This window comes from Salvelinus sp. IW2-2015, linkage group LG4q.1:29 (genome assembly GCF_002910315.2).
Source record: "Salvelinus sp. IW2-2015 linkage group LG4q.1:29, ASM291031v2, whole genome shotgun sequence".
Taxonomy (NCBI): Eukaryota; Metazoa; Chordata; class Actinopteri; order Salmoniformes; family Salmonidae; genus Salvelinus; species Salvelinus sp. IW2-2015.
This window is the reverse complement of record NC_036842.1, coordinates 57,929,472-58,073,650: the sequence shown is the minus strand read 5'-3', so window position 1 is coordinate 58,073,650 and position 144,179 is coordinate 57,929,472. Positions and strand designations below refer to the sequence as shown.

At 42.1% G+C, this 144,179-nt stretch overlaps 3 protein-coding genes and 1 long non-coding RNA gene across 9 annotated transcripts in view; 2 read left to right on the top strand and 2 right to left on the bottom strand.

Moving 5' to 3' along the window:
- The first annotated feature begins 7,200 nt into the window (after positions 1 to 7,200).
- On the top strand, positions 7,201 to 11,048 carry LOC111961151 (uncharacterized). The gene is made up of 3 exons (XR_002876956.2): positions 7,201 to 7,432; positions 7,698 to 7,757; positions 8,697 to 11,048. It is a non-coding gene; the product is annotated as an uncharacterized lncRNA (long non-coding RNA).
- A 35,450-nt stretch (positions 11,049 to 46,498) lies between these two features.
- Positions 46,499 to 112,450, top strand: shisal1b (shisa like 1b). The gene is made up of 5 exons (XM_023985167.2): positions 46,499 to 47,124; positions 86,897 to 87,094; positions 94,954 to 95,167; positions 103,891 to 104,198; positions 109,481 to 112,450. Exons 2-5 carry the CDS (start codon positions 87,028 to 87,030, stop codon positions 109,483 to 109,485), a joined length of 594 nt encoding a protein of 197 aa, XP_023840935.1. The 5' UTR covers positions 46,499 to 47,124; positions 86,897 to 87,027; the 3' UTR covers positions 109,486 to 112,450.
- Positions 112,451 to 120,770: 8,320 nt separating this feature from the next.
- parvg (parvin, gamma) lies at positions 120,771 to 137,259 on the bottom strand. 4 transcript variants are annotated; one of them, XM_023985165.2, is made up of 13 exons: positions 136,979 to 137,259; positions 136,382 to 136,478; positions 136,203 to 136,267; positions 135,102 to 135,204; positions 134,886 to 135,029; positions 134,425 to 134,540; positions 134,278 to 134,333; positions 134,126 to 134,160; positions 133,967 to 134,028; positions 132,443 to 132,511; positions 132,177 to 132,278; positions 128,125 to 128,197; positions 120,771 to 124,845 (listed from the first exon to the last, which is right to left on the bottom strand). In XM_023985165.2, exons 2-13 carry the CDS (start codon positions 136,440 to 136,442, stop codon positions 124,772 to 124,774), a joined length of 960 nt encoding a protein of 319 aa, XP_023840933.1. In that variant the 5' UTR covers positions 136,443 to 136,478; positions 136,979 to 137,259; the 3' UTR covers positions 120,771 to 124,771. The 4 variants fall into 4 exon arrangements, with proteins under 4 accessions (XP_023840933.1, XP_023840934.1, XP_023840930.1 ...); XM_023985166.2 differs by having other exon boundaries at positions 136,382 to 136,475; XM_023985162.2 differs by having other exon boundaries at positions 136,382 to 136,447.
- A 612-nt stretch (positions 137,260 to 137,871) lies between these two features.
- parvb (parvin, beta) overlaps positions 137,872 to 144,179 on the bottom strand; it is a 14,297-nt gene continuing 7,989 nt past the window's right edge. For all 3 annotated transcript variants that reach the window (XM_023985159.1, XM_023985161.2, XM_023985160.2), the window contains exons 2-13: positions 142,512 to 142,601; positions 141,670 to 141,740; positions 141,463 to 141,565; positions 141,150 to 141,290; positions 140,297 to 140,412; positions 140,146 to 140,204; positions 140,026 to 140,045; positions 139,875 to 139,936; positions 139,710 to 139,778; positions 139,477 to 139,578; positions 139,285 to 139,357; positions 137,872 to 138,836 (exon numbers count right to left, since the gene is read on the bottom strand). In XM_023985159.1, the coding sequence (XP_023840927.1) occupies positions 138,760 to 138,836; positions 139,285 to 139,357; positions 139,477 to 139,578; positions 139,710 to 139,778; positions 139,875 to 139,936; positions 140,026 to 140,045; positions 140,146 to 140,204; positions 140,297 to 140,412; positions 141,150 to 141,290; positions 141,463 to 141,565; positions 141,670 to 141,740; positions 142,512 to 142,601 (983 nt within the window). In that variant the 3' untranslated portion in view covers positions 137,872 to 138,759. The remainder of the gene's footprint in view (positions 138,837 to 139,284; positions 139,358 to 139,476; positions 139,579 to 139,709; positions 139,779 to 139,874; positions 139,937 to 140,025; positions 140,046 to 140,145; positions 140,205 to 140,296; positions 140,413 to 141,149; positions 141,291 to 141,462; positions 141,566 to 141,669; positions 141,741 to 142,511; positions 142,602 to 144,179) is intronic.

Here is a 144,179-nt window from a genome sequence, read left to right as displayed (position 1 = left end):
ATTTCCATCTCCCTGAAACTGCTTGATGTGCAGTGCGCATTTTAGAAATCTTTTTCCACAAATTGCATTCTGGAACATTCGCGCATAGGCCTACTATCGTGTGCACATTGATGCGCGTAAAATGTGAAAAAATTATAGTTTATCAACATTTTMATCTGTTCCATTAGCCTTATTAATTGATATGGCGTATACCTCCACTACACTACTTTGATAAGCATTGTGGGGATTAAGAAGTGAGTAAATAATAAGTGGGTATTCACCGTATACCTGCATATACCTGCACCACTTTACATATACTTATTTTTGCTACAATGGGCATCAATCAACAACTGTAATGCCAAGCTGGTAAAATTGCACAACATCCAGAAAATATTGTTGGTAATGATAATAGTGTATTACATACTAGTTGCCTTGTGAAAAGTAGAGGAAACAAAAACAACAAATTTCCCACTTGCTGTGAAAATGACTTTCATATCACACATTTAATGGGGAGGCTCTGCAATCACACTGCAATACTACAACTTGAGTGGCAAACTGTGGATTTCAACATGTAGTTGTTATTGGCTGCAGATTGAAGCTTGTCAGTGGGTGAGAGGTGGAGGGACTAACTAGCATCTTCTGTGAACCCTCATCTTGTTCCACAACCCCCTGCACGCATGCAGGCACACACAGACCACCACCACCCCATCACAATCCCCAGCAGCTTCGAGGCCAGAGCTCTCCCCCTACATCTGCCCTGAGTGGTCAGAGCTCCCAAATGACCTTGCCAGCCAGAGCCCCGGTCGGTGCTCAAAATAACCGCAAGGGTGCTCTGTGTGGCCTGCTCTGCGTCAGCCCAGCCATGGCAACCCAGCTCGTCTAATGACACTCCCACCTCTGTCTTCAAACCTTGCACTTCGTTAACATCAAAGAGCCATCAAGCACCACCACTAATTGCATTCTGTTTGTAGTGCAATAAGTAATAAGCACACACACGKACATAATTAATTACCATAAATGGTCACTCCCTGATACAAGTCATGGTTTATCAATTAAGCCATGTTAGGGTTAATTATGAAATTGAATTAAGAGTAAGACATTAACTGGGGAGGATTTTGCTCAAGTATATGATGGATTATCATATTATGGATTGTGATGATGGATTCTTCCTGAATGATGAGATCATGYTGGTTGAGAAAGAATTTCATAGAATGCCAACTTATCCATTTGGTGTCACCTGTTGAATGTCCACAAATGCTTTTCTGTACCATACATCTATGGATTTAAGAGATCTCCAGAAATCAGTAAAATCACGCCAACCTCATAGGGTAACTTTGAGATGGATCCCCGTTTGTGTTCCGTCCACCTTCTTCTAGCGTGACTTCTACAGAGAATAGCTAGCTTAGTCATGTGCGCACACACACACCCTGAGGTGGTAGAACTCTCGATGAGAGGGATCGACATGTAGCACCAAACAAGGGGAGGGGGTGAGGGACACAGGCACACACTGCCATGATGTCTCTGGCCGTTTGATCAAAGCAGAGCTGCCTTCCCTTCAGGCAATCACTGATGCTGAAGCACGGTCATTAGTCTCGCTGTTCTCCACAAGAACTAGAATGAACATGCTGCTGTGATGGGAATTGTGTCTTTCTTGGGATTTCAGCACACACAAAAACATCCTGAGATGATGCACATCGTTGTAGAGAAGAAGAAGAAGAGGCAAATTAGTTTGGATCAGTTTGGACTTTTTCAATTGCATAATCTGAGTGCACTCGCATTTGATCATTTTGGTTAACATCAGATTAATTTCATTGATAGTTATTAATCAGTAAGGTATTTGTTATGTGTGTTTGCATTATTTTAAAGAATGTGAATAAAGTGTAAGTGCCCTACACTTGCCAAACACTCAGAAAGGTTACACCATGAGTGGTTGGCAAGGCTTTGTTATTTGATACAGATATTGAATGTACCCAGATATGTACCAGAGACAAACTTTTTCCTACGTGTTATTACAAGTCATTGAATGTTTACCTCATCTGACTGTGAATGAGGTGACAGAGGTGTTTAAGTGACAGTGATTGGATGACCTGTGAATTGACTCAACCAAGGTTGTGCCAGACCAGCAGCACTCAGCCTGTAAGTGACACAATGAGACTGTCATCTCAAATGGCATGTGACACCAATCAGACCAGAAAAAAATATGGTACTGACAATCAAGGCAACTGGCTAGGTGCATCCAATGCACGCACGCACGCACGCTGGCACGCATACACACGCGCACACGCACACACGCACACGCACACACACACACACGCACACGCACACGCACACGCACACGCACTCGCACACCCACCCCCACACGCACACACACACACACAGCCACCTTGAGAAATAGACAGCTCAATAAGTCAATGGTAATGAATAAAGGTACACATCCATACATTATTCTCCAGCACAGAATTGACTGACGTTACAGTACAGTAGGTAGAAACCCTCAAGGTATTTTCCGTATGCATATGAAGACTTTAGGACATATAATTTTCCCTACACTTTTTACCTTATCTAGAACACAGAGTCTGATTTTGCAGTAGGCATATTTAGCTGTGCTTTATGTGGATTATGAAATGTTCCCATAACATCCAGACTCTTACAGAATCTCAATATTTGCGTCTCCTGTCTCAGAGCTGGTGATGCTTATCAAAGGAAAGACAGGACTGTAAGTGAAAACTGCACCTGCGGTTCAAACACTTGTCAAATATTCCTATTTCAAAGCACTGTTGGAATTACACAGAAACATTATTTGATTTGCTTGTTTAAATATAGACTTCAACTATCTCCTTGCATAGAATATTCCATGAATTGTCTTCGAGGTCGATTTTTTTTCCATCAAGCCAAAGTTATTAACGATTTATATTCATGCTGTTTCCATAGTTCTTCCTTGCAGAAGGAAAAGCGATGGAAACCAATCACACGTTCTTGTCCCGGACCTGCTTGTTCTTATTATAGCTCAGTGATCTCATATCAAACAGTCTCAGGTGACTGTAATTTGTGTTTGTGGCCAAATGATCACAACTGTTTGTGGCTAGACAAGCTAGCTAGCAGTAAATACATCTGTTTTCACTAAATGTCAATAATGTGGTCGTCAAAATACATAATACATAATAAATCATTAAAAACATGAATGTAGCAGTTGTTACCTCCCTAAAAAATCCCTATACTGTACTTTGTGATATTGACGCTACTGTATATGAGCCCATAAAGCAAGTGCTAAGAACCTTCAAATCGGTGGGACAGACCTTTTTGTGAAACCCGTGAAATCAGTGTGTGTATTTGCTCTTTGCAATGGTTATTCCTCAAATAATCAGAGTAATATACAGTAGATGTGACATTTTATTGGCAAGAATTATGGGAAAGACCTGAGGGCAGCTAGCTAGACACCAATGCGCATCCAATCCATCCAACAAGTGTACATTAATTACAGTTGACTCTACCACCATGCTTCGCCGTAGAGATGCTGCCAGGTTTCCTCCAGAAGTGACGCTTGGCATTCAGGCCAAAGAGTTCAATCTTGGTTTCATCAGACCAGAGAATCTTGTTTCTCATGGTCTGAGAGTCCTTTAGGTGCCTTTTGGCAAACTCCAAGCAGGCTGTCTTGTGCCTTTTGCTGAGGAGTGACTTCCGTCTGGGCACTCTACCATAAAGGCCGGATTGGTGGAGTGCTGCAGAGATGGTTGTCCTTGTAAAAGTTTCTTCCATCTCCACAGGCGAACTCTAGAGCTCTGTCAGAGTGACCATCGGGTTCTTGGTCACCTCTCTGACCAAGGCCCGTCTCCCCCAATTGCTCAGTTTGGCTGGGCGGCCAGCTCCAGGAAGAGTCTTGGTGGTTCCAAACTTCTTCCATTTAAGAATGATGGAGGCCACTGTGTTCTTGGGGACCTTCAATGCTGCAAATTTTTTTTGGCACCCTTCCCCAGATCTGTGGCTCAACACAATCCTGTCTTGGAGCTCTACGGACAATTCCTTTGACCTCATGGCTTAGTTTTTGCTCTGACATGCACTGTCAAGTGAGGGACCTTATATAGACAGGTGTGTGCCTTTCCAAATCAATAGAATTGACCGCAGGTGGACTCCAATCAAGTTGTAGAAACATCTCAAGGATGATCAATAGAAACAGGATGCACCTGAGCTAAATTTGAAATCTCATAGCAAAGGGTCCAAATACTTATATAAATAAGGTATTTCTAAAAACCATTATGGGGTATTGTGTGTAGATTGATGAGGGAAAAAAGTTATTTAATCCATTTTACAATGAGGCTGTAACGGAGCAAAATGTCGAAAAAAGAGAAGGGGTCTGAGTACTGCTGGAATTATTTTGTAGTGGACAAACATGCACAGGTGGCCTACTTTTTGAGGTGATTTGTTTGACAGTCGGATGAGAATATCATGACGGTTGTGTTCATGACACATTAAAAGGTAATACATTTTTACTGTTGTCAGAGACATGAAAAATATAGCAGTTTACAAAGTCACGGTCACGTGATCATCTGTCTCCTGGAGTTGGTGTGAGTATTCCATCATCTTCACTCTCCACCAAACCCTTTGTAGTACCAATTTTACTAGCTGGCTGTCCCTCGTGTTGTTTCTACAGCCCTGTGGACTCCGGTACCACAGGGAATTTTATGGACCAGGACCTTGCCTCCTCCCTGAACATAACATCATACCCTCTCTCCTCTCCGTTTTTGGTTTGGGTGCTTGATAACCGACCACTGGGATCTAGGACAATCACACACATCACAGCACCACTCACCATCACCGTGCACCAAGAAAACCTTTCCCTCCTCATCATCCAGGCACAAAGTAATCCTTGGCCTCCAGTGGCTCCAACGCCACGACCCCACCATCTCCTGGTCGAGGATGGAGATCACTGCCTGGGCACCCGGATGTCGGAACACCTGCTTTCCCTTACCCTGTAGTTCCACGTCGGTTGAGAGTCCTGTGGTTGCCTTCCAGGTCAACATCCCGGAGGTTTACCAGGATCTACGGGAGGTTTTCTCAAAGACCCGCGCCACCTGTCTCCCTTCTCATCGCCCCTGGAACTGTGTCATCGACCTGCGAACAGACTCTGCGCCTCCTCGCAGCCGCGTCGACCCTGCTGTCGGTGATTGAAACCAAGGCTATGGAGGAGTACATCCAGGATGCTCTCCGACTGGATTTCTTCTTCGTGGCCAAGAAGGAGTGGGGATCTACATCCGTGTATTGACTACAGAGGTCTCAATGCCATCACCACCAAGTACAGCTACCACCTCCCGTTGGTGCTGGCCGCCATCGAACAGCTCCGCTGGGTTTTCACAAAGCTGGACCTGCGGATTTGATCCGCATCCGGGAGGAGGATGAATGGAAGACGGCCTATGGCACAATGTCTGGGCACTACGAGTACTTGGTGATGTTTTATGGATTAAAACCGGGGGCCGTCCTGTCACAACGTCAAGGTAATCCACAGAAATTGTGGACAGTGACTGGGAGCTCCTGGTGGTGAAGTTGGCATTAGAGATGCACAGAGATACCGTGACAAGATCCTGAGGCCCATTGTCGAGCCATTCACTGGCCACCATCCCCTCTTGTTTTAGCATGATAATGCACGGCCCCATGTTGCAAGGATCTGTACAGAATTCCTGGAAGATGAAAACGTCCCAGTTCTTTCATGGCCTGCTTTATTCACCAGACATGTCACCCATTGAGCATGTTTGGGATGCTCTGGGTTGACGTGTATCTCCAGCAGCTTCGCACAGCCATTGAAGAGGAGTGGGATAACATTCCACAGGCCACAATCAACAAACAGCCTGATCAACTATATATGAAGGAGATGTGTCGCACTGCATGTGGAAAATGGTGGGAACATCAGATACTGACTGGTTTTCTGATCCATGCGCCTATCTTTTTTTATGGTATCTGTGACCAACAGATGCATATCTGTATTCCCAGTCATGTAAAATCCATAGATTAGGTCCTATGAATCTATTTCAATTGACTGATTTCCCTATATGAACTGTAACTCAGTAAAATCTTTGAAATTGTTGCATGTTGGGTTTATATTTATGTTCAGTATAAGTCAACTACATTCTCTAACTAGCATTTGTAGCTAGCCAGCTAGCTACCGCTAACATTACTTTGCCGGTAGACTTGCTTCTTGCTATTTAGCCAATGTTAGTTAGGCTTTGTGTGTCTCTGTAAAAAATATAAAGATAACAACATAGCCATAGCCAACATAGCCTATAAACTAGCTAGCTAACGCTACTGTAACGTTACTGTTCTGGTGGGTTTGCTATTTGCTATTGTGGGTCTCTGTGAAAAAGATAGCTAGCTAACCATTTATACACAGCCTATTTACCTGGCTACTAGCTAGTCATGTGATGATGTGTTTGCTTGATAGCTACTTGAATTGAGCGTGTGTGATCTGTGTAAGGACTGCGGAGGTACAGCACTGCAGTGTGTTTGAAGACCTTTGTGTCCGAGGGGAGCATAGAGCTGGGAGAGTTCATGGTGACTGTGGAGAGGGCAGGTTGTGGGGATCATACTGCTGCACGCACACAGCCATGGAGCAATCAACAACACTCCCTGTGGTACAGCCATCACTGGTAGTTAGCCTACCTGTCTATGAATCTGGAGACAGCGGAGGTGTTTGGAGTGGAGAGGACGGTGGACTCAGTGGAGGACTGTGGTGGTTATTTCTGTATTATCAAATGAGGAGAGACAAACTTATCACATAAGTCAGAGTTATACTTAATCAAACATCTTTATTCACTTATTAATAAGGGAGCAAGGTCATTACATGCACTCTAAGTGAATAGAGTGAGATCTCTGCAATAATGTGGCTGATCAACACTCTTGACTATTGGGTTGAGGGCCCTGACACAAAGAATATAAAGATCTTTTATAGCAAAGATACACCCCTGTAGTCTACATGACAAACAACAGATGTGTGACTTGAAAGTGAGACTTGATATGAGAAAGGAGTATCCCCCAGCCAGATAGCATTTGCTATGAAGACTTTTCGTATGTCCATGAATATGTTATTAACATATCATATGTGTCATAAAAATTTAGAGTTTCCTCACTACACTCAAATACCTGCGTTTCTGCTTCTCACCTGCAGAAACGGGCCAGCTACTGTACAATGCCTGGTTGTAAGCAAACCACAACATCCAGTATTCAGGATATGGAGGACCCCCCCCCACCCCACCTGTGGAGGTGTGAGAAATATCTAAATGTCTGTGTTCATAGCCAGCACTTTCAGCCAGAGGATTTCGGGATGGAACTGAAATGTTCAACTGATGGGGTTGGCATGTCGTCGAACATTGGAAAGGGATGCCATTCTATTGATTTTCCCTTCACTTCAAAGAGGGAGCTATCCAATCAGCCAACATCTGTGCAGCAGAAAAGAAGTCAAGCTGAGGTAATGTAGCTAACTTTACCTAGCTAACTAACTAGCTAGCTAGCAAACTGCATTTGTGTATCTCAACCAAACTCTAGCTAGCTAGCTTTCATAATACACTGGCTAGACATTCCAAAGCATATCAATGTAATTAGGCAGCTGCTATCTGGCGATGTGATTTGTAACTTTGCAAGCTAACGTTAGCTTCGTTAGGTTACATTAGCTAACCGTTAGCTAGCTAGCTAACTAACTATCGCAGAGGCTAACGTGACAGTGTTCTATTTAGATTCCAATCCCATCAACATCTGCAGATGTCTCAACATCAAGCGCAGCACCAGGACCTAGTGTAAGTCACCTTCTAAAATCATACTAAAATCTACTAAATCTTTCCATGACTCCATGATGAGCAAGTAAATATACTGGAGCCAGGCATAAACATGGTCTATGCGATCTTGTTGTCATAGCTGGTGTGTTTGCACATAGGCTACAACTTCTATTGTAGTTTTCTCTGTTTTCTGGAGGCTTAGTTGGTTGTTCATGCATGGTTTGAAGTCTAATTTGGAGAAAAGGAGGAATTAGTAAGGAGGGGATGGGGTGGGTGACTGACTGGGGTGGGTATTGTGTGTGAAGGTTAGTATGGATTATCTATTGACATGAGGGGGTGGGTGGATATAGTACATTGTTTGAGTGTATATTGATGGGGGCAAAGTAGTACAATTTTGGCTAATCACTGGACTACTGGGTGTCCTACAGACTAATCCTGATGACGATGACCTTGACAGCAGCGTTAGTAGTACAGAGCCTGAGAGCCATTGGATAAAAGCTTTCAGCTTTCAGCTCAAGCTCAACATCATATGACTTTGAAACAAGCCAGGAGAGCCGAAGGCATTTATGAAAGCACAATACTCTCTTGAGAAAACAAAATCACCAATACACTCCTCAAACTTTTCAGACCCTTGCAGTCAGTTCTTTGGCATGGGGGAGAGGGTCTGTTAGTGTACTCTTCTAGCCTATTTACTCTATTGTTGGAAGTGCTTGTCTACTTGACAGCACAACTGCAGGTGCGCATACACAACAATAAACGACTAGACTGTCTACAAGTCAAGCCCCCCTCAAACTTTTCACATCTTTGCTAACATCTCAATGCCCTATTATAGACTGAGTGTAACAAAACACATACCAGTCTACTGTACCCTTTTTTGTTTACAGATGAACATGGTTTATTGTATGGTTACACATCATTATGATCAGTCTTCATGTTTTACACGTCGTCATGTCTTTCCAGAAGACTAGCAGTAGAAACAAGTCTCCTGCAAGAGGTCGAAGCAGTGGGTGGTGAAGAAAGTGTACGAGAGMCTTGTCCACCTGGCTGGGGAGGGCAGAACGGACCAGACGGTTGTCTATAAGGAGCCGAGTCACAACGCCCAAACCCAACATCCCTGCCAACATTGCCACTGCGCCAAAGCTTGCTTAACCAGCTGTCATTACCTAACCCAAGAAGAGGTTCACCAGCTGAAACAGCATTCTGGAACCTGCCTGGAACCTTCAACCAACACAACATCCATATTCAGTTAGACTGATGTTGTAGTATAGTTAGTGGCGGCCCATCATTCAGGGCAGAGCCCCACCTGTTTTGAGCTCCACATTTTTAGCAAAGAATTGCCTGTTTTACATGTTATTTTGGCATTAATATGTGTCACATATCAGTTTGCAAACAACATTAAAAAAATACATATCTGAGTTAATAAAGCTGCAGACAAACATGGTCTCTTTTTTGTTTTCTTGAGTAAGGCAGCTCCAAAATGTAGGCGTTTCTGCCTAGCACAGTGCTTTCTGTGGTGGTGGGGCAAGCCAGCAGAAAATACGGAGCGTTGCGCAGTGATTGGCTCAGTGTTCTGTCACTCATGGAGACACTACGTCACCGCCAAGTCTAAGAGGAGACCTCGAAAATTCTAGCCCCTTGGGTGCTGCCATAGAGTTACATTAGAAGTGCCCATCCAAGAAGGCTCAAGGTCATTGGCCACAGATAAACTGATGTCAAATCACGTTATATGTACAGTAGCTATGATTGGACTGATTATGTCAACATCATACTTTCAAAATCTTAGCTAGCAGTCATCATCATGAATCAAATCGAGAATCTATTGGCAAATCCTTTTTAATCTGTGACATATGAAGAGAAATAATGAAGAAAAAGTATAGATAAAATGTATCGGTGCTCATCGGCCATTGGACATTAACATTACACAACAGTTGGAAATCGCAAATTCAACAATGAGTGGTTTGGAAGGAATCAGTGACAGTGGCTGTGTGGTCCCAAATCTGTGATTAAGGGACTCTTTTCCAAGTTTAAAATGATAAACATTCAACATTGGCCGTGTTGTCAATGAAGCATGATTTGTGCGGCGCTCAAAACACATGTTAACTCGGAACTGCGAAAACCTGACTTCAGTGAGTTCAAGACAACTGGGAAGTCGGGAATAAACGAGTTCTGACTGGGAAAATAKGTTTTCAACGGTCAGCCAACTCGGAATTGTAAATCCGGCCTCTTTCTAGAGCTACGACCTGAAGATCATTGACGTCATCATGATTCAACCTTGTTTTTTTCTTCAGATTTCCCAATTGTTTTGAAAGCACCATAAATCCAGAGAATACCAGACTTTAATGACAAAATTTGCCCACGAAGGACCTCCGCGCCACCTTCCTGTCTAAGTGAGCACAGGACAACAAGGTGAGTCCAAAACTGTATTGTGTGCTGTTGCATAAATTATGTAATATGCCAGAGAAATATGTATACTGTAGCTAAGAAAATAATACTAAGTGTATGTTGTGTAGTAAGATGTTAGTAGCCCAAGTGCCTCACCCTAATAATTTGGTATATTTACCCCTCTTAATTTTGCCTACTGTTCTGACTTGGTGGTGCACATGTAGCCTGTAACCTGTTTTAGAGAAATGTAATCATCGAATATTGTAAGAGCTTTCATTGTCTGCTTATATGCCCACTTTATTTATCATATGGTTCTGTGTTGGTGTACAGGGAGAACACTGTAAGAATGGCCCATGTTCTGAATTTGGTCGCTGTACATTTCAAAAGTGCTAAACAAATAGTTATATTGACTACGTCCGTCCTAGCTCGCTCATTAATGTCTTAATCGAAAGTAGGGGTTGCCTCTTATCCACTTGTCGTCCCCTTATGCRGTAGTTTGTACATCTCAATTGTCATTAGAAACCACATTTGTTTAAGCAAGTCAGTCATATCAGTTATGTTTTTTTAACGGCAATAAATGAGGCTGAATGAACTGTTCCGCTGCCAGACAAGGCTCCGCTGATAGCTAGGTGTAGCAGTGGTAAGATGTTGGGACAGCTTTATGTAGGACCTAACAGTTTGAGGGCACCATTTGTGCATTTAATGTATTGTTTAGTGTTGTGTTGTGTAGTGTAGTGGCTCTGCTGGCATGCATCCCACTTATATATTTTTTTGCCCCACCAAGATTTACATGCTAATATCACCACTGAGTATAGTACAGAATGTCTAGTATGCTCACAACTGCATTGTGGTATAAATATTTCTAGCTGTTGTACATAAAAGGGTTTTATATCATATTTTTTTTACACGTGTACTGACAAGTGACAAAATGATTCCAGCTGCATCAGAAACCAACAAAGTGTTGACTTCAACTTCTTAATCAATTCATTGTGATATTCATCAAATGTATTTGGATAAACTACTTTCAGTCGTACTGCTAAAACAAATTATGGAGGGAGTTGGTGTATCATTTAAACTAATTTGTTTGCAAGTAAATATGTTTTGATAAAACAGTAGATTAGTCTGTCAATATWGCAAATAAGTAGACATGGCTTGTATTCAAGACTATGTTTATTTGCTCTGGAGTCCGAGGTGAGTTTACACAGCAGTATGCAGGAAAAGTTATGTAAKTGTATGACATATATTCAGTAGATATAAAATATATTACTAACGCTTATAATAAATACTACAGTTCAACAAAGGGAATACTTGCATATGAGGTGTTCGGAGTCACTTTAATGCAAGGGGAGTTTGTTGTTATGGGACCTTTCACATCTCCTCTTATGTCATCAACTTCTTTGTATCCAAGAGGTATTGTCTGTGAGAGAAAGAAGAAAACGCCATTACACATTTATGGGCAATTGTTGTGTACTGTCTGTATTCCTACTGTAGCAGCATGGTGTACAATATGAGACATCTCACAGACACACATTGGCTAGCTAGTTAGCTTGCTACAACACACAGGTATAGTCACTCCAAGACTAATATGACTCATCAAGCCAAAGTAATTTCTTTAGTCTCTGCCATCATCATCAAAACATGTATCCAGTTTTACTCATAGTGAGAGGCACTGAGGCTAGCTTGGCTAGATAGCTAGCAAGCTATAACATTAGACTATAGTACATTTTAGGTATAGGAAACAACCAAACTAAACTAAACTTGGCTAGCTTGGCTTATAGTGGTTCTAGAAATTCAATCACCAAGTTGTACTGTACTGAACAACACTGCCTTGGTTAAAAGAGAGATTATATTGCTAGCTAGCTAACGACAGCAAAAAAACGTACTCGTTTGTCACTTACCCTCCTGAGTCCTGGATCAGTTGMTCTAGGCTGCGACCACTGTTTGCTGGTCTCGCAATTATTTTTCTCGCCGTCTCAACTCCTCTTCAGTATATTCCAGCTCAAATAAATAGGGCTGTATGTTCCTATGTAAAATAACATAAATATTTGTCCAGCTCTTCTTGGAAGGAGGAATCATCAGAAACAGCCATTGTAACTTATTATTTAGCAGTGGACGGAGGGACTACCTAGCTCCGAACATCTGTGTGTGATGGAAGAAGGCTGCCAGATATGTGTTGTCACTGAAAAACACTGTCGGCTGCAACTGTGATAAAGCCGGTTAAAAACAGTGTACAGTAAATATGTATTTTGCATTTGTGAAACTATTTTGATGTGATATGAAAGTAAAGGGCTTTATGTTTCTAGAACTGTGTCGCAATTGAAAATTTAGTGTTTGGCTGTTTTGGTTGCCAGAGCCAGTCTACCTCTGAAAATAGCATAAGGGTCCATGGACCTTAAGGAGTAATGGAAACATTAGGCTCCTTTAAGAGTACATGTTGGGGAGGCTATGACTTTCCATACCAAACTGTCTCTATTTCTCAAACCCACCCCACCATATAAAATAGGAGAAAGACAAAATTGTCTTTGAGAGCTCTTATTAGAAGGTAAAGGAAACATCTTTAACCATTTGAGTGCAAATGAAAAGCAACACTTCAATGCACTTAAGAGGCAGTGTCAACTCAGTTAATGGGGACAGGTCAGGATGGTGAGCACACACAAGATATAGCATCATTACACTCTTACGCTAGACATGTTCTACATGCTTTAGTTTCAATGTAAGGGAATATATTATGACCTGAAAACAAACTTGAGCCACTGGGAAAGGGTCCCGTGTCAGAATGTACTGTAGCCTACACCAAAGTCTGAGGAACTGTTTTCATTTTTGATTTGTTGTGATCYGTCTTCAACAACTGAGAAATGAAACAAAATCAGAAACACCTTTGTGATTTGCTGAATTAAGAGGACTACAGTTCCCAGAGCACACATGATGTTACCAAGCTACGGCTGTGTCATGTCGTGATTGTTGTGATTGCATTGTGTTATTAAACAGAAAATGTCATACAACTGCCTCCTGAGGTGCACGTATAGAGCAAGCTAGATCACAGTCCTCTTAGTCCTGAATAACTTACTTGCAGACATGACATTTTCTTCATGTTTCCAGTGGTTGTCAAGGTTGTATGGTGGTGCTTCATGCCTGCGTATTTCCCCTCCCCCACTAATCAAGATCTACGACACCGCTCTTGCACGTTCCTGCAGGTGCTAAGTTACATCACTTGTGGGGGATGACAAGTTTACTGTTGCCTTGTTTCTTAACCTGTCTGGGCCAGGAGTTCCACATTCCACTGAAAAGGAAGAGCGGCAAATTCAAAAAAAAAAAAAAATGAAATATTTAACTTTCACACATTAACAAGTCCAATACAGCATTTGAAAGATAAACATCTTGTGAATTCAGCCAACATGTCCGATTTTTAAAATGTTTTACAGAGAAAACACCACATATATTTATGTTAGCTCACCACCAAATACAAAAGACAGACAGACAGTTTTTCACAGCAACGGTAGGCATGCAGGTGCATGCACAAGCCAACTCACTAACCTAGAACCAACCTAAATAACCTAGAAAAAACTACCTCAGATGACAGTCCTATAACATGTTACACAATAAATCTATGTTTTGTTCGAAAAATGTGCATATTTTAGCTATAAATCAGTTTTACATTACTGCTACATCATAGCTACAGTCAGAATCGCACGGTAGTAGCCAGAGTAAATACAGACACCAACGTCAACTACCTAATTACACATCATAAAACATTTCAGAAAAAATATGGTGGATAGCAAATGAAAGACAAAGATCTTGTGAATAGCGCCAATATTTCCGATTTTTAAAAATGTTTAACAGCGAAAACACCACATATATTTATGTTAGCTCACCACCAAATACAAAAGACAAGACAGACAGTTTTTCACAGCAACGGTAGCATGCAGTATGCATGCACAAGCCAACCTAACTAACCTAGAACCAACCTAAATAACCTAGAAAAAAATACCTCAGATGACAGTCCTATAACATGTTACACAATAAATCTATGTTTTGTTCGAAAATGTGCATATTTTAGCTATAAATCAGTTTTACATTCCTGCTACCTCTTATCATAGCCATCATAGCTACAGTCAGAAAGTCGCATGGGAGTAGCCAGAGTAAATACAGACAGCAACGTCAACTACCTAATACTCATCATAAACATTTCAGAAAATATATGGTGGATAGTAATGAAAGACAAAGGATCTTGCGAATACAGCCAATATTTCAGATTTTTGAAGTGTTTTACAGCGAAAAACACAATATATCGTTATATTAGCTTACTACAGTCTAACACACAGCAGCATGGATTCTAGTCAAACGTTAGCGATAGCACAGCTTCGACAGATATATGAAATAGTATCCCAAATTTGGGTCCTTATCTTTGTTGATCTTCCATCAGAATGTTCTCCAAGGGTCCTTGTTCAGAACCGTCTTTATTTGGATCCAGAACGAACGATTTCCTCTTGATTAGCAAGCACACTGGCCGTGCGGTGATAACCTCTCTCGTCTTGACACAATTCTTGCGTCGCATCCACGTCTAAAGTCCAGAATAAATTTCAATAATATAATTAAACTATATTGAAAAAACATACTTTAGGATGATATTGTGACATGTATCAAAATAAATCGAAGCCAGAGATCATATTCACATACACGACGGTTTTCAGGAGGCGACTCCGATCCAACTTCGCGCCTTCCAAAATAAATTTATGGCGCACTTCTCACTCCAAGAGGTTGTATACAATCCTGAACGAGATAATCAAGTCATTTCTGCTCTCACTTCCGCATGACACCCAGGGGAAGGTTATGACGTGTTTCTACAGTCATAAGTGACATGCCCTTTTATAGACAAGCCTTGAAGAGAGCTTCGCTTTTGGAAATCTCACTTCCGGATAGGAAATGGTCTGTAAAAGAGTTCTGTTTCACTTAGAGAAATAATACAAACGGTTTTAGAAACTAGAGAGTGTTCTATCCAATAGTAATAATAATATGCATATTGTACGAGCAAGAATTGAGTACGAGGCCGTTTAAATATCATACGATTTTCCCCAAAAGTGAAAATAGCACCCCATGTCCTCATCAGGTTTTAACTGCCTTAGAACAAAGCCACACGTCTTGCTCTTCATTGTAAATCAGAGGGCTAATATTATACTATGCAGCCAGTCTCTCTTGGCTAAGAGTTGAGGAAAGACTGACTGCGTCACTTCTTGTTTTTATAAGAACATTCCTGTGTTGGAAATTCCAAATTGTTTGCATAGTCAACTACACACAGCACTGACACACACACTTACTCCACCAGACATGCCACCAGGGGTCTTTTCACATTTCGCAGGTCCAGAACAAATTCAAGGAAACGTACAGTATTATACAGAGCCATGAGTGCATTGAACTCCCTTCCATCTTATATAGCGCAAGTGAACAGAACCTGTTTTCAAAAAACAAAAGCATCACCTAACCTCTCCCCCATTTGACCTACATGTTGTGTGTATGTACTGACATGTATGTGTAACTGATATACCCCCCCCCCCACAACCACACACACACACACTACATGTTAATGTTTTTAAATGTACATTACCAGTCAAAAGTTTGGACACACCTACTTACTCCAGGGTTTTTCTTTATTTTTACTATTTTCTACATTGTAGAATAATAGTGAAGACATCAAAACTATGTCCAAACTTTTGACTGGTACTGTATTTAAATTGTAAGTCCTTTGTCTGTAATGTATTTTTGGTTATATGTCAGACACCAGTAAGACTATCTGTGTCCATCGGCGTCGGCTAATGGGGATCCTAATAAATCAATATATCATTGATTTTAGGTTTGGCAAACGGATTATGGTAAAACATTCTGGCACCAAACCAAAGATGTTTCAAAGGACAAACTTCAAAGGACAAGCGTAAGTTCAATGCCAGCTGCCAATCAATGTTTGCTCTCGGGTTCATTCCCCAAAGACACATCTATCACCAATACTAATTTAAATAAACATTTATATTTTGCATTGCTCATTCAGTTAAGCCTCTCCTCGATTGAACTCTTGTCAGGTTGCTTGGCAACCAGTGTCCCACTGGGCACAGGCGTCAATGTATGCTTCAACGTAATTTCATTGAAATGATGTGGAAACAACATTGATTCAACCAGTGTGTGCTCAGTGGGGTGATGCAGGTTAACAATCAGGCATGCACCAGACTGGTCCATGAAAATGGATAGGGCTGGGGCACATTAGCAACTCCACCGCCTGGAAAGGACAGCAGTAGACTTACATACACGCATGCACACACGCACGCATMCACGCACGCACGCACGCATGCACACACGCACGCATGCACACACACACACGTGTGCACGCATGCACGCACGCACACACGCACACCCACAAACACATACAGAGGCTGGGAGTCATCTCATCGCTCAAGATGACTCTGCGTAGTTGGGAGTGGCCAAACATATTCTGAGCAGACAGATTTATCTCGTCTGCTACACTCTGGCCTCTTGAACGTCACAGTGTAACAGGCTAACAAGCCATCACAATCACACTGAGAGCTTTTAGCCTGATTGCTGACGAGGTAGATGCTCATAATTTCTTTAAAATCGACAGCTGTCAGCCAACACACGGTGGGATGACAACTTCCTCTTAGGTTATTTGAATTAGTTGTCTTTTAATTTTTCTCAAGGTTAAGTTTCTTGCCTTTTGAGCCACGTTGCACTTGTTGACTCTGTCTTGAGCTGCACAGTCAGATGTTCTTATCATAGGAGTTGGACAGGCGTCCTTGTCTATATAATGCATACACGTGATATACAGTATTATGATATATCATGGGAGATAATATGGCATCAGGAGCACCTTATTGCTTACAACCCTGGTTGAGCTTGGCCCTGATTCCTTTGTGGACATTTCACTGAGAGGAAGATCTAGTCCTCTATAAAAGCACACATTTCACGAGACCATTTAGGGTGGCCATGAATCAGAGAACATGCTTCGGCCAAGATGAGCCAGAAGTCCAGGTGTATTAGATTTGACTCCGGCAGACAAAACAAAGCCCTTCACCTCTGATTTGTAGCCTAATGTTGCTATTTAAATTGTTTGTGTGACTGCCAACACGGGTTTTAATTCACAATTTTTGTATCTCTTGGATGGTCTTCTGTTTTCTTCTTTGCTTTGTTTGTAATTTATTACACCACATACAGTACCCGTCAAAAGTTTGGACACACCTACTCATTCAAGGGTTTTTCTTTATTTTTTACAATTTTCTACATTGTAGAATAATAGCGAAGATATAAAAACTATGAAAAAACACATATGGAATCATGTAGTAACCAAAAAAGTGTTAAACAAATCAAAATATATTTTATATCTGAGATTCTTCAAAGTAGCCACCCTTTGCCTTGATGACAGCTTTGAACACTCTGGTCATTTTCTCAACCAGCTTCACCTGGATTCTTTTTTCAACGGTCTTGAAGGAGTTCCCACATATTCTGAGCACTTGTTGGCTGCTTTTCCTTCACTCTGCGGTCCAACTCATCCCAATCCATCTCAATTGGGTTGAGGTCGGGTGATTGTGAAGGCCAGGTAATCTGATGCTGCACTCCATCACTCTCCTTCTTGGTCAAATAGCCCTTACACAGCCTGAAGGAATGTTTTGTTTCATTGTCCTGTTGAAAAACAAATGATAGTCCCACTAAGCACAAACCAGATGGGATGGCGTATCACTGTCGAATGTTGTGGTAGCCAGGCTGGTTAAGTGTGCCTTGAATTCTAAATAAATCACAGACAGTGTCACCAGCAAAGCACCCCCACACCATCACACCTCCTCCTCCATGCTTCACGGTGGGAACCACACATGCAGAGATCAACCGCTGTAATTTCAATGGGAGCTTGGTTGAAAATCTACCAGCCTCAGAAAAAATCCAAACAGGAAGTGGAACTTCTCAGGTTTTTGCCTGCCATATGAGTTCTGTTATACTCACAGACATAATCCAAACAGTTTTAGAAACTTCAGAGTGTTTTCTATCCAATACTAKTAATAATATGCATATACTGTATTAGCAACTATGACTGAGGAGCAGGCCGTTTACTCTGGGCACCTCTGTACARCTTTCATCCAAGCTACTCAATACTGCTCCTGCAGCCATAAGTAGTTAAGAAAATATCAAAAAAAGTAAGAGATAATTAAAACAAATAATTAAGGAGCAGCAGTAAATAACAATTGCGGGGCTATATACAGGGGGTACCGGTTCAAAGTCAATGTGTCAAGGTGCGGGGTCACCGAGGTAATTGAGGTAATTATGTACATGCAGGTAGGGTTATTAAAGTGGCTATGCATAGATAATAACAGAGAGTAGCAGCAGCATAGTCTGGGTAGCCATTTGATTAGCTGTTCAGGAGTCTTATGGCTTGGGGGTAGAAGCTGTTTAGAAGCCTCTTGGACCTAGACTTGGCTCTCCGGTACCGCTTGCCGTGCGGTAGCAGAAAGACCAGTCTATGACTTGAGTGGCTCGAGACTTTGACAATTTTTAGGGCCTTCCTCTGACCGCCTGGTATAGAGGTCCTGGATGGCAGGAAGCTTGGCCCCGGTGATGTGCTGGGCCGTATGCACTATCATATGTAGTGCCTTGCAGTCGGAGGCCGAGCAGTTGCCATTCCAAGCAGTGATGCAACCCGCCAGGATGCCCTCGATGGTGCAGCTGTAAAACCTTTTGAGGATCTGAGGACCCATGCCAAATCTTTTCAGTCTCCTGAGGGGGAATAGGTTTTGTCATGCCCTCTTCATGACTGTCTTGATGTGCTTGGACCATGTTAGTTTGTTGGTGTGGACACCAAGGAACTTGAAGCTCTCAACCTGCTCCACTCCAGCCCCGTCGATGAGAATGGGGGCGTGCTCGGTCCTCCTTTTCCTGTAGTCCACAATCATCTCCTTTGTCTTGATTACGTTGAGGGAGAGGTTGTTGTCCTTTCACCACATGGTCAGGTCTCCGACCTCCTCCCTATAGGCTGTCTCATTGTTGACAGTGATCAGGCCTACCACTGGTGTGTCATCAGCAAACTTAATGATGGTGTTGGAGTCGTGCCTGGCCGTGCAGTCATGAGTGGACAGGGAGTACAGGAGGGGACTGAGCACGCACCCCTGAGTGGCCCCCATGTTGAGGATCAGAGTGGCAGATGTGTTGTTACCTACCCTTACCACCTGGGGGCGGCCCGTCAGAAAGTCCAGGATCCAGTTGCAGAGGGAGTCCCAGAGTCCTTAGCTTAGTGATGAGCTTTTGAGGGCACTATGGTGTTGAACGCTGAGCTGTAGTCAATGAATAGCATTCTCACATAGTTGTTATTTTTGTCCAGGTGGGAAAGGGCAGTGTGGCGTGCAATAGAGATTGCATCATCTGTGGATCTGTTGGGTTTTGTTCTGGGGGTTCTGGGTTTTGGGTTCTGTTGGGTTTTGTGTATGAAAATTGGAGTGGGTCTAGGGTTTCTGGGATAATGGTGTTGATGTGGGCCATGACCAGCCTTTCAAAGTATTTCATAGCTACAGACGTGAGTGCTACGGGTCGGTAGTCATTTTGGCAGGTTACCTTAGTGTTCTTGGGCACAGGGACTATGGTGGTCTGCTTGAAACATGTTGGTATTACAGACTCAGAGAGGGAGAGGTTGAAAATGTCAGTGAAGACACTTGCCATTTGGTCAGCGCATGCTTGGAGTACACGTCTTGGTAATCCGTCTGGCCCAGCGGCCTTGTGAATGTTGACCTGTTTAAAGGTCTTACTCATATRGGCTGCGGAGAGCATGATCACACAGTCATCTGGACCAGCTGATGCTCTCATTCATGTTTCATGTTTCAGAGCATAGAAGTTATTTAGCTCGTCTGGTAGGCTCGTGTCACTGGGCAGCTCTCGGTTTTGCTTCCCTTTGTAGTCTGTAATAGTTTGCAAGCCCTGCCACATTCAACAAGCATCTGTTACTTGAACTCTGTGAAGTGTTTATTTGGGCTGCAATTTCTGAGGCTGGTAACTCTAATGAACTTATCCCCTGCAGCAGAAGTAACTCTGGGTCTTCCTTTCCTGTGGCGGTCCTCAGGAGAGCTAGTTTCATCATAGTGCTTGATGTTTTTTGCGACTAAACTTGAAGAAACTCAAAGGTCWWGACATTTTCCACATTGACTGACCTGTCTTAAAGTAATGATGGAATGTCATTTCTCCTGGCTTTTTTGAGCTGTTCTTGCCGTAATATGGACATGGACCAAATAGGGCTATCTTCTGTATACCACCCCTACCTTGTCACAACACAACCGATTGGTTCATACGCGTTTAGAAGGAAAGAAATTCTACCAATTAACTTTTAACAAGGCACACCTGTTAATTGAAATGTATTCCAGGTGACTACCTCATGAAGCTGGTTGAGAGAATGCCAATAGTGTGCAAAGCTGTCATTAAGGCAAAGGGTGGCTACTTTAAAGAATGTCAAATATAAAATACATTTTCATTTGTTTAACACTTTTGTGGTTACTACATGATTCCATATACAGTGGGGAGAACAAGTATTTGATACACTGCCGATTTTGCAGGTTTTCCTACTTACAAAGCATGTAGAGGTCTGTCATTTTTATCATAGGTACACTTCAACTGTGAGAGACGGAATCTAAAACAAAATCCAGAAAATCACATTGTATGATTTTTAAGTAATTATTTGCATTTTATTGCATGACATAAGTATTTGATCACCTACCAACCAGTAAGAATTCCGGCTCCACAGACCTGTTAGTTTTTCTTTAAGAAGCCCTCCTGTTCTCCACTAATACCTGTATTAACTGCACCTGTTTGAACTCGTTACCTGTATAAAAGACACCTGTCCACACACTCAATCAAACAGACTCCAACCTCTCCACAATGGCCAAGACCAGAGAGCTGTGTAAGGACATCAGGGATAAAATTGTAGACCTGTACAAGGCTGGGATGGGCTACAGGACAATAGCCAAGCAGCTTGGTGAGAAGGCAACAACTGTTGGCACAATTATTAGAAAATGGAAGAAGTTCAAGATGACGGTCAATCACCCTCGGTCTGGGCTCCATGCAAGATCTCACCTCGTGGGCATCAATGATCATGAGGAATGTGAGGGATCAGCCCAGAACTACACGGCAGGACCTGGTCAATGACCTGAAGAGAGCTGGACCACAGTCTCAAAGAAAACCATTAGTAAACACACTACGCCGTCATGGATTAAAAACCTGCAGCGCACGCAAGGTCCCCCTGCTCAAGCCAGCGCATGTCCAGGCCCGTCTGAAGTTTGCCAATGACCATCTGGATGATCCAGAGGAGGAATGGGAGAAGGTCATGTGGTCTGATGAGACAAAAATAGAGCTTTTTGCTCTAAACTCCACTCGCCGTTGTTTGGAGGAATAGAAGGATGAGTACAACCCCAAGAACACCATCCCAACCGTGAACATGAGGTGGAAACATCATTCTTTTGGGATGCTTTTCTGCAAAGGGACAGGACGACTGCACCGTATTGAGGGAGGATGGATGGGCCATGTATCGCGAGATCTTGACCAACAACCTCCTTCCCTCAGTAAGAGACATTGAAGATGGGTCGTGGCTGGGTCTTCCAGCATGACAACGACCCGAAACACACAGCCAGGGCAACTAAGGAGTAAAGCTCCGTAAGAAGCATTTCAAGGTCCTGGAGTGGCCTAGCCAGTCTCCAGACCTGAACCCAATAGAAAATCTTTGGAGGGAGCCGAAAGTCCGTATTGCCCAGCGACAGCCCCGAAACCTGAAGGATCTGGAGAAGGTCTGTATGGAGGAGTGGGCCAAAATCCCTGCTGCAGTGTGTGCAACCTGGTCAAGAACTACAGGAAACGTATGATCTCGTAATTGCAAACTAAGGTTTCTGTACCAAATATTCAGTTCTGCTTTTCTGATGTATCAAATACTTATGTCATGCAATAAAATGCAAATTAATTACTTAAAAATCATACAATGTGATTTTCTGGATTTTTGTTTTAGATTCCTTCTCTCACAGTTGAAGTGTACCTATGATAAAAATTACAGACCTCTACATGCTTTGTAAGTAGGAAAACCTGCAAAATTGTCAGTGTATCAAATACTTGTTCTCCCCACTGTATGTTATTTCAGTCTTCACTATTATTCTAAAATGTAGAAAATAGTAAAAATAAAGAAAAACCCTTGAATGAGTAGGTGTTTCCAAACTTTTTATGGGTACTGTATCTGAAGTTATTCCAAAGGGTAGCAAGCCCAGAGAGGGATGCTGGGCAGTGCAAGGCTTTAGGTAAACTGGACTATACGCATTATCCTTTATGCTTTGTCATAGGCCTACATGTGTGCATCATATATGCATGGATCCCTGTTCATTTTCCATGAGAAAAGTATCAGACTGTCCGCTTCAACACTTTTAACACTCAAAGGGTAAGAAAAAGGAGGGAAATAGAAGGAGAGAACTGATGGAAGTGGAGACCAGTGTAATGGTTGGTTGACAGATATCTGTTGATTTTACTGAGCTAATTAACAACTCTCTTATTAGCAATCGGCGTAAGAGCCCTCAGCGTGGTTAATCTACAGAACCATGCCTCCCTACTCCTCATTCCTTTACTGCAACTCTCTTCCCCTCATCACACCCCCTACCTTCCTCATCCCATCTCTCCCTCTTGCTCCTGGGCTCTCCATATGGTGTGAAATGCCACTTCACAAGATAAAACAGGTCATGTCTTAAAATCCAAGTGCAACCAAAAATGGGATTTTCCTGTGTTTTATATGTATTTACACACTGAGGTTGGAATAAAACTGTGAAGTTTAAAAAATWGTTATAATGCACTTTTAGTGTAAGATCTGTTTGAGAGACCACCAGAAAATGCAGCCTGTTTTGGTGGGATGGAGTTTTGGCCTTCCATGAACATCACCATGCTGTAAATTAGTTAACAGACCAATAAGAAAGAGAGTTCCAAACGTCTTTGCCAATAACACCTTATTTGAATTTTTCCACCCCCAGACAGTCCCAGCTAAATTCTTGCTTGAGAAATTGCCCTTTGCTATGAATAAATMTTTGTGTCTTTTTGACCATTTTAATTGAAAACAATCACAGTAAGTACTGTTACTCAGAAATGATTTGATAACAATGGCTGCATTATCCTCACTGATAATAAGTCATGCAATGGTACTCTTCCTCTCTAAGCAGTTAAAGTCCAAAGGCTTCATTTTGTATTTTCACTGATGCTGAAAGAACAGTGAGCAACCCATACAGTTCTAGCTATGGCTGTGAGCTGAATTGATCCCAGCATTGAGGATTTCTCACTTCATTGTTTCCACACTAATTAGCTTRGTTCAGATCGACACCAGAGGCATCAATCATGGCATCGTTTCTCTCTACTCAGCGAAGTGCTATTTACATTTTCAACTTGAAAACAACCTCATCCAAAGGCTGAATGATACAATGCATACAGATAAAAGTGATGTGTTTAAGTATGCTACAAACATGATATAGGCTAGTATTTTCTCTCAAAGAACTTCATCAAGTTTAGTTGTTTCCTTTTGAATGCCACAGTCTTACCACGGACTCCCCAAGCTCCTCGGAATCACCGGATTATTGTAGAAAGGTGTTGTCCTCCTGGCGTATGGAATTCCCCCAGCGCTTGATAGACAGTTCCTTTCCTTCAGGGAACTCTCAGAGGATAAAGAGGGAGACATGTTATAGGTGACACACTTATAAGGCTGCATTGTTTTTTCTCACTGAGGGGGTAGAATAGAGCAGATGCATCATAGACAGGTACAGTGCATTCGGAAATTATTCAGACCACTTGACTTTTTTCACATCTTGTTACGTTACAGCCCTATTCTAAAAATCAATTACATTTTTTCCCCCCTCATCAATCTACACACAATACCCCATAATGACAAAGCAAAAACAGTTTTTTTGACATTTTTGCTAATTCATTAAATATTAATAACTGAACTATCACCGTTACATAAGTATTCAGACCTTTTACTCAGTACTTTGTTGAAGCACCTTCGGCAGCGATTGGAGCCTCAATTCTTCTTGGGTCTGATGCTACAAGCTTGGCTGTATTTGGGGAGTATCTCCCATTCTTCTCTGCAGATCCTCTCAAGCTTTGTCAGGTTGAATGGAGAGTGTCGCTGCACAGCTATTTTCAGGTCTCTCCACAGATGTTCGATAGGGTTCAAGTCCAGGCTCTGGCTGGGCCACTCAATGACATTCAGAGACTTGTCCCGAAGCCATTCCTGCTGCCACCACCATGCTTCTCCGTAGGGATGGTGCCAGGATTCCTCCAGATGTGACACCTCGCATTCCTTTCGGTTACTGGTCCAACGCTCTAACCACTAGGCTAACCACTAGACCTCCCTACTTATGTAAAGAAGATCTGTTTTTTTATTTTTCTAAACCTGTTTTCACTTTGTCATTGGGGTATTGTGTGTAGATTGATGAGGAAAACAATTAAGTTAATCAATTTTAGAATAAGGCTGTAATGTAACAAAATGTGGACAAGTCAAGGATGCACTGTAGTAAATCAGGGTTCCCTAACTTGTGCCCCACGGTCAGAATTTGGCAAAAACATTGCGTGAAATCTTCATTGTTGGACGTAGAAGATAGTAAAAACAAAACACCAGGAAATCAGCTCCAAGTGATTTTAATTTTAGGAATCTGTTCCCAAGTATTCCCAGGCATAATAGAGAGACATGACGTGATCATATACAAATGTAAGGAAGGTTTGAAATGATTATGTTTTAGTAAAACATTATACCTATTTGGGCTTCTTGCAGTCAATTTGCAGTATACAAATGATTTGTAATTATGTTACAGCCCCACGACCATCCCCTCAAGAAGAAATTGGCCCGTGGCTGAATCTATTTGATGATCCCTGTAGTAAATATTTGATAGGCATTGTCACTTTATCTCACATCTTCTCTCGGTCCTCTACACCTTTTAGATATACACTACAGATTGTAGAGAGCCTTTATGTCACATTCCATGTACATTGTCCYCCTGTTCTGAAATGCTATAACTTTTTGTATGGCAATTTCCCCCATAATAACATATGCGTACCAAGAATACCAACTGCGTGGACTATAGATGCTGTGCAGCAGAAATATTGGCCAGTCGTGTGGAATGCGAAAAGGTTTGTATGTTGTTTGTGATGCCACTGTCACTGCATCAATATGACGGGACGCTCTGGGTAAGTGAAAGGTACAATAGGAAATGAATGAGACAGATTGGCCCTGAGGCAAAGTAAAAGCTGACAGAACAGTGAAAAAACAAAAGCCAAGACAAAGTGAAGGGAACTAAGGGAACACAGCCATTAAAATGCCAGGACTTTTCTGTCATCTGCAGTGGGTAGGAGGGTTCAGCCATTGATTAGACATACTGGCTGACAGTGCGTCTGTCAACATGAATTAACTTTTAAGTTTTGTGGTGACAAAGTTAAAGAAGTCTGGGGTTGATAGAAACATAGATTCCACAGGGCTTACTACTTCAAAAATAACTGAACTGAGAGATCATGCTTCTACACCTGCATTGCTTGCTGTTTGGGGTTTTAGGCCGGGTTTCTGTACAGCACTTTGAGATATCAGCTGATGTAAGAAGGGCTATATAAATAAATTTAATTTGATTTGATCAAGAAAATGTAATAAAAAAGACCATTGTTAGTCTATAATCTACACTGTACAGTATATAACAATGGTCTCATGCTTCTGAATTATTGCAGCAACAATGACACTTTAAATTCAGTTTCTAACCTAGGCCAGTGGTTCCCAACCAGGGCTACTAAGACCCCTGGGGGTACTTGGCCTATGCACAGCGGGTACTCATGAGACCATAGGCTTACTGGTAAAATGCACATGAGGGGGTACTTCAGGGTTACTCTGGGCAGAGCAAAATTCTATTAGTGGTACAGTAACCGAAAAAGGTTGGGAACCACTGACCTAGGCGATTATCCTTTTTGTGCTTCATATGAACATGTATGTATTCCAACTTTGTAATTTGCTCCAGTCGACGAAATCAGTACTAAGGAATGCAGCTGCAGAGACTGGGATAAAAAGCTTTCAAAGAGGGTGGTAAAAACGAACCTACCGTCTTTTTAACAGCATATTAGCAACGTTCACTGTTTAATTTTCCCACTAGGCACAGACTTTAATTCAACATCTAGTTTTGATTTGCATTTGGTTGAGTTGTCAACTAACATGAATTCAATGTGAAATTAACAAAACATGTCACCATGCCATTGGATTTAAGTGAAAAGATGGGTGAAAAAAATTATGAAAATCCCTTACGTTGATGACTTTTTGCAAATTTAACCAGTTTTCCACGTTGATTCAATGTCATCACATGACATTTTTGTGTTAGAATGATGTGGAAAGAACGTTGATTCAACCAGTTTTTGCCCAGTGGGTTGTTTGTTTTTGAGAAAGTATTATTTCAATATTAGATGGCTGAGCAGTTAATGATTCAATCTTGTAATTGCTTATGTTTAGAGACACCCCATTGCTTTCAAGATGAGGTTTACGGCTTTGTAAGAAGCAACAATGTCTTCCAGGCAATTAACAAGACGCACTTCCCGGAGCGGGGAGAGAGGTTCTGAAACCAACCCATCAGGGGAGCGGCTGATGGAGATGATGACGATGTTGTAAACGACTTTCCCAAAACGGGGCCAGCACCTGTGCCTAGCTAAATGACTACCAAGGGAWTTTTGTGGAGGGCCCCTTTGTGGAGGGCCACCCACAAACTGTACTTACTCAGGACTCAACCTATTGACCTGCACAGATCAGAGATCGGCTTAAGGTTCAACAAAGGAGGAAAGAAGTAAACTGTTGTTGTCAGTTGTTTAACCCCAGCCCGGTAGAGCTTGTTCTGTCATGTCTGTATAGATACAGTAAGTCTTCACACATCTCTTCATGCTCCCCTCTGACCTCCACCTTATCCCCCTCACCAATGCCCCTGAAAGGTGCTTGACAAGAAAATTCACTCTCATCCATGTCACTGGATGACTTTGGGCCATCGGGGGCAGGTTGGTCAGTGATTCATGGTCAGGCCATTGCCTCCAGAGGGATGCTGATTCATTTGAAAAACCCACCCTGGAACCTATATGGCCAGAATTGAAGGCACAACACAACTCATATGTGTGTTATGATCGCTGTTTCTCCGAAAGTAAATACCATAAAACACTGAGTTTCAAATAGCCGCCTGTTCCTTTTAATAACTGGGCAACAGCACACAAAAACAGCTGTTTAAAATAAATGCTGGGTCTAAATGAATTGTTTACAAGGTTTCCTTTAATTATCAGGAATTATTTACAAGGTTTAATGTTTGATTTGTTACATTAAATAATTCAGTAATGAAATGATGGTAATCATCCATTTTTATCGGCAGAAAGAAGCTGCTAGCTATTGGCTGCTAACAGCTGAGAACTGCTAGCTAACTGACAAGCACAAAAACAGTCAATAACCTTGGGAGTACAGAACTCTAGAAATTGTCCGAAAGTAAGAAGATCCTTTATTTTGTCAATTACTTTATTTTTTAAACAAAAGAAACATGATAACGTGTGTAATGATAACACATTAGTGCAGGAAGTAAGAAAATGTAAAAAATTCTGCAAGTGAATGCTGGAATTAAACAATTAACTATGCAAATTAGCAAATTAGCAAAAGCTGTGTGCATTAAGGAAACACACACAATCTTCTTAAAAATACATTTCCTTTCCACACTGACCATATAATGTGGAGAGCTGAAATCTCTTCATTTTTATTGGAAGTCACATCTGTATCAAATACCCTCCTGGTTTAATGGCTGGCTGTGTAAGCTGATCCTCTACATTTACGGTCTCTCCTAAAAGGATTCAAAGAAATCTCCTTGATCCAGGCTAAAGCAGGGAAGGTCACACTGCAGAAAATACACCACATAAGCTGGACCTCTCCTCTCGCAGAGGGATGGAGGGATTTACAGACTAAGGCAAGGAAAATTGACAAAATGTACCTTTTCAGTACAACGTTATTCTTGAACCGTCATTATAAATGATTGATGGAAATTGTTGTACACACACACAGCATTGAATTAGGAAAAAACTCAGCAGCATGTCCGACCAAAAAAGGACAGGGCATTACATATTCCACCCACACACTGTGCCAGTGGGAAACTCACTACGCTGGGCATCTCCCCTGTTAAGATACACTATGACGAAACTCTCTCTCTCCAGTGTCGAACATTAGTGATCAGAGAGCCACTAACCAACTGCTTCAGCACTATCTATGGATATCAGTGTGAGAAGCTTGTCAAGGGTCTATTCCAGCTTGTAAGTGTAGGGAATAATCCAGAAGCGTCTATGTTTTCACTCATGACCTGATTTTCCCACCACATTTCAAAACAGTCAATATTTCATGAGAGTTGTAAGAGAGGATGCAGAGAGCAATATTTACAATATGGTAGTAACTACCCACATAAAACATACTACACTGTACAATATAATTATATAGAATTCTGTAGTAAACTGTAGTATACTGTAGAATCCTATACTACACACTGTAGTATCCCTCGATCGTGTAGTGCATACTATAGAATGTTGTAGTATACAGTGTAGAATACCATACTACGCACTGTAGTATCCCTCGATCACATGGTGTTTACTGTAGAATTTTTTAATTGATTGGATTGCTAGCAAACTTTACTGCTAACTACTAGCTTTGCCGATGATGTTTTGATATGAGCGTGCTGTCTTTGGGGATCTCATGCCAGGGATTTCCTCTGAGGTTCCCCATTGATTGTATAGTGCTTACTATAGAACTTTGTAGTACACTGTAAAATACTATACTCCACATTGTAGTATCCTGTGATTGATTGATTGACCACTGCTACTCTAACTCCCTTCGGCAAATCTGACCATGACTCCATCTTGTTGCTCCCCTCCATAGGCAGAAACTAAAACAGGTTGCGCCCGTGCTTAGGTCTATCCAACGCTGGTCTGACCAATCGGATTCCACGCTTCAAGATTGCTTCAGTCACGTGGACTGGGATATGTTCCGGGTAGCCTCAGACAATAACATCGACTTATACGCTGACTCGGTGAGTGAGTTTATTAGGAAGTGCATTGGAGATGTTGTACCCACTGTGACTATTAAAACCTTCCCTAACCGGAAACCGTGGATTGATGGCAGCATTCGCGCAAAACTGAAAGCGGGAACCACCACATTTAATCATGTCAAGGCGACTGGAAACATGACCGAATACAAACAGTGTAGCTATTCCCTCTGCAAGGCAATCAAACAAGCAAGGAGTCAGTATAGAGACAAAGTAGAGTTGCAATTCAACAGCTAAAACACGACACATATGTGGCAGGGTCTACAGACAATCACAGATTACAAAATGAAAACCAGCTCCGTCGTGGATATCGACGTCTCGCTCCCAGACAAATTAAACAACTTCTTTGCGCGCTTTGAGAACAATACAGCGCCACCGACACAACCTGCTACCAAAGACTGTGGGCTCCTTCAACGTGACTGACGTGAGTAAAAGATTTAAACGTGTTAACCCTCGCAAGGCTGTCCCAGATGGCATCCCTAGCCGCGTCCTCAGAGCATGCGCAGACCAGCTCGCTGGTGTGTTTAAGGACATATTCAATCAATCCCTTTCCCAGTCTGCTGTCCCCACAAGCTTCAAGTTGGCCACCATTGTTCCTGTTCCCAAGAAAGATAAGGTAACTGAACTAAATGGCTATCGCACCGTAGCACTCACTTCTGTCATCATGAAGTGCTTTGAGAGACTAGCCAAMGATCATATCACCTCCACCCTACCTGATAGCCTAGACCTACTCCAATTTTCTTAACGCCCCAATAGGTCCACAGACGATGCAAATGCCATCACACTGCACACTGCCCTATCCCATCTGGACAAGAGGAATACCTATGTAAGAATGCTGTTCATTGACTACAGCTCAGCATTCAACACCATAGTACCCTCCAAACTCATCATTAAGCTTGAGACCCTGGGTCTCGACCCCGCCCTGTGCAACTGGGTCCTGGACTTTCTGACGGGCCGCCCCCAGGTGGTGAAAGTAGGAAACAACATCTCCACCCAGCTGATCCTCAACACTGGGGCCCCTCCTGTACTCCCTGTTCAGCCATGACTGCGTGGCCTCCAACTCAATCATCAAGTTTGCAGACGACACAACAGTGGTAGGCTTGATTACCAACAACAACGAGACAGCCTACAGGGAGGAGGTGAGGGCCCTCGGAGTGTGGTGCCAGGAAAATAACCTCTCACTCAACATCAACAAAACAAATGAGATGATCGTGGACTTCAGGAAACAGCAGAGGGAGCACCCCCCTATCCACATTGACGGGACAGAAGTGGAGTAGGTGGATATTTTTAAGTTCCTCGGCGTACACATCACGGACAGACTGAAACGGTCCACCCACACAGACAGCATGGTGAAGAATGGCGCAACAGCGCCTATTCACCTCAGGTGGCTGAAGAAATTTGGCTTGTCACCTAAAACCCTCACAAACGTCTACAGATGCACAATCGAGAGCATCCTGTCGAGCTGTATCACCGCCTGGTAAGGCAACGGCACCYCCCTCAACCACAAGGCTCTCCAGAGGGTAGTGCGGTCTGCACAACGCATCACCGAGCACAAACTACCTGCCCTTCAGGACACCTACTGCACCCGATGTCACAGGAAGGCCAAAAAGATCATCAAGGACAACAACCACCCGAGCCAATGCCTGTTCACCCCGCTAGCATCCAGAAGGCGAGGTCAGTACAGGTGCATCAAAGCAGGGACCGAGAGACTGAAAAACAGCTTCTATCTCAAGGCCATCAGACTGTTAAACAGCCATCACTAACATAGAGAGGCTGCTGCCAACATACAGACTCAAATCACTGGCCACTTTAATAAATAGATTTAATAATGGTATCACTAGTCACTTTAAATAATGGCACTAATTATGTTTACATATCCTACATTACGCATCTCATATGTATATACTGTATTTCATAGCATCTTGCCTATGCCGCACGGCCATCGCACATCCATATATTTATATGTACATATTCTTATTCCATCCCCTTACATTGTGTGTATAAGGTAGTCGTTGTTAATTTGTTAGATTACTTGTTAGATATTACTGCATTGTCGGACTAGAAGCACAAGCATTTTGCTACACTCGCATTAACATCTGTTAACCATGGGTATGTGACTAATACAATTTGATTTGATTTGATTTTGATTTGATTTGACTATATAAGAACAACCACATCCACAAATGTGGATACAATGTGTTTAGAATTTTGTTGAGAATAACACCKAAAAAGTTTAAAATGTGTTTCCGTTGTGGTCTTGGTTCAAACGTGTTACACATTTACAGTTAACCCACATGAAAAAATACTATAGTATACTATGGTCTACATACTGTAATATTATTATATATATAAACTATAGTATTCACTGAAGTTTTTTTTCTTCAGATTTCACGGTAGTATTCACTGTAGTGTTTTTACAGACCTGACTAGTATACTTTAGAATCTACTATAGTGTTTTTGCGGGCATGGCTGTAGTATACTATAGTATTCACTGTAGTGTTTTTACAGGCTTTACTCGAGTTTCTACTGTAGTGTTTTTGCAGACACGACTGTAGTATATTGTAGTATTTACTGTAATGTTTTTGTGGACTTGACTGTAGTATATTGTAGTAATACCTGTAGACTAGGGTTAGCTAAAATGGCACAACTACCAGACTACACCYGTTATTGTTTAATGAGAGGATCACCTCAACCAGAACATAAGACACACAGGCTTGTGACAGGTCACTTATTGAGTTGGGTCAACAGTTCTGAGCAATGCAACGGACCAGACAAAACCTTAGTAAAGTAAAAATATAACAATGTCATTACAATTGTAACATCTAACAGTAGACAGGTTTGGTTCTAGGCCCATTAAAGGGAAACATTACAGAGGAAGATATAAAGAACAAGCTAAGTTTATTAAAGCTTAGAAGATTAGGTTTGCTGGTATGACACAGATAATAGGGTATGCTGTGTGGGAATAAATGAGAATGAATGAGAAAGTTGATGGAGGGATGGGAATAAGTGTGTCTGAGAGGGAGGGAGGGTGGGAAAAGATGGGAGGTTGGGACAAGCTTCTGTTGGGTGTGGAAACGGGGGGATAAACTGGCAGGTGGAGGTGGAGAGACATAAGTTTGGCTTGGGAGAGAGAGAATGAAGGATTGTAGAGTGGTTGTAGAGGGTGCAGCAGGTCAGCACTTCAGGAGTAAATGTCAGTTGGCTTTTCATAGCCGAGCATTCAGAGGGCGAGACAGCAAGTGTGGTAGAGCGAGAGAGAGAGAGCGAGGGGGAGAGTCAAAAACAGCAGGTCCTGAACAAGGTAGCACGTCTGGTGAATAGGTCAAGGTTCCATAGCCGCAGGCAGAACAGTTGAAACTGGAGCAGTAGCACGACCAGGTGGACGGGGGACATCCAGGAGTCATCGGGCCAGGTAGTTCTGAGTCATGGTCCTAGCTCTGGGAGAGGAGGGAGAGAGGGAGAGAGAGAGAGAGAATTAGAGGGAGAATACTTAAGTTCACACAGGACACCAGGTAAGACAGGAGAATTACACCAGATATAACAGACTGACCCCAGGCCCCCGGCACATAGACTATTGCAGCATAGATACTGGAGACTGAGAAGTGGGGGTTGGGGGACACAGTGACGATACCCCCGGACAGGGAAAAGCAGGCAGGATATAACCCCACCCAATTTGCCAAAGCACAGCCCCCCACACCACTAGAAGGATATCAACAGACCACCAACTTACTACCCTGAGACAAGGCTGAGTATAGCCCACGAAGATCTCCTCCACCTAACAAGCCCAAAGTGACGCAAGACTGGACAGGAAGATCCCGTCAGTGACTCAATCCACTCAAGTCGAGTATAGTGCAAAAAGAACTGGCACGACGTACTCACCCCTCCTAGGGACTGCATGGAAGAGCACTAGTAAGCCAGTAAGCTAGTAAACCAGTGACTCAGCCCCCAAGGTAACTACAATGTTGTTGATCCATTCTCAGTTTTTCTCCTATCACAGCCATTCAACTCTGTAACTATTTTAAAGTCACCATTGACCTCATGGTGAAATCCCTAAGCGGTTTCCTTCCTCTCCGGCTACTAAGTTAGGAAGGCCGTCTGTATCTTTGTAGTGACTGGGTGTATTGATACACCATCAAAAGTGTAATTAATAACTTCACCATGCTCAAAGGGATATTCAATGGCTGCTTTTTGTTTTTACCTATCTACCAATAGGTGCCCTTCATTGCGAGGCATGAGAAAATCTCCCTGGTCTTTGTGGTTGAATCTGTTTGAAATTCATTGCTCAACTGAAGGAACTTATAGATAATTGTATGTGTGGGGTACAGAGATGAGTTAGTCATTAAAAAATCATGTTAAACAAAATTATTGCGGCTTGGTTGGGTTGTGTTTCGGAGGACGCACGCCTCTTGACTTTCACCTCTCCCGAGTCCGTACTGGAGTTGTGGCGATGAGACAAGACTGTAACTATCAATTGGATACCATGAAATTGGGGAGAAAAAGGGGTATGTATTCATACTATGACTCTCCCATTCCATGGAATGTCCACCGCCCTCATATGACATGTCTACTAAACTGTTTTATCTGGTTCTTCAATGATAGACAAAACAAACAAAGTTAACCTTGATTCTCTACAAGTAAAGACCAATAAAATTCAACTTATTACATGGAATGTGCATGGGTTCCATGATGGCAAAAAAATACATAAAGCTATTGATCACTTTAAGAGATTGTCAGCAGATGTGGTTGTCCTCTAAGAGCTACTTTAAAAAAAGGCCACATTAATATTTAAAGAGGAGCTGGGTTGGAGAGGTGTAGTTATCCTAATAAATAAGAATAAAATGTTTTCCCTTATATCCCAGCACACGGATCAAGAAGGCCATTTTCTAATGTTGAATTGTACCTACATTTTTATTTCCAAAATACACTCAACAATTTACTGGGTAATTTACTGGTAAATCCATGACATAGTGTTATTGGATCATTGACCTGTATCATGCTTTGTTACCTCAACAGAAAAAACACTTAGCGATAGAATATGGAGAATGAACATAGCACATCTTCAAGACCAGAAATGTATTAAATAAGTCATTGAAAAAATAAAACATTTACCATTACAAATGTAGACAAATGTAGACCAAAATAAAMAACTATTTTAGAAAAATCCCATAAAAAAATATTTACAAGGATAATAAGAAAATGTAATTAACTTAAGAAGCATAAATATGATGTTTTACTTTAGAAGAGAGCCAACAACTACAAGTTAAACTCTAAAAATAAAGCATACTGTACTACTTAATGGCAAACAAACCGAATAACCACCTCGCAGCCCTCATAAAACGAATACACGCCAAACCAGTTATAATTTGAAAGGATAAAGATACAACAACGTGATTAACGATAATTTTAAAAACATATATGAAAATCGGAATAAATCTGAATTAAACAACTGTTGGACTGATCCTACAGCCTTCTTAGACTTAACAACCCTGAAGCAACTACCAGCAGACACAAAATAATCACTTAAAACAGAGATCACCCAGAAATAAATATTAGACACCATTAAAACATTCGCATGGAGAAAAGCACCAGGTATGGACAGCTTTCCCATAAAATTCTATTTAACATTTTTGGACATAGTGCCCCTATTTACACAAATGACAACATGTGACACTCAATTCAGTACTTCCTAGTTCCATGTATCAAACAGTTATTTCAGTTATATCAAAATCAGGAAAATCTGGAGAGTCCCCTGCTGATTACAGATCCATGAGCTGAATAAATTCCGACAACACAATAATAACAAAGCTCATAGAATAGAAAAAGTCTTACCAGACATGGTACTTACAATGAATTCAGAAAGTATTTAGACCCCTTCACTTTTTCTACATTTATTTAAAAATGTATTAAATAAATGTTTTCGCTCATCAATCTACACACAATGCCCCGTAATGACAAAGCGAAAACAGGTTTTTAGCAAATGTATAAAAAAATCTAAAAAAGCAATACCTTAGTTGCATATTTATTCAGACCCTTTGCTATGAGACTTGAAATTTCCATTGATCATCATTGAGCTGTTTCTACAACTTGATTGGTCCACCTGTGGTAAATTCAATTGATTGGATATGATTTGGAAAGGCACACACCTGTCTATATAAGGTCCCACAGTTGACAGTGGATGTCAGAGCAAAAACCAAGCCATGAGGATGAAGGAATTGTCCGTAGAGCTCAGAGAAAGGATTGTGTCCTCCATCAGTGGCCTCCATCATTCTTAAATGGAAGAAGTTTGGAACCACCAAGACTCTTCCTAGAGCAATCGGGGGAGAAGGGCCTTGGTCAGGAAGGTGACCAAGAACCCAATGGTCACTCTGACAGAGCTCCAAGTTCCTCTGTGGAGATGTGAGAACCTTCCAGAAGGATTACCATCTCTGCAGCACTCCACCAATCAGGCCTTTATGGTAGAGTGGCAAGACGGAAGCCACTCCTCAGTAAAAGGCACATGACACCCACTTGGAGTTTGCTAAAAGGCACCTAAAGGACTCTCAGACCATGAGCAACAAGATTCACGTCTGGAGGAAACCAGGCACCGATCAAACATCTCTGGAGAGACCTGAAAATAGCTGTGCAGTTACGCTCCCCATCCAACCTGACAGAGCTTGAGAGGATCTGCAGATGTGCCAAGTTTGTAGTGCCATACCCAAGAAGACTCGAGGCTGTGATCGCTGCCAAAGGTGCTTCAACAAAGTACTGAGTAAAGGGTTTGAACACTTATGTAAATGTGATGTTTTATTTTTTTATTTTTAATACATTTGCAAACATTTCTAAAAACCTGCTTTTGCTTTGTCATTATGGGGTATTGTGCGTACAGTAGATTGATGAGGAATAAAAACTATTTAATACATTTTAGAGTAAGGCTGTAACATAAAAAAAAGTGAAAAAGGTGAAGGGGTCTGAATAGTTTCCAAATGCACTGTATCAATCAAACAGGGTTTATTAAAAATAYAAACAAACATATACAATAACATGTTTCAGTATAATAACATAACGCAATAAAAACAAGATATAGATTTATCAATATTGGGTGTTGATGCCAAAAAGGCTTTCAACCATCTTGAATGGCATTTTCCAGTCAATACTTTGGAAGCCTTCAACTTTCCAGCTGAAATAATAAATGTAATCCAAATAATATATAAATATTCTAAAGCAAAAATATACACAAATAGTACATTATCTCATGAAACTGCTTTAGAAAGGGGCACAAGACAGGGATGTCCTCTCTACCCTCTCCTGTTTGCACTGGCAATTGAACCGTTTGCAGAAAGAATTAGGCAGGACCCAAATGTAACAAGTATCGGTATTGGTAAACATGAATATAAACAAAGTTATTTGCCGATGATCTCCTGATAAACTGTACCTGACCAACATATAAAACTCAATGCCCGTGGAAAAAACTGCAATCCTTTAAGTGGACCACAAAAAATATGAAATACTTAGGTTGCTTAATAAGTGACAACAAACAACAAATATACTGAATAAAGATAACTTTATCCCATTATTCAACAATATGAAAGCAGATATATTTAAATGGAACAATCTTCCCATAAATCTTACAGGTAGAATAAACCTTTTCAGAATGGCATGGCTTCTAAAGTTTTAAAAATGTATTCTCAGTAATACCAATTACTCCACTGAAGACATTATTTAAAAAGCATACTCAGCCATAACATAATTTATACTGTATGGGCAAATAAAACTCATATAATAAAAATGTACATTTTACATCTCCCTAAGTCTGAGGGGGGTTTTAACTTCCCAGACTTGGAATTGTGTCAACTCGCCACCCAAGGCTTTTACTTGAGAAATATTGGTAGATGCACTAAAGAGAAACAATGGGTAATTGTTTAAGATGCACATGCTCACCCCCAGAACCTTTTCACATGTCTATTGTCAAAGGATAAAGCTAAGAACATTAACAATTTAATAGTTAAGAACACTATAACAATATGGAAGAAAATGAAACAGTTTCTATATTAACCAATATTACAACACTATGGAATAATCCTTGGATACATTTTCAGAATGCATAGACAAATTGGTCCACATGGAAAACTAAAGGCATAGAAACCGTAAATGGCTTGCTAGTGGGAAATACATTTATTTCCATGACAGAAAAAAAGCAATTTTGGACTAACCAATGTAGATATTTTCATATACTGTACATGCAACATGCAAGATTCATATCACAAAATTTTGATTTGAAGTCTTTTGGACATCAGAGCAATCTTGAGGGAATCCTATTTGAGTCAGAAAAGGATATTAATATGATAGGTAAGATATACAAAACCTTGCAGGGAGCCTATCCAACTGACAATCTCTTASAGTAGAAAAAATATAAACTATTGGAACAAAGACTTAAAAATAACTGATATTGGCACAAGACAAAGGGAATGTTGGAACATAACTAACAAAATTTCAGTTAACAAAAATGRATGCTTAATCCAGTATAAACTAATGTATAGAATGTATTATACAAGGGACAAAATTCACAAATTTTACAGCACAACGACAGTCATGTCTTAAGTGTAAAACTAACAATGACTCAATAATCCACGCCTTCTGGGAATGCTATAACGTCCAAAAGTTATGGGCTGTCAGAAGTATTACAATGTACATTTATTTGTAATCCGTCTGTCTGCATGTTTCTGAGATACCGATGGGTTGGACGATTCTCTTCTCGTCAATTATCTTGAAAAAAATATGAAACTTTWTTTWTTTTTTWTTTTTTTAAATCCATTGTTAAGACAATGGAAATATCATATGCATCATTATTTAAATATTGAAAGAGCGTGGGTGACGGAGACAAATAAAATGGTGCAATTTGAGGACATGTGTCGGGAAGTAGTGCAGCCACTGGAGATGGGGGTGAGAACAGGTGGGTCTGGGCAGGTGTGATGTTGATGTTTGTGTTTGTCTGTATGTTCTCTTTTGTATGTTTTGTATTGTTTAAAAATAAATACAAATAGAACTTGCAAGAGAAGGAAACCATGATCTGTCTATAGCCTTTTTCTTCCTCACAAATATCTTAATTTGTTTTCCAGAATATGTTACATTTTCATCCCATAACTATTGAAGGTACAGCTAACTATTGTTACAGCTATCTTTAGACAAATAGTGTGTACCCACCACTGAGGTATATAATTATAACCTACCCAAACTAGGCCTATCTGAAATTTGAGAACGATCAATGATATCACCAGGTAGCCTAATAGTATTGTTCTGGCAAAGATGTGTCCGTAATAGATTGCTAAACTTAATATGGATAATATGAACGTAGGTAGGCTACTGTTTTTGCAACGCAAAACCTGAGAAAATTATTAAATTAAACKAGCGCTTTCTGGTCACTGGATATGTACACCTGCGACAACAGTCAAGACACGCAACTTTTTGGTTCTGAAGCATAGATTACACCTAAATGTTTTTTAAATAAGAACTTGGTGCAATGCCGTAGGCCTGTGTAAGTTACCAGATCGAATAAGCAAAGCTATACAGTACATATAAAATCCAAATGGTACGCTATATGTAGCCTATTAAAATATCTACCCGCGAACCCCCCAAAACCTTCTCACTGGCTAGCTCATCCAACCTGTGTTGATTGACAGTTTGCTGGTCCAATCAGAGGACCAAATGTGTGTTTCACTTGCTAGTCTGTTGCACTTTTCTTTTCAAGAGTGATGCTGGCATGCTGTGGCTACTGTCTCTGGCTGCTTGGAGAGTAATCCATGGAGACTCTGTACCACTTTTGTGCATTGTCTTTGTTATGCTAACTAGGCCTGCTTTATGGCTATGCATGTTACTTTTGTTAGCTTTATATTGTTTGTTTGCTTGCCTTTCTATGTAGCCATTGATCAAGTATCCTCCTATAGAGTTGGCCTACCGTGCCACATGCTATTGCATCCCCTTTCTGCTGCTATATTTATGCATAGCTTTACCCATTTATATGCTTTTTACGTTTGCATTTTGTCATTGATTATTGCCATTTCAGTTTTTCCCAAATGTTTACACACTAACATTGGAACTTGAAATGCAATCACCGAAACCTGAAACTCATGTACCAAATCCCTAAACCAAGTCTGCAAAATTGCAAGCACAATTCCTGCTTTACACTCAGTTTTCAATTCTATATCACAATTTTTGCAAAACACTACACACAGTTCTCTACATTAGGCACAACATTCAAAATTAYAATCTCTTTCGTCCCTTTGGAAAGCAACGCCAATCACAATGCCAAGCTCTATACACCAATTGGCAACACCCACTCCTCACAGGTGTAAACACTAGTTGCTGAATTGTTCACTTAGAAATCAGAGCTTTAGCACTATAAAAGGCCACAGCTCTCCTGTTTTGGAGGAAAATGGAAGTCAATGATGAAGCAAGAGCTAGAGGTGARGGAGTAAGAGGAGGATGAGGATGAGGAAGTGCAGTTGTCTCAGATAAGATCAGGGCCACATTGGTTGACCATGTGCTCAACCACGAGTTGAGTATGAGGGAGGCTAGGCAGATAGTTCAGCCCAACCTGAGCTGCTACATGGTTGCATCTATCATCCGTTCATTCAGAAATGACAACCGGTATGTTACCTACCATCTACACTATAATCTTTATGTATGTATACTGTAGTATACTGCAGTCCGACATATCAGTAGGCCTATGTTACTCAGTGATTGTTGGCCAATGTTACAGTAATGTCATTTCATATTGAAAGAAAATAGATTATTTTAGCTTACTGTAACCAATCATATCATATTTGTGAATCTTCTGCAGAACTGAGAGACGGCCATGGTGGAAGACACCGGCTGTTCACACCAGAACAGGAGACCGCTATTGTGAACATGGTGGAGGCAAACAATACCATTAGACTACGAGAAATCCAGAACCACATAATTGCAGACAACACAATAACATTCACCAGGTGGGCTTGTCTACATTGGAACCTGTATTATAGTGCAACCGAATCCGGATGAAACAGGTCTGAGCGAAACTCAGAGGGTTAAAGAACAGTGCTATGAATATGTGCAAGTAAGTACTATACTGTGAATTTACTATCATATCAGCACTGTATAGACACATTACAGTACCGTAATCCAGTCTATTGTGCCTCACCATATTGACTGCTCTAGGTCGATGTCACATATTGTCTTGTCTGTTTCAGAGAGTCTTGGAGCTGGATGCCACTGCAATTGAGCATGTTTATATTTACATTGATGAGGCTGGCTTCAATCTAGTCAAAAAAAGGGGACGAGGACGTAAGATTATTGGCCACCGTGCCATTGTAAATGTCCCTGGACAGCGTGGAGGGAATATCACCATGTGCGCAGCCGTTAGCCAGCAAGGCGTCCTCCATCACCATGCCAACCTTGGTCCCTACAACACCACCCTTCTCATCACTTTCCTGGACACACTACATGGCATCCTCATTCCAGCCGAGCAGAGGGGTGGACCAGAGCAGCCCAGGTATGTTGTCATCTGAGACGACGTGACTTTCTAACGGGGTGCTCTGGTCCGCAACTGGTTCATCGACCACCCACAATTTATTGTTCTATACCTCCCACCATATCCCCCATTCCGAAACCCAATTGAAGAGTTGTTTTTTTGGCGTGGCGATGGAAGGTGTATGACCGCCATCCCCTCACACGCATGCCTCTTCTCCAGGCAATGGAGGATGCATGTGGTGAAGTTGATGTGGGGGCTTTCGGCGGCTGGATCCGTCACTCCAGAAGATTCTTTCCCCGCTGTTTAGCCAGGGAGAACATTGCTTGTTWTGTAGATGAGGTGCTGTGACCAGGCCAAAATAGGAGGCAGGATGCAGCCTAACGTCTTTTTTCATTTTGGATGTGTTTTTGTGTTTAGAGTTTTGAAAGTTTGAGCCACTTAKATTTTTTATTTTTGTACAGAAAACCCTTTATCTTACTGAATGTTTTTCCTGGTTTTCTCCTGTTGGGTATGGAAAGTGTTATTTATATACAAAACACAAGTGTTGGAAATAAATGACAATGTTTTTGTGACGGTATTGCATTTGTGTGTGTTTATTTATGTATATTTGAGTAGGTATACATTACTATAACAATKTTTTACAAACGGCTACAGTGTAACACTGAAAATGCAAAAAGCATAAACCTACTGATGGGATATCCATAGTAGTGTTTTGTGTTGAGCACATCAGTGTGTTGTTGGTTGGTAGACAGATCTATTCAAAATGTGTTTCATTTTGATACCAACATTTTTTGGGGAAAGAGATAAAACAGTTTGGAATGCAGTGTTTGCTTTTGCTAGAGATTTGTAGAGTTGCATTTTGTGTTTTTGGTTTTGTGTTTAGAGTTTTGGGAAAACGGGCCAAGGATTCAGCAAACGTGTGGAAAACTGTAACAGCTGATTAATTATGTATATTCATTGCTTTTATTGCCCGTTATTATTTGTACCTTTCTATCTCCTTTTAGATTAACTATAGTCCACACAAAGCAAACCAAGTCTCAATTCAAGACAAATGTCATGTCAACAACTGTCTCTCATTCCCTGCCCTGTATCATCTCCATTACCTGAATCTAAAGACTCTTAAACTGAACTGCACCTCTGCCTCCGCCTGCTATTGCCCATCCCACGGTAGATGGGCCTCACCATAACCCTCACCTAAACCTCAATCAGTTTCAATCTTGTAACTCAATAATATTGTGTGACAGGTTATGAACCAAGCCTGGAAGGTCCTTTGGTTGTGTGTATAGACTGTACAGGCTGTACGGCATCATTTCTGTTTGTTTATTTCAGTGAGCAACCATTTTGTGACCATGCTGCCTTTGAAGAAATGTTTGGGGTGTGGTCGATTGTTCTCAATGCTATGTGTTGAGTTTGACCATCATTGACTTTATTCATGTGTGACAATATATAAGATGTTCATTATTTAAAGCCACTGCATAAATGTCCTTCTGTTGTCACTTGGTTTGTTTTGTTTGTTAGGAGAGGCTTCGCTGGTTTCATTTCCAGGCAGTTATTGGCAGCGCCCTCCAAGAAGGTGACTGTCTTTAAGTCTTTTAAATAAATGTGTATTTTTTTTATGTAAATGCAGTAACCATTTATTTTCTACCATCAGAAGAACAGCATTGTTTGTCACTGTTTTGGTCATCTTGTGAACTTGGACTGAATCTGAGAAAGCACTGTTGTATTTCAGAAAGCCATCAAGTGGAAGTAACAGATCCAAGAACTCATTTTGATGTACTCTTGTTAATGTGTGTTATTTATCTGTCAAACAAGCTTTGACAAACAATCTTTGACAAACAAGAACATAGCTTGTTCTTTATATATCTGCCTCTGTGCTGTTTCCCTTTAACGGGCCTAGAACCTGTCTAATGTTTAGAATATGCAGTGTTTGGTTTTCGCCAGACATAATGGGACCCATCTAGTTCAAAAAGTAGACTCAAGTTTGCCAAAAAGCACCTGGAGGTACCTGGTAGATCATCAAGATTCTTGGAATAATGTTCTATGTACAGTTGAGTCAAAAGTATAACATTTTGTACAACATAGAACCCATTATGCCTGGTGAAAATCAAACACTACATTCCACAGACAGAATCTTATAACAACGGTCAAGCATGGTTGTGGTGGTGTGATGGTTTGGGGATGCTTTGCTGCCTCAGGACATGGAAGACTTGCCTTAATAGAAGGAACCATGAATTCTGCTCTGTATCAGATAATTCTACAGGAGAATGTCAGGCCATCCATCTGCTAGCTGAAGCTGGAGCGCAGCTCGGTCATGCACCAAGATGATCCAAAACACACATTCAAGTCTACATGAAAATGTCTAGAAAGCAACAAATCTGAAGTTTTGGAATGGCCTAGTCAAAGTCCAGACCTAATCTCAATTGAGATGTTGTGGCAGGACTTGAAACGAGCAGTTCATGCTTGAAAACCTACAAATGTTGCTGAGTTAAAGCAGTTCTGCATGGAAGAGTGGGCCACAATTCCACCACAGCGATGTGAGAGACTGATCAAGAACTACAGGAAGCGTTTGGTTGGCGTCATTGCATCTAAAAGTGGCACAACCAGTTATTGAGTGTAAGGGGGCAAATACTTTTTCACACAGGGGCAGTGTGTGAAATAAATAAATAAGTATGTCATTGTTGTGTTATTTGTTCACTCAGGTTCTCTTTATCTAATATTAGGTTTTGATTGAAGATAGGGCTGTGGTGGTCATGAAATTTTATCAATCGGTGATTGTCAAGCAAATAACTGCCGGTCTCATGGTAATTGTGATAAACACGTTTAGCATCTCCTGGCTTCCACGCATAGCCTACAAGCCACTGATGCAGACCTTTGGAACATCTACATTTTAAAAAGTCTAATAAATCCATGTAATATAGCCTACACCATCACAATAAATCATTATAGATTTTAGACAGGTCTAATGACACATGATAGGAAGAAAATGTAGTCTATATTCCCATAAGTTGTCCTTATGTTAGGCCCTGATCTTGCTATGCCATATGGCTGTGGGCTACACTASTTCATTTAGCAGACAAGATTTGCTTAGAATTCCATGGCATTATTTTATATTATCCCTTCTCCCGGCTGCATGCCAAAGCGCCTCTCAATCACATGGCTCTCGGTCACATGATTGGGTCTTTCTCACAGGCTACAAGTGAAGACCACCACATCCGGGACGCAACTGCACGTGTCCTTATCCAATTCTGAGGCGCATATTGAAGATATTGGAAGAACTGTCCACATTTACTTTTCATCAGCCAACAAGATGAGTAGGCGTAACAAACAGCAAAAGCACTATATCTACTATCCCACATAGTACAAAAACGTACCTATTCTATTCTGTGCGAGAAATAATATTCTAAACATAGTCTGGGACAGTTGTGGGATGCGATAGATCACAAATAAATACAACCACTAGCATAAAAAAAAAAAAACATTTTAAGCAATGAGCTTGACGCAACAGATGAAAACGTTTAGCTTAAAATGTTGAGAAAGTATAAGGCTATTTCTTCACATTGTAAGCACAGCAATGCGCACATGGCAGTAGGCTATAAGGTGTGCAACTATGATTTGAAAAAGTCACCCAAAAAAAAGCATGCCTGTTTAGCTGGGCTTGTTGTGATCCAAAGCTTATCAAAACACATAGGCCTATTGGTCAGGCTGCATGAGGTGTGCAACTACTAAAAGTAGCAAAAAAAGGCATTGTTTCTTGCCTTACGCTGAGCATCATTCACAAGTGATAATATATCATTCACAAGTGATGGGCTAATATTGTCACGTATCACACTATTCTTGATTTAATCTTGTCTTTACATATACTAAATAATAGATGTGTGACATTTGTTTTGAATTAGAATGGACCATTATCATGCACCTGTCTCGAAACAGGGGCAGAAAAAAATAATCATATATGTAATCTATGCACTTAAATAGCGAAGGGACGACGCTTTTCCGTGGTTCATTTTCATGCCAGCGAGGTAGGCTATATTCCTATTTTAAAGAGAAGTGCTTAATATTAGGAAAGATGAGAAATAAATGTAGTAGGCCTCACCTATAGAAAGCTGATGGGAACCTCCTCTTTTTAATAGAAGCCATCACTCTGTTTTCTCACGCAATTGCATAGCCTATAGAAATGTTGCGCAACATGAGCTCATGGGCTCTCATGAAGTGTTTGATAAGATTTTCGATTACATTTGCATTGATGTCAGTGTGATTAGAGGGACAATACAGTGTGGGGTACAATACAGTACAGTCCTTATTAAAAATATGCAAAAGTAGAGAAAATTAAAAAGGAGGCAAATACTTTTTCACAGAAATGTATCACGTAGCACCAGACTGTGTTACTGCACTCTTTGTTGCTGGAGGGTTCAGACTGTGTAGTTGTGTCTCACTCTTAGGCGGCACAAATACTTCCCAGCAATGAAAAAAGACCGGTTATGACCGATGAGAAATACTTTCTCTCTCATGGCTGAGTAACAATACACCAGCAACAATATACTATAACTTTTGCTCAAAACATCCCCAGTATTTCCCCTCCAGTATTTCCTGTTGGCTGGACAGCATACTGCACAATACAGTAGCATCCATTCCCTGAGTCAGCTACAGGGCTCCCTATAGGCAATTCTGGTCTGGTCTTGCCTCTCACCTGTCTCTGACTGACACTTATTACTTATTTGTAAACCTCTGATGCACATTTTCAGGTCTGCTGGAGCGTCAACAGCAGCCAAGACAGGACAATATCCATGATCCTCGCTGGCTCCATGGGAGCGTTTCATCTCTCAGTCAGCGTGCCGATGCCGCCCACACACCAAACCGTTATGCACACATCAAGTCGACAGCAACGCCATATGTTCCCATCTTTCCTTTTTTCCATTTGAAAAGGTCCCCTTTCACTTCATCTTCGGGTGCTGTGTGTGTGGCAAAAGGGGAATTATGACAGTTAATCAACATACTGTATATTTACAAGCATGACTGTTGGGTGCCATCTAAAGCACCTTCCACTAATATGATTGGCAGGGGGCTTTCTGTGCATTCTGTAACATGGTGCTGAGCTTTACAGTATTTTATTTTGTATTTTATTTAACTTTAACTAGGCAAGTCAGTTAAGAACAAATTCTAATTTACAATGACGGCCTACCCCAGCCAAACCCGGACGACGCTGGGCCAAACGGGCGGATGTGATACAGCCTGGACAGTAGTAACTCTCCTGGGGAGAGAAGCYCTTAACGCCCCTATACTGTTACAGGGCACATGCGTCACATCATGAATCACAGACCTGTAGGAGAAATGACAGAGTGCTATTTACACTGACCCTGTCCTTTGCCTAGTTACTCACACAGCAAGGTCCTTTCAAGTTGAGGACTGCAGAGATCCATCACTTTCTTTTGTGTTTTATGTGTGCTTGTGTACACGTGTGTGCATGCGTGTGTGTCTGTGTGCGCATGTACATACACGCGTGTGATAGCACGTTTGCATGATTCAATTCTCAGATCCTAATAAATACATTTAAATACTACATTTCCATCTCCATGATCATGCATTGACCCCTGGACAGACAGTGAGGGTGGTGATAGGGGCGGAGATTAGATTATAACTCTCTGGGATGCAAATTAACTGAGGGAGGATGGAGGAGAAGGAGGAGTAGAGAGAGAGAGAGAGAGAGAGAGAGATGTTAAGGAGAAAGGGAAGGAGAAGGTCATATTCACACAAAGAGATCTTCAGCAAAGTTACTGAGCAGAAGTCTTTCCCCCGGAGAGCAGAGAATCCCTTGTTCGTGTAACAGCAGCTGATCCTGTGGCTTCTGCTTCAGACAACATATGAGGAATGCACCCATAGCACACACTGAAACACACAGAAACACACGCTGAAACACACACACAAACACAAGGAAACACACACACTCTAGTGCACACTAGTGTGTAGTGTGTACACACTAGTGTGTACACACTAGCTACCCTCCTCTCCCTCCCTCTCACTCCCTCACTCGCTTCAACTCTCTGGCTCTCTCCTTCTCTCTCTCTCTCACTCCCTCACTCGCTTCAACTCTCTGGCTCTCTCATTCTGTCTCTCTCTCACTCCCTCACTCGCTTCAACTCTCTAGCTCTCTCCTTCACTCTCTCACTCACACTCTCGCTGAGCTCGAACCGCTTGGATACAGTGCAGAGGACTTGGGGAGAGTGCTCTTTTCTTCTTCTGCGTTTCCTTCCCTCCTCTCTCCCTCGTGAGCTGTTGATTTAGATCAATTCATTGGGATGAGGATGCGTTTGTGTTAAGCTGCAACAAAGGAAGAGTGCACAAGAAGCAACAGGGGAGTAATTGACTGCACGGAGAAACAGGAGACCTCCCCTCCTTTACAGGCTCAACAAGGGTGAGTAGAGATCGCTGGTCTTAATCACTAGGAGTTCCCTCTTTCTTTCTCTCTTTTTGCTCTGTATGGACTTGTTTTTGTGGACCTTAGCAAGGCGTTTCAAAGTTTGTATTTACATCCTTACATTGTCCTTTTCATAGTCCTGCAGGAGGACACAGACAGAGGCGTAACTTGTATGGCTTTGTTCGATACAGTTATGAAGCCAAACAATACACTGGTTTCATGTCATTGAGGGATGCCTGCCTCTTTTGTTGGGAGGAGTGAAGTTTCACTCTGGGTTGGGTACATGGCGTGCTCTCTGTTTCTCTCTCATTCTCTGATATCCAGGTGGAGTGTTTTCTCTTCCATGGTAGCAGAGTCAGCTCAGTGTAAGAGACGCGAGGGCGGCTAGCTAGCTCTGTGTCTCTCAGCTCTCCCTTTAAATGTGAGGCAATTAAGGCCGATTGGCAGTGGCTGTTGGTGGGTAACTTGGAAACAGGCGCGTGGGGGAGCTTGGAGGCACATGAGAGGATTTAGAGAGGAGAGGGAGAATCCATTTGTACATCACATAAAGCCGTCTTCTCACTGACTAATGATTCGAATTCACACTCGTGTGTGGCGAAATGACTTAAAAAGCTTATGGGCTTCCATTGCCAGTTTTTGTTGGAGTTATTAAACGTGGCCAGAGGCATCTTGTGTGAGTCTGCGTGTGTATGCATGTGTGCCGGCGTCTGCGTATGTGGGTGACACTGTGTCCCTTTGGAGTGTTTTAAGGTAATGAGTCCATTAGAGCTAATGCACATCAACACACAGTGCTGAGCCTTCACTTCGAAAGACTGCAAAGTAGGAAAGGATTCAGGCAGGGCACTGAGAGCATGTAGCATATTCTCTCTTCCAACAATGCATTTGAGGAATGCATTTTACGCATGCTTGCAGAGTGGCTTTACACTGCAGCTCGCCTGTGGGTCCTTCTCTGACAACATTGTTCTCTGACTTAGGGAAAGTGAGTCAATTAACAGGTCTGTGTTATTATGAATGTACTCATTTCATTTAAACAAGGGACAGGATATACAGGATCACACACACTCAAGTTGGAACACTGGACAGTATTTCTTAGTGGGCGGAGGTGCAACAGCACAGTCATTCTAGACTCCTAGTGTACATAGTTTATTCTCTCTTATTGTCAGCACACCTTTCCCACCATGTGTGCATACATACAGACGTTTTGGACTGCTAATGGCAGTCATCTCCATGTGATTAAACCAATTCTGACCATTAGCCATTATCTCCGCAACTAAAGTACCGTATGTGACCTTGTCACTCTGTCAGACACACACTGTTCTGTTCTGCAGGGCCCTATAAGAGGACAGCCCTGAGGACTTTATCTGAGGGGTATTCAGCCCAGAGGAGGCTGGTGGGACGAGCTATAGGAGGACGGGCTCGTTGTAATGGCTGGAATGGAATTAATGGAATCATCATCAGTTCCTCTTGTCATGTTAGTCACTGCATACCTAACGGCAGTCAAGACATTTCTGGCAGTCATTCATACGTCATCGGAGTGCGCAGCTGAACATTGTACGCTGGAAAACACTCGGTGTGTTATTTTTTTTTATTAAAACAAAACCGCTAATCATTAAATACAAATACCGAAWACTGAATTCCGTGGCGCGGTTAGCTTTTAACAGCTAGGACCGCTATTTCTTGCCCTATTTCTTTTAACAGCTAGTCCCGCTTAACAGACAGGTTGAAGCCTGCTTGACTGAGACACTAAGCTGCTAGCCATCAAGCTAACAAAGTTGGTGCCAGATGAGTTTTGCAATGGAGCCCTCTTTGTCTGGAGAAGTAAATGAATGGTTCCAGCGCTGTAGGAGCTGTATCTACTACGCTTTCTTCAGGGACAAACCGGATCACTCGGAGTTCCAATGCGGCAATTGTTTACTTGCCAAGGATTATAGGCTTGAGGTGGCTTACTTGATCACGCAGGTCGCCAGCCTACTTAAGAAACTGGGGAAAACGCAGAGTGGAATGTTTACATTTTATACTCTGGTGGCTGGACGGCGTTCGTTCTTGTTGGATGCATCTCCGCCTTGTCATTTGTCTTATCCGACTGGCCGGTGTTGCCCGGAGCTCCCCCATCTGATAGCGTAATCGAAGGAGCACAGCAAGAGAATCAACAACGGTTGCATGTCACGAGCCGTGGAAGCCAAAGACAGCGGCCTCCCATAAAGCAGTCTACACTCCCAACAAGTAGCCCGGAGTGGATACAAACAACAAATAGTTTCGCCGTCCTGGAGCCTGATCTGTCTGCACCTTCGTCGCTGAGGGTGCCTGTGTCTGCGGCCGCAGTGCCTACTACTACGATTTCTAAGTCAACATCGGCAACCTTCCGTCCCTGCTCTGGATCGAGAGGGGCTTTTCCGTCTGTCAGAGGCCTTCACCAGGCGTCGGGAGCAATGGGCTCAAGTGATCCTGCCTCTCACCCATCCATAAAGGGTTCTCCGAATCCTGTGAAGCATGAGCGTGGGCGGATTTCCTTGTCATTCTCACCAGCCGTGATTTTGGGCAGCTCCATGGTAAGAAATGTGACCGTTCCTGGAGCAAAAACAATGTCCTATCCCGGAGCTTGAGTAAATGATATTACAAAACTGCTCCCAAATGTACTATGTCAGGACATGGAAATTGATTCTATCGTAGTCCATGTGGGTTTTAATGATGTTATGAAGGGCAGCTCTGAACAGTTTAAATTGGATTTTAAAGAGCTGCTAGACACTAACAAAAGACCCATCATATCTGGCCCTGTGGCCTCTCTGAATCGTGGCATTGAACGCTTTAGCAGGATTCTTTCTCTTCACAACTGGCTACGTGATTGTTGCAACTTTTGTTGACAATTTCGATACTTTTTGGAAACAAAACACACTTCATAAGGAGGATGGGATCCACTCAAATCATTTGGGTTTTGAGTGGATCCTGCGTTGAGTGCTGCGTTGAATGCTGCGTTGAGAAACTGGCTTATCAATGACTCAAGCGCAGCTCAGCTAATCCCTTCCATTGTGACGCAGTGTTGACAAATGTACATTACACCAGAGGCGATGGTAGACACAATGTAAGTAACCTAATTTATGTCCCTCTAACTGTCCTGAATGCCTCTGCTGATCCTACAACTATTGTATGCATAAATCATGTGCCTATGAACCAGATTTATACTGTTCACTGTGTGCAGCTCACCCTGCACTAACATAAATAACATGAGCATATCTACTTCTGCTAAGCTTCTCAGTAAAGCAATAAAAATAAGTAAGCATCTCTGTAGAAAAGTGCTCAAAATATCCCACATTAATATATGAAACAACGGTCAGGAAATCAATAATTTGCTAGTAACAGATGACATTCATATTCTGACTATCTCTGAAACTCACTTAGATAATACATTTGATGATACAGTGGTAGCAATACAAGGTTATAACATTTACAGAAAAGATAGAAATGCCAATGATGGAGATGTTGCTGTTTATATTCAGAACCACATTCCTGTAAAGATTAGAGAGGATCTCATGTTAAATACTGTTGAAGTAATATGGCTACAGGTTCATTTCCCTTACCTAAAGCCCTTTCTGGTGGGAAGCTGCTATAGACCACCAAAAGCTAACAGTCAGTATCTAGATAACATGTGAAATGTAACAGAGACGTATATTTTCTGGGTGATTTAAATATTGACTGGCTTTCATCAAGCTGCCCACTCAAGAAAAAGCTTCAAACTGTAAGCAGTGACTGCAACCTGGTTCAGGTTATCAGTCAACCTACCAGGGTAGTTAAAACTTCTTTGGGCTGCAAGCCCGAAGCCGGGCACAATATGACAACAGCCACRTCAAGTGCAGGGCGCGAAATTCTAAATATATTTTTTAGAAATATTTAACTTTCACACATTAACAAGTCCAATGCAGCATATGAAAGATAATCATCTTGTGAATCCAGCCAACATGTCCGATTTTTAAAATGTTTTACAGCGAAAACACCACGTATATTTATGTTAGCTCACCACCAAATACAAAAAGGACAGACATTTTTCACAGCACAGGTAGCATGCACAAAACCAACCTAACTAACCAAGAACCAACCAAACTAACCAAGAAACAACTTCATCAGATGACAGTCTTATAACATGTTATTCAATAAATCGATGTTTTGTTCGAAAAATGTGCATATTTGAGCTATAAATCAGTTTTACATTGCAGCTACCGTCACAGCTACCGTCAGAAATAGCACCGAAGCAGCCAGAGTAATTACAGACACCAACGTGAAATACCTAAATACTCATCATAAAACATTTCTGAAAAATACATGGTGTACAGCAAATGAAAGACAGGCATCTTGTGATTACAGACAATATTTCCGATTTCTTAAGTGTTTTACAGCGAAAACACAATATAGCATTATATTAGCTATTCGCTATAACTATTCATAAACATTACTAAAAAATACATGTTGTATAGGAAATGATAGATACACTAGTTCTTAATGCAATAGCCGTGTTAGAATTCTAAAAATAACTTCATTACGACATCCAGCTTAGTTATAGCGAGAGAGTGCCCAAAATCTGGGCGCAAACTACTAGTACAACATGTTCGACAGATATATGAAATAGCATCATAAAATGGGTCCTACTTTTGATGATCTTCCATCAGAATGTTGTACAAGGGGTCCTTTGTCCAGAACAATTGTTGTTTGGATTTAGAATGTCCTCTTCTCCAGTCAATTAGCACGGAAAGCTAGCAAAGCGGCGCAAAGCTCTCCTTCCTGAACATACGCAGACAAAGCAACACGCCTAACGTCCCGAAAAAATTTCAATAATCTAATAAAACTATATTGAAAAGACATACTTTACGATGATATTGTCACATGTATCAAATAAAATCAAAGCCGGAGATATTAGTCGTCTATAACAGCTTTACAGAAGGCAATACCAGGTCCCTTCTCGCGCGTTCCAGGAAACAGGAAATTGGGGTCACGTCATGCCAAGAGCTTTTATTCGACCCCAGATCAAGTTATACACTCCATTTCTTCTCTCACTCCCTGTTGACATCTAGTGGAAGGTGTATGAAGTGCATGTATACTGATATACAGTGGGGAGAACAAGTATTTGATACACTGCCGATTTTGCAGGTTTTCCTACTTACAAAGCATGTAGAGGTCTGTAATTTTTATCATAGGTACACTTCAACTGTGAGAGACGGAATTTAAAACAAAAATCCAGAAAATCACATTGTATGATTTTTAAGTAATTAATTCGCATTTTTTTGCATGACATAAGTATTTGATCACCTACCAACCAGTAAGAATTCCGGCTCTCACAGACCTGTTAGTTTTTTCTTTAAGAAGCCCTCCTGTTCTCCACTCATTACTTGTATTAACTGCACCTGTTTGAACTCGTTACCTGTATAAAGGACACCTGTCCACCCACTCAATCAAACAGACTCCAACCTCTCCACAATGGCCAAGACCAGAGAGCTGTGTAAGGACATCAGGGATAAAATTGTAGACCTGCACAAGGCTGGGATGGGCTACAGACAATAGGTAAGCAGCTTGGTGAGAAGGCAACAACTGTTGGCGCAATTATTCGAAAATGGAAGAAGTTCAAGATACAGGTCAATCCCCTCGGTCTGGGGCTCCATGCAAGATCTCACCTCGTGGGGCATCAATGATCATGAGGAAGGTGAGGGATCAGCCCAGAACTACGGCAGGACCTGGTCAATGCACTGAAGAGAGCTGGGACCACAGTCTCAAGAAAACCATTAGTAAACACACTACGCGTCATGGATTAAAATCCTGCAGCGCACGCAAGGTCCCCCTGCTCAAGCCAGCGCATGTCCAGGCCCGTCTGAAGTTTGCCAATGACCATCTGGATGATCCAGAGGAGGAATTGGAGAAGGTCATGTGGTCTGATGAGAACAAAAATAGAGCTTTTTGGTCTAAACTCCACTCGCCGGTGTTTGGAGGAAGAAGAAGGATTAGTACAACCCCAAGAACACCATCCTAACCGTGAAGCTTGGAGGTGGAAACATCATTCTTTGGGGATGCTTTTCTGCAAAGGGGACAGGACGACTGCACCGTATTGGGGGAGGATGGATGGGGCCATGCATCGTGAGATCTTGGCCAACAACCTCCTTCCCTCAGTAAGAGCAATTGAAGATAGGTCGTGGCTGGGTCTTCCAGCATGAACACGACCCAAAACACACAGCCAGGGCAACTAAGGAGTGGCTCCGTAAGAAGCATCTCAAGGTCCTGGAGTGGCCTAGCCAGTCTCCAGACCTGAACCCAATAGAAAATCTTTGGAGGGAGCTGAAAGTCCGTATTGCCCGCGACAGCCCGAAACCTGAAGGATCTGGAGAAGGTCTGTATGGAGGAGTGGGCCAAAATCCCTGCTGCAGTGTGTGCAAACCTGGTCAAGAACTACAGGAAACGTATGATCTCTGTAATTGCAAACAAAGGTTTCTGTACAAATATTAAGTTCTGCTTTTTCTGATGTATCAAATACTTATGTCATGCAATAAAATGCAAATTAATTACTTAAAAATCATACAATGTGATTTTCTGGATTTTTGTTTTAGATTCCGTCTCTCACAGTTGAAGTGTACCTGTGATAAAAATTACAGACCTCTACATGCTTTGTAAGTAGGAAAACCTGCAAAATCGGCAGTGTATCAAATACTTGTTCTCCCCACTGTATATGAAGGCCATTTATAGGCAGGCCCTAGAACAGAGCATCGATTTCAGATTTTCCACTTCCTGTCAGGAGGTTTGCTGCAAAATGAGTTCTGTTTACTCAACGATATAATTCAAACGGTTTTAGAAAACTAGAGAGTGTTTTCTATCAATAGTAATAATAATATGCATATTGTACGAGCAAGAATTGAGTACGAGGCCGTTTGAAATGGGCACCTTTATCCAAGTTACTCAATACTGCCCCTGCAGCCATAAGAAGTTAAACAGCACAGGAATAAATCATCACCTTGTACTGATCACACCTTCGCTAATGCTGCAGAAATTTGCTGGAAAGCAGTATCCAGATCCATCAGATATAGTGATCACAATATAGTAGCCATATCTAGGAAATAAGTATTACCAAATTGGTTCTAATATTATGTAGAAGAGGTCATATAATAGTTTTATAGTGATCCTATGTTGTTTATGTACAGTTGAAGTCGGAAGTTAACATACACCTTAGCCAATACATTTAAACTCAGTTTTCCAATTCCTGACATTTAATCCCAGTAAAAATTCCCTGATTTAGGTCAGTTAGGATCACCACTTTATTTTAAGAATGTGAAATGTCAGAATAATAGTAGAGAGAAGGATTCATTTCAGCTTTTATTTCTTTCATCACATTCCCAGTGGGTCAGAAGTTTACATATACTCAATTAGTATTTGGTAGCATTGCCTTTAAATTGTTTAACTTGGGTCAAATGTTTTGGGTAGCCTTCCACAAGCTTCCCACAATAAGTTTGGTGAATTTTGGCCCATTCCTCCTGACCGAGCTGGTGTAACTTAGAAGGTTTGTAGGCCTCCTTGCTCGCACACGCTTTTTCACTTATGCCCACATATTTTTGTATGGGCTTTGTGATGGCCACTCCAATACCTTGACTTTGTTGTCCTTAAGCCATTTTGCCACAACTTTGGAAGTATGCTTGGGGTTATTGTCCATTTGGAAGACCCATTTGCGACCAAGCTTTAACTTCTGATGATGAGATGTTGCTTCAATATATCCACATAATTTCCCTACCTCATGATGCCATCTATTTTGTGAAGTGCACCAGTCCCTCCTGCAGCAAAGCACCCCTATAACATGATGCTGCCATCCCCATGCTTCACGGTTTGGATGGTGTTCTTCGGCATTTCTCCAAAAAGTACGATCTTTGTCCCCATGTGCAGTCGTAAACTGTAGTCTCACTTTTTTATGGCAGTTTGGGAGCTGTGGCTTCTTCCTTGCTGAGCGGTCTTTCAGCAGCCGCCTTTCAGCGGCTTTATGTCGATATAGGACTCGTTTTACTGTGGATATAGATACTTTTGTACCTGTTTCCTCCAGCATCTTCACAACTTCCTTTGCTGTTGTTCTGGGATTGGTTTGCACTTTTCACACCAAAGTACCTTCATCTCTAGAAGACAGAACGCATCTCCTTCCTGAGCAGTATGATGGCTGCGTGGTCCCATGGTGTTTATACTTGCATAGTATTGTTTGTACAGTCGAACGTGGTACCTTCAGGCATTTGGAAATTGCTCCCAAGGATGAACCAGACTTGTGGAGGTCTACAATTTTTTTTCTGAAGTCATGGCTGATTTCTTTTGATTTTCCCATGATGTCAAGCAAAGAGGCACTGAGTTTGAAGGCAGGTCTTGAAATACATCCACAGGTACACCTCCAATTGACTCAAATTATGTCAATTAGCCTATCAGAAGCTTCTAATTTTCCAAGCTGTTTAAAGGCACAGTCAACTTAGTATATGTTAACTTCTGACCAACTGGGATAGTGATACAGTGAATTATAACTGAAATAATCTGCCTGTAAACAATTGTTGGAAAAATTACTTGTGTCATGCACAATTTCGATGTCCTAACCGACTTGCCAAAACTATAGACATTTGTGGAGTGGTTGAAAAACGAGTTTTAATGACTCCAACCTAAGTGTATGTAAACTTCTGACTTCAACTGTAAATACTATTTGTTTGTCAGTGGTATGTTATCAGGAACAGACACTGCACTTGACACATTTATGAAATTGCTTATTCCAGTTACAAATAAGCGTGCACCTATTAAGAAAATGTCTGTAAAAACGGTTAAATCCCCATGGACTGATGAGAAATTGAAAAATGTTATGGTTGAGAGGGGTGAAGCAAAAGGTATGGTAAATAAGTCTGGCTGCACAACCGATTGGCAAACATATCGCAAATTGAGAAATCACGTGACTAAACTGAATAAAAAGAAGAAGAAACTACACTATGAAACAAAGATAAATGACATAAAGAATGATAGGTGCTTTGGATCACCTTAAATTATATTTTGGGGAAAAAAGCAAACTCAGCTCCATCATTTATTGAATCAGATGGCTCATTCATCACAAAACCAACTGATATTGGCCAGATTAGCAAATGTAGGCATAACATGCCAGCAACAAACACTGACACTACACATCTAAGTATATCTGACCATATTATGAAAGACAAGCATTGTAATTTTGAATTCTGTAAAGTGAGTGTGGAAGAGGTGAAAAAGTATTGTTGTCTATCAAGCAAGACAAGCCACCGTGGGCCTGACAACTTGGATGGAAAATTACTGAGGATAATAGTGGACGATATTGCCACTCCTATTTGCCATATTTTCAATTTAAGCCTACTAGAAAGTGTGTGCCCGAAGACTTGGAGGGAAGGAAAAGTAATTCCGCTATTTAAGAATGGTAAAGCTCCCTTTACTGGTTCAAATAGGAGACCAATCAGCCTGTTACCAACCCTTAGAGAGTGTTCTTTAATGGAAGCCTCTCCAGCATAATCCAGGTAGAATCAGGAATTCCCCAGGGCAGCTGTCTAGGCCCATTAGTTTTTAAAATCTTTACTAATTTTTACTAGTGTGTCCACGTATGCGGATGACCCAACACTATACGTCAGCTAGCTACTAATGACTGCAATACTTAACAAAGAGTTGCAGTTTGTTTCAGAGTGGGTGGTAAGGAATACGTTAGTCCTAAATATTTCTAAAACTAAAAGCATTGTATTTGGGACAAATTAAAACTTGTAATAAATAGTGTGGAAATTGAGCAAGTTGAGGTGACTAAACTGCTTGGAATAACAGTGGTCAAAACATATTGATACAACAGTAGCTAAGATGGGGAGAAGTATGTCCATAATAAAGCGCTGCTCTACCTTCTTAACAGCACTATGAACAAGGCAGGTCCTACAGGCCCTAGTTTTGTCGCACCTGGACTACTGTTCAGTCGTGTGGTCAGATTTACAAAAGGGACTTAGGAAAATTGCAGGGCAGCACAGCTGGCCCTTGGATGTACACAGAGAGCTAATATTCTTAATATGCATGTCAATCTCTCCTGGCTCAAAGTGGAGGAGAGATTGACTTCATCCCTACTTGTATTTATGAGAGGTATTGACATGTTGAATGCACCGAGCTCTCTGTTTCAACTAGTGCATACCAAACAAGATATGCCACCAGAGGTCTCTTCACACTCCCCAAGTCCAGAACAGACTATGGGAGGTGTACAGCACCATGACTACCTGGAACTCTATTCCACATCAAGTAACTGTTGCAAGCAGTAAAATTTGATTTAAAAAACAGATAAAAATACACCTTATGGAACAGCGGAACTGTGAAGAAACACAAACATAGCCACTTACATATGCATACACACACACACGATAACATATGCACTATACACACATGTACACATGGATTTTGTTCTGTAGATATGTGGTTGTGGTGGAGTATGCCCCTGAGGGCACACAGTGTGTTGTGAAATCTCTGAATGTATTGTAATGTTTTAAAAATTTTATAAACTGCCTTAATTCATTTTGCTGGACCCCAGGAAGATTAGCCCAATGTCACCCCCTGACCTTAGATATCTCTGTTTTCTATCATTTTTGGTTAGGTCAGGGTGTGACTAGGGTGGGTACTCTAGTTTTTTGTATGTCTAGGGTTTTTGTATGTTTAGGGGTTTTGTAGGTCTAGGGGTTTTGTATGTCTATGTTGGCCTGATATGGTTCCCAATCAGAGACAGCTGTTTATCGTTGTCTCTGATTAGGGATCATATTTAGGCAGCCCTTATTCCCACTTTCTGGTGTGGGATCTGGACTATGTGTAGTTGCCTGACAGCACTATATTGTATAGCTTCACGTTTAGTTTGTTATTTTGTTAGTTTGTTCGGTGTTCATTCTTTTAATAAAGAGAATGTACGCATACCACGCTGCGCCTTGGTCTCCTTCATACGACGATCGTGACACCCAAAAGGTTCTTCCAGGCACCTTTACTTCTGTTAGGTTCTAATTTTCAGAGTAAAAACTCAACGGACTCTATGAAAACTCAACCAAATGTATTCTTCCCAGAGGATCAATACAGCTGCATTAGACAAAGAACTTTTCACACAAGCACTGATATTTAACCCTTCCTCCTTGGCTGAGTTTCCTCCTACACATCTGTACAAACATTGTATCTTTACTGCTAGGCAGGACACTAAGTGATACAGGCCATAAACTTTTCTTTCTCCCTTAACGTGACCTGACCTYATCTCGACCCCCTTGATCACTAATCCATGGCTCTCTCCCTTTATCAGTGCATGTCACATGTGATCGCTTTCCCTACACTCAGTACATTCCAAGTTTAATTGCACACACCACATACAGTACCTTCCTCCTACAGATAACCATTAACTTCTGATGTAGACCCTCTAACCCTAAGCACTCAATATTTCAATAGGATACCTGATCATTTTTTTATTACATTTTTTATTTAACCTTTCTTTAACTAGACAAGTCAGTTAAGAACAAATTCTTATTTACAATGGCGGCCTGGGAACAGTGGGTTAACTGCCTTGTTCAGGGGCAGAACGACAGATTTTTACTTGTCAGCTCTGGGATTCGATCTAGCAACCTTTCGGCTACTGGCCCAACGCTTTAACCTTTCCCCAAATTTAGGAGTTAGTACCCAGAATCCATCACTTCTAAGAGTGCATGTTGTTGGTTTTAAGTCATTCCCTGTCTTTTCTTAGCTAATTATCTTGATGGTTTCTTTATAGACTTCGTGCTATCTGTGTTTATGTAGTGGTAGACTTGTGGTGTTGATAACCTGTCTGTGTTGATATAACCCTATTAAATTGTAGAGGTGGCCTGTCATATCGGAGGCATGGCTTTTCAGAGAGTTCGTTTTTGGTCACCCTTTAGCGTAAATGTCATTCCTGTTCATTTTAAGTTTGTACACTGCAATATTTAATATTCACTTTGCTGATTACATACCTTAATAAAGTGGTAACTATTTAAACTTTGTTAGCCTCATTGAAGGTACAAAACTGTCAGTGATCAACCAAAATATGTGATGACAATAAAACAGAACAGATGAACAGGAATAACATTTAATCTAACGGGTGGCCAAAAAATATCTATCTTAAAGCCACGCCCCTACTAAGCCACACATCCACTCCAGGTTTCCTCCAGGAACCTGTTGCTACATTAAACCATTAAAGGTTCCCCCAAGAACCCCTCAACTAACCAAAGGTGCAAATTTGAACCATTGACTAGGAACTCCAGGGTTCTATGAGTCACCACTAATTCTAGGAATGCACAACGGCTTTAAAGGGTTTGTACATGCAGATGCCTGTTTCCAAACTCATTGAACTCATCGTGGTTTTTAATATACTGAATATTCATCAGCCTTATCTAGTTATAAAGTTATCTATTTCTGCATTGAGTTCATATGGAGTTCCCCATCTCTAGGCTGAGTCTCTCTCTCTTTCCCTCTGACTGACAGAGGCAGGCAGACAGCCTCAGTCTCATACAGTCAGCAGCCGGTTGGTTCCTTGATAAGGCTCTGGCTTTGCTTTTGATGCTCCCCCTTATCCAATTCCACTCAACAGATTAATATCTCTAGCAGGAGCCTAACAGGAGTTCATGTGGAATATACTCTCATCTCATCTGATCGCTCATCAGCTGTATTGTGTGTATCTGCTGGGGTTGTGGCCCCACAGGGCCCCATATTCAAAAGCTGTAATCATTAGACGCCAGAGGCACTATGCCAGCTGTTACACTGTCAAGTGTAATGTCTGATAGGACTACATGAAGCTTTATGCCCCCTGTTTACTGCACAACTGTGTCTGCTCAATGGATAAAACAAAGCACATTGGAAGCTGTTCTCTGTTGTTGTTCACTCCCAATAAAACAACACTTCGTTCATTATACCGAATTGTCAGAAGTGCTGTTTTGTTTGTACTCACCCTTTACAACAATGTCATTCCAGCAGTATTCACATTAACATTATTAGTGGATGGTGTTTTTTGGGATAAGWCAACCGACAGAAGGGCATTCTCTCTCTAGTGTTGTGTATCTAAACCTGAATTTAAAAGCAGGAATAATAAAATAAAGAACATGATGTTGAAATTCAGAGACATTTTTACCCACTGGCTGTTTTGAATACTAATGTGCTGTGTGCTTGTGTGCTGTCGCTCTGTGTATAGAAGTGCATCTTTGGGTCAGTATAAATGTGGGGAAACATCACATCGATTTGAAATGCAATATATACTACCTGGCTATGGAAGTATTGACCTATTGATAAACAATATTTCCATTACAATAATGGCTGTACTTTGCTAGATGGCACATAATATTAGTACTATTGAAGCCTCTGCATAATAACACTATCAGACCGAGAGAGCAATTAGTATGTGATTGGCATTGAATCAGCATGCCACTGATCATGCTTCTACCATTGGCAAAATGTCTTGATCCAAACTACACATAGTTATATGGCTCTACAGGAGCAGGAGAACATGAGCTACATTTTCTGAAAAGCCTGATGTCTGAATCTTACTGTAATTAATGTCTCAGCTCCCCATCAATACTCATTACTTGCTCTCTCTGCCTGTGACCAAATGCTGGACTAGTGGATTTGACCTTTGACCTATCTGATAGACCAGTGTCACAGTACACCAGTGTTCATTTCGTCAGCAATTACTCTGACGATAAATATTCATCAACAAACTTTTTTCCCGATGAAAACTAATGACGATAACGAGAAGAGATGCCATGAAAAAAACAATAACTGTAACAAGAATGAATTTTCATTTTGGTTGAGAGAATTCAGCGTGAGACTAAAGGACATTCAAATTGACAATGAATCTGTTTTGTCCAATCTTAAGCATGAATGCCTTTGAAGAAAATGTAATCCAATCCTCTCATTGGCAGAATGAATGTCTTTCAGTTGCGTGGTCTGATTGAGCTGATCTGCCCTGCTCTCCCACATAGCTCCAGGGCGGTCACTTTAGTCACTCGTCAATCTTTTGAAATTATGTGCTGCCAGCGAGCGTGGACACCTCAACTACTGTAGAAACAATCATCTTTACTCTCTGTCACACCTTGATCTGTTTCACCTGTCTTTGTGATTGTCTCCACCCCCCTCCAGGTGTCGCCCATCTTCCCCATTATCCCCTGTGTATTTATACCGGTGTTCTCTGTTTGTCTGTTGCCAGTTCGTCTTGTTTGGCAAGTCAACCAGCGGTTTTTGTATCAGCTCCTGCTTTTCCCCAGTCTCTCTTTTCTCGTCCTCCTGGTTTTGACCCTTGCCTGTCCTGACCCTGAGCCCGCCCGCCCGCCCGCCTGACCACTCTGCCTGCCCCTGAGCCTGCCTGCTGTCCTGTACCTTTGCCCCATCTCTGGATTATCGACCTCTGCCTGACCTGAGCCTGCCTGCCATCCTGTACCTTTGCCCCTGTTGCTGTAATAAACATTGTTACTTCGACACGGTCTGCATCTGAGTCTTACCTTTATCCTGATACTCTCTCTTACTTTCTTGTAGCAATTTTTAGCGTTGATCACATCAGATTAGAAGCTCTATTTTCCCATGTGCGCTGTTATCATCTGTGTTGCCAATCTCGGGGTCGGCAAATGCGAGTGCAGTTGTTTTTTTCCGATTACAGGTGGACAGCTAACACACAGATCAGACACCCATACTGTAACAATGTTTCTTCCGAGGAAGAAGGAGAGGACCAATGTGCAGCGTGGTACGTGTTCATGATTTTTAATAACACTGAACACTAGAACAAAAAAATAAAATAACAAAGCGGAACAAACGAAACAGTCCTGTCTGGTACAGACACAGAGACAGAAAACAACTACCCACAAACACAGGTGGGAAAAGGCTACCTAAGTATGGTTCGCAATCAGAGACAACGATAGACAGCTGCCTCTGATTGAGAACCACACCCGGCCAAACACACAGAAATAGAAACCTAGAACACAAAAACATAGAATGCCCACCCCAACTCACGCCCTGACCAAACCAAAATAGAGACAAAAAAGGATCTCTAAGGTCAGGGCGTGACACATACATACCCCACAAGACATGCCACCAGGGGTCTTTTCAAAGTCCCCAAGTCCAGAACAGACTCTGGGAAATGCACAGTACTACATAGAGCCAAGACTAAATGAAACTCTTCCACATCAAGTAGCTCAGGCGAGCAGTAAAATCGGATAAACCCCCCCCCAGATAAAACACCTCATAGCACAACGTAGACTGTGAAGAGCCAAACACATTGACACACACACATTGTAATATTGTTGTATTGTAGATTTTAAATTGTACATTCCTAGTGTATCACCAAACATTTCTGTAAAAAAATCCAATGATAAAGCCTTGCGTTCCTATTTTTTGTATTTGTTTTGCTCTGTTGACAGTAGGTGCACTTCATTCAGCAGCCCTAGTGCCAGGAAGGCAAAGTGTTCCAATTTTGAACCATTTCATGTGTCTGAAGGTAGAACTCCTGGTCTCACTCAAGGTGTCATAAAAAAATGCACCCCCGTCCCCTTGTACTGTCAAATAAATGGAGCACCCTCCCCCTCATAGAATTATCTCAAAATAATGTTTACGACCACATATAACAATAACAACTGTTATGTTGTGTTTATAAACATGGATATTGACTTTGCCACTTTTGTGGCACAGTCGATGCCACGCAGGGCTATGAGCCAGAAGGTTGAGGGTTCACCAACCACCACAGATGAGCTCAGTCTTCCTGCCTGTTTCATTACACTACAATCAGAGCTGGCTGCAGACAATGATCAGCTAGGGGGAAATCAAATTTTCAACATTATGATGCCATATTTATAATTATATAAAATATATGCAACAAATGTTCCACCAACAGGTTTCTGTGTCTATGCACCGCACAACCAATACACAAAGCATACTGACTTCGAGCACTTCAATATCATGGTTTGAGTTTTCAACACCACAATAAATAGTCTATGTCAATCTCAACAAAAAGAAAATACACCCCTCCCTACCTTATAGGCTTACCCAGTATCAAAGGCTTGGCTTGACAATCTCCGGATGTTATTAAACTTTTTTGTGTTTTGTAACAGATGTCTCTTTCCAGTTGTCACGCCCTGACCTTAGAGATCCCTGTTTATTCTCTATATGTTGGTTAGGTCAGGGTGTGAATAGGGTGGGTACTCTAGTTTTTGTATATCTATGTTTTTTTTCCTTTGTTGACCTAGTATGGTTCCCAATCAGAGGCAGCTGTCTATTGTTGTCTCTGATTGGGGATCATACTTAGGCAGCGCTTTTTCCCACCTTCAGTTGTGGGATCTTGTCTTTGTTTGGTTGCATGTATTTTGCATGACAAAGCTTTTCGTTCGTTGTATTGTTTTGTTTTTTTGCTGGTTCACATTGTAATAAAATATGATGAACCCAAATCACGCTGCGCCTTGGTCTACCCTTAACGACGAACGTTACACCAGTCATCAATTGGCCGCTGCACAGTTTGGATTGATTAATTGATTTTATTTGTCAGTAAAAAAATATATATATACAGTATATACACCCCAAAAAATTTTGTGACCGGGATTGAGAAATAAAGTTGGGTACTTGTTTCCATTGTGGTCCCTATTTATTTATTTTTTACATAAATACATACAATTACATAGATACAGACACATCACAGATACAGAGAGATAAAAAATGCTCAACCTCCAGATGAGTGTGAGGTGAGTGTTAAAGTACAATTCTTACAAGCTTGTTTGGCTAATAACTTCTTCTTTAGATGTTTGGGGCTGCTGGTGAACCATGATGTGCAGGCATAATCAAAGTGATACTGGACTAGCACKCTTGCCAGAGTCTTTAAGGTGTCTGTAGTTAAGTTTCCATTCAATTGGAGAAAGATTTTCATGTGAATATTCTAAAATCTTCATAAAAACATAATTCCATTTCAAAGTTTCCTTTGGGCACTGGACATGACAGGGAAGATTTTAATTTACCGGACATTTGAGAAATTGAATGGACATCCATATGCATTCAGATCCTACCTGCTGTAGCCAGCGCCAGATCCTACCTGCTGTAGCCAGCGCCAGATCCTACCTGCTGCAGCCAGCGCCATCAATAAACGTGGGATGTTGGCCAAATGAGCCACATTTACGTGTCCTTAAAAACAGACCGTAACAAAATACAAAAACACTATTCCTTCTTTTTCGATGTGTAGCATGTGACAAACTTTATAGGCAACTTTCCTAAAACAATAATTGTTCACCTCACAGTTCAGCTGTCAGAGATTTGAACACTAAATGTATCATTTAGTGAAGACATCTATACTAGGAAATAACACATATGGAATCATGTAGTAACCAAAAAAGTGTTAATCATATCAAAATATACTTTATATTGAGCTTCTTCAAAGTAGCCACCCTTTGCCTTGATSACAGCTTTGCACAGTCTTGACATTCTCTCAACCAGCTTCAGGAGGTAGTCACCTGGAATGCATTTCAATTAGTGTGCCTTATTAAAAGTTCATTTGTGGAATTGTTTTCCTTCTTAATGCGTTTGGGCCAATCAGTTGTGTTGTGACAAAGTAAGTGTGGTATACAGAAGATAGCCCTATTTGGTAAAATACCAAGACCAGTACATCATTACTTTAAGATATAAAGGTCAGTCAATACGGAACATTTAAAGAACTTTGAAAGTTTCTTCAAGTGCAGTCACAAAAACCATCAAGCGCTATGATGAAACTGGCTCTCATGAGGACCGCCACAGGAAAGGAAGAGCCAGAGTTACCTCTGTTGCAGAGGATAAGTTCATTAGAGTTACCAGACTCAGAAATTGCAGCCCAAATAATTGCTTCACAGAGTTCAAGTCACAGACACATCTCAACATCAACTGTACAGAGGAGACTGCGTGAATCAGGCCTTCATGGTCGAATTGCTGCAAAGAAACCACTACTAAAGGACACCAATAAGAAGAAAAGACTTGCTTGGGCCAAGAAACACGAGCAATGGACATTAGACCGATGAAAATCTGTCTTTGGTCTGTTGAATCCAAATTTGAGAATTTGGGTTCTGACCGCCGTGTCTTTGTGAGATGCAGAGTAGGTGAACAGATGATCCCAGCATGTGTGGCTCCCACTGTGAAGCATGGAGGATGAAGTGTGATGGTGTGGGGGTGCTTTGCTGGTGARACTGTCAGTGATTYATTTAGAATTTAGGTCACACTTAACCAGCATGGCTACCAAAGCATTCTGCAGCAATACGCCATCCCATCTGGTTTGCGCTTAGTGGGACTATCATTTGTTTTTCAACAGGACAATGACCCAACACACCTCCAGATTGTGTAAAGTGTATTTGACCAAGAAGGAGTGTGATGGAGTGCTGCATCAGATGACCTGGCCTCCACAATCACACCCCCCKCCCCCCCCCCTCTCAACCCAATTGAGATGGTTTAGATGAGTTGGACTGCAAAGTAAAGGAAAAACAGCCAACAAATGCTCAGCATATGTGGGAACTCCTTCAAGACTGTTGGAAAGGCATTCCAGGTGAAGCTGGTTGAGAGAATGCCAAGAGTGTGCAAAACTGTCATCAAGGCAAAGGGTGGCTACTTTGAAGACTCTAAAATCTTAAATTGATTTTGATTTGTTTCACACTTTTTTAGTAAAAATAAAGAAAAACCTTTGAATGAGTAGGCGTGTCTAAACTTTTTACAGGTACAGTATATATATACAAAGTTATGTGGACACCCCTTCAAATTAGTGGATTTGGCTATTTCAGCCACATTCGTTTCTACTAGTGTAGAAAATTTATCACACAGCCATGCAATCTCCAGAGACAAACATTGGCAGTAGAATGGTCTTACTGAAGAGCTCAGGGATTTTCATCATGGCACCGTCATAGGATGCCACCTTTCCAACAAGTAAGTTCGTCAAATTTCTGCCCTGCTAGACCTGCCCCGGTCAACTGTAAGTGCTGTTGTTTTGAAGTGGAAACATCTAGGAGTAACAACGGCTCAGCCACGAAGTGGTAGGCCACACAAGCTCACAGAACAGGACTGCCGAGTGGTTGCAACATTCAGTACCGAGTTCCAAACTGCCTCTGGAAGCAAAATCAGCACTCTTCATCGGGAGCTTCATAACAGGATTTCCATGACCGAGCAGCCACACACAAGCCTAAGATCAACATGCGCAATGCCAAGTGTTGGCTGGAGTGGTGTAAAGCTCACCACCATTGGGCTCTGGAGCAGTGGAAACTTGTTTTCTGGAAATATGAATCATGCCTCACCATCTGGTCGTCCGCTGGATTAATCTGGGTTTGGCGGATGCCAGAGAGAACCCTTCCTGCCCCAATGCATAGTGCCAACTGTAAAGTTTGCTGGAGGAGGAATAATGGTCTGGGGCCCCTTAGTTCCAGTGAAGGGAAATCTTAGCACTAGAGCATACAATGACATTCTAGACAATTCTGCGCTTCTAACTTTGTGGCAACAGTTTGGGGAAGGCCATTTCCTGTTTCAGCATGACAATGCCCCCATGCACAAAGCAATGTCCGTACAGAAATGGTTTGTCGAGATCGGTGTGGACGAACTTGACTGGACGAGAAGGGGGCCGGCCTAATCGCCCAACATCAGTGCCCGACCTCACTGATGCTCTTGTGGCTGAATGGAAGCAAGTCCCAGCAGCAATGTTCCAACATCTAGTAGAAAGCCTTCCCAGAAGAGTGAAGGCAGTTGTAACAACAAAGGGGGGACGAACTCCATATTAATGCCCATGATTTTGGAATAAGATGTGCAGGTGTCCACATACCTTTGGTAACGTAACAAAATGTGGAAAAAGTCAAGGGGTCTGAATACTTTCCGTATGCACTGCATATGGCACATACAGTAMTRTCRKTGTATTGCACCTTGATTGCCATCTGGGTTTGGTTTTGTTCCAACAACATCCATTGCACCTTTCTTGTCAGGGACAGGGCTATATATACTGCATCAAACAGGACCAGGTATGAGCAGAATGACAGAAATCAGAGTGGCAGAGCAACAATCTCAGCAGACCAACCTGGACTCAGGAGTAGACGTAAGATAGTAAATGAAAATCCAGGACACTCAAATCAGCATGATATGCTACGTTTGGTATGGAATGTATTAATTTGTGGATGTCCATCATCCATATTGTATGATACCAATTACAATTCATATGAAATGCTATGAATTACCAATTTTAAATATGTATGTTACGAATTCCAATTTGTTGTTGCTAACTTTGGCAGGGTGGCTAGCTAGGCTAAGGGTTAAGGTTAGGGTTAAGGTTAGGACTTAGGTTAATAGGCTAAAGTTACGGTTAGGGGAAGTGTTAGCTAACATGCAAAGTAGTTGCAAAGTTGGTAAAAAGTAGTAAGTAGTTGCAAAGTTGCTAATTAGATCAACTTCTAAAGTTGTCCGTGATAAAATTTGATCACGCAACCTTTGGGTTGCTAGACGTTTGCGATATACACCTACCCATCCACCCCGATTAACCACCCTCCTTTCATTTTATCCTGAAGTAAACTTCTGTCTTATGTAACCATACCAAACATAACATACCATACTAATTTGAGTGTGTTGGATTTCATATACTATGTTACTTCTAGTCTGTGAGACAAGGCTGAGCAGACAGACATCCACATATTCTCTCTTGAACTCAAGTCAATATTATGAAGCAGGAAGCAGCCTCACTAGGCTGTTTCCTCTCCCCCCTGCAAAAATTTCTAAAAACCTGCTTTTGTTTGTCATTATTGGGAATTGTGTGTAGATTGATGAGGAAAAAATTTAATTTAATCAATTTTAGAATAAGTCTATAACTTAATAAAATGTGTAAAAAGTCAAGGGGTCTGAATCCTTTCCGAATGCACTGCATATAAAGGAAGAGAAGCTTAGGCCTAACCCCAGAGATATAGAGATATGCAGGTGTCATGCTACGACACCAACATGAATATCTTTATGTCAGAATGCTACTGCGTCTGCTATACACGTATAGATTTATAGAATGAGGGTAATTCATACATTTTCGATCCAAATATTTTTTCTAAAGATAAGCATTATATTGTTAGATTATAGAAGTAACTCTGGTAGGCCTGAAACAGTTTTCCTCACTTTAAGTTCAAATGTTGTGGTCAGCTGGAGTGCCGGGGCGCACTGCCTTCATATCATAGGCCTGCAGTAGCTAAAGCTTAATAATAGCCACACCATAGCAAACCTTCACAAACGTTTCTAAACTTTATTAGGGTAATATCAAAAGTAAGACAAGCCATTGTTTATTGTGAAAATACAAGCAGAAGATCAAATGTAAACCAGGGAAAAAATGTACTACCCTCCCCTGTGCCCCCCCCAAAAATACAAAACCCTCCCCAAAGTAAAATAAAAAGTTTGACAACCCTCCCCTATTTTGGAACACCCCTTCCCCAGTAAATGTAGATCTGTCCCTGTTATTATTTGCYGCTTTTTTCATATTGAGAAATATTTCCCTTTCTCTGGTCATGGGAGTAACAATATGAATTGTTGCATGAGGCAGAAGTAATGCAGTGCGACTTAAGTTTCACCATCAGCTGGAAGACTGTGTCCCTTTTCTAGGCATAGGGAGAGAGGAGGGACGGTGAGGCGGGTGAGGGCAGCCTCACCCCTGCTCCCTCCCTCCCCTAAGACTGACCATCAGATTCAGGCCATCAGTCCAGTAAAAAAATCGGCAAATGTTTATGCTTACTCAGCTGTGCGGCACAAGTAATACAATGAATAATCTATTACCAGTGTGATCATGTACCTAAAATGTTGAAATATAATTTCTAAATGGTCTGAGAAGAACAACATTGGCAGGTCAATTCAAGCGTAGCCAATATGCAGTGATAATGTATTGGGCCTATAGCCTGAACCTCATTGCTACAGAACTGTTTATAATTGTTTAATGTTACATATGATTCTTTTTCTAAGTCATGTTTTTTTTAAATGTGAGGGGTATTCTTATCTCTTACTTTTTTGGGGGGATATTTTCTTAAAAGCTGCATTGTTGGTTATGTATTAAGCATTTCACTTTAAGCTACACCTGTTATATTCGGCTTGCGTTTTGACTCAGAAAGTGATCGAATCAAAAAAGGTTGGTGACAACTGATGTAGGCTGTTGTTGGGTTTTGTTGTGATGTAATATTGTTTTAGTCCTGTCTGGACCACAGGAAGAGTGGCTGCTACCTTGGCAGCAGCTAATGGGGATCCTAATATATACAAAAAAATACTAAATACTGGTGTCTGTTCACAAGAAGTGGAACAGCCAGATGATCGAAGGGAAGATGTGACTTCACCTCCACTCTCATCATCAAAGGTTTCAGCTCTCTCCCAAGAATGCCATTATCTATTGAAGAAAAGGGACTGATCTCTAAGTCAAGATCACGCAGAACACAAGTAGTATTATCCACAGTGATTAGGTTTAAACAAAGGACTGAAAAAGCATGAGCGAGTGGATAAAATGATCATCCATAATTTTGTAATTCATGCTCAGAGGGACATTATTTTCTCATTATCTGTTTGTTGATGTTCAGTGTGTAACATAATCTTTTTACCAACGTTGTTTWTTTTCTCCAGATTAGATTTCAATGCATGAGGCATATTCAGGACTTCCCCCCCTATTGTGTTCTTCAGTTCTTTGACAATGTTCTCTTCTCTCTCCCTTTACACCAGACCATGTGGTTTAAAAGAGAACCCTCACTGACAGACAGGATGGTACAGGGACAGCAGGAACCACAGATAAAAGAGGAGTGTCTGTGAGAGAGTAGGTTTCTGTCTCTTTGTGATCCAGATCCACTGATGTGCCTGGCAGCTGCTTTTGATAATCAAATGATATTCACGGAAAAACTGCACAAAATGACAGACTGAGACGACTAGTGTACATAAAACAGAACGTCATATTTCTGCTGTAGTAGTGACTGTAGTTGTGTGTTTGGATAATGATCAAGAGAATGTGATTCATTATAAGATATGTTATTTATGACTCATTTTGATATCTGGAACAGATATTGTATTATAATGAGCCATCTTCACCACCGTTATCATCCATACTTGTTGGAAAAGCATTGTGTGAAATCCTGCAAAAAGTAATCACAATGGAATTCAGCCAATATCTATGAGCCGGTATATGTACAGAAACAATTTGAAGGGACATTTAGAGCATGCAATAATGGTGTGCATCATCGCAGTACATAACTTTTATTGTTTGTGTAAAGTTCCATCACCTCACCCTGACTTAGAAGGTAAGCTAGCTGTGTTTCGGGTCATTAAGAGGACAAACAGACAAGCTCAGTAATGAGGTGTGATTCCTCAGTAAAGGCCCAGTCACCCAACACTTCACTTAACAATCTCTCTGGAAAACGGGCTCTGGCTGGAAGAGGTCTCCTTTCCGCTTTGGTTTTCTAACAGTCCATATAAATCTCCTGCCAAAATGCCATTAGTGTTTGGAACCCAGAGTAAAGTGATAGAAAGTGGATATTACCTTCTGTCAGAGTAAGAGTGAGTCCCAGAAGCAGTGTTTTTTGAGGCATGTTTGTGACCTTTGCCCTCCCAGTGACCTCTGTGACCTGGTGGTGGTCTGAGCTGTCTGGGACTATCTATTGTGATGGCTCTGTGTCTGGGTTATCTGCTGTGCCAAAACCAACACTCCTATACATAGACCTCTGATAACAGGGTGTAGTACCCTTTTTAGGCCTGTTAGGGACTTGAAACCAAGAGGAATTTGAGGTATGAATATCTTGTTAGAATGATGTATCATTAAAATGAAAGTTTTCACTGAGCATCAAAAGATGTTGTAGACTAGCATTACCCACACTAAGCCATTCTCATAACATCATGTTGGTCTATGTGACTTGAGAATGTTGATGCAATAAACCATTGGAGAATAACTAAGATTATCTAGACGTTAGGGGACGATTTCAATTTTAATTAATGTTGCATTCATTTCTGTCTCTATGACGTTGGATTCCATATTTAAAATTCCTATCAGGCTATTTGTCCATGGGTTAGGAGTATATTTAGAGGCTAGGGTCAGAGGATGATGTGGTGGAGGCAGGCCAAAAGAAATGAATTCAGCCCAAAGCACGGTGTCAGAGAGAATCCAAACAAACATAGACTGGTTGTMTCTGGGAGATACTGTACTTCCCCGTCTGCGCCTATCAAAGTCCACATACAGGGATAGGACATCTCTCTGGAGGACATTTTTCTGGGTACCCATAGCCAAAGTCCTGCTTCTGCAGTTGAGTCCGACTACTTGCCCAAACTATAAATACTGTAACTGAATTTAATTTACATACTGACTGAGATTAATTACTTGATATCAATCTCCCCTAAAGCTCCATTTCTTCAGCGGAGAACATTTTCAGAAGAACATTTTCAGCAGAGAACATTTTCAGAAGAACATTTTCAGTGGAGAACATTTTCAGAAGAACATTTTCAGCAGAGAACATTTTCAGAAGAACATTTTCAGTGGAGAACATTTTCAGAAGAACATTTTCAGTGGAGAACATTTTCAGAAGAACATTTTCAGCGGAGAACATTTTCAGAAGAACATTTTCAGAAGAACATTTTCAGAGGAGAACATTTTCAGAAGAACATTTTCAGAAGAACATCGTCAGCGGAGAACATTTTCAGAAGAACATTTTCAGAAGAACATCGTCAGAGGAGAACATTTTCAGAAGAGAGCAATGCACATCTTAAATTGCACTCAAAGGGATTCCTAGAACTTGCTAGAAGTGTAGATTCATAGCCTTCGATGTGACTCACAACAACAATACAATGCTGCCCCTCACCAGTCAGCTAGTCAACACTCTTATCTGGCTGCCTCACGCTCACATGATCAAAGCACAAAATATCATAACCAGTGAAATCTATCCATGCTTTTCAGTGAGGTCAAGAGGCAGCACTGAAAGAGAATTTCAGTCAGCAGCTGCTTCCTTTGTGTTTATCATACTCCACTTCCATTTGCTTCATTTACTTTGCCTGCCTTTTGACAGGGATCTCTAATAATAGCCCAGAGAATTCCTCACTCTCTCCCAGGTACTGTACATAGCTACACAAAGTATAAAGAAGTGAACCATAGTATTTTATATCCTGTGGGAGGCATGGGCTTTAGTAGATAGTAGGGAGTAAAGAAGTAAAGCTTGCATTATGATAGGGGCTCTAATAAATTCCAATCCCCAACCTACTTTGAGGCCTTGATTATATAATTAATTCAAGTTGTTAGACTCCAGTAGCTGGCTCATTACAAAATCTCTCAGCTGCTTGCATATTTTTGTCACTGAGTGAGAAGGGCACCAAAAGGAAATCATATGCAATTGAATTCTCAGTTGGCCCAGAAAGAATTAAGAGCAGGTCAGCTCAAATCCTCTGGGTGGCTTTTACACATTACTCTTATATCATTTTTAATGTTTCACGCATGTGGATACGTCAATTAATTAAAAACATAGTCAAGTCAAGTCAAGCTTTAGTCAAGATTTGAGCAAACTTCATATTGCTACTGGAGCAGGAATCTGCCAATAAGATATTGAGCTATTCTAAGACATAGAAAATATTCATTAGCGATGTGACAATATTATTTCTCATATGTAATTAAGCTCAGAATAGTTGTTTTGCCATAATTCCCAACTTCCAGCCTTTCCAAACAAACAGAAACCCACTTTTCATATCTACCCTTGAGGATTCTGATAGATGAAGAGAGAAGAATGAGCGGTGTGTGGGATGTGGGAGGGACAGCGTATTCTCTCCACAGACACATCTCAGCAGGTAGGAAAACAACAGGCCTCCAGCTGAATTGATTTGGATTACAGTGCTGCTTCTTCTGATTGTGTCAACTTTATAAAGTGCTACATGCCGAAAACAAGCCTACCATGCAGGCACACAATTCAGCAGCCCATTAAAGTAGGGTGGGCCACATTCACCTCGAAAACAACATACTCCCTGCCATGGAAACCCCGCCGTGTTGTTCCATTGTGGCTGTTCTTTTTTTAGGCAACAATTTTTTTTCATTTCCTGTTCACTACCACAGATAATTACTCACTAGACAGAGCAATAACCACTCTTCCCCCCCGTCTCTTTTGTGAGAGGTTTCCCAGGCAACCTCAAGCTGCTAGTCCACTTGCATTTGCACCCTAATGTCTTTTATGTTTTATTTTGAGGTTTTGAATCTTTTTGAAAACAGAGCGATCTACGTCAGAGCTGTCACTATGGGAACAGCAGGCGTGGTGTACACAAGCCCCTCAGACCATTTTTCAAACAATCAACCCAATACCCTTTAACCAAAGGATGCCTTCATCCAATCAATGCTTCGTAGGCAACAGGTGTAGACTAACAGTGAAATGCTTGCTTCCCAACAAAGCAGAGAGAAAAATCTGAGAGAAAAATCGATAACTTGGCTAAATACACATGTTACCGGTACAAAGTCGATGTGCAGGGAGGGGTACGAGGTAATTGAGGTAGATATGTACATATAGGTAGGGATAAAGTGACTAGGCAACAGGATAGATAATAAGCAGTTGCAACAGCGTATGTTATGAGCATAAAATAGTTTGTGCAAAGGGGGGTCAATCTACACAGTCCAGGTAGCTATTTGGTTAACTATTTAGCTGTCTTATMGCTTGGGGTTAGAAGCTGTTCAGGGTCCTGTTGGCTCCAGACTTGGTGCATCGGTACCGCTTGCCGTGCGGTAGGAAGGAGAACAGTCTATGACTTGGGTGGCTGGAGTCTTTGACCATTTTTAGGGCCTTCCTCTGACACCGCCTGGTATAGAGTTCCTYGATGGCAGGGAGCTCGGCCCCAGTGATGTARTGGGCCGTACGCACTACCCTCTGTAGCACCTAGCGGTCAGATGCCAAGCACTTGCCATACCAAGCGGTGATGCAGCCAGTGAAGATGCTCTCAATGGTGCAGCTGTAGATCTTATTGAGGATCTGAGGGCCCATGCCAAATCTTTTCAGCCTCCTGAGGGGGAAGAAGACTTGTCGTGCCCTCTTCACGTGGACACCAAGGAACTTAAAGCTCTAGACCTGCTCCACTACAGCCCCGTCGATGTGAATGGGGGCGTGCTCGGCCCTCTGTTTCCTGTAGTCCACYATCAGTTCCTTTGTCTTGCTGATGTTGAGGGAAAGGTTGTTGTACTGGCACTGCCAGGTCACTAACCTCCTCTCTCTAGGCTGCTTCATTGTCATCTGTGATCAGGCCTACCACTGTCGTGTTGTCATCAAACTTAATGATGGTGTTGGAGTCATGCACGGCCGAGCAGTTGTGGGTGAACAGGGAGTACAGGAGGGTACTAAGCACACACTCCTGATGGGCCCCCTTGTTGAGGGTCAGCATGTRGGATGTGCTGTTGCCTACCCTCACTACCTGCGGGTGGCCCATCAGTAAAGTCATCAGTGGATCTGTTGGGGCGGTATAACGAATTAGAGTGGGTCCAGGGTGTCTGGGATGTAGTATTAATGTGAGCGATGACCAGCCTTTCAAAGAATTTCATGGCTACAGATGTGAGTGCTACAGGGTGAAAGTCATTTAGACAGGTTACCTTGACGTTCTTGGGCACAGGGATTATGGTGATCTGCTTGAAACGTGTAGGTATTACAGACAGGGCCAGGAAGAGGCTGAAAATGTCAGTGAAGACACTTGCCAGCTGATCAGCGCATGCTCTGAGTACTCTTCCTGGTATTCCATCTGGCCCCATGGTCTTGTGAATGTTAACCTGTTTAAAGGTCTTGCGAGATCACACAGCTGGCGTGGTTCAGTGATGGTTTGCTCAAAGCAATAATACCCCTTTTGCAAAGGATAGATTTCCGACTTCTGAACACACACACACACACACACACAAACACACACACACACACACACACACCAACACACACCACACACACACCACACACACACACACACACACACACACACACACACACACACACACACACACACACACACACACACAAACACACACACACACACACACACACACACACACACACACACTCACGGCTTGTGTGTCAATGACAGTCATTAGATCCGAGCTTTACTACATCTATCAAATGTGGCCTCATAACCTAAGGGACCACTGGACAGTCTCTAACTAAAGCTCCAAAGTCATAAAACTGGAATCAATTCCAATTAATTTAGATATGATTCATAAAGAGCATTGATCAGACCAGAGGCAGGAACGTTGCCGTTGAATATTGACTAGTGTTTGAGCCGATGGCCTGCGGGTGAGGTCAGGAATGAGACCTTTTTATTTTTTTTATTTAACCTTTATTTAACCAGGTAGGCCAGTTGAGAACAAGTTCTCATTTACAACTGCGACCTGGCCAAGATAAAGCAAAGCAGTGCGACACAAACAACAACACYGAGTTAAACATGGAATAAACAAATGTACCGTCAACAATACAATAGAAAAAATCTATATACTGTGTGTGCAAATGAGGTAAGATTAGGGAGGTGAGGCAGTAAATAGGCCGTAGTGGCGAAGTAATTACAATTTAGCAATTAAAACACTAGAGTGATAGATGTGCAGAAGATGAATGTGCAAGTAGAGATACTGGTGTGTAAAGGAGCAAAAGAAACAAAAACAATATGGGGATGAGGTAGTTGGATGGGCTATTTACAGATGGGCTATGTACAGGTGCAATGATCTGTGAGCTGCTCTGACAGCTGATGCTTAAAGTTAGTGAGGGAGATATGAGTCTCCAGCTTCTGTGATTTTTGCAATTCGTTCKAGTCATTGGCAGCAGAGAACTGGAAGAAAAGGTGGCCAAAAGTGGAATAGGCTTTGGGGGTAACCAGTGAAATATACCTGCTGGAGCGCGTGCTACGGGTGGGTGCTGCTATGGTGACCAGTGAGCTGAGATAAAGTGGAGCTTTACCTAGCAAAGACTTATAGATGACCTGGAGCCAGAGGGTTTGGTGACAAATATGAGAAATATGAAGCGATGGCCAGCCAACAAGAGCATACAGGTTGCAGTGTTGGGTAGTATATGGGGCTTTGGTGACAAAACGGATGGCACTGTGATAGACTGCATCCAATTTGCTAAGTATTGTGTTGGAGGCTATTTTGTAAATGACATCGCCAAAGTCAAGGATCGGTAGGATAATCAGTATTACGAGCGTATGTTTGGCAGCATGAGTGAAGGATGCTTTCTTGCGAAATCGGAAGCCGATTCTAGATTTAATTTTGGATTGAAGATGCCCTTCTCTAGGGTAGGGGGCAGCATTCTGAATTTTGGATGAAAAGCGTTCCCAAATTAAACTGCTTGCTACTCAGGCCCAGAAGATAGGATATGCATATAATTGGTAGATTTGAATAGAAAACACTCTAAAGTTTCCAGAATTGTTAAAATAGTGTCTCTGAGTATAACAGAACTGATTTGGCAGGCGAAAACCTGAGAAAAATCCATCCAGGAAGTAGGATTTWTATTTTTTTGTAGTTTTSTATTCAATCCCATTACAGTATCCTTTGACTTAGGACTCAAATTCAGTTCCTATGCCTTCCACTAGATGTCAACAGTCTATAGAAATTGTTTCAGGCTTGTATTCTGAAAAATGAGGGAGTAAGAGCAGTCTGAATGAGTGGACCCTGCAGTGTCACAGAGCTTTTTCATGCGCACGACCGAGAGAGTGCCTGTCTTGTTTACCTTATATATTGACAACGTTATCGTCCGGTTGAAATATTATRGATTGTTTAGGCTAAAAACAACCTGAGGATTGAATATAAACATCGTTTGACATGTTTCTATGAACTTTAAGGATACAATTTTGTTTTTTTGTCTGCCTGTTGTGACTGCGTTTGAGCCTGTGGATTACTGAAGGAAACGCGCGAACAAAACAGAGGTTTTTGGATATAAAGAGAGACTTTATCGAACAAAACAAACATTTATTGAGTAAATTAATGTCTTCTGAGTGCAACCATATGAAGATCATCAAAGGTAAGTGATTAATTTTATCTCTATTTCTGACTTGTGTAACTCTTCTACTTGGCTGGTTACTGTTTGTAATGATTTGTCTGCTGGGCGATGTTCTCAAATAATCGTAAGGTATGCTTTTGCCGTAAAGCCTTTTTGAAATCTGACACCGTGGTTGGATTCACAAGAAGTTAATCTTTAACAAACAGATCACCGACCATTTCGAATCCCACCGTACCTTCTCCACTATGTAATCTGGTTTCCGAGCTGGTCATGGGTGCACCTCAGACACGCTCAAGGTCCTAAACGATATCATAACCGCCATCGATAAAAGACAATACTGTGCAGCCGCATTCATCGACCTGGCCAAGGCTTTCGACTCTGTAATTCACCACATTCTTATTGGCAGACTCAACAGCCTTGATTTCTCAAATTACTGCCTRGCCTGGTTCACCAACTACTTCTCAGACAGAGTTCAGTGTGTCAAATTGGAGGACCTGTTGTCCGGACCTCTGGCAGTCTCTATGGGGGTGCCACAGGGTTCAATTCTCGGGCCGACTCTTTTCTCTGTATACATCAATGATGTCACTCTTGCTGCTGGTGATTCTCTGATCCACCTCTACGCAGACGACACCATTCTGTATACTTCTGACCCTTCTTTGGACACTGTGTTAACAACCCTCCAGAAGAGCTTCAATGCCATACAACTCTCCTTCAGTGGCCTCCAACRGCTCTTAAATGCAAGTAAAACTAAATGCAAGCTCTTCAACCGATCGCTGCCTGCAGTTCTGACTTAGAATATGTGGACAATTACAAATACCTAGTTAGACTGTAAACTCTCCTTCCAGACTCACATTAATTAAAACCTCACTAGGGTATGTGGGACGCTAGCGTCCAGTGAAATTGCAGAGCGCCAAATTCAAATACAGAAATACTCATTATAAAAAGTATTTTACATAGGTTTAACTTGGCTTTCGAAGACCTTAGAAAGGCAGGGTAGGATAGATATAGATCTGCAACAGTTTGGGTCTAGAGTGTCTCCCCCTTTGAAGAGGGGGATGACTGCGGCAGCTTTCRAATCTTTGGGGATCTCAGACGATACGAAAGAGAGGTTGAACAGACTAGTAATAGGGGTTGCAACAATTGCGGCGTGAATGCTCAGTTTCCTGTGTGCAGGCAGCTGACCTTATTTCCCCACAAACTCACTCCTCTTGTGTCTCATTATTTAAGCAATAAGGCCCGGGGGGTTGTGCTATATGGCTATTATACCACGGCTAAGGGCTGTTATTATGCACAACGCAACGCAGAGCTGCCTGGACGCAGCCCTTAGCCGTGGTATATTGGCCATATATCACAACCCCCCGAGGTGCCTTATTGCTATTATAAACTAGTTACCAACATAAGTAGAGCAGTTAAAATAAATGTTTTGTCGTACCAGTGGTATATGGTCTGATATACCACGGCTGTCAGCAAATCAGCATTCAGGGCTCGAACCACCCATTTTATAATTCATTGTATGACATCATACGTAGTTGCCTAGGATGTAGCGTAACAATTGAACCGCTAATCAACAGCAAATCAAATAGAAGTCTCTATGCAGAATGCAATATTCTTTCTAGCCCTCAAAAATATATTAACTTATGAGATGAACAATACTCAAGAGCACAATGTGTTACTGGCTGGAAGCAAATGTTTCATCAAAAACAAGACGGTTAAAAAAATATAAAAAAACACTAAAGAGTGTCTCTTTCTCGCATTTTTTTTGCAATCCGCTAACAGCTGAAAACTGTTGTTTTTTCTTATCAACCAACTGACATGTCTGGGTCTGTCTYGTAGTAATCTAGACTTCATAGTGGATGCTGGAGTAATTGGTAACATGTCCTGCTTCTGTTTGATTATCTGCCCAGCCCAGAAAAAAATAGCAATTGCATAATTCTGTAATAGGTTTATAGATTGATAATGGTGTGCTGGTCCTTAATTTGTGCTGCTCCTCAGCAAGTGATGCTGACATTTCAATCAGATTTATTCAGTTGTTGTTTAGACAAAATAGCTAGAATATTCTGTCAGTTTGCTTTACATCTCAGGACTGTGTTCAGCATGATGCAAACAGCCTCCACACTGCCTCTCCATCTGTAGCATAGTATCGTTGGGCACTATGTGTGTTCAGCAAAGAGGATGTCAGTCTCTCGCTCTGTGGAGTGTGTGTGTGTGTGTGTGTGTGTGGTGTGTGTGTGGTGTGTGTGTGTGTTGTGTGTGTGTGTGTGTGTGTGTGTGTGTGTGTGTGTGTGTGTGTGTGTGTGTGTGTGGTGTGTGTGTGTGTGTGTTGTGTGTGTGGTTGTGTGTGTGGTGTGTGTGTGTGTGTGCTGTGTGTGTCGTGTGGTGTGTGTGGTGTGTGTGTGTGTGTGTGTATTGTGTGCTATTGTATATTAAGATCCCCAATTATCTGCTGCCGAGGCAGTGGCTACTCTTCCTGGGACCAAATAGGGAAACAACACAACAAATAAAATACATAATATACATAAATATACACAGCACTACATTTACATTACAATTTAACACATTCAGCAGACGCTCCCATCCAGAGCAACCCACAGCTAGTGCATTCATGTTAAGATAGCCAGGTGAGAAAACCACATATCACAGTCGTATACAACATAATATCACAGATCACATATCAGTCATATCACACACATAATACTAGAATGCAAAATACAATACAAAATACAATGCAAATACAATACAAAATACAATCAACAAACAATACAATCAACAAATACAATGACAATACAACAATACAATGCAAAATCAATACAAAATAAAACAATACAGAAATACAATAGAATAAAATCACAATGCAAAAATAAACACATACAAAATGAAGCATACAATAATAATTCTGTGTCTCTCCACAGTCCCCGTCGTGTCCGAAAGGTGTTTTTTATAATTTAATACTGTATTTAATACTGTGTGTTTTCCAGCCCCTGTTCTGGACCTGGGGACCGTGAAGAGACCTCTGGCTGCATGTCTTGTGAGTGTCCGATAACTGTGTGCCAACTACTTGAACAGACAGTTCGATACCTTCAGCACATCAACACCTCACACAAAGACCAATAGTGATGCATCAATCTCTTCCAACTTTGTGTGTGTGTGTGTGGTGTGTGTTGTGTGTGTGTGTGTGTGTGTGTGTGTGTGTGTGTGTGTGTGTGTGTGTGTGTGTGTGTGTGTGTTGTGTGTGGTGTGTGTGTGTGTGTGTGTGTGTGTGTGTGTTGTGTGTGTGGTGTGTTCAAGTAATTTTAAAAAATATATTTCACGTGCACAAGTACAGTGAAATGCATTTCTTGCATGTATGTGTGTGTATGTGTGCTATTCTTTTTTGCTGTGGATGTGTGTGCGTTGCCTGAGCGCTTGTGGGTGCGTATGTGCACATGCATATGTGTGTATGTGTGTCGAGAGAGGGGTCTTCTTGACTTACATGAAGCTAGTTATGTAAACCTCCTTTATCCACATGTGATTCTTGTTGATAAAGAAATACAAACACTGGGGGATTAAAATACCATATCTGTTTGTACCGTGTAGACAAATAAGACAGCATAGAACAAAGGGGGTGATGCCAGAATCCATGTAACCAAAACGAAGGAGGATCTTCAAAGGAGGGTAATCCCTGGTCATGTGGTGCATTGTCTTGTCTGTCTGTCTGTCAAAGTTTTTTTTTTTTGCTCTCTCTCTCTCCTCTCTCTTCTCTCTCTTCTCTCTCTCCACTCTCGCTCCTCGCCTCTCTCTGTCTCTCTCTCTCTCTGTCTCTCTCTCTGTCTCTCTCACTGTCTCTCTCGCGGTCTCTCTGTCTCTCTCTCTCTGTCTCCAGAAGTCAAAGGAAAGGAAAGGCTGCTCTAACAAGCTAGAGAGTCTCTCTGACTGTCCCTCTGAGGAGGAGGAACAGCCTAAAGTAAAGAGATTTTAAAAACCAAAAACAGAAATAGCCTGTTACAGTGCATTCGGAAAGTATTCAGACCCCTTGACRTGTTCCACATTTTGTTACTTACTAGCCTTATTCTAAAATGGATTAAATAAATGTTTTTCCTCATTAATCTACACACAATACCTCATAATGACAAAACAAAAACCGGTTATTAGAAATGTTTGCACATTTATAAAACATAAAACATAAATATTTACATACATTGGCAAGAAAAAGTATTTGAACCCTTTGGAATTATTGGAATTTCTGCATAAATTGGTCATAAAATGAGATCTGATCTTCATCTAAGTCACAACAACAGACAAACACATTCTGCTTAAACTGTCTAAATTGAAAACATAATTTAAACATTRACAGTGTAGGTTGGAAYAAGTATATGAACCTCTAGGCTAATGACTTCTCTAAAAGCTAATTGGAGGCAAGAGTCAGCTAACCTGGAGTTCAATCAATGAGACGAGATTGGAGATGTTGGTTAGAGCTGKCCTSTAAAAAAACACTGACAAAATTTGAGTTKGCTATTTACAAGAAGCATTGCCTGAAGTGAACCATGCCTCGAACAAAAGAGATCTCAGAAGACCCAAGATTAAGAATTGTTGACTTGCGTAAAGCTGGAAAGGGTTACAAAATTATCTCTAAAAGCCTTGATGTTCATCAGTCCATGGTAAGACAAATTGTCTATACATGGAAAAAGTTCAGCACTGTTGCTACTCTCCCWAGGAGTGGCCGTCCTGCAAAGATGACTGCAAGAGCACAGCGTAGAATGCTCAATGAGGTTAAGAAGAATCTTAGCGTCAGCTAAAGACTTACAGAAATCTCTGGAACATGCTAACATCTCTGTTGACGAGTCTACGATACGTAAAACAATAAACAAGAATGGTGTTCATGGGGGGACACCARGGAAGAAGCCACTGCTGTCCAAAAAAAACATTGCTGCACGTCTGAAGTTCGCAAAAGAGCATCTGGAAGTTCCACAGCGCTACTGCCAAAATATTCTGTGGASAGATTAAACTACWGTTGAGTTGTTTGGAAGGAACACACACACTATGTGTGTAGAAAAAAAGGCACAGCACACAACATCTAAACCTCATCCCAACTGTAAAGTATGGTGGAGGGAGCATCATGGTTTGGAGCTGCTTTGCTGCCTCAGGGCCTGGACAGCTTGCTATCTTCGACGGAAATTAATTCTCAAGTTTAAGAAGACATTTAGCAGGAGAATGTAATGCTATTTGTCTGCCAATTGAAGCTCAACAAAAGTTGTGTGATGCAGCAGGACAACGACCCAAAACACAGAAGTAAAACAAAAACAGAATGGCTTCAACAGAAGGAAATACGCCTTCTGGAGTGGCCCAGTCAGAGTCCTGACCTCAACGCGATTGAGATGCTGTGGCATGACCTCAAGAGAGCGGTTCCCACCAGACATCCCAAGAATATTGCTGAACTGAAACAATTTTGTAAAGAGGAATGGTCCAAAATTCCTCCTAACCGCAGGTCTGATCCGCAACTACAGAAAACGTTTGGTTGAGGTTATTGCTACCAAAGGAGGGTCAACSAGTTAATTAAATCCAAGGYATTTTTTATTTCACATACTTCTCCACCCTGCACTGTGAATGTTTACACAGTGTGTTCAATAAAGACATGAAAACGTATAATTGTTATTATTATTATTATACATTTCAGCAGACTGTGTTTGTCTATTGTTGTGACTTAGATGAAGATCAGATAAAATAGACTCTTTGCTATGAGACTCGACATTYAGCTCAGGTGCATCCTGTTTCCATTGATCATCCTTGAAATGTTTCCACCTGTGGTAAATTCAATTGATTGGACATGATTTGGAAAGGCACACACCTGTCTATATAAGGTCCCACAGTTGACAGTTGGGGGAGAAGGGRCTTGGTCAGGGAGGTGACCAAGAACCCYATGGTCACTCTGACAGAGCTCCAGAGTTCCTCTGTGGAGATGGGAGAACCTTCCAGAAGGACAACCATTCCTGCAGCACTCCACCAATCAGGCCTTTATGGTAGTGGCCAGACGGAAGCCACTCCTCAGTAAAAGGCACATGACAGCCCGCTTGGAGTTTGCCAAAAGGCACATAAAGGACTCTCAGACCATGAGAAACAAGATTCTTTGGTCTGATGAAACCAAGATTGAACTATTTGGCCTGAATGCCAAGMATCACATCTGGAGGAAACCTGGCACCATCCCTATGGTGAAGCATGGTGGTGGCAGCATCATGCTGTGGGGATGTTTTTCAGCGGCAGGGACTGGCAGACTAGTCAGAATCGAGGGAAAGATGAATGGAGCAAAGTAGAGAGATCCTTGGTGAAAACCTGCCCCAGAGTGCTCAAGATCTCAGACTGGGGTGAATGTTCACCTTTCAACAGGACAACGACCCTAACCACACAGCAAATACAACGCAGCAGTTGCTTTGGGACAAGTCTCTGAATGTCCTTGAGTGGCCCAGCCAGAGCCCGGACTTGAACCCGATCAAACATCAGAGACTTGAAAATAGCTGTGCAGCAACGCTCCCCATCCAACCTGACAGAGCTTGAGAGGATCTGCAGAGAAGAATGGGAGAAACTCCCCCAAATACAGGTGTGCCAAGCTTGTAGCATCATACCCAAGAAGACTCGAGGCTGTAATCGCTGCCAAAGGTGCTTCAACAAAGTACTGAGTAAAGGATCTGAATACTTATGTAAATGTGATGTTTTAGTTTTTGCTTTGTCATTATGGGGTGTTGTGTGTAGTATGATCAGGGMTGGGTAGGTTACATTCTAAATGTAATCCTTTACAGTTACWAGTTACCTGTCCAAAATTGTAATCAGTAACGTAACCTTTTGATTACCTAAACTCAGTAATGTAATTTAGAGGTATTAGAAGAAGACAAAAATATATGTTACCAATTGAATGACATCTATTGCAGGATAAACCAATGTTAATGTTTACATAGCTGGCCATATATGGATGTTAAATTGTACTTTATGGGTTGGTTATGTATACTTCTTCTAACCCATCACTTTCTACTACATTAAATTATACCTTTACATTAATATATACTTTAATATATATATTAAAGTTCAAAAATGMATGTAGCAACTACAGATTGCCCCTTTAAGTCTATCAAACGTGTGCMAGTTTGAGCATGTGTCCATTAGGCRTATGGATTTAAAAAGAGTATCAGCATGAATTAGATTGAGCAATAAAAGCCCCATTTTTATTCCATAGGCTGGGATCAACACACTAGGCAGCTGTTGCAAGAGTGCATTTTTCACTGGCTGTCCCTGGTTTCAAAAACAATGATTGATAGGCAGCTTAAACTTCTTGAATTCAACCATTATTGGGTTCAAATACACATTTAGATTTGTGAACAGCCATCCACAACAACCACAATCCGTAAGGCGCAAATAGCTAAATCAGAGAGTAGAAGTGTGATTTACATCGATGTGCTATGTAGATATCAATAATAAGTGCTATCCGTACTGCTGTAGACTACACCACTGCTGTCATCCTTACCTCCAAGTGTTCATTCAAGTTGGATTATCTTTGAATGCCGACAGCAGTCGCATTATTGGAAGACATCGCTTGGACTGTAGCCTACAAAAGCCTATTCCTGCTCTTTTCCCGCGATCCATCAAACACATTTGGTGTGTCATCATAGTGGTCTCCTTGTGGTCAGACTCGCTCAGGTGGAACAAACTTAAACATACACCTTTTTTCAATGCTGATTTGAATGTCATTGAGAAAACAGAGAACTGTCAAAGATGTTTTCCTGAAAACATCCTTTCTGAATTTAAAAGTAATCCTCGAAAGTATCTGTAGTCCGATTACAATGTTTTTGCGGGTAACATAACGGATTACAGTTTTTGTAATCCCTTACATGTAATGTAATCCGTTACTCCCCAACCCTGAGTATGATGAGGGGGAAAAAACAATTGAATCCATTTTAGAATAAGACTGTAACGTAACAAAATGTGGAAAAAGTCAAAGGGGTCTGAATACTTTCCGTATGCACTGCATATGGCACATACAGTAGTCTCTCTGTATTGCACTGTGGTGGCCATCTGGGTTTGGTTTTGTTCCAACAACATCCATTGCACCTTTCTTGTCAGGGACAGGGCTATATATACTGCATCAAACAGGACCAGGTATGAGCAGAATGACAGAAATCAGAGTGACAGAGACCAACAATCTCAGCAGACCAACCTGGACGCATGGGTAGATGTAACATAGTAAATGAAAATCCAGGACACTCAAATTAGCATGATATGTTATGTTTGGTATGGCATGTATTAATTTGTGGATATCCATCATCCATTTTGATTGATACGAATTACAATTCATATGAAATTAATTACAATTAGTATGATATGCTACTAATTGCAATTCTTATAACATGTTACGAATTTGAAATATGTATGTTACGAATTCCAATTTGTTGTTGCTAACGTTAGCTAGGTGGCCAGGTGGCTAGCTAGGCTAAGGGTTAAGGTTAGGGTTGAGGTTATGACTTAGGTTAATGTGTTAAGGTTACGGTTAGGGGAAGTGTTAGCTAACATGCTAAATAGTTGCAATGTAGCTAACAAGTAGTAAGTAGTAGCAAAGTTGCTAATTAGCTAAAATTCTGAAGTTGTCCGTGATGAGATTTGAACACGCAACCTTTGGATTGCTAGACGTTTGTGATATACAGTTACCCATCCACCCCGCTCAARCACCCTCTTTTTGTTTTATCCTGAAGTAACCTTCTGTCTTATGAAACATACCATACTAATTTGAGTGTGTCGGATTTCATTTACTATGTTATGCCTAGTCTGTGAGACCAGGCTGAGCAGACAGACATCCAGATATTCTGTCTCTTGAACTCAAGTCAATATTATGAAGCAGGAAGCAGCCTCACTAGGCTTTCTCCTCTTCCCCCTGAGAGATGTAGGATCCTCCTAGCATGAACACAGATGTACACTGCTAGATAAGTGTTTCCTAGCTCAGATGAGCAGGATGATATTGTCACACTAACTTTGCGCAATCTAAAACCCTTCATGCTTATTCAGAGTGTTTGATGACAAAGTCTGTGACGCGCTCTACAATCAACTCAAATTAGCATACATTTTACGTTTGGCAATCTCAGATGAACATAAAATCAACAGGAACACACAGTGACCAATTGTTCAAGAGCAGAAAATAACAGTCCTCAACCCTCACTAAGATAAAACAGTTTCTCCTAAGCCATTTATCTAATTTAGCCACATTGTACGGACGTCGGACGGGTATGATAGAGTGGTGCGATGCGAATGCTAGCCTCCGCGTGCCTCGCGGGGACACTCAGAATTGAAAATCTCTCTTCTTCAATGCTGTGTGCCCCAGCCAGGCCTGTGGAGGCTCCCATTAGCATCGCACCAGTTCACGGGTATGATAGAGTGGTGCGATGCTAATGGGAGCCTCCATAGGCCTGGCTGGGGCACACAGAATTGAAGAAGAGAGACTTTGACCTGGTGCATGAACTTGTGCGATGCATCATCATCAACAGGCTCATCTCGAACAGCTCTGTAGCCAAACGGGGTCCTCTTCTGACAGAGAGAGCACTTTATGTGATTTATCACAAGCACTCCCATTGATCGGAACTATTAGAGGGCTGGAAAAAAGAGCCAACTCATTTTGGTGCATGGTGAGTGCTGCAAGGCACAATTGTCCAATCAGAGCAAATAACCTGTGGCTAGATTTATGTTATTTGATCAAAAGCTTATTTTCTCTCCTTAGTTACTGTAGCCCTTAGTTACTGTAGCCCTTAGTTACTGTAGCTCACAATAGGCTTTATACGTAATAATCATGATCATTAATTTAATTTAACTAATTGATTGATTGGTTTTCTTTCTCTGTCCAGGTGTCCGGTTGGACAACAGCAGCCATGTGATCGGGGGTGGCAGAGAGCAAAGAATGTCCAGGAGGTTCAGCTAAAGCAGCCCTGCAGTGACAATCTCCCCCTCTGGCGCCTGTTTTCATGAGGACCCGAAGATGACTGTCACCAGCCGGCAGTCCTTGAATGTCCTGACAGTCATCTTTCTCCTGCTGTCCACTGCAGGTCAGTGCGGTTTAATACACCTTTTTGCTATGGTGTGTGTGTGTGTGTGTGTGTGTGTGTGTGTGTGTGTGTGTGTGTGTGTGTGTGTGCTGTGTGTGTGTGTGTGTGTGTGTCTTGTGTGGTGTGGGTGTGTGTGTGTGTGTGTGTGTGTGTGTGTGTGTGTGTTAAAGTATATAGTCTCTTCGCACAGTCGCCTGTGAGCCTGGCAAGTGAGACTGGTGTATGACTGTCACGGAACAGTATTCTGCATGGTAAAACATCGATGTTGATTACTGTAACTAATCTGCATTTGTGAAACTGTATGTCGGTAACTGTAATGCACATTATAAAACAACTTGAGGTTTTATAGTATGCAAAGAACTTTATTTTGGTTTATAGGTTCAGCTCACAGGTTGAGCTTACAGGTTTTTTTCAGCTCACAGGTTGAGGTTGTAAACGGAACATAAGAGCCAACCTGTTTACTGTAGAATCCTAAAACTGGATAGGTGTTAATGTAACTAACAACATGGTAATATTTACGACAGAGTCCTAACCAGATCCAGCTGTTTTCCCTCTAGTAAGGCTCAGACTGCCTTCCCCCTGGCCTGCTTCTCCTTTAAGTCTTGCGTCATTAGAGGACGTTATGGTCCACTTCCAATGCTTAGGTGCTCTGCTTCCTTATTGCCAATTCACCCTCTTTATAACCGCAGACCCCTCCTTTATACCCCTCCTTTAAATAAAGGTTAAATAAATAAAATAACAAATATATCCTGTGGTTTATGAGATCAGCTATAGGATCAGAATACCAGAAATGGATTTTGATGACACGATTTTGGCATAAATTAAGCTGTCTTTTAAATGTCCTTTTGGGATTTATATGTGACCTTTATGAGTGACTGATTTGATTTATATATGTCTTACATAACTAGGATTTCGATATAGTTTTGATATGCTTTTAGAAAATGTACATGAACATATCGTTTTTTTGTGAAATGAGAAGGGTATTTCTGATTTGAGTGCTGGCAAAAGTGGTATTTCAGAAACTTGAGAGACCTACGTCTAGTTGTGAGAGATTAGTTAACAGATAAAGAAGGGTAATAAAATGAGACCGAAGAAAATGTACTGTTATCAAATCAAATCGGGGGGTAGAAGTAATTTGTCCAGTGGCAATTTTTATAAATTGTTCAGCAGTCTAATGGCTTGGGGGTAGAAGCTGTTGAGGAGCCTTTTGGTCCTAGACTTGATGCTCCAGTACCGCTTGCCGTGCGGGAGCAGAGAAAACAGTCTATAACTTGGGTGACTGGAGTCTCTGACAATTTTATGGGCCTTCCTCTGACACCGCCTGGTATAGAGGACCTGGATGGCAGGAAGCTTGGCCCCAGTGATGTACTGGGCCGTTCGCACCTCCCTCTGTAGCGCCTTACGGTCAGATGCCAAACAGTTGCCATACCAGGCGGTGATGCAACCGGTCAGGATGCTCTCGATGGTGCAGCTGTAGAACCTTTAGAGGATCTGGGGACCTATGCCAAATCTTTTCAGTCTCCTGAGGGGGAAAAGGTTTTGTCGTGCGCTCTTCACGACCGTCTTGGTATGTTTGGACCATGATAGTTCATTGGTGATGTGGACACCAAGGAACTTGAAACTCTCGACCCACTCCACTACAGCCCCGTCAATGTTAATGGGGGCCTGTTGGGTCCGCCTCTTCCTGTAGTCCACTATCAGCTCCTTTGTCTTGGTCACATTGAGGGAGAGGTTTTTGTTCTGGCACCACACTGCCAGTTCTCTGACCACCTCCCTATAGGCTGTCTCATCGTTGTCGGTGATCAGGCCTACCACTGTTGTGTCGTCAGCAAACTTAATGATGGTGTTGGAGTCGTGTTGGGCCATGCAGTCGTGGGTAAACAGGGAATACAGGAGGGAACTAAGTACACACTCCTGAGGGGCCCCAGTGTTAAGGATCAGTGTGGCAGATGTGTTGTTGCCTACTTTTACCACCTGGGAGTGGCCCGTCAGGAAGTCAAGGATCCAGTTGCAGAGGGAGGTGTTCAGTCCCAGAGTCCTTAGCTTAGTGATGAGCTTCGTGGGCACTATGGAGTTGAACGCTGAGTTATAGTCAATGAACAGCCTTCTCACATAGGTGTTCCTCTTGTCCAGGTGAGAAAGGGCAGTGTGGAGTGCGATTGAGATTGCGTCATCTGTGGATCTGTTGAGGCGGTATTAGAATTGAAGTAGGTCTAGGGTGTCCGGGAGGATGCTGTTAATGTGAGCCATGACCAGCCTTTCAAAGCACTTCATGGCTACCGACGTGAGTGCCATGGGGTGGTAATCATTTAGGCAGGTTACCATCACTTCCTTGGGCACAGGGACTATGGTGGTCTGCTTGAAACATGTAGGTATTACAGACTCGGTCAGGGAGAGGTTGAAAATGTCAGTGAAGACACTTGACAGTTGGTCTGCGCATTCTTTGAGTACACGTCCTGGTAATCCGTTTGGCCCAGCGGCTTTGTGAATTTTGACCTGTTTAAAGGTTTTGTTCACATCAGCTACCGAGAGCATTATCACACAGTCATCCAGAACAGCTGGTGCTCTCGTGCATGCTTCAGTGTTGCTTCCCTCTAAGCGAGCATACAAGGCATTTAGCTCATCTGGTAGGCTCGCATCACTGGGCAGCTCGCGTCTGGGTTTCCCTTTGTACTCTGTAAAAGTTTTCAAGCCCTGCCACATCCGACGAGCATCAGAGCTGGTGTAGTAGGATTCAATCTTAATCCTGTATTGACACTTTGCTTGTTTGATGGTTCGTCTGAGGGCATAGCGGGATTTCTTATAAGCGTCCTGATTAGTCTCCCGCTCCTTGAAAGCGGAAGCTCTAGCCTTTAGCTCGATGCGGATGTTGCCTGTAATCCATGGCTTCTGGTTGGGATATGTACGTACAGTCACTGTGGGGACGACATCATCGATGCACTTATTGATGAAGCCGATGACTGAGGTGGTGGATTCCTCATTGCCATTGGATGAATCCCGGAACATATTCCAGTCTGTGCTAGCGAAACAGTCCTGTAGTGTAGCATCCGTGTCATCTGACCACTTCCGTATTGACCGAGTCACTGGTACTTTCTGCTTTAGTTTTTGCTTGTAAGCAGGAATCAGGAGGATAGAATTAGGGACAGATTTGCCAAATGGAGGGCGAGGGAGAGCTTTGTATGCATCTCTGTGTGTGGAGTAAAGGTGGTCTAGGATTTTACCCCCCTGGTTGCACATGTGACATGCTGGTAAAAATTTTGTAAAACTGATTTAAGTTTGCCTGCATTAAAGTCCCCAGCCACTAGGAGTGCCACTTCTGGGTGAGCATTTTCTTCTTTGCTTATGGCCTTATAGAGTTGGTTGAGAGCGGTCTTAGTGCCAGCTTCATTATGTGGTGGTAAATAGACGGCTACGAATAATACAGATGAGAACTCTCTTGGTAGATAGTGTGGTCTCCAGCTTCTCATAAGGTACTCTACCTCATGCGAGAATTACCTCGAGACTTCTGTAATATTAGACATCGTGCACCAGCTGTTATTGACAAAAAGACACGTCTTACTCGTCTTACCAGAGGTAGCATCTCTGTTCTGCCAGTGCATGGAAAATCCCACTAGCTCTATAATGTCCGTATCTTCGTTCAGCAACGTCTCGGTGAAACATAAGATGTTACAGTTTTTAACCTTTCACGAGCCTCTACCCCGGGTCCGGGATCACCCCCCACCCCCCCCACACACTGATTAGCATAGCTAGCATAGCTTCACAAGTAGATAGTAGCATCTAAATATCATTAAATCACAAGTCCAAGACACCAGATGAAAGATACAGATTCTTCGTGAATAAAGCCACCATTTCAGATTTTTAAAATGTTTTACAGGGAAGACACAATATGTAAATCTATTAGCTAAAACGTTAGCAAAATACACCACTTTTCTAACTCCATCAGTTTCTTACTCCTTCAGGTGCTATCACCAATTCGGCTAAACTAAGATATTGATAGCCAATAACCTATAAAAAACCTCTTCAGATGACAGTCTGATAACATATTTATGGTATAGGATAGGTGTTGTTAGAAAAAAGTGCATATTTCAGGTAGAAATCACAGTTTACAATTGCACCGACCATCACAAATCGACTAGAATTACTAGATAGAGCAACGTGTATGACCAATTTACTCATCATAAAACATTTCATAAAAATAGACAAAGCATAGCAATGGAAAGACCCAGTTCTTGTGATTTCAGACCATATTTCAGATTTCTAAGCGTTTTCAGCAAAACACAAAAATCGATAAGTTAGCATACCACATGTGCAAACGTTACCAGAGCATCGATTCCAGCCAAAGAGCGCTATAACGTAATCACCGCCAAAATATATTAATTTTTTCACTAACCTTCTCAGAATTCTTCAGATGACACTCCTGTAACATCATTTTACAACATACATATACAGTTTGTTCGAAAAGGTGCATATTTAGCCATACAAAACCGTGGTTACACAATAAAAATACTAGAAATCAAGCCTCAATATGTCTGACGTCATCTATCAGAGTGATCTAGTTTAATTGAAAGCTAATCATATACTTGACAAAAAATACAGGGTTGACAGGAATCGAAAGACAAATTAGTCTTAATGCAACCGCTGACTTACATTTTTAAAATTATCCTTACTTTTCAATACAGGGTTCGCCAAGTGACGCGATAACAAACAAAATGGCGAAATATGCGTTTAAAATATTTCGACAGAACAACGATTTATCATATTAAATATTGGTTACTTTGAGCTGTTCTTCCATCAGATTCTTGGGCAATGTATCCTTTCTATTGTATAAACGTCTTTTGGTCGATAGATGTCCTCTGTCCTTCGAAATGTCCACCACCAACGACCGACACCCCGAAACGTTTCCAAAGCTAAAAAGCACGACAAAGAAATTCCTCAAAATCGCACTAAACGGATATAAATTGCTATAAAACGGTTCAAATTAACTACATTATGATGTTTTTAACAACTATAACGACTGAAAACATGACCGGAGAAATCTAACTAGTTAAACAACGATTTGGAATGAGGCAGGTCCGATGCCCATCTTGCTTGTGGCGCGCGGAGAGAGAGAAAGGTAGTCCCACGTTTTGTGGTTTTATATGGGCTGGGATTGTGCAATAGACTCCATTCAAAACGTGATGACGTACAGACACCCAGAGGAAGACGTAGGCAGTGTCGGTTTCTTCATAGCATTCACTGTCGCCTTAAAAACAGACTCCAGATCAGGGGTAAAAAATTCTGAAATCTGACCCCTGTCATGAAAAGTGCTGTAGATATTGTTCTGTACCACTCAGAGACAAAATTCCAACTTCTATAGAAACTAGAAGGTGTTTTCTATCCAATAATAACAATAATATGCATATTGTACGATCAAGAATTTAGCACGAGGCAGTTTAATTTGGAGACCCAAATATGCTAATGCGGAACAGCACCCCCTATAGTTGCAAGAAGTTAATATCTCGTTGGTAGGATAATCTTAAGAGTAGGTCATCAATTTTATTTTCCAATGATTGCACGTTAGCAAGAAGAATGGAAGGCATTGGGAGTTTACTCGTTTGCCTCTCAGAAGGATCCTCGATCTGCGTCCCCTTTTCCGGCGTCTTTTCTTCACGCAAAAGGCGTGGATCTGGGCCTGTTCCAGTGAAAGCAGGATATCCTTCTCATCGGACTCGTTAAAGGAAAAAGTTTCTTCCAGTCCGCTGTGAGTAATTGCTTTTCTGTCCAGAAGTTATTTCCGGTCATAAGAGACAGTAGCAGCAACATTATGTACACAATAAGTTAAATAATAAGTTACACAAAATGCAAAAAAATAACAAAATAGAGCAATTGGTTGGGAGAATGTAAAACATCAGCCATGTTCTTTGGCGCCATCTTAACTACTGTTATGAATGTTTACCAGCGTGCATCCATCTGAGTGAGAGCATCTCTCCATACCAATTTGTAAGTCGCTCTGGATAAGAGCGTCTGCTAAATGACTTAAATGTAAATGTAAATGTAAAAATTAAACCTCAAGCTTCCTCACTCCTCATTCTACTTCCCTGTTCAGCATGGACACAGAAGCCTGAAAATTTGGGAGAGTCGGAGGGAAGCCAATTCAAGCTATTTAGCCAATAAGCCAGCCAGTCAGCCAGTCATTCAGACGGCCCTGAGTGAAGCACTGTCCCAAGCTCATTAGACCTGAGAGTGTTCTCCTCTTTCAAATGGCCAATATGTCCCTGATTGGCCTGCTCGGTCTACATGGGATTAGAAAATAGTTTTACCATCATTGGCAGAAATATATAATAACCCCCTCCCTCCCCTTCCCCCCTCTAACTAAATCCCAGAAGGAACATTATTTTCCCTCTTAGCAGTGTAATTGTCTTGGCTCCATGGTGTAGAGGAAGAGCTCATAGTCTTAATACAGAGACATCACCTTGTTCCAGTTCTCGTCCTCTGCCATTGTTTCTACAGGCAACACTCATTCCATATTGCTAGAAGGGCAATCTATCCCCAGCTATGCTATGGCGGACGTTTTTACCTCATGTTATCAACGGTAATAAAATGCGAAAGGATGCCAAATTGCCAGACCTGATTGGTTTTGATGGTGTCTGTCTAACAAGTAGTTTTGTTTTGGTCCACAGTGACATATGAGACAACTGTGATGAGCCCTGTAAATCTACACTCATTATCTCTGCTCTGTTGCTCTGACATATAGGTAATTGGTGATCATCTACAATGAGTCCAGGCTACCAAATGATGTTTCCATGACTCCCATCACAGAGAAACCCCTCTCTGGTTGCCAGATTCAGAGATTAATAAATGTCTGTTGATTTCTGCTTGGTTTTGCATAATTTGCACCACAATAGAAATCACAAGCTAAATAATCTTCGATATATATATTTTTTATTATTATTATGGAATTTTCCTTTTTTCAGGTCAACATCATAAACAAATTGTAGATATGTGCATACATTTGAATTCTAAAATGAAACAAGGTAGCATAAAATATGGCATTACCAACAAACACCAAAACAAAACAAAAACATGCAAAAACAATAAGAATGATAACATTCCCTTTCAGTTCTCTGCTCTTAATTTTTCATGACTTAAATTTTTTTTTAAATTAAATTAATTAACCTTACTATTTTTCTTACATGCCTTTAATAATTTGACTGTCGCAAAATGTGTGGCTGTAGTATGTAAAATATCAAATACTCCTACCAGAGTATAGAGGCCTTACAGCTATACAACAAAATTATTATTTCATACAAGAAAGCGACCAGGGTCCGGTTGACCCGTAGATTCATTTAATTATTGTATTGAGACTTCTTAGGGTATCTGCAAGATTAGGGGAAGAGATAGCAAAAAGAGCTCCCATATTGTATAGAAATCGCCTTCCTTGTTCCTAAATATAGCACAATTTTTTTTCTCCAGTGGAAAKATTTTAAAGGTCCCACAATACCACTGATTTATTGTTGATGGCTGGTCTTTTATCCAGTTAAGGAGAAGGCATTTGCTTGTCACAAAGAGTAATTTTTTAAGAAGTATTGAGCTGTGCTAAGGTAAGTGAGGGCCTGTTCCCGACAACATCCAAAACAAATAGCCATGGGTCCATTCTTATAGAATACATGAACATGTCCTCCAGCTCCATTTTGAAATTTGCCCAGAACATTTTAATTAATGGGCAAGTCCAAAACAGGCAAGCTGAATCATGATGGTCTCAATCACTATAATCCATTTATCAGATTTGTAAAGTAATTCTTGAAAATATTTTACCTCACAGGAGTGCTTGCCAAGAAGACAGTACCTTCATCCTCCGACTGTCTTTCTCTTCTCCACAGCTCTATCAGCTCATTTCAGAGTGTGTGAACCATACTCTGACCACAAGGGGCGCTATCACTTTGGTTTCCACTGCCCTCGCCTTTCTGACAACAAGACCTACATGTTCTGCTGTCACCACAACAACACAGCCTTCAAGTACTGCTGCAACGAGACTGAGTTCCAGACGGTCATGCAGGTCAACCTGACTACCGCCACAGACGGCTTCAAACACAAGTGAGTCATATTCAGGTTTTAGTAGTAAATATATAAAGTAGTACTTTTCCTTATCTGTTAGTAAGCTAATTATTGTGATTCTATGATACGGTTTAATGTTATTATAAAATGGTACTGACACTAGCTTGAGTGAATATCTAAAGAACATGTCAAAAGTTTATCTGTAAGGAAACGACCAACAGTTTCATACTCAAGATTTAGACATTTCAAAGACTTTTGCGCAGAGAAAAAAAGCCCTGGCCTTTAAATGTTAGTGAMTGATAAGCTGTTGGCTCCCTCGACAATATCCCACTCATTGACACCATTTGCCTGGTGCTCAAAGGGCACGTTGACATTGATCTTCTCCTACTGTATAGAGAGAATCACAACCAAAGTAAAAGAGCTGAAGCTTTGTTACTGAGTGTGTGAGTGGGCTGCAGGCGGATGCCGTCTCTCAYCAGAGATGGATATTGTACTTGAGTGTATTGTCTTATACTATACTATTAAAAACAAAACAGATTTTTTTAAGTGAGAGGTAGGCATTGGTCAGAAGCCAAAAAAGTGAATTCACATGAGCACCACAATAAGTACTTCACCCATGCTCTACCAAGGTTTTCCAACACACAGCTTTGACCTACTACAGTAGCTCTGTTGGTCTATTGTATTTCCAACKATTTGTAAGAAGGTTGCTTAGGATTCAATCCTTCTCAAAAAGTCCTACTCTTAGAGGAGGTGCTCCCACAATAATGTTATTTGTACCGCATACAAGGTAATGTATTGCATTCTTCCCACCCCAAACAAAACATTATCCCATTCCACTACCTTTTCAAGCTTTTTTTATTATATGAAAGCGAGCTTTGCTTTTATACTTACAACCACCAGGCTTGATTGAGTGAGCTGTTTTGTTTTGTAGTAATGTGGTGCCTGCCTGTATTTCCTTGAACTTTTATTTTAACAATACATTCAATGAAAAATAAATATATTTTTTGACAAATATAAAAGCAGTAGGTGGTCTGTTCAACACAGGCACTCATATAGATACTGTATAGAGAGTATCTATAGGTCTATAGAGCCTGTCTGCATTCCTGATMTCTGTAACCGTTAGCTTACCTGTGTAATATTAACATAAACTCAGACCCAGTTGATTTTTAAACATGGTCCTGTTTTATCAATTGATGTGCTGAACAGTTCATTACCTCTGTCAAATTACTGTGTAGTTCAAATATATGCATGGATTTGTATTTATTTMAGCAATAAAGARGATGACGCTTCAATAATACACATTTACAATAGGCCTATATCTAAAGATACTTATAGCCTAATGTATGTACCTTACCAGTCAAACGTTTGGACACACCTACTCATTCAAGGGTTTTTCTTTATTTTTWKTATTTTCTACATTGTAGAATAATAGTGAWMAWATCAAKWCTATGAAAAAACATATATGGAATCATGTAGTAACCAAAAAAGTGTTAAACAAATCAAAATCTATTTTAAATTTTAGATTCTTCAAAGTAGCCATCCTTTGCCTTGATGACAGCTTTGCACAAACTTTTGACTGGTACTGTATATATACATAATAGCAGGACATTTAATAGCAGGACACTGTAAAATCCATTATCCCTCTGAAGAGTATGAATTAAGCTGTGGAAAAATCCTGATCTCCTGTAACAAGACAATCAAGAAAGCTCCTTGAAAATACACAAAATAATCAACATATACAAATAACTATTTACATGAATATGTACTTTAATACTGAAGAAGTACTACATTACCTGTAAACAATAGTGAGTTATTACAAAATATACAATTTACAATCAAACAAACATTAATCAGATATAGTAAACTTTGTACATACAATTTATGGATGGCCACAATTGCTCTTGAAGATGTATTGGGCTATGCAGACTTTCTTGTTCAAGCCCAGTTCTACCACAACTGATTCAACTATTCAAGGTCTCGATGAACAGCTGAAGTCTTGATGAACAGCTGAGRAGTAGAATCAAGTGTGGTAGCACTGGGATTGAACAAAAAAGCCTGCATAACCCTGTGGCTCTTCAATAGCAATTTTGTTAACTCCTGATACACAAACTGTGACAAATTAGACAAATACAAAACACTTTTAAGAATACATATTTATAAATCTGACATTGGATAGGTGCTCTAAATCCTTTAGCTACAAATGTTCTGAGTAATGATGTACACGGCTGTCCAGCTCCAGTAAAAGAGCACACATTCCCAGATGTATAAATGGCAGCATAAATATGAAAACAGTTGGGAGTACTGACAGATTTGGAACAGAACATACATAAGTGCTACTGACAGTGTTTGATGTCCTGTAGCATACATTTTTTGTCAGCTTCTCAAATGACAGAAAGTGGCACCTGAAAAGGAGAAAACGTTTCAACTTGTGCTACTTATCGCATGCATTTGTACCGTAGGGATGGCGTGCATCTGATGGATGAGGGCAACAGATGCCTTCCTAGAGAGTTGGTCTCTCTACCGTTCTCTCCTCCGTAGTACCAAGACCCGCGCACTAATACTAGTGCACGCCACACTCCCTGTTCCTTGCCACTCAGCGATGCCCAACAAACCCAAAGGCTCTTTTAAGACAGACCTAATCAATTAAAATACGCACACACCGTGCACGCGTGTGTGTGTGCGCCAGTGTGTGTGCCGGGAAAGGGACGGGGGTGTCAAACTACAGTATACACGAAAGAGAATGGTCAAAATATCCCCTCNGAAAGGGACGGGGGTGTCAAACTACAGTATACACGAAAGAGAATGGTCAAAATATCCCCTCTAGTAGGCAAATCCAGGATCTTAAAATCGCAGGGCAGTGACGCTAAAAGTTGATACCAACCCTGTTAGAGATACGTCAACTAGACACTCTATTTAAATGGACAGTCTGGTGATGACAGCACCTGTTATAGATACGTCAACTAGACACTCTATTTAAATGGACAGTCTGGTGATGACAGCACCTGTTTGTTCCAAAATGTTTTTGTTCATTCTGTACTGATTTACCGTTTATTTCTCTTGCTTGGTCTTTAAGAGTCTATTGACGCACCCGTGCTTCAATCTAAGTAACTTAATWAAAAAATCCCCATAAAATCCATCATTTTAAACTAGAGATATCTGAGATATCTTTTTTTCATGGGCTGCATCTCAATCCACCACATCTGCAGATGTCGGCCTTACCTATCTGCGGTGGAAGGTGGCCAAGCTACAGTGATGTTTGTCAAACCATGAGACAGAAAATCTGTCTTCTCATGAAAACGTCTGTAGTGTCCGAACGGTTTGAACTATAAAATAATATGACCACTCTATGGAAAAATGTGACGTTTTGCTCCACGACCCCCACAAGTGTCATGGGACTCATCTGAAGCGAACCCATACAAATGAATGGGACTATGGAGGTAGTTTTGTGCCAACAAAAATAAGGGGTTAAATAATTGACCAAAAAAACTAAACTATATCCTGAGCTTTCTTATATCTCCTAGATATAGGACAGACCATAGCTGCAAGAAGTAGTTTGGGGGTGGGGGTGCTGCAGATTTTTTTTTGTCCCCACTGAAGGCGTCAGTAACGGCTAATACAGGACTAGTAAAGGCCCAGTGAAAAGAAATGTCACAAAATGTATTTGAGCGTTTACCAGCGTTTGTAACTTGAGTCTGATATTTATCTGTACAAAACAGTTAATATGATAATAATTGTGGAATATAAATATACTTGTTTGATACAGTTGAAGTCGGAAGTTTACATACACCTTAGCCAAATACATTTAAACTCAGTTTTCACAATTCCTGACATTTTATCAGAGTAAAAATGTCCTGTCTTAGGTCAGTTAGGATCACCACTTTATTTTAAGAATGTGAAATGTAYGAACAATAGTTGTGAGAATGATTTATTTCAGCTTTTATTTCTTTCATCACATTCCCAGTGGGTCAGAAGTTTACATACACTCAATTAGTATTTGGTAGCATTGCCTTTAAATTGTTTAACTTGGGTCAAACGTTTCGGTTAGCCTTCCACAAGCTTTCCACAATAAGTTGGGTGAATTTTGGCCCATTCTTCCTGACAGAGCTGTTGTAACTGAGTCAGGTTTGTAGGCCTCCTTGCTCACACATGCTTTTTCAGTTCTGCCCACACATTTTCTATAGGATTGAGGTCAGGGCTTTGTGATGGCCACTCCAATACCTTGACTTTGTTGTACTTAAGCCATTTTGCCACAACTTTGGAAGTATGCTTGGGGTCATTGTCCATTTGGAAGACCCATTTGCGACCAAGATTTAACTTCCTGACTGATGTCTTCAGATGTTTCTTCAATATATCCACATAATTTTGCACCAGTGCACCAGTCCCTCCTGCAGCAAAGCACCCCCACAACATGATGCTGCCACCCACGTGCTTCACGGTTGGGATGGTGTTCTTTGGCTTGCAAGCCTCCCCCTTTTTCCTCCAAACATAACGATGGTCATTATGACCAAACAGTTCTATTTTTGTTTCATCAGACCAGAGGACATTTCCCCAAAAAGTACGATCTTCGTCCCCATGTGCAGTTGCAAACCGTAGTCTGGCTTTTTTATGGCGGTTTTGGATCAGTGGCTTCTTCCTTGCTGAGCGTCCTTTCAGGTTATGTCGATATAGGACTCGTTTTACTGTGACTATAGATACTTTTGTACCTGTTTCCTCCAGCATCCTCACAAGGTCCTTTGCTGTTGTTCTGGAATTGATTTGCACTTTTCGCACCAAAGTACGTTCATCAACGCGTCTCCTTCCTGAGCGGTATGGCGGCTGCGTGGTCCCATGGTGTTTATACTTGCGTACTATTGTTTGTACAGATGAACGTGGTACCATCAGGCGTTTGGAAATTGCTCCCAAGGATGAACCAGACTATTCAATTATTTTTCTGAGGTCTTGGCTGATTTCTTTTGATTTTCCTATGATGTCAAGCAAAGAGGCACTGAGTTTGAAGGTAGGCCTTTAAATACATCCACAGGTACACCTCCAATTGACCCAAATTATGTCAATTAGCCTATCAGAAGCTTCTAAAGCATGACATCATTTTCTGGAATTTTCCAAGCTGTTTAAAGGCACAGTCAACTTGGTGTATGTAAACACCTGACCCACTGGAATTGTGATACAGTGAATTATAAGTTAAATAATCTGTCTATAAACAATTGTTGGAAAAATTGCTTGTGTCATGCACAAAGTAGATGTCCTAACCGACTTGCCAAAACTATAGTTTGTTAACAAGAAATTTGTGGAGTGGTTGAAAAATMAGTTTTAATGACTCCAACCTAAGTGTATGTAAACTTCCGACTTCAACTGTATATGTTTTTCAGTTTCTTGAAATAATTTGTAAATGCAACTTATTTCTATGTGAAAACTGAAATGGTCTATTCGTTCCTTTTCCATTTTAGTAGACATTCTTATCTAGAGCAACTTACAGAAGTGAGTGAATACATRTTCATACTTTTTCATACTGGTCCCCTGTGGGAATCGAACGCACAACCGTAGCATTGCAGTAGTAAAGGCCAAATTCAATATTTTATCCAAAAATACAAAAATAATTCAATTTGTTAGCTTAGTCGAACCCCACCTCCCAACGGCTTAGACTTTTAGAGGTAAAAAAAAAAGAAAGTCTAAAACCGGTCGCGCAAGCAAATMATCATTATGATGTTGTTTTARCTGGATGCTTCATGTACAACCTGCACCCCTGCTACATTTTACTGGTAGATGGCGKCTTCAGGTTTTCGGGAACACATTGTAAAGTAACTTGACACTGTGTTGATCAGTCAGCGCAAATTTGGATTATAATGACCAGAAGAAAAGTGCATTGACAGAGGAAGGAGCAAACTGAATTAATGCGTAAGGTAAGGGCTAGAATTAGCACTGGATCTCTGGTGTGTGCATGTATTAGAAATTAGCAGCGTGGCAGTTTTTCTAAAGTTCCCAAAGTTTGGTGTATCTAACTACCTATAATAGAAGCCAAGGACATTCGCTAGTTAAATTTTTGTTGTGCTCTGATTACACGTAAGTGTCCAAGTCAGCAGTTTATTTCAGTTTACTTCAGGTTGCTTCAGTTTACTTCAGGTTGCTTCAGTTTACTTCAGGTTGCTTCAGTTTACTTCAGCCGCATGAAAAACCTTCAATAGCTAGCTACCTACCTTTCGCTTCTCATCCAACTGGTGTAAGTTAGCTAACTACAGCTGCTWGCCTTCTACTAGCTAGCGATTTATGTTGAGTAAGAACCACGGTTCGGCTAAAAATATGTTAACATTTGTAGCACATCGTTGGCTTTTATTGGCCAGAAATGTGCACATGAGTGCAGTAAATTGTGAATTTAATTTAAAAACGGATGCGCCTACAAACTTATTCAGTCCAAATGGATCTAAGTCTAATGGTCCTGGCCTCCCGAGTGGTGCAGTGATCTAAGGCAGTGCTTGAGGCGTCACTACAGCCCTGGGTTCGATCCCAGGCTGTGTTACAGCCGACCGTGACTGGGGGACCGATGAGGCAGTGCACAATTGGCCCAGCATCATCCAGGTTAGGGGAGGGTTTGGCCAGCCAGGATTTCCTTGTCCCATGACGCTCTAGCGACTCCTTGTGGCGGGCCTAGCGCCTGCAAGCTGACTTCGGTCGCCAGTTGTATGGTGTTTCCTCCAACACATTGGTGCAGCTGGCTTCCYGGCTAAGCGAGCAGTGTGTCAAGAAGCAGTGCGGCTTGGCAGCGTCGTGTTTRGGAGGACGCATGGCTCTCGACTTTCGCCTCTCCCGATTCCGTATGAAAAAGGGGTAAAAGTACACAAAAAAAAATACAAAAATAAGGTCACCTTATGTGCAATGTAGCCTCGTTTTAATTGGACGTCTGGAATTTGAGCTAGGTTTAGGAAAAAATTTGTCTAACGACCATAATGCTAATGACACATCAAACATCCGGTATAGTGGTTCRTGGTAACCGCTGGATGAATCATGACGATAAGCGGGGAGGGTGTTGTGTACCTCCGATCAAGTTGATTTGACGGTAGAGATACTTGGTTTACATATGATGGTAGGGCGATATGAATTTAACATTGAGCTTCAACCAATGCACACTATATATAATATACTACAACACACTACACTAATATAAGTAGATACACTAATATAGATAGACTTGAAGACACATCTCTATGGAGACCGACAGCTCTGTCTGCAGCAATCGAGTGGAACTCAGGAAGAGAAGAGACATCCCATAGTGTGTATAGGAGCACCGTATGAGGACACTGACAGACAGAAACACAGACTCTGTCAGAGCTCTCGCTCTTATTCTGTCTGTCTCTCTCCTCTAATACCCTGTCAGCGGGGTGCTCTCTCAGACCAGTTACACATGCCCTTCGGCAGGCCAGGATATTTCATCTAGTGGCTGATGGGAGGCCATTTCCTCCTCCTCCCCTCTGGACTGCAGAGTTGAAGTGGTGATATTTCCCACTGGCCTCAGATTCAACTGGCCATAGCTCTGTGTCTGGGACTCTGAGCATCATGGCTAAAGTGTTACGGGCATGAGAGTGTTAATAGGCTATTCTATTACTGCGGGCAGTGATTGGACCAGTCACTGGGATTAGSAAATTATTACTTTATGTGTATCTGTTAGGAAATTCTTTGTGTCTGTGTCATGATCAGTCTCAGCTATTTGTCCTTTCATTTTGGCTTGTTTAACATTGTCTAACGTTTGTTTCTGACGGCTGTCCAAACAGTTGGGTTTGCTTACTCTAAGGTTAAATCAAATGCACTGCTGGAAGGATGCCCTGCTGCTCTTAAATASACAAATGTACACATCACCACAGACTAAACCATGCAAACAGCTATATGTCAGCTATATGTCACACAGGCACAGGGGGAGGTGAGGAGAGGTAAACATGGTTTTCATATGGGTTTGAGTGCAGTTATTATTTGAGTGCAGTAGTTATTTCTCTAATGGACAGCTCTGTTCCATAAAAAATKAAAAAATCTTTATTACAAGTGTCGTTCATAACGCTGTTCATCGAGGTATTATCACGCTTTAAGGTATGACCGAGGTGCAGACAGTGTTGAAGAAACTAAAGTTTATTCTATAAAACAGGGGCAGGCAAACAGGTCAAGGCAGGTAGGGGTCAATAATRCAGAGAGGGTGTAAGGCTCCGGAACAGCATGCAGGCTCAGGTCAGGCAGGAAAGGTAAAAACCGGGAAACTAGAAAACAGGGACTATWGGAAAGACAGGAGCAAGGGAAAACGCTGGTAGCTTTGAACAAACAAAACAAATTGGCAGAAAACACAGGTATAAGTACCCGGGGGATAATGGGGAAGATGGGTGACACCTGGAGGGGGGTGGAGACGAGCACAAGGACAGGTGAAACAGATCAGGGCGTGACAGGTTACTGTAATTGGAAACTATTTGCAGACATTTACCGTACAGGTGATTTATGGAGCGGAGCGTGAATCTGAAAAAGGTGCTAATGTGGACCACATAAATCCTTATGGAGTGTGAAATGCATTAATAAATGTGTTGGGATGAAAAACTGGGACCAACGTTTGGAGAGAGAGATATATTAAGATGGATAGGCAATTAGAATCACCCTTTACATCTCAGTAACACTTTCTTAAACATAATATATGTTTACCAAAAATATGCTTAAAATGCATACAAAAAAGGTGAATACATATAATTATATATTATGCCATTCTCACTTTCTCTATTTCCCCTATCACTCCCATACAGTAACTATACAGCCCTGGTAGGAGTGTGGATCTATGGCTTCTTCGTCATGGTGCTGCTAGCCTTGGACTTCCTCTACTACTCGGCCATGAACTATGAGCTGTGCAGAGTATACCTGGAGAAGTGGGGTCTGGGTGGGCGCTGGCTGAAGAAAGCCAGGAGCCAGTGGCACCAGCCAGTCCCAGGAGAGGAGAATGAGACCCAGGCACAGACCCAGGGTCACCCCATGGCCCTCAGCCACCAGCACCCCAGACACAGCCTCAGAGGAGAGGACCAGAGCCCCACGAACCCTAGCACGCCCCCACCGTCTGGTAAGTCACTCTGTCGCCAGCATTCAGTGGATGTCCACTCAGACTCATTGTGTATTATATACATGGCTACACTATTACATTGTACTGTAAGGACATAGAGTTGTCAGGGTCAGGACACTAACACATTCAAATGCCAAATGTTTCTGRGTTATTTTGCTGGAAGGCATAGATGGGGCAGAGAGGACAATTGCTGATGATCTCATTCTGCACAGCAAAAGCACAAGGGAGCCTATCGCATTCTCCCTCGGGATTCATCACCTTACGTTGTCTCATCCTCATTACGTCTTGTAGAACGGTACGATGTTGCTAAGGGAAAGTTGCCATAGCAGTCCATCAGAGCAACATGTCTCCATAAGGAGAGGTTTGGTATCTCCAGCAGCAGTCCTTCCTCCCCCATCAGCTGCGTAGGCTGACAGGGAATCTGAACCACTGAGCCTCCCCACACACTCACCTGCTGTAACCTTTCCCGCAAACACACACGCGTATGTAGATGTACACACACACACACACACACACACACACACACACACACACACACACACACACACACACACACACACACACACACACACACACACACACACACACACACACACACACACACACACACACACACACACACACACACACCTACCTACCTACCTACCTACCTACCTGCCTGCCCCCCCACTCACACAGACAGACACACACGTTTGTGCCATCTCTTCCCACACACACTCCTATGCTCTCTCCATTTCTCCCCCCACACACACGCAAGGACCTGCTCGATACCATACACTCGCCCAACATGCCCCTTCAGTCACTCGCACCACTCGGAGAGAGGAGGAAAGTGAGAGACACCCTAAATACTGTAGTAGCTATGGGACACACATCAAGCCTTGACACACATATCTATCATCAAAGCATTCAAAGAACAGCTGGATCAAACACCGTCAGAACAACCTAAATCTTTGGCTAAAAACTTAAATTATTCAAACCGATCTCTGTCTCAGGTGTTCTCTAGAGGTCCAGGAGATGGCTTATACTCAGACAGTCAGACAGTCAGACAGTCAGACAGTCAGACAGTCAGACAGTCAGACAGACATACAGTCAGACAGACAGTCAGACAGACAGTCAGTCAGTCAGACAGTCAGACAAACAGACAGACAAACAGACCTCTGGGCCAAGCCATCTCTCTGACTGTCTATGATAACTTAATGAGGGCAGAGATATGACAAATGGGTTTGTGGCCGTGCCAGACCATGATAGCCAGATTTTGACAAAGACAGAGGAGCTTGGCAGTGGAAGGGGATCCTGGGGCTGTTTTAGTGGTGAATACATGCCTAACTACCACTGGGACATGTCCACAGAGACACATGTCCATAGCACTTGTCCTACTGATGAATATATGCCTAATTAGAACCTGCCATGATCGAGGAGCTCAGATACTATCTGTCCTAGTGGTGAATACATGCTTTAAAGTCCCCATGCAGTCTTTTTAATTTTTATTTTTTTAAATAATCACTGTATGTCTAATAAATCACTGTGTGTTATTTCATGAAAATAACTCCAAATATATATTTTTCAAATTTATTCCTGAGCCTTTTTTGGCCATTGAAATGCTCAGTCTGATCAAGTGGGCGTTATGAGACAAATGTGAAGATATTTACGTACACAGCCCTGATTGGTTGATAGGATGGTCTAATGCCCACCCCATACCCTATGAAGGTTCAAACAGCTCTTACTCAGAAATGGCATTATCATAATTTTCACAATTTCAGTGTTATATCAACATGGTGTGGAAATATAAAAACAAATAAAACAGGCAAATCAAGTTTTTAACAGCACTGCCCCTTTAACTACAACGTTAGATCGAGACGCCAGTTCAGTCTGAGAAGCCTCATCAACTTCAGCCAGGGCTACTTGACCCTACAGGCAACAGCCCAACTTCAGACAAAACATGGGGTCTTTGAAAGTAGATCAGAATTGGGTCAGGAATAAGGTGTTGTAATGGATGATTGATAGTCAGTGCTTTGCATTGTGACTCCATAAGGTTGGTATAGATTGCGTTGAGTTCTTTAACTTCACTATGAGCTTGTTCTGAAAATAAAGACGTATGTCTATTTTATTTAGACATTTGGGCTCCCGAGTGGCGCAGCGGTCTAAGGCACTGCATCTCAGTGCTAGAGGTTTCATTACAGACTCTGGTTCGATTCCAGGCTGTATCACAACCGGCTGTGATTGGGAGTCCCATAAGGCGGRGCACAATTGGCCCAGCGTCGTCCAGGTTAGGGTTTGGTCGGGGTAGGTGTCATAATAAATAAGAATTGGTTCTTAACTGACTTGCCTAGTTAAATAAAGGTTAAATAAAATAAGAAATGGAGACTAGACTTACTCTGGCTTACTCAGCTCGTAGCATGTATGCTTTCTGTAAACATTCATTTGTATGATATTTTCATAATAATGTACAAAGTTATGAATAAAAAATTATGCTCTCTTCCAAATGACAAAAAACATTGAGATGACAGAGAACAAAGGCTCCATTCAATCAAAAGCTGTTTTTCTGGGATGAGGTTAAAATAACATTGCAATTGTCTTACACTGAAAACTCTATAACCAGTTGTAACTGAATAGCTTCCAGAATTTGTTGCCCAAACAACACGTCATCATCAGAGGGCCTTGAGTTTAGTTGCGAGGGACAGAGCTGTATCACCAGGGTCAGGGAGGATGATGGGTAATGGCTGAGAATTAGACTTGTACTTAGACATATGTTTGTTGGTTGGAGTCTCAGAACTGGGGCATCTCCAATACTTTTTYAAGTAGAAGTATCAGATCATTTCGCTGTATCTACTTCCTCTTGTGGAGGAATTGCAGCCTGGCAAGTGAATGTGTGGGAACACTGTTTGCCATAAGGCTACTTGAGAAGGCTGGTATGTGTGCACAGCCTTAGATCTGTTACGGGCTCTGTGTAGGTGGCCMGGGAATCTGATATTACTTTCTCTCCGTGGATAGATAAAMGCCCTTTATAAAAAAAAATCTGCTTAAACAAATACAGACGGCTTAACCAGGTACTGTGTGTTCTGGCTAAAAAGAAAAGACAACACGCATTGATCAGGAAAAGGAAAAAACAGCCATGTATTTACAGTAATCCGGTGGGTCCAATATAGATAACAGACAATAAATCCCCTTGTTAAAGTATAACAAAGAATATGAACAGTGGGATCATGGCAGTATCAAGTACGCTCCGAGCACCACGCGATAAAAACACTCGTCGCACAGTAATGAAACGGGATGTCCTACTGACGGTTACAWAGTCTCAGATCGAGTTAAAACGTCTGATTTATTAAGGCCATCTCTCTCTGCCCAGGGGTGGGGTGATACCTCCTAACTCTCTTGATACCCTCTTCACCCCATGTCTGATGGACGCCGGACCAGAGAGAGGTCCTGGATTCAGTTTTTTTGATGTAGGCAGCCTTCTCTTCTCTATTATTACTGGTGCACTTCACATTCCTCATGTGCCCGTGCTAATACAAACTTAGTATGATGCTTCAGAGCATCATAAAAAAGAGCTGAAATCCAATATCGTTTAATTCAGGTTTGACAACACAGTAAGAGACGATATGACTGCTGAGYGGTTGGTGTGTAATGTGTCATAAAAAAAAGCGAAAAATCCATTCCCTCTCTACAGTATGTTTGTTGGTGGAATTAACAATACATGAGTGTATGCTGATTTGATGAGTGAGGATATGCCAGCTACAAGAGCATTGACAGTGTGAAAACAGAGTAGGCAGCCAGCAACATTCCATATCATATTAATACTGCATGGTGAAGATCTATCTCTACGGTGATCAACGCCAGGACAACTTGGCATCAGATCCAAGCAACCTGGCCAAGCGCTATATACTACACCACCCACCTCCTGGGTGGTGCCTGCCTGCCTACCTGGCTGCTTCAAGAGGCCTGCACAGGTCAGCCAACCAGAGTGGTCCAAACAYGGTGGCATCTGTCATCACATTTACAGGCCCTGACTCAGAGCTGAGCCATCTGCTTGGTTGTCACCTAACAGCCATTTCCAGTCAGGCCTCTGTGACTGAGATATCATATTGGCAAGTCTGTCGCCTGGCAAATGGAGACTGGTTTATGATTCATCAGATGGTCAATGTCTGGTACATTGCTTTGATTGTACTTGACCATATGGCAGAATACACACCTACACTTACAGTACCCATCTGCTTGCCAGTCTGCCAGAGCAGTGAGTGACACAATAATATCACACAGATACCCCTCGCTCATGCCAGATTCTTCCAGAAATATGCTTGATAGCTTCAAACAGCTTTCATATCATTTTCTTTGTCCACAAGTGTCGTGATCAATGCTTGTGTCTATTTCCTGCATATTCACACATTATCTTTGAACCACAACTTTAGCTGAAGTGTTTTGTGTGGTAATGACTGAGTTGTAAATAATTAAATCAAGTGAGGCTGTCCTGTGTTTGCAGGGTTGGGGAGTAACTGATTAAATGTAATTAGTTACATGTAATCTGATTACAAAAAACCATGTAATCAGCTACGTTACCAGCAAAAATGTTGTAATCGGATTACAGATACTTTTGAAAACTAGATTATTACTTCTTGGATTACTTTTAAATTCAGAAAGGATGTTTGCGGGGAATGAATGCATAATGACACCTTTCTGTTTACCCAGTGACATTCAATTCAGAATTGAAAAAAAGCATACGTTCAATAGTTTGTTCCACCTGAGCGAGTCTGACCACAAGACACAGACCACTTTTTGTCTTCTTCTAATGCCTCTTAAGGGGTAAGTAATCCAAAAGCAACTGAAAGTAATCAGATTATTTGAGTTGTGTTACTGATGACAATTTTGGGCAGGTAACTAGTGACTATAATGGATTATATTTAGAAGGTAACCTACCTTTCCCTGTGCGTGTGTGTGTGTGTGTAGAGCAGCATGTCCAGGCCCTGTCCAATTAGAGAGTATCACTCTCCATATGGTGGCCTAATTTACATTTTAAAAATGCACAACACAACACAGCCTGGTAGAGAGGAATCATCAGGGAGGGGAATGGTTGTTGATTTTTCTTCCTTTCTTCACTTCACTGCAATTAAAAATAGATCACAACAATAACGATGTCATGCCTTTTTCCCCACTGGCCTTGTGCAATACAAACAAGGAGAAGGCTGAGACTACAGTATATGTGGCTGGTTAATTTAGCTGGGTGATGGGTTCCATACTCCTGTTCCAAGGGTTTTAATACTATGTCACTTTCCTTTTTTTCCATTCAGACTGAAGCTGCGAGAGGATGAATGGATAGAGCAGCGATGCTGAGCAGAGCACGCCGRAGAAGATAGCACGGCTCCGACACCTGTCTCTGTCTGGCTGGATTATTTACACAGTAACATACCACAGGGTGGCTGTCCCTGCCGGAGCTAGCAGTTAGCTAGCAGGACCTGCTCACCTCCATTCCTCTAAACACCTTCACCACTGAACCAGCGGAACCAGGCCAAAGGTCAACACTAGACTACTATGAAAGGTCCTGGCGAATGGAGCTGCTGCTACCCAAACACTGTTAAGGAACAGGTCACAGGCACTGAAAGTGATCATGAAGAACCCCTGCATGGGCTGGGGCTGTTCTAAGAGGACGCCAATGGAAACTGAAACCGCAACTGAACAACTGAACAAGGGGGGCTTTGTTTAATGTGTGTGTTTGAGTGTTGATTGTACTTTGTTGCTGTGTGGGGTTAAATTCAGTAGTAGTCAGAAGAGGTAGTGGGTGTATCTCTTGGTGATTTATTTAATGTAGACTAGTCAGGGACTTTTTACGAGTGGTAGACATTCTACACGATTCACCATGATGCTTAGCATCTCTTTGGAGCTAAAATTAGGACATAGACTGGCTCAATCGCTGAGGATAGATTTAATGGGACGGTGAAGTCTATGGAACAGACATATTTCAGCATAATGAACCTTTATTGAATACGGTGGCCCCTCCCCTTCAAGTCACCCTGTCAGCCCAGCAATCAGGGAGAGTGGAGTGCTGACAAAATAATCACTTCAGTGGTTCCCACTGAAAGGTGTTACACTGCAAAAAAAGTGAAATCTAAGCAAGTCTAAATATCTTCAATTGAAATATCTTTCTTGTTTTTTCAGGGGATAAAGCTCAACACTTCACTCATTTCTGACATGAACTTTCTTATTGATCCATAAAGTGCAGTCTTTGTGGTGTTGGGAGGGGTGAGAGAATAAAGCATCTGTTCAGGTCAGCAGACTGGGAGGGGGATGGAGTGTGATGGGGGAAAGACCAGGCGGTATATAGTACTGTACCGGGTTATGTCTCTACTCACTCTACCCCAATTCTGAAGCTGTAACCTGCGATCTGGCAGCAGCTTAGCCAGTACATTTTGTGCAGAGAATTCCTGGACTGTACGCACCGTGCAGCAGGCAATACACCACAGTGTCGTTGGTAGGGGCCAACCAAGAGGGCAGACCCATAAATGGTTCTCTGGGAGTTACTGGAAATACCACCAATACTCCTGAACAGCCACTAGGCAGGAGGAGCAGGACAACTATCCCCAATATACTAAAACGGCAAACTGAACCTGCCAATTTAGACTAAAGCTGCTTCTCTGAAGTGTGCAGAGGCCCCAAAAAAGAAAGTGTTACAATTTTCTGTTACATCAATGACCATGGCTGGCAATACACACTGAGTGTACAAAACATGAAGAACACTTTCCATGACATAGACTGACCAGTTGAATCCAGGTGAAAGCTATGATCCCTTCTTGATGTCACTTAAATCCACTTCAATCAGTGTAGATGAAAGGGTGGAGACYGGTTAAAGAAAGATTTTTAAGCCTTGAGACAATTGAGACATCCATTGTGTATGTGTGCCATTCAGAGGGTGACAAATGATTTGAAGTGCCTTTGAACGGGGTATGGTAGGAGGTAGTAGGTGCCAGGCGCACCAGTTTGTGTCAAGAACTGCAATGCTGCTGAGTTTTTCACGTTCAACAACTTCCTGTGTGCATCAAGGATGGTCCACCATCCAAAGGACATCCAGACAACTTGACACAACTGTGGGAAGCATTGGAGTCAACATGGGCCACCATCCCTTTGTAACCCTTTTGACACCTTGTAGAGTCCATGCCAAGACGAATTGAGGCTGTTCTGAGGGCAAAAGGGGGCAGTGCAACTCAATAATAGGAAGGTGTTCCTAATGTTTGGTATAGTCAGTGTGATCTCTTATGATTAGCAATAACGTTCAGATTTGGCCAGTTTGAGATAGTTAACTTCCGTATAGTCTAATTGCATGTTTGCTCCAGCAAACTTGTACCTTGTGCTGAGACACGATGCGCCCAACTGAAATAATTGGCCTGGACTGGAGAGCTGTGGAGGTGCTAATTGCGCTCTATCTCTTCGTCCTGCTTTTCTTCCTTCCTTCCTTCCTTTCTCTCTCTCTCTCTCTTACCCCCCTTTCCCTCTCTCTCCCACTCTCTCCTTACCTCCCTCCCTCTCTCTCCCCTCCCCCCCCTCCCCCCAGAAAGTGAGGCAGCATCAGCAGCAAGGAAGCCCGGAGGAGCAGGAATTTTAAACAGCTTCTGCAGTACAAAGGGGATTTAATTGGGCCTCAAAACAGGGGAAATGGCAGAGATCAGACATGCTAGGGAACACACGTCTCCTCCGGAACCCCAGTGCTGTGCTGCTGTAACAAAGCAAAACTGTGAGCAGGGAATTCCCTTCCCATCAACAATATGTAGTGGGGATAACTAGGGTAATGCCCCTGCCCTAGCAGGCAGTGTCAACAGACATGTTATGTAGGCTACAGCCCAGCAGTTGCCCCTCTTATCATAGCAATGCTAATGGGGAGCCTAACTGCAGCCCTCCCCAAACTGGAAGCCCAAACAAGGTCTGTGGTGTTATCTGACTTTCTGTTTTGTTTTCTTAACATGGACTTGACGTGACATAGTCGATATTGTAATCATTGCTGTAAGGATGGCAGAGCACTTATCTTTTAGTCTTGAGGTTGCTGTAGTAACAGTTGCCTTAGAGTGAATCTCCACTTGTGCACAGAAGCTTTGTAGTGATTGGTCGGTACCTGACTGTGGGTGTGGTGATGATGACCTGCATCACGCTCTGTCTATGTATTACCCACTAGAATGTACAGTTAGAAGCTGAATTGTTTCTGCACTTGTTAACTTTGTATTGTTACACCAGGGAGAAATAAAGATGTATCTTTTCCAGTGTGTTTAAACATTCCCGAGTGTGTTCTGCTCTTTATCAAATGCAAAATCTCAGCACAACTTGGGAGCCAAAAACATAAAAGTTGAATCAAGTTTCAGAGGTTGTGTTTGGCCAGAACATCCTGTCTGAGTCAAAGCAGTGGCCTGTAGCTGACACTCCCAGCCTGGTGAATCACACGACCCAGGCAGCCAGGCCAGAGGCACAGACATCATTAAGGCTAGGAGATGACAGGCCAGACAGGGACAGACACAGACAGAGACACCTTGTTCTAAATTACAAAACCTGTCTGCCACAGCTGGGGGAGCGTGTGAGAGGCCAGAGCATCACAGGAGTTGTCAAGGTTTGTTAGCAGGAAGTCCTTTGAACTTTTTCATTAATCAGCTTTCTCTCACTCTCTCTCTCCAAACTTCTCACCTCTGTACCTCTGCTTCTGTTCAATATGCCTTTTCTATTCTCTCCTCCCACTAGTCTGTCCCTCACACTCTTCTTTCCTTCCCCTAAACACATTCATCTCTTTGCTCCCCATCACCTCCACATTCTCCCTCCTCACTCTCCCTCCTCCCTCTCTGTGTCATTGCTGTGATAGCATTATTATGAAAAGAGCATTATTATGAAAAGACCATAGACACATGGACATGTGTGAACTAATTCATCCCATTAATCACTATGAAAAACAAAACATTGCCTGGATCTCCTTATCCCACTGTTCCAGAGAAGCATCGGCTTCCGGCATTCATCTATTAAAACCACATTAGACCGTCTCATCACTCCTATCTACCCCCCTGCTCACTCAGCCTTCTCCGAGACAGGGCAGAGAGCCCTTCTGTGGCGCTGAGCCCACGTTAAGTGGATCTTAATGTGGCCATTTTGTGCCATTTGTCTAAACGCAATGTGATAAAGACCATTTGGATGCCCCTATCAGATTATCATTATAGTGCCATTTGTCAGTCAAAGATCAGATGTCAGTCAAAGATAGAGACACGCCCAGAAGGGGGGGGGGGGGGGTAAGCTGAGAGGGGATGGGAGGGGAGGTAAGGAGGAGAGGGGAGAGGTAAGGAGGAGAGGGGATGGGAGGGGAGAGGTAAGGAGGAGCGGGGATGGGAGGGGAGAGGTAAGGAGGAGAGGGGATGGGAGGGGAGGTAAGGAGGAGCAGGGGATGGGAGGGGAGGTAAGGGCAGGAGAGGGATGGGAGGGGGAGGTAAGGAGAGAGGGGATGGGAGGGGAGAGGTAAGGTGGAGAGGGGATGGGAGGGAGAAGGTAAGGGGAGAGGGGAGGGAGGGAGAGAGAGGAGAGGGGATGGGAGGGAGAGGTAAGGAGGAGAGGGGATGGGAGGGGAGAGGTAAGGAAGAGAGGAGAGGGGAGAGGTAAGGAGGAGACTAGGGGGCATTGGAGGGGAGAGGTAAGGTGAGAGGGGATGGGAGAAGAATAGAGCTGAAGTGCATAACTGATTGTGAACTTCAGTAAACTAGTTAAATTTCCTCCCTTACTCAGAGAACGTTCATGTGTAGATGTCTATCTGTACAGGAGCACCAAACATAAGCAGTACCAATATTGCATCTGTCTTTGCACTTCCTCCACACTCAGCCCTGTTTTCCCCTCAACTGAACCCAGCCTTCAACAAGACTGACAGCCCTTATTCAGTAGTCTATTTATTGTAATTGCAGACCTTTTTATCCGACACTAAGTGTCCAGAATCCTCTGAGATCTGACCTCAGATCAGAAAATCAGACTGCTATCCCTGTCTTAATTGTCTTAAATGTCCACCATTTTCATCGGGCAAATCTAACTGGCAAGTTCAAGGGCAGTAAATTGGAAGGCTGGCCCCAAAACATCAAGTGAAGAGAAACCGTTCAGATGAGCTGACAGAATATTTAAACTGTCTACTGAAATGGGCTAGTTACATGATGAAGAGGAGGAACACAACCCTCGCCAGGTCTCTCTCTCTCTGTCTGCCCCTGTAGTGTGACATTGAGCTGAAATGAAAGTGAGCCTGAGCAACCACTGTCAGCCTCAAAACATCATCCTGTGACATTTTTGCAAAAAGAGAAGAGTCACAACATATGAGGCTAATGTCAATACATTGCAGTCAATGGGGAAAGATGGTGATAAAGATGCAAAGGTTAAATTGGTGGAAGACAGACAGACAGACGTCTCTTTCTCTCTCTAATCTCCTCTCTCCCTCCCCCTTCTCTCTCCATCTCCTTGCCTCCCTCTGTCTGTCTCTCTACCTCCTCTTTATACCAGTGGAGGCTTCAGAGCTGAGGACGGCTCATAATAATGGTTGTAACGGAGCGAATGGAATGGCATCAAACACATGGAAACCAAGTGTTTGATGTACTGTATTTGATACCATTCCACTAATTCCACTCCAGCCATTCTCACAAGCCTGTTCTCCCCAATTCAGGTGACACCAACCTCCTGTGCTTTATACCCCCTCCTTTTCTCTCTCCCTCTCCCTTTTTTCACCACCTCCACTCTCTCCCCCTCCCTCTCCTTCCTTTCTCCCTCCCTCCTTCTGTCTCCCTATCTTTGCCTCCCTCTTTCTCTCACTACCTGCTCTTTATCCCTCCTCCTTTTCTATCTCCCTCCCCCTTCACCACCTCCACCCTCCTTTTCTTTCTTAATTCAAGGGGCTTTATTGGCATGGGAAGCATGTGTTAACATTGCCAAAGCAAGTGAGGTAGATAATATACAAAAGTGAAATAAACAATAAAAATTAACAGTAAACATTACACATACAGAAGTTTCAGAAATGTCTCTCTCTCTTTCTCTCCCTTTCCCCCTCTCCCTCCTTTTCTTTCTCTCCTCCTCTCTCTTCTATATCTCTCTTATTCACTCATATCTCCTCCCCCTCCATTCCCTCTCGCTCCTTCTTCCATCCCTCCCCCTCATCTCTCTCTCTCCTTCCTTTGTCTTCCTCCTCTCTCCCACCTTCACAGACAGGGCATTGACGCATAAGTCAATACATTGCTTTCAAGGCGAAAAGGTTGGTGATACAGCTGCAATGGGTAAATTGGTGAAAGACTCAGTCTGACAGACAGACAGACTAACAGACACTCAAAGAAAGACATACCGAGAGACAGACAGACAGACAGAGACATATGCACTCAAAGATAGACAGACAGGCAGAGAGCTGTAGGCGGGCAGACAGATAGACAGACAGACAGCAAGACATGCACAGGCAGACAGACAGACCGTTTCAAGTAAATAAATAAAAATGTTACCAACATGCTCTTGAGAATTCATTCTAACAAGTTTTAAGCCTGACGACTCACACTAAATGATTCTGCTGCTCTGTCGTTTGCTACATTCGTTAGTCTGAGACTGCCATCATTGAAGTCGTTTGTGGTGATGAGGGGCGTTGTACAAAACAAAGTGATCAGCGATTAGATCGTCTCTAACCAATCAGAGTACCAAAGCCAATGACAAATTTTCAAACCGGCACTTTACGCATGTGCTCTGGCTCTGGCCCAACCCATCTGTTTCTGGACCAATCAGACAGCCCGAATGTGTTTGCATTAGGTAAAGGGTCGGGGAGGTACTCAGATCCAGACTCATTGCGGAGAAGAAACTAACATCCGTGGGCGTTTGGCCGGAGTGAGGAGTCTGGGTTGCCAGGTAATTTTATTTTCTTGAACTGCAAGACCATTATGTCCAATAGAGGTCAAAAATGCTTTWGGGTCGATTTACTTCAAAATGTCATATGTCGGGTCATGACAGTCCTCCGGTCATAAATATGTACTGTTTGAAAAGATTCTACTTTTATAATCCTTCGAAACTGCCTCTATGACCCCCAATTAAGACACTTCCTGTAATCGCAGGAAGCTGAAAGTCAATGTACGGCCTCCTGGGGACACTAACAATTCAGATGGTGGAAATCTGTTTTTGCAGGGAGAGAATGAAGCACCATGTTGAGGATGAATTAAGTCACTCCTGCCAAATTAAGCTGAACCTCAACACAGGGCTTTCTTAAAAGGTCACCAGTGAGGTAGTGGTAAAAAAAAAGTGGTGGTTAAACTATAACCTCCACTGGACGATCGAGATAAGACGAACAAACACCAATATAAACCGAAACATATTACATTTTTAGAACTGTATTGTTTGATTGGATTTTCATGGAAGTATATAGGGAAGGCCTAATGTCATTTTCTGTGGTTAAAAATTACACAAAATGCACATCAGGTTGCCCTCCCAAAATAGTTCATTGGGACTGGACACTAAAAAGTTGTGGAGATGTTTATATTGAAATGTGGTATCTTTTTAATTCCGTTCATGTTCTTAGCATCTCATTTGAGCTGCAATGCAATTCAGTTTTCTGTATTGTAAACTGACAAAGTGCACCCTTGGCTGACTAGAATGTTGTATTTTTTACCCATTCGAAAAGAAACAAGTTATTCATGTGTTTGATTAGATTACAGATTCTCTCAGGGATCATATTTCAGGGGACAGCTGTACTACTAACCTATCTCTCTGTCTCCTCCACCGCCTCCTAAATTCTCATCACTGTGTGTCTCACTACTCTCTGTAAAGCAGTTTTAAAAATAGATTTTCATGTACATGAGAATAATAATAAATTGTATTTTTAATGTATTACATTTTAGGTCCAACAGGCTGTCCCAACACATAATGACAAGGAAGTCCATTCTAGCATTGTAAAAGGACCTTAGTTGACTACAAAATGTTGTATGGGGCTCCCGAGTGGTGCAGCGGTCTAAGGCACTGCATCTCAGTGCTAGAGGTGTCACTACAGACACCCTGGTTCAAATCCAGGCTGTATCACAACCGGCTGTGATAGGGAGTCCCATAGACCGGCGCACAATTGGCCCAGTGTCGTCGGMTTTGGCTGGTGTAGGCCATCATTGTAAATAAAAATGTGTTTTAAACTGACTTGCCTAGTTGAATTAAAAAATATATATATTCTAAACCCATTTGATGATAAACAATGTGTTTGATTAGATTAAACATTCTCAATTTCAGGGGACCCAAATCTCTCTGCTTGCTATCTCTGGCTGTGTGTCTGCATTGCGGTCTGCCTCACTGCTCTCTTTAAAGCAACGTTATTTTGTTAACTTATAATAGCATATCTTTAGTTAAGATTATAGCTAGTTTAATTTCAGTTGACTGCTCCTGCTGAGGTCAGGCTCTGTTTAACGTTAACTTCTGACTTCATCCTTCTAGCCAGCTAGTTATAGCTAGCTATCTGGCTAACAGTAGCCAGAGCCCTTGCGCTAGAGGTCTGCACAGGACTGATTTCTTCATCCCGCTCCCACCCAACCAGCTTTTCATACCGCACCAGCCCCCGCTGGCTTTTTGTCAGACTCCCACCTGCTCCTGCAAGAACTGGTCCCGAACCCAACCGCAGTCCTGCAAGAAATGGTCCCGAACCCAACCGCAGTCCTGCAAGAAATGGTCCCGAACCCAACCGCAGTCCTGCAAGAACTGGTCCCGAACCCAACCGCAGTCCTGCTAGAACTGGTCCCGAACCCAACCGCAGTCCCGCAATGTTATTTTGAGTGTAAGTGAGAGTGGGGTAAGTTGAGCACATTTTTTTACATTCAGCATTTCTCCATCAAGCGAAATATAGTATTCTTTCTAACAAAGATATTTACATATTTTTCAGGATGTTGTGTATCCCTGGAAATAATCTGAATGAATGTAAACATTACAGTTTTCAAAACATATCTTGTCCCAAAAAAGTGGTCTCTCGGCACAACTTACCCCAGGTATGTGAACATGAAGTTGGGTTAGGTTTAGGGTTTGTCTGTCTGCCTGTTGGACTGCCTGACTGTCTGTGATTTTATATGTCTGTCTGTTTGGCTGGCTGGCTGGCTGTCTTTCTGAGTCTTTCACCAATTTACCCATTGCTGCTTTATCACCAACTTCTTTTGCCTTGAATGCGATGTATTGACTTACTGTATGAATCAATACCCTTGATGTACTGTATATCTATGCGTCAATATCCTGTCTGTGGAGGTGAGAGAGGTGAAGTTGGGAGAGAGGTGGAAGAGAGAGAGATGAGAAGAGAGGAGAGAAGAGGAGAGGAGGGGGAATAAGTAATAGAGGGGCGAGGAGGGAGAGAGATGGAGAGAAGTGGGAGAGTAAGAGAGAGGGAGGGCGAAAGAGAGGAGGGAGAGAGATAGAGAGAAGTGGAGAGTGAGGAGAGTAAGAGAGAGAGAGGCGAAAGAGAGGAGGGAGAGAGATAGTGAGGGAGAGTAAGAGAGGGTAGAGAGAGGGGGGTTTGAAGAGGAGGGAGGGAAGAGAGAAAGTGAGTGAAAGACGAGGGAGGGAGAGAGTGTATTGTACTCCTTATGGACTCAAATGGGAGAAATATTCAAGAAAACTAACTTTTTCCCCAACACAGTGTGTCTAAACTCTTGGTGTCCAACACCCAGCGCGCCCTAGACCTTCTGTCTGAGGACCAACTAGGTTCACCTAGCCACATAATAATTACACACAGGCACAAACACCTGAGAAACATAGCAGGAAAGGGTTGCCACAGCATGAAGGGAGTGATTGAAAAAGTGGTTATCTCCACCCTGCTCCATACAGTGGGTAACGCTTATTTCCCGTGACGGTGCCTCAAACCAAATGTTTTCCTGGCCCACCACTCCACCCTGGACAGCCTCTATGACCAGGTCCACCTATACAAGGCAGCAGTGCCCACCTTCACCCGGGTTCATTATCGCTCTCAACGCAGCCCCAACACTCACACAGGAGCAACAGATTCAATAGACAGCCTGCCCAGACCAGCGAGACACTCTCCAACCTGCAGACCTCCCCCCCCTCCCCCCAGACCTACACATAGAGGACCTACATCCAGACCACAACACCACCAGCCACATACACACCCCCACTATCAACACCCCCCAAGTCAACCATGCCCACATCCCATTTACGCCCCCTCAGATCAGACCTATGCCCCTCCTGCACACCACCCCTGCAAAGAGGGTCTCAACATGGAAGTCACACATACGCCCAAGCCGTGAGCGGGCAAACAAGCCCAACCCCCACTCTTACACTAGCCCAAGCCAATGGCATGTAGCAGATGCTCAGCGGGCTCTGCTCACACTTACTGGCCTGAGGCCAAACCACACAACCAACATTGGACACTTTTTGGAACAGAAAGCCTTCAGTATCTCATCCTGGAATGTCCAAGGCCTGAGGTCTTCTGCCTTTGGCCTAAAGAGCAGGATCCTGGACTTAATCAAAGAAATCGGATATACAGACATTGTCATCCTACAAGAAACCTGGTATAGCGGAGACGGACCCACTTGTTGCCCTCTAGGTTACAGAGAGCTGGTAGTCCCATCCACCAAACTGCCAGGTGTGAAACAGGGAAGGGACTCAGGGGGTATGCTAATTTGGTATAGAGCAGACCTAACTCACTCCATTAAATTAATCAAAACAGGAYCATTTTACATTTAGCTAGAAATTCAAAAGGAAAATATCTTAACAGGGAAAAATGTCCTCCTGTGTGCTACCTATATCCCCTCACTAGAAACCCCATACCTAAATTAAGACAGCTTCTCCATCCTGGAGGGGAAAATCAATCATTTCCAGGCCCAGGGACATGTACTAGTCTGTGGCAACCTAAATGCCAGAACCGGACAAGAGCCTGACACCCTCAGCACACAGGGGGACAAACACATGCCTGGAGGTGACAGCATGCCCTCCCCCCCTACCATAGGAGTCCCCCCTAGGCACAATTATGACAACATAACCAACAAAAACGGGTCACAACTCCTGCAGCACGCTGGGTATGTACATAGTCAATGGTAGGCTTRGAGGGGACTCTTATGGTAGGTACACTTATAGCTCATCTCTTGGCAGTAGTACTGTAGACTACTTTATCACCTTATGACCTCAACCCAGTGTCTCTCACAGCGTTCACAGTCAGCCCACTGACACCCTTATCAGACCACAGCAAAATCAGTCTACTTGAAGAGAGCTATACTCAATGAGGCATCAAAGCAACTGAGTAATTTTAAGAAATGCTATAGATGGAAGGAACGTAGTTTGGAAACCTACCAAAAAACAATTAGGGAACAACAAATTCAATCCCTTTCAGACAACTTCCTGGACAAAATGTTCCACTGTAATAGTGAAGATGTAAACTTGGCAGTAGAAAATCTTAACAGTATATTTGACCTCTCAGCTTCCCTATCAAATCTAAAAAATCTCAAATAGAAAAACCAAAGAAAATGAACAACAATGTTGTTTGTGTTACGCACACCTCTGAGAAGAGGGAACACAACACCCTACTGCAACTCAACTCCCCGTGAAGTGAAATAGGTATGGGACTGTAGGTGTGAGAAAGGACGACAAAAGGCAGAATTGACCGTTTACTAGGATTTTATTCCTTTACACGGTAATATGGGGAAAAGGGGCTGGACAGAACCAAAGCAAAGAAAGTAAATGTCAAAGTTCCCCCTATCTTATCTAACCTGCCTACCCACTACTTACCTAATTTAGCACCACCTGGTGCGCTAACCAAAATACAGGGGGTGGTCCACCCAGGTCTTTCCTAGTGTGCCTAGACAGTGAATATACTACGGGTATATGTATGCCCGCGGGCCTCTTGCCTAAGCACTCCCTAGGTGCCTTCCCCTTCCCCCCTGGGAACAGATGACACAGAATATCAAACAATTACTCAAACAAACTAAGAKACAAAGGACATCAAATAAGCTCTGAGTAACAATCTCACACAGAACATACCAACTGCTCCCAGCAACAACTAACACAGTACATACCAACTGATCCCAGCAACAACTAACACAGTACATACCAACTGATCCCAGCAACTACTAACACAGTACATACCAACGACCAACATGCTATAACCCTCAGCCATCAACCTCCTCTCTCAGCAATGATCTATATCACAATTAATCTTCCTGCAATCTCCTCAGCCTGCAATCTCCTCAGCCTGCAATCTCCTCAGCCTGCAATCTCCTCAGCCTGCAATCTCCTCAGCCTGCAATCTCCTCAGCCTGCAATGATCGCAGCCTGCAATGATCGCAGCCTGCAATGATCTCTCTCCTGAACAACAGAACACTGGCTTTTATAGCTTCAGAAGGCATTGTTAATTGGAGACAGCTGCGTCTTGACGAGGGGGCGGGGTCAGCACTCCAATCATCATTTGGGGCCGACCAATCAGCTGCTTGGGGAGAATTTCAGGAAGTAATCTCCTGAAACACACACACTCAAATACAAACTACAACACAGAAACTGGGGAACGTAACAGTTTGATGAAGAATGCAAAAATCTAAGAAAGAAATTGAGAAACCTTCACTATGGTGAATCACTAAAAAAGAAATAGAAATACAGAAATACAGAAATACACTACAGAAAAAGAAGGAACCAGCACGTCAAAAATCAGCTCAATGTAATTGAAGAATCCATAGACTCTAACCACTTCTGGGAAAATTGTAAAACACTAAACAAACAACGAACAACACGAATAATTATCTATCCAAAATGGAGATGTATGGGTAAACCACTTCTCCAATCTTTTTGGCTCTATAACAAAGAACAAACAGCAAAAACATATACATGATCAAATACAAATCTTAGAATCAACTATTAAAGACTACCAGAACCCACTGGATTCTCCAATTACCTTGAATGAACTACAGGATAAAATACAAACCCTTCAACCCAAAAAGGCCTGTGGTGTTGATGGAATCCTCAATGAAATGATCAAATAGACAGACAACAAATTCCAATTCCAACTCTTTTACATCATCCTTAGCTCTGGCATCTTCCCCAACATTTGGAACCAAGGACTGATCACCCCAATCCACAAAAGTGGAGACAAATTTGACCTCAATAACTACCGTGGGATATGCGACAACAGCAACCTTGGGAAAATCCTTTGCATTATCATTAACAGCAGACTTGTACATTTCTTCAGTGAAAATAATTAACAATTACCAAATTATCGTACGACAGACCACGTATTCACCCTGCACACCCTAATTGACAAACAAGCAAACCAAAATGAAGGCAAAGTCTTCTAATGCTTTGTTGATTTCAAAAAAGCCTTCGACTCAATTTGGCATTAAGGTCTGCTATACAAATTGATGGAAAGTGGTGTTGGGGGAAAAACATACGACATTATAAAATCCTTGTACACAAACAACAAGTGTGCGGTTAAAATAGGCAAAAAACACACACATCTCTTCCCACAGGGCTGTGGGGTGAGACAGGGATGCAGCTTAAGCCCCACCCTCTTCAACATATATATCAAAGAATTGGAGAGGGCACTAGAAAAGTCTGCAGCACCCAGCCTCATCCTACTAGAATCTGAAGTCAAATGTCTACTGTTTGCTGATGATCTGGTGAATCTGTCACCAACCAAGGAGGGCCTACAGCAGCACCTAGATCTTCTGCACAGATTCTGCCAGACCTGGGCCCTGACAGTAAATCTCAGTAAGACCAAAATAATGGTTTTCCAAAAAAGGTCCAGTTGCCAGGACCACAAATACAAATTCCATCTAGACACCATTGTCCTAGAGATCACAAAAAGCTATAAATACCTTGGTATCAACATCAGCACCACAGGTAACTTCCACAAAGCTGTGAACGATCTGAGAGACAAGGCAAGAAGGGCATTCTATGCCATCAAAAGGAACATAAAATTTAACATACCAATTAGGATCTGGCTAAAAATACTTGAATCAGTTATAGAACCCATTGCACTTTATGGTTGTGAGGTCTGGGGTCCGCTCACCAACCAAGAATTCACAAAATGGGACAAACACCCAATTGAGACTGCATGCAGAATTCTGCAAAAAATATCCTCTGTGTACAACGTAGAACACCAATTAATACACGCAGAGAAAAAATTAGGCCGATACCCGATAATTAACTAAATCCAGAAAAGAGCTGTTAAATTCTACAACCACCTAAAAGGAAGCAATTCCCAAACCTTCCATAACAAAGCCATCACCTACAGATAGATGAACCTGGAGAAGAGTCCTCTAAGCAAGCTGGTCCTGGGGCTCTGTTCACAAACACAACACACCCCACAGAGCCCCAGGACAGCAACACAAATAGACCCAATAAAATCATGAGAAAACAAAAAGATAATTACTATTAACAAAAAAACAGCAAACTAGAATGCTATTTGTCCCTAAACAGTACACAGTGGCAGAATATCAGTGTACACAGTGGCAGAATATCTGACCACAATGACTGACCCAAACTTAAGGAAAGCTTTGACTATGTACAGACTCTGTGAGCATAGCCTTGCTATTGAGAAAGGCCGCCSTAGGCAGACCTGGCTCTCAAGAGAAGACAGGCTATGTGCACACTGTCCACAAAATGAGGTGGAAACTGAGCTGCACTTCCTACCCTCCTGCCCAATGTATGACCATATTAGAGACACATTTGTCCCTCAGATTACACAGATCCACAAAGAAGTCGAAAACAAACCCGATTTTGATAAACTCCCATATCTACTGGGTGAAATACTACAGTGTGCCATCACAGCAGCAAGATTTGTGACCTGTTGCCACAAGAAAAGATCAACCAGTGAAGAACAAACACCATTGTAAATACAACCCATATGTATGCTTATTTATTTTCCCTTTTGTACTTTAAGCATTTGCACATCGTTACAAGACTGTATATATACATCATTTGTAATGTCTTTATTCTTTTGGAACTCTGTGAGTGTAATGTTTACTGTTCATTTTTATTGTTTATTTCACTTTTGTAAATTATCTACTTCACTTGCTTTGGCAATGTTAACATACTGTATGTTTCCCATGCCAATAAAGCCCCTTGAATTGAATTGAATTGAGAGAGAACGAGGGTGTCATGTCCAAAGGCGTCCACATTGTGTCAATAATCTTCCCCTATTAAATGCAATGTATTCACTTAGGCATCAACCCTGTGACGTTCATATTTTTCCATTGACTGCAATGTATTGACATAAGTATCAGACGTTGTGATGCTTATCGTTTTGTAAAAACGTCACAAGATGCCGTTTTCCTATGATATCTTGTTGCAGCGAGCAGCAGCGTCAGAGTCATAGAACACGATAGGATACTCACTCACAATTTCAGACTACTTTGAGATTACTTGGATCTTCAAAGGTGAATATGGTCGGGAATTCGTTTCCCATGCTATTCAAACTATGGCACATAGAGTACAATTTTATTGACACAAAGTACACAAAGCTTTACATAGAATCGATATATGATTTTTCTGTAAACATTTCACAGAGGGAATCAGCCTATGATTCTGGACTTGCCAGGGGAAAAACACCTCAGGCAAAGGACTTCTGGCGTCTTCACCTCCTAAGATCCTCGTCCATGTTCTTCCCACTCTCATCCGCTTTTGTGCTTCTTGAACAGGGCATATAGGACCTTCAAGGTAGCTGTCACATCCTGAGAGACTATATCTAGGAGAGATGCAGTCAGAGACACATTAAGTGATCAGGGTCATCTATTTATGCATCGTCACCCCCTCACCATCACTGAAGCATTGATAATGGAGGTCAATAGTGTGCATTTACTGATGCTGCCACAAAACTGAACCAGAAACAACCTTGCATACAATCTAATCAATATCTAAACGGTAAGATTAGATCCAACAATATCACTCTTCCCTGTATGATGCATAATTAAAGGGATACTTCCTGATTTTGGCAATGAGGCCCTTTATCTACTTCCCCAGAGTCAGATGAACTTGTATTTGTGTTTGTATTTACTTTGGATGCCCATTAGCTGCTGCCAACGCAGCAGCTACTCTTCCTGGGGTCCAGCAAAATVAAGGCAGTTTATACAATTTTAAAAACATTACAATACATTCACAGATTTCACAACACACTGTGTGCCCTCAGGCCCCTACTCCACCACTACCACATATCTACAGTACAGAATCCATGTGTATGTATAGTGCGTYTGTTATTGTGTGTGTGTGTGTGTGTGTGTGTGTGTGTGTGTGTGTGTGTGTGTGTGTGTGTGTGTGTGTGTGTGTGTGTGTGTGTATGTGTGTGTGTATGCATATGTCTGTGGCTATGTTTGTGATGCTTCACAGTCCTCGCTGTTCCATAAGGTGTTTTTTTAATCCGTTTTTTCAAATCTAATTTTACTGCTTGCATCAGTTACTTGATGTGGAATAGAGTTCCATGTAGTCATGGCTATATGTAGTACTGTGTGCCTCCCATAGTCTGTTCTGGACTTGGGGATTGTGAAGAGACCTATTGTGGCATGTCTTGTGGGGTATGCATGGGTGTCCGAGCTGTGTGCCAGTAGTTTAGACAGACAGCTCGGTGCATTCAACATGTCAATACCTCTCAGAAATAAAATAAGTGAGGAAGTCAATCTCTCCTCCACTTTGAGCCAGGAGAGATTGACATGCATATTATTAATATTAGCTCTCTGTGTACATCCAAGGGCCAGTCGTGCTGCCCTGTTCTGAGCCAGTTGCAATTTTCCTAAGTCCTTTTTTGTGGCACCTGACCACACGACTGAACAGTAGTCAAGGTGCGACAAAACTAGGGCCTGTAGGACCTGCCTTGTTGAAAGTGTTGTTAAGAAGGCAGAGCATCGCTTTATTATAGACAGACTTCTCCCCATCTTAGCTACTACTGAATCAATATGTTCTGACCATGACAGTTTACAATCTAGGGTTACTCCAAGCAGTTTAGTKATCTCAACTTGCTAAATTTCCACATTATTTATTACAAGATTTAGTTGAGGTTTGGGGTTTAGTGAGTGTTTTGTTCCAAATACAATGCTTTTAGTTTTAGAAATATTTAGGGCTAACTTATTCCTTGCCACCCACTCTAAACTAACTGCAGCTCTTTGTTGAGTGCTGAAGTCATTTCAGTCACTGTAGTAGCTGATGTGTATAGTGTTGAGTCATCCACATACATAGACACTCTGGCTTTACTCAAATTCAGTGGCTTGTCGTTAGTAAAAATTGTAAAAAGCAAGGGGCCTAAACAGCTACCCTGGGGAATTCCTGATTCTAACTGCATTATATTTGAGAGGCTTCCATTAAATAACACCTTCTGTATTCTGTTAGACAAGTAACTCTTTATCCACATTATAGCAGGAGGTGTAAAGCCATAACACATACATTTTTCCAGCAGCAGACTATGATCGAAAATGTCAAAAGCTGCACTGAAGTCTAACAAGACAGCCCCCAAAAAATTGTGGATACCATTTGTATGTCAATGTGCCCAGTATGAAAGAAGTTAGAGGTAGTTTCGCAAGCCCATGCTAACTAGCGTTAGCGCAATAACTGTAAGTCTATGAATATATGCTAGCATGTTAGTAGATACCCATAGACTTCCAGTCATTGTGCTGATGCTACTTAGCATTGACTCACAAAACTACCTCTAACTTCCTTTTTACTGGACACAGACATAGAAATTGTATCCACAAGTTCATCCAACTCTGGGAGGTAGATAAAAGAATTCACTGCCAAAATCCCTAAGTATCCCTTTAAATGAACTATTTAGATCGGCTAGAGCTCCTGCTAGCCTAATTAATGCACACAGTGGTGTGTGCTGTAGACCTGGAGCAGTGGGATCCCTTATTCCATCACAGAAATGTGCCCGTAATTAAAAGTACGCTAAAAAATCTATTAGATCTGTCTCTTGCTTCTGGGTTAAATGAGTTGTACCGGCCCAACCATTAACATTTATCAACTCAAAGCTTTACTTTCAAATTACAGGTTATGCTACCAGGCAAATTAACCAGCTTCTTTTATAATAATTTACAATAAAAGTAAATGCTTAGCGCCTCTTTATTAACAGTGTACAGTATGTACACACACGCACACTTCTAGCCTCTTGTCAGTTTAGCATTGCATGATATTTGTCTATCAACAACTAACAAATAGAGGTTTCCTCCCTGAGAGAGCCTCTAAATAAATTATTATGACCTCAGAGTGGGCCTGAGTCCCAATAGAACTCAAAACTAGTGCTCTACAGATGTAGGATCTTAATTTGAGCCAGTTTTCTACAGCAGGAAAATAATCCTGCAGCAACAGGAAATGTGAATTATTATGTGGATTTTAATCAATGGACAGTTTTGTAAGGGTTGGTGCATTTTCCTTAAGGGAAAATCAAGTCTGAAAATGTGTGGAAATTACAAACTTCCGAAGCCTTATTAAACCTCAAATACACTTAAAGTGTTACATTTCCTGCAACAGGGAGATCAAGATCCTACATCTGTATATAGGGAATAGGTTGCCATTTGGGACAAACCCTCGGCCAATCATCCAGGGCGATAATTATCATATTCATGAAAATTCCAACGGAATCCCAGCTATCCCTTTATATCCCCGTGCGTAGGGATGTGGCTTAACTCAAACTATCAACACAAATCCTGGATTCCACTCGACATATGAACAGTGGCATACCGCTATTGCCCAGATAAATGGCTATGATACAGGAAATCTTCTGACTTAGTTTAACAATTCTGTCTCACAGCGCCATTACTGTGATGTGAAAATTACAGCCCAGAGCAATCTTGGTCAAACTTCCTATTACAAAGATATATTCACTTACAGTAGGATACATGTGGATGTGATATTTTTAGATAGTCTCCTCAAGCCCCTCTATCTCCTACTCTAAGTGCACTATTACAAGACCCATTTGGCTCCAAGTTGGTGAGACAATATACGTAGGTCAACTATGGGTGCCACAGAAAATGAGCACCCTTACCTTGGGGCTCAATGTTGGTCGTGGGTAGCCCTGTGTCATTCAGGAGGTCCAGGGCCACGGTCACATTCTGCAGCTAGACCAGAGAGAGTGAGGTGAGAGACAGCAGGCCATGACACATGCAGATGACTGACACACCGGAGCAACGTTATCTCAATCTCACACAGGACTACAGTGAATAACATAATACACTAGTCACTTTAAACAATGCCACTTCATATAATGTTTACATACCCTACATTACTCATCTTATATGTATATACTGTACTCTATACCATCTACTGCATTTTGCCTATGCCGTTCGGCCATCGCTCATCCATATATTTATATGTACATATTCTTATTCATTCCTTTACACTTGTGTGTATAAGGTAGTTYTTGTGGTATTGTTAGATTAATTGTTAGATATTACTGCACGGTCGGAACTAGAAACACAAGCATTTTGCTACACTCACATTAACATCTGCTAACCATGTGTATGCGCCCATAAATCTGCTCCTTTTATTCTTTGTCCCCAACGCTCTAGGCGACCAGTTTTGATAGCCTTTAGCCGCACCCTCATCCTACTACTTCTCTGTTCCTCGGGTGATGTGGAGGTAAACCCAGGCCCTGCATGTCCCCAGMCACCCTCATTTGTTGACTTCTGTGATCGAAAAAGCCTTGGCCTCATGCATGTCAACATCAGAAGCCTCCTCCCTAAGTTTGRCTTACTCACCGCTTTAGCACACTCTGCCAATCTGATGTCCTTGCCGTGTCCGAATCCTGGGTTAGGAAGGCCCCAAAAATTCTGAGATTTCCATACCCAACTATAACCTTTCCGTCAAGAATAGAACTGCCAAAGGGGGAGGAGTTGCAATCTACTGCAGAGATAGCCTGCAAAGTTCGTCATACTTTCCAGGTCTATGCCCAAACAGTTCGAACTTCTAATTTTAAAAATTAATCTTCCAGAAATAAGTCTCTCACTGTTGCCGCCTGCTACCGACCCCCTCAGCTCCCAGCTGTGCCCTGGACACCATCTGTGAATGATCGCTCCCCATCTAGCTCAGAGTTTGTTCTGTTAGGTGACCTAAACTGGGATATGCTTAACACCCCGGCAGTCCACAATCCAGCTTGATGCCCTCAATCTACACACAAATATCAAGGAACCACAGGTACAACCCTAAATCGTAAACTGGGCACCCTAATAGACATTATCCTGACCAACCTGCCCTCCAAATACACCTCTGCTGTCTTCAATCAAGATCTCAGCGATCACTGCCTCATTGCGCTGTTCCGCCACGGTCCGCGGTCAAACGACACCTCATCACTGTCAAACGCTCCCTAAACACTTCTGCGAGCAGGCCTTTCTAATCGACCTGGCCGGTACCCTGGAAGATATTGACCTCATCCGTCAGTTGAGGATGCTGGTCATTCTTTAAATGTTACTTCCTCACCATATTAGACAGCAGCTCGTTCAAAAATGCAGAACCAAGAACAGATATAGCCCTTGGTTCACTTCCAGACCTGACTGCCCTCGACCAGCACAAAAACATCCTGTGGCGAACTGCAATAGCATCGAAGAGCCCCGCGTAATGCAACTGTCGGGAAGTCAGGAACCAATACAGCAGTCAGTCAGGAAAGCAAGGCCAGCTTTTTCAAGCAGAAATTTGCATCCTGTAGCTCTAATCCAAAAGTTCTGGGATACTGTAAAGTCCATGGAGAACACAGAGCACCTCCTCCAGCTGCCCACTGCACTGGGCTAGGTAACACGGTCACACCGATAAATCAGTGATAATCGAAGACTTCAACAAGCATTTCTCAATGGCTGGCAATGCCTTCCTCCTGGCGACTCCAACCTTGGCAACAGCCCGCCCCCGCTGCTACTCGCCCAAGCCTCCCAGCTTCTCCTTTACAAATCAGATAGCAGATGTTCTGAAAGAGCTGGAAAACCTGGACCCATACAAATCAGCTGGGCTTGAACATCTGGACCCCTATTTCTGAACTGTCCGCCGCCATTGTCGCACCCCCTATCACCAGCCTGTTCAACCTCTCCTTCGTATCATTCTGAGATCCCCAAGATTGGAAAGCTGCCGCGGTCATCCCCCTCTTCAAAGGGGGAGACACACTGGACCCAAACTGTTACAGACCTATACCATCCTGCCCTGCCTATCTAAGGTCTTCGAAAGCCAAGTAACAAACAGATCACTGACAATCTCAGATCCCACCGTACTTCTCCGCTGTGCAATCCGGTTTCCGAGCCGGTCACGGGTGCACTCAGCCACGCTCAAGTACAAACGATATCATAACCGCAATCGATAAAAGAATTACTGTGCAGCCGTCTCATCGACCTGGCCAAGGCTTTCGACTCTGTCAATCACCATTTCTTATCGGCAGACTCAGTAGCCTCGGTTTTTCAATGACTGCCTTGCCTGGTTACCAACTACTTTGCAGACAGAGTTCAGTGTGTCAAATCGGGGCATGTTGTGGTCCTCTGGCAGTCTCTATGGGGTACCACAGGGTTCATTCTCGGGCCGACTCTTTCTCTGTATACTAATGATGTTGCTCTTGCTGCGGGCGATTCCTGATCCACTCTACGCAGACGACCCATTCTATATACTTCCGGCCTTCTTGGACACTGTGCTATCTAACCTCCAAACGAGCTTCAATGCCATACAAATCCTTCCGTGGCCTCCAACTGCTCTTAACCGCTAGTAAAACCAAATGCATGCTTTTCAACCGTTCGCTGCCTGCACCCGCACGCCGACTAGCATCACCACCCTGGACGGTTCCGACCTAGAATATGGTGACTCTATAATCATAGGTGTCTGGCTAGACTGCAAACTCTCCTTCCAGACTCTACAAAACATCTCCATTCCAAATCAATCAAGAATCGGCTTTCTATCGCAACAAAGCTCCTTCACTCACGCCGCCAAACTTACCCTAGTAAAATGACTATCCTACCGATCCTCGACTTCGGCGATGTCATTACAAAATAGCTTCCAACACTCTACTCAGCAAACTGGATGCAGTTTATCACAGTGCCATTCGTTTTGTTACTAAAGCCCTTATACGACCCACACTGCGACCTGTATGCCCTAGTCGGCTGGCCTCGCTACATGTTCGTCGTCAGACCCACTGGCTCCAGGTCATCTACAAGGCTATGCTAGGTAAAGTGCCGCTTATCTCAGTTCACTGGTCAGATGGCTACACCCACCCGCAGCACGCGCTCCAGCAGGTGTATCTCACTGATCATCCCTAAAGCTAAAACCTCATTTGGACGCTTTCCTTCCAGTTCTCTGCTGCCTGCGACTGGAAGATTGCAAAAATCTCTGAAGTTGGAGACTTTTATCTCCCTCAACAACTTTAAAAATCTGCTATCCGAGCAGCTAACAGATCGCTGCAGCTGTACATAGTCCATCTGTAAACTACCACACCCAATTTACCTACCTCACTCCCCCATACTGCTTTTATTTATTTACTTTTCTGCTCTTTTGCACACCAGTATCTCTTCTTGCACATGATCATCTGATGATTTATCACTCCAGGTTAATCTGCTAAATTGTAATTATTGTTTATTGCCTACCTCATGCCTTTTGCACACATTGTATATAGATTCTCTTTTTTTTCTACCATGTTATTGACTTGTTTATTGTTTACTCCATGTGTAACTCTGTGTTGTCTGTTCACACTGCTATGCTTTATCTTGGCCAGGTCGCAGTTGCAAATGAGGACTTGTTCTCAACTAGCCTACCTGGTTAAATAAAGGTGAAATAAAAAAAATAAAAAAATAAAAAAATAAAAAAATAAAATTTGATTTTAATTGATTTTATTTGATTATACTATACCCTTATCTGTTTGGATTTCAAATTATTAACACATTGGATCTAATTGTTCCGCTGCTGTCAGAATATCATTGTAGGCCAAAATGTGATATTTGTTCCATTCACTGTATCATACGTAAGCTCCGCCCTTACCATTGAGCCATACAATCACATACATTCTTCCTTTGAGGCAGAGCTGCCTCCAGAACATGATTCCTCCCAAAGAAGGAGTCCTGGGACACAGGAGATCCTTACCATCTCAGTAGTGTTGACTGGGGTGATGTTGAAGTCATAGAGAGGAACAAAGAAGCCCTCCAACTGTCCAATCAGCAGCAGGAGAATAACACCATCTGAAAACTACATGAATAAAGAACACCGTCAGTTGGTTCTTACCCAAATGGGTGTGGTGTGATGTAACTGAAAGGAAACAGATCAATCACCTTTCAATTCACAACACTTGTAGTGCTCAATTAATACCCATCCAAACAGAATGGCCAAACCCTTTCTACAGTAAAACAAACCTGTTTCTCCATGTCTGTCACCTGTAGTCCCAAGGTTGACATCTTCTTGTTGACAAAGTGCATGATGGCCTATAATAGAAAGATATAGGATTACAGACCTATCACTTTAGAAAGGTGTTGACATTTTAACCTCTGTAGCCGTGTCCCTTTGAATAAAAGTGTCTGCTAAATGGTATATACAGTGGGTATCATAAGTATTCACCCCACTGGGATTTTTTCCCATTTTGTTGTGCTACACAGTGGGATTGAAATAGATTTAATTGTTGTTTTTTCTGTCATTGATCTACACAAAATAATCCATAATGTCAAAGTGAAAAGAAAAGTATATATAAAACTTCAATAACTAGAAAATAGTTGTTGCATAAGTATTCACCCCCTTTGTTAAGGCAAGCCAAACTTAGTTCAGAAGTAAAATGTGGCTTAACCAATCACATAAGAAGTTACATGGACTCGCTCTGTGTGAAATAATAGGGGTTGACATGATTTGTTTATGACTATCCCTTCCTCTGTCCCCCATATATACAATATCTGTAGGTCCCTCAGTCAAGAATTGATTCCATATGTTAATTTCATAATTTTGATGTCTTCACTATTATTCTTCAATTAAGAAAAAGCAACAACGGCTCAACCGCGAAGTGGTAGGCCACACAAGCTCACAAAACGGGAACGCCGAGGGCTGAGCGCGTAAAAATCATCTGTCCTCGGTTGCAACACTCACTCCCAAGTTCAAACTACCTCTGGAAGCAATGAAGAACTGTTCGTCRGTGGTTTCCATGGCAGAGCAGCCACACACACGCCTAAGATCACCATGCACGATGCAAAGCATCGCCTGGACTGGTGTAAAGCTCACTGCCATTGGACTCTGGAGTAGTGGAAACGTGTTCTCTGGAGTGATGAATCACGCTTCACCATCTGGCAATCCGATGGACGAATCTGGGTTTGGTGGATGCCAGGAGAAAGCTACCTGCCCGAATGCATAGTGCCAACTGTAAAATTTGGTGGAGGAGGAATAATGTTCTGAGCTGTTTTTCATGGTTCGGGCAAGGCCCTTTAGTTCCCGTGAAGGCAAATCTTAACGCTACAGCATAAAACAGTTGTTGTTTTTAGTACATTAGCAAACATTTCTAAAACCTGTTTTTGCTTTGTCATTATGGGGTATTGTGTGCAGATTGATGAGGGGAACATTTTTAGAATAAGGCTGTAACACAATAAAATGTTAAGGGGTCTGAATACTTTCCAAATACACTGCATATATACCGTATATAACAACAACATTCAATGTCACTGTGTTGACATATTCTAATGAGACCATATTACAGTTGTATAGGGTCGGTGCAATGCTCATTCAATCATACACAGTATGAGCAATCAGAGGCATTAGTCACACAAATCAGCCTCTCCCTGAATCAGTGTAGCTAGACAATATATACTCTAGTCCTAAAATCAATCCTCTGTCTAATAATGCAATGGTTAAGACTACAGAACAGGTCAGCAGGGATGGAAGACCCATATTTTGTTATTTACCCGCTTTACTGTGTTGATCTTGTGGGGTTCCAGCTTCAGCAGCTGCTCAATGGGATCCTCACCTGGATGAAGAGACAGGAAGGAGAGGGTTTATCTCTGCAATGTCCTGGATAAACGACAGCACAGTACTGCAAAGGTGACCCTGCATATCATACTCACTGTCTGAACTGCTCAGGGAGTCTGTAGTTGAATCGCTGTTGAAGTAGACAGCAAATTAAGTGAATATTCTATCTTCTGAAACAGAATAACTTCTCTGAAGAACATGCAACTGTAATTGGACACAACAACATAATCGGAAATAATTTACCAACCTTTCATCTGTAAGAATCTCTATTTCCTTTTCTGATTTGATTCCACTTCTGTTGACCTGAAGTGAGAGCACAACTTTATTGAACAGGGAAGTCTTTTTTTTTAGGTTGATTAAGGGTAAAGTACCATTCATTTGACACCAAACTCACCTCCAACAGGACAACTTCCACTCTGACATTTGGGGGAAGCTCCAGATTAGGCTGGAAGCACCTCACCATGGCAACCAGAAGATGGAGAGTGGCCAGCAAGTCTTTGTTGTGGATGACTGACAGAGAAGGAAGGGAATGAAGGGAGAGTCAACCTGCTAGAACACCATACCAAAGCCCCGTGCAGTCAATCTTGTTGGCAACACAACACAAACTAATCTCCAGCCCCACTGATGATTAACACTGCACCCCGTGGGGCTGCCTTTTCCCCTACAATAATCCCTCTCAGTAGGTGTCAGCAGACTGGGGTTATACTGTAGCTTCACCATCAAATTCCATTGAAGAGACCCTTAGCCAAACATGGCTCTGAGGGGAACAGCAGTGTTGTGTAGCTTTCCCAGCCAACAGTGGACGTCCAAAGGACTTGGTTTTGTTTGCGGGGTTGTATTGTGAATGTGACTCACGTTTGACACTCCACCTGCTGAGAGAGCTGTCCTGTAGCCCCAGTTTCTCATTCAGGACCTCCAGGATGACCTCCAGCTTGCGTGTCTGAGCAGCACTGGTCACCGCTATCTCCTCCACAGACAGAAGCACTCCAGCTAACCTCCCTGTGAAGAGCACAGGTAAAGGCCAAGCGCATACGGAGAGCGAGAGAGAGTGTGTGTGTGCGTGTGTCTCACCAAGGAGGTGATGGAGTATTAGGCCATCAAAGATATCCTCTTCTAGACTCTGCACTACGATGTGTTCCTCTTTCAAAGTACTGTTGATCCAGTTAACCAAAACCTGTGAAGACCAAGGTTCATGATAACAGTAAGTTATAATCAGTGATATTAATTGCCTGCTATAGTACTGTATTAGTCTCTTTTGACGTAGCTACTGTTACAGAAATGTACCAAATGTACCAACGAAGATATTTGGTTCTGGGTGCAGAGATCAGTACCGTACTATCTACTGCAGTGGAGGCTGCTGAGGGGAGGGCGGTTCATAATAATGTCGGGAATGGAGTGTAATAGAGTGAATAGAATGGTATCAAACATATGAAAACCCTGTTTTTGATACCGTATACCCTTCCATTTACTCCCTTCCAGCCATTATTATGAGCCGTTCTCCCCTCAGCAGCCTCCACTGATCTACTGTGGTAAATCTTTGTATACATGACCTTTACTGGTCTATTCAGAGCAGACTGATGTTATGATATCAAAGGATTCCTATTGCAATTTCCACCTATGTCTCTATTCAATTATTCATGAGTAAGAGACTGGTTGGTGTGTTATTGAGGTGTTAAAGAGAGCAGATGTGGGATTACAAGGGCCAGAAAGACTCTGTGGTTTTCTCTTTCCAACACTTTTATGCCTACACTGTTGCACGCTCATCTAATTGATGAAGACAATTATTTCATTTTACTTGAATTTATTCCATAAGCATCTTTTCTATTTCAAATCCTCTCTGAGGGCTTAGGGAGAAGGTGCCCTGGCAACATCTATCTGGGCCTAGCAACAACTCCGTGATCTGTCTACCATCATCTCTAATAAAGACGTACTGGTCGACCCACCTCTCACACAAGAGGGTTTAGTGGTTCAGCATACCCTAATGAATATGCAATCAGAGGCTTTCTTTGTAATGACTTTTCTGCCCATACGACCCTGGGGTAACATGGCCCTAGAGTATAGTAGTATAATGTATTAATGGTGTTATTATGGGCTTTGATGATAGATAATACATTTAGGATAATGTTGTGGCTGGTGTTGGAACATGAATTCTTAAATAGAGATCAATCGTACCGATTTCAGCTTTTCAAGTTTGGGATCTTTCAAAGATGTCGGCTGAATGATCTTCCTCCTCTCACCTGTTTCAACGTGCAAACTGTTCAGTTGAGGCTACTGCTTGACAACCATTTTGGAAAGAAAATATCAAATCAAACAGTTTGCCTGAGCTTGAGTACAGTTGAATGTAGACTTACCCTGGAAAGATTCAATGTCCTCAGGGTCTTTCCCCTGGTACATATCAGGAAAGTCCTCCATATCCCCTATAGGGAGCAAAATATGAACACAGTGCTTCTGGTATCAGTGAAGCAGACAGTGTTCAATGATAGTTCAAATTCAATTCATGTAAGGGGCCATTTCAAACCTCCGACGTGAAGACTGAAACAATTCTGGTATTTGATTTGGTTACTTCCTTCTCGGTGAGTTCACTTCTGCCTAAYCTGAGCCCACACAAGTGAACAAACGGGCAAATTGATATATACCCCATAACTTCCTGTGAAGTCCCACTACCATGCTGCATGCAATCGTCTCTCTGGATATTTTATTTGGATTCTGGGCCCCAAAACAACACAGAACAGAAACAAGTTTAGAGGAAGGCCTTCTGACAGTAGACTAACCTGACTGGGATGCACTGTGACCAACAATGTGTCAAAGTGTCTCCCTGAGACTAGAGTGTAGCTTCACTGTGCCATCTGTGTGTGTAGTCCACTCCTCTCCTAGAGATTCTCTGCCTGAAGTTGACACAAACTTTCCCCCGGAGGCACACCAAAAATGTTTTATCCAGTAAACCTTACCTTCAGAGCAGTAGCAGCAAGCAGACAGAATAGGGGAACTCGTGTGTACAGCTTCCTGACTGACGTCAACACTGAATCAATCCAAATAGCCGTGCTACAAAAAGAAGTACACCCAATCTGACAAGCAGTTCTCCAGAAACATGCCACGGGATAACAGCACAAACAAACTTCGTCCAATTCAGGACCAATTAAACATTTCTATGAGAAACAAAAAGGAAGAATGAAGGAATAAACGGGTGAAAAGAAAAATGAGAGGATGCGGAAGGAAATAAGTAAGTAGTGAGCACTTCCTCTTTTGTAACTGTGGTTTTGCTACACACAGTTCAGAGTGCGTTCTGAGGAAAGGTCTTGTATATGACGCTTAGTGGTCAAGACTTATAGTTTAGAGCATTAGGATAGAGCGCAGACCGGTAAAAGTGAGGTCACTTCACCTCATAGAAGTGAAAGCGTTCTCTTAGCAAACACACAGGATTCCCAAACGAACAGGACAGCTCTACTGTATGGCTCACTGACAACCCTATCACACATTCCCTTTGGAAGCTGGCTGTATCAGTTGGTTGTTGTCTGTCCTCCAGCACTCCACAATCATCGACAGAGACAACACACTGCATGTGCTCCATCTCCACGTCAGAGGAGCAGAGAAAAACACAGACGCCATCACCTAGAGAGGAAAGGGAGATTTAGGAAAGGGGAGGTCGCCATGGTAACCAAGGAAATAGACAAGAAAATAAAGACAGGGTCCTAAAATAACCCCATAATTCCTTTGCTAAACCGGATCCAGAGGGTTTGTGATGCGGAGTTCTAATCTACACCCCACTTCTGACTCACTTTGAAGGCAAACTAAGAAAGCTAACGTACATGTATGAAGTGTATAATTAAAGCAACACACGCTGTCTGAGTTGAAACATTTATTTTGGGATAGACAGACATCGAGGCAGATACATACAAGCAGTGAGACAAGTTGTTCTCCTGGCGATCAGACTTGACTCATCCCTCTTAATAATTTACCCTCAGTCTAAAATGCATGAGTGGACTCCTGTAGGCCACATGCAGCTCTCTGGTCTCTCACTCTCTGCTACATTGCGGTGGAGAGCCTCGCTAGCTGTTCTCCGGACGGTCTACTGGGAATCGTCTGAAGGGCAGGTTAATACCACAATGCTTTGTGGCTCTCTCGGGTACAGTAGGAAGAGAATAACATGGCACTTAAGGCGAAAGGCAACAGGGTCAGCATCGGGTAAGAAATATGGCTTGAACCTGTCCATATAAACAATCGGAGAAATCTAAAAGTACTGTTAAAATTCATTCATATCATACTTTGGAATGGCAACATACAATAGAACAATAGATGTAGTAATAATACCATAATAATGATATGGGAATAATGTACAAAGCTTTCTGAGATATGATATACAGCAAGTCTTAGCATATGCAACAGTGGATCATAAATATTATCTTATAAAGCAGTAGTGGCTTTTTTGCATAAAATACAAACCCATGTTTTCCAGTTGCATGAACCTAAAACATGTACTAAAACATGAAACATATGTGTGCTTGGGTAGGGTTAGCATAAAGGAGGATTTAAATACTGTCATTGGGGAGATTAAATACAAACATTCCGAGTCTCTTCAGGCCATCCCACTGATACAAGGGTGGGCCTTTGGTTTAGTCCCAGTGGATTCCTCAGGGGTTCAGACATCAGCCAGTGTGAAGGTAGCACAAACACAGTGCCTTCATTCTCCTCACACTGTACTGTGGCTGTGACTGTGCGTGGCAGGTAGACATCACTCAGAGTTCTTATAGTTGGTGAACAGGTTGTACAACACCCTCAAGGTAGACTTCAGGTTCAAGTTCACAACGTCTAGAACCAAACAAGACAACACAAAATAAGTCAAAAGTTATTTAAAACAAATAAACAAACTGCTCCCAGAGGAAAGATCACAAACACACACACACAAAAAAATAGGCAAGTCAAGGTAGTTCATGCTGCTTGACTGATTCTGGGTAATATTAGTATGCAAAAATAAAAAATGAAAACACCCACACATCTTGTGAGACTTTATATTCAGAATGATAAGAGCTGGCGGGGTTAGGTTGGGTGTCTGGGTCAAAGGCTGGCTTAGACATACACCAATGTTCAAGTATCTAAAGTGAGGCAACAGCTACACCTATTGGACATCTACGGTATTACAGCTGCGTATGTGTCATAAGCTCTCCGATGCACAGTCTACCTAAATCAAGTGTCCCTTTCCAACTGAATTCACACTACCTGCATTCCCCCACCATGTGTTACTGGCTTTCTACTATACCTTCTGGCCTGGCTTTGGGTTTCTTCAGGCCTCCGTCCTGCATCAGTTCAAAGGCAAATGCCACGTTGTGAACCTGAGGGGAACCAGGGGAGAGGATCAACCGGAGGAAACTGCTAACAGTCGACTAAAGAATCACCACATCTACAAGTCCACCACTTACAGAGAAACACCACTTCTAATAATCCTACCTACCTTCTGCTCAAAGTTCTCTGGTGTGAGGAAGAAGTTGTAGAGGGGGACAAAGTAGTTCTCCAGCAGTCCCATCAGCAGCACCAGGTACACACCATCAGCAAACTGGACACAAGAACATAAAAACCACATGACGATATGGAGGAAAACTCACTGTATCTTATGCCCAGTAGCTACAGTATGTTATATTGATTGAGCTGTTGTGTATTTAAATAAAGCATCATCAGATTTCTAACCTGTGACTCCAACTCTGTGACCTCCAGGTTCAGCTTGTTCAGGTGTTTGTTCACAAAGGTGATGAGGGACTGATGGAGAGAGGGATACAAAAAACGAAGCGTAAAGTATGACGGAACCAAACACAATGCCTTCTGCAAGTTTGAATCTCTCTTCAAATATTTTACCTTCTTCACAACATTGAGCTTGTCCGGTGCATGATCCAGGAGGGTGTCAAATGCATCCCTTTCTGAGAAACAGGAGATAACAATAATTTAAAAAACTCCACAATAATCAAATTTTACAACTGACCTCAATGTTCAACCAACAAGTACTCACCAAATCTACCCATCATCATCCTAGAAAGAAGATAAAGAAAAGCGGAATTGTTACACCTGTATACTGTAAGGACTTCCACGGAAACTGAAAACATACAACCGATATAACGGTAGTACATACTCTGTAGTGCTCGTCAGCTCCTTAGTCACATGAGACGTCTGCAGTATGCCTTCTCTTTTCTAAAACAATCAAAGCCACCAACACAGGTCAACGAGTCATCATCACGACGTGTAATAGATAATAGATGTCAATGTGTGCTGTGTCTCCTTACCTTGACCACCACCACCTGTACCGAGACGTGCTCTGGCAGTCTGATGGGGGCCAGGTAGTGCATGGCCAGAGCCACCAACAGGTACACTATGGCCACCAGGTTCTTAGCATGGATAGCTGTGGACGGCAGAGGAGACCAGAAGAGGGCGTTGTGAGCCGTGACATCACTTTGAATTACCATGGCTAGAATGACTTTACCATGGTTGAATGGTGTGCTATATTCACTTCAGTACTACTGTAATTCAGGTGAAATAAGGTGAAATACAGTTCAGTACTACTGTAATTCAGGTGAAATAAGGTGAAATACAGTTCAGTACTACTGTAAATCAGGTGAAATACAGTTCAGTACTACTGTAAATCAGGTGAAATACAGTTCAGTACTTACTTGTAAATCAAGTGAAATACAGTTCAGTACTACTGTAAATCAGGTGAAATACAGTTCAGTACTACTGTAAATCAGTGAAATACAGTTCAGTACTACTATAAATCAAGTGAAATACAGTTCAGTACTACTGAAATCAGGTGAAATACAGTTCAGTACTCACTGCCTAAATCAAGTGAAATACAGTTCAGTACTACTGTAAATCAGGTTAAATACAGTTCAGTACTACTATAAATCAAGTGAAATACAGTTCAGTACTACTATAAATCAGGTTAAATACAGTGCCTATGGTAATATTCAATGAGAAGATAATGTATCTCTTTAAAGACTTTAAAGATGCCATAACAGAACTGATCTGTAGTAGCGCTTGTGTAAAAGTATGTGTCTGATGGTCTGTGAACCCTTACGTTAGTCCTGTGTGTCAAACTGGATATTGAATTACTGTATTTTCAGGGCTTAGTGGACAACTCACAGTCGACGCTCCACTCYATGGACCAGCCGTGAGGCCGGAGCAGCTCGTTGACGGCCTCCAGTACCGTCTGGAGCTTCTGTTTCTGTCCTATCTCTGACTGGGTCACCTCAGCCACGTTCAGCTTACGCCCAGACAGCTTCTCTGTCACCGGGAGAGAGGAGTTACACGGTTATGCAAATCTGTATACTATAACATTCATCCAAATACTGTGTACTGCAAAGTTACTTCTTCAACTCTATAATTTGATGTACAAACGATCAAACACAAGTTCAGCCACAGACACTACACAAAGTCCAAACTAATTCTTCCTTACCAAATAATTTCTGAAGCACCTGTCCATCATAGCAATCCTCCTCCAAGCCTTTGACGATGATCCTGTCCTCTTCCAGCTCATTGTTGATCCAGTCTATCAATACCTAGGAACAAGAACATACAGTTGAAGTTTCAGGTTTGGATCTGTTACCGGTGTTTGATCTACAGTATACAGAAAGAAATACTAAGCTTTGCATAAGACACCTACCCTCTGAAGATCTTTGAATTTTGGATTCTCCCTTGAGGTCGGATCCAGCATGTTCCTCTCAGCATTCTCTTCTAAGAAAGGCATGATTGGAGAAAGACACTCAGCTGTGAAGCCAGAGGGATCCAACTAATACATGGTGGAAGTGAACACATATTCTGACACATTCGAAGACCTCAACATGCCCACCCAACCCCCACACACACACTCAGTCCTCTTCTCCTTTAGAGAGCACAGTTATCTTAAATCATAGAGTGAATCAGATTGGTGATGAGCGGAATTATTAAGACACAGGGTGTTGTGCTAACTCCACCCCTGCACATTGCTCTTTCATTTCCTCTTCCACCAAAGGTCACTCACAGACACAATTAGTTCCCAGAGTGCCCAGAAGTCACCCCCAATCAACTTCAGTAAGGTCTCCAGACATAACCTCGTAACCCTCAGGCACCAACGAGTACAATTGTCACCAAAGGCCAAAAGTGTCATCAACAGTTCACCAAAGGCATCAGAAGTCAGTGACCAATACACCTACAAGACTGAAGTGGAATGACAACAAATGGCACAACAGTTTTGGATACATAAGATTCTGTAGATGAGAGAGCCTATGGTTTGTCCAGGAGGCCTACAGAGACATTCCAAGTAGAATCCTTTCCCCCAGAGGGTTCTACATGGAACCCAAAAGGGTTCTACCAGGAACCAAAAAGGGTTCTCCTATGGGAGTGTACTGTATGTATTGAGGTTAGCATTAGGAGTTTGAGTTGGTGTTACCGAGCAACACAGAAACATGTTGTGCGTATGAAGGTTAGTTTTCGGGTAAAGGTTTGAGTTTTAGGAGTTGTTGTTACCCAGCATGGTGTCCTCAGGGTGGATTTCAGTCCCAGAGGGCAGCATGGGAGTGTTGATGGCATTCTTCCCCTCCTCATGAAGGTCACTCACTGGGGACAGGGACAACAGAGAGGACCCAGCATTAGATAAACAAGTTTAATCAATAGCATTAACCTCAGAGTGACCGCCACCACACACATACACACACCTTCAGTTTCAAATTGTATTAGTCGTATGTACGGGATACGCATGGTGTACATCGTCCAATCGCCACGACAACAACATAACAAAAATAAGGAAAGACAAGAATACTAACATAAAGTAAACGGCTCTGTGGAGTAGAAGAAACAACAACGTACAGCTCAAGTTTCAGGTGTAGATCTGTTATCAGTGTCTAGAAAGAAATACTAGGCTATGGATAAGAGCCTAGCACACACACACACACACACACACACACACACACACACACACACACACACACGCACACACACAAGTGAAGATATTTATATTTTCGATTCTATTAAAGCTCAGTGAGAGGACACACACACAGCACACCCCACAGCTGTCTAAGGGTGGCAGCGGTGGGCTCCTGTGTGTGTGTGTCTGTGCGTGCGTGCGTGTGTGTCTACCCAACTGTCTGGTGTGAGGGGGGGATTAACACACTGCCTGGAGCCTAAGACCGACGCCACACCTTCTCCATGGGTAGTTCTACACTAATACTAATCCAGAAATCTAATGACTCTATTAGTGAATTGATGATAACAAGCACTCAATAGGACGCATCGACATGAATTCGCTGATCACTGAGGATGTAAACAGTCTCTTGTGACTGTTAAGCGCATGTAATATTTGATCCTGGGTTCCCGAGACTAGGCTGTAAACAAACCACAAGATGAAGCCAAACCAATCTGTTGCTGAGCTGAGCTTTGATTCACCTTCACTGACACAGGCTGACGTTACCTCTGGGATGTGGCTAGTGTCTACATTTAGGCCTCCAACCCTAATGGCTACATTCCTTTCATCTTCCTCTGCGGCAGAAAACAGCAGACAGCGCATTTATGGTATGCAGAAAACAGCAGACAGCGCATTTATGGTATGCAGAAAACAGCAGACAGCGCATTTAAGGTATGCAGAAAACAGCAGACAGCACATTTAAGGTATGCAGAAAACAGCAGACAGCGCATTTATGGTATGCAGAAAAGGGATGTTGTTGATGTTGGAGAAAGGAGTAGTCCTCTGTAGTTTGTAAAGATGTCCTATCTGATTTGCCCTGCTGTAGAGCTCAACCACAAGCCAGCGGGCCTGCCTGCATCACACACCAGATCAGCATTTCCTTGATAATTACAGTCCTGCATTTCATCATAATTGTGCTATTTCCTCCCACTGTGACTCTGTCCAGTACATCTGTGATACAATCGAATGAGTGAAAATTACTGTTAAGGATTTGACCAAAGCCCTCCCAAACAATAATATAATATAATATAGCCAAATAATACTGCCATAGAAATGTAATGTGTCAATAGATCACAACCGAAGCTGAATCTGGATTACTCCCCAGTTACTTGGAAACTGAAGAAAAAATATTCAGCATGCATTTCTCATATCAAAACACAAACACGAACAGGTCCCTAAACAGCAACATACCAGCAGCACTCACAAAATGTAAATACGGTACAGGGCATGCTTCC

Coding starts and splice junctions, on each gene's coding strand:
- shisal1b (XM_023985167.2), top strand. CDS start 87,028: ATGACTGTCACCAGCCGGCAGTCCTTGAATGTCCTGACAGTCATCTTT. Junction 87,095..94,953: donor TCTCCTGCTGTCCACTGCAG/GTCAGTGCGGTT, acceptor TCTTCTCCACAG/CTCTATCAGCTCATTTCAGA. Junction 95,168..103,890: donor ACAGACGGCTTCAAACACAA/GTGAGTCATATT, acceptor ACTCCCATACAG/TAACTATACAGCCCTGGTAG.
- parvg (XM_023985165.2), bottom strand. CDS start 136,442: ATGGAGGACTTTCCTGATATGTACCAGGGGAAAGACCCTGAGGACATT. Junction 134,541..134,885: donor CAGCAGGTGGAGTGTCAAAC/GTGAGTCACATT, acceptor CTTCTCTGTCAG/TCATCCACAACAAAGACTTG. Junction 132,279..132,442: donor TGACAGACATGGAGAAACAG/GTTTGTTTTACT, acceptor TTATTCATGTAG/TTTTCAGATGGTGTTATTCT.